The 129,667-nt window shown below is 46.3% G+C and overlaps 1 protein-coding gene across 3 annotated transcripts; it reads left to right on the top strand.

Annotated features, from left to right (window-relative positions):
• Window positions 1-35,834: 35,834 nt before the first annotated feature.
• Window positions 35,835-100,830, top strand: YPEL2 (yippee like 2). 3 transcript variants are annotated; one of them, XM_033183703.1, is made up of 5 exons: window positions 35,835-36,075; window positions 55,804-56,117; window positions 90,371-90,414; window positions 91,732-91,840; window positions 97,405-100,830. In XM_033183703.1, exons 2-5 carry the CDS (start codon window positions 56,001-56,003, stop codon window positions 97,492-97,494), a joined length of 360 nt encoding a protein of 119 aa, XP_033039594.1. In that variant the 5' UTR covers window positions 35,835-36,075; window positions 55,804-56,000; the 3' UTR covers window positions 97,495-100,830. The 3 variants fall into 3 exon arrangements, with proteins under 3 accessions (XP_033039594.1, XP_033039596.1, XP_033039595.1); XM_033183705.1 differs by lacking the exon at window positions 35,835-36,075 and adding an exon at window positions 36,440-36,621; XM_033183704.1 differs by lacking the exon at window positions 35,835-36,075 and adding an exon at window positions 36,662-36,940.
• Window positions 100,831-129,667: the final 28,837 nt, after the last annotated feature.

A 129,667-nucleotide genomic window follows, 5' to 3' on the forward strand; every position in this document is an offset into this window, starting at 1 on the left:
CAATCCTTGCTGACATTAAGGCACCAAAATAGCTACAAACGTAATCATTTATCATGGCCTACATGGTTAATATGGTCCAAATTACCCTCAAGCTTCTGCCTTAAGGTCCATAAATGTTTCTAAGGAAAATCCAAGTCCTTTCTTGCTGAGGCACCTCATTGGCCTCTTCTGCAGTGTTCTTTGTTTCTAATACAACGTTCCTTTATCAAACCTGTACTTTTTTTTTTTTTTTTTTTTTTTTTTTTTTCTGAGACGGAGTCTCGCTCTGTCGCCCAGGCTGGAGTGCAGTGGCTGGATCTCAGCTCACTGCAAGCTCCGCCTCCCGGGTTTACGCCATTCTCCTGCCTCCGCCTCCCGAGTAGCTGGGACTACAGGCGCCCGCCACCTCGCCCGGCTAGTTTTTTGTATTTTTTTAGTAGAGACGGGGTTTCACCATGTTAGCCAGGATGGTCTCGATCTCCTGACCTCGTGATCCGCCCGTCTCGGCCTCCCAAAGTGCTGGGATTACAGGCTTGAGCCACCGCGCCCGGCCTCAAACCTGTACTTTTGTCTGTCCATTCTTCTTACCATCCGGCGGGTTGACCACTTTTCGATGCCGGGGCTCTAACACCTCACCCAGCATCTTCTTACTTCCTGCAATGCCACAACCCTTGATAACTAAGAAATGAAAAATAAAAGAAAGAAGGCCAGGTGCGGTGGCTCACGCCTGTAATCCCAGCACTTTTGGAGGCAGAGGCAGGCGGATCACCTGAAGTCAGGAGTTGGAGATCAGCCTGGCCAACATGGTGAAACCCCGTCTCTACTAAAAATATTTAACAAATTAGCAGGCATGGTGATGGGTTCCTGTAATCCCAGCTGCTCAGGAGGCTGAGGCAGGAGAATCGCTTGAACCCAGGAGGTGGAGGCAGCAGTGAGCCAAGATCGAGCCGTTGCACTATAGCCTGGGCAACAAGAATGAAACTCTGTCTCAAAAAAGAAAGAAAAGGAGAAGAGAAGAGAAGAGAAGAGGAAAAGAAAAGAAAAGAAGGGAGGGAAGGGAGGGAAGGAAGGGAAGGGAAGGAAGGAAGGGAAGGAAGGGAAGGGAAGGAAGGGAAGGAAGAAACAAAACAAACGTACTCATCTGAAATAGCCCTGTATACCTTCTCATTATGTCTCACCCTTATGTGGTTTCATTTTTATCCATAGCTGTCATCACTAGCTGACATATTTTTTATATATTGATATATTTGCTAGTTTATTATCTGTCTCTTCCCACCAGGATATAAGTCCATAACCGTAAGGAATTTGTTTTGGCTACTGCCTTATCTCAGAGCTTTAGAACAATGCTTGCACATAGAAGGTCTCAATACATACTTTTAAATAAATGAATTGTTATATTGCAGCTTCAGCTGTAGATCTTACAAATTAGTTTTTGTCTGGACATGAAATACTCCCCTTTCCTGATAATAAGCACTATGACTAATTTAACAGTTGATCACAGATTGCAAAATGGGTTTGGGGACAATGATATCAATTCATGTGTTGCAGGCACTGAGATTTAAATGGTTGACTTCTGAGCCCAAAGCTAAGAAGGCAATAGAGTGGAGAAAGAGGAAAATGAATAAGCCACAGTCTTCCTAAGCTAAACTGCTTGTGCTATAGTCAAGGACTTTGACCCTGGAATCAGACAGAATTAGGAAAGCAAATCTTAAGAAATGTGATGTTACTGGGCGCATGGCTCACACCTGTAATCCCAGCACTTTGGGAGGCCAAGGCAGACAGGTCACCTGAGGTCAGGAGTTTGAGACCAGCCTGACCAACATGGAGAAACTCTGTCTCTACTAAAACTACAAAGTTAGTCAGGTGTTGCCGGGCGCGGTGGCTCAAGCCTGTAATCCCAGCACTTTGGGAGGCCGAGACGGGCGGATCACGAGGTCAGGAGATTGAGACCATCCTGGCTAACACGGTGAAACCCCATCTCTACTAAAAAAAAATACAAAAACTAGCCGGGCGAGGTAGCGGGCGCCTGTAGTCCCAGCTACTCCGGGAGGCTGAGGCAGGAGAATGGCGTCAACCCGGGAGGCGGAGCTTGCAGTGAGCTGAGATCCAGCCACTGCACTCCAGCCTGGGCGACAGAGCGAGACTCCGTCTCAAAAAAAAAAAAAAAAAAAAATTAGTCAGGTGTGGTGGTGCATGCCTGTAATCCCAATTACTCAGGAGGCTGAGGCAGGAGGATCTCTTGAACCCGGGAAGCAGAGGTTGTGGTGAGCCAAGATTGTACCATCGCACTCCAGCCTGGGCAGCAAGAGCAGGAATCCATCTCAAAAAAAAAAAAAAAGAAATGTGATATTTACAGGGTGACATATACAGGCAGAGGAAATGGTCCCTCCAGATCTAAGATGCTCTTTTTGATTTGAAAGGTAAAACACAAGGAGAGGATAAGGAATATACAACAAAAATAAATTTATCTTAGGGTGGAATTTATTTTATGTATGTGTTTAATTGACAATAATTGTACATATTCATGCAACACATAGTAATGTTATCTTTTTTTCCTTTTCTTTTTTTTTTTTGAGATGGAGTCTAGCTCTGTTACCCGGGCTGGGGTGCAGTGGCCAGATCTCAGCTCACTGCAAGCTCCGCCCCCCAGGTTTACGCCATTCTCCAGCCTCAGCCTCCCAAGTAGCTGGGACTACAAGCGCCCGCCACCTCGACCGGCTCGTTTTTTGTATTTTTTTTTTAGTAGAGACGGGGTTTCACCGTGTTAGCCAGGATGGTCTTGATCTCCTGACCTCGTGATCCGCCCGTCTCGGCCTCCCAAAGTGCTGGGATTACAGGCTTGAGCCACCGCGCCCGGCCCTTTTTTTCCTTTTTAAAACATTGTTTTCTATCACTTGTGTTTCGCACAGGACATAGTGATGTTTCAATACATAGAATGTATAGCGATCAGGTGAGGATAAGTAGCATATCCAGCATCTCAAACGGTTATCCTTTCTTTGTGTTGAGAATGCTCAATATCCTTCTTTGTGAGACCTGGTCTTGCTTTGTCTCCCAGGCTGCAGTGCAGTGGCATAATCATAGCTAACTACAGTCTTGACCTCCCAGGCTCAAGCGATCCTCTCGCCTCAGCCTCTCGGACCACAGGTGTGTGCCACCATACCTGGCTAATTTTTTTTTCTTTTTCTTTTTCTTTTCTTCCCTCCCCTCCCTTCCCCTCCCCTTCTCCCTCCCTCTCTCCCTCCCTCCCGCCTTCCTTCCCTTCTCTTCTCCCTTCCCTTCTCTTCTCTTATACTCTTCTCTTTTCTTTTCTTCTTACTGTATTGCCCAGGTTGGTCAATATCCTTCTCCTAACTACTTGAAACTGCATATTACTGTTAACTATAGTCGTCCTATAGTGGTACACTACAACTTATTCCTCCTATCTAGCTTTCTATCCCTTCCTTCCTCCTACCTTATCTGGCCTATAGCATCCTCTGTTCTACTTTTTACTTTTATGAGATCACCTTTTTTTTTTTTAGCTTCCACATATGAGTGAGATCACACATTGTTTAACTTTCTGTTCCTGGCTTATTCCTTAACATCATGTTTAAGGGGAAATTTAAACACAAGAATGTAGATGTGAAAAATGAAATGGGTAGGTACAGCCAACAGTACAGAAAATAGTATGGAGGTTCCTAAAAAAATTAAAAACAGGATACCTTATGATCCAGCAGTCCCACCTCTGGGTATATATATTCAAAGGAAATGAAATCAGCATGTCAAAGAGATAGCTGCACTCCCATGTTCATTGCAGCACTATCAAAATAGCCAAGATGGAAACAACCTAGATGTCCATCAACAGACAAATCAATAAAGAAAATGTGGTATACGTATACAGTGGAATATTATTGAGCCTTTAAAAAGAAGGAGGCCGGGCGCGGTGGCTCAAGTCTGTAATCCCAGCACTTTGGGAGGCCGAGGCGGGTGGATCACGAGGTCAGGAGATCAAGACCATCCTGGCTAACATGGTGAAACCCCGTCTCTACTAAAAATACAAAAAATTAACCAGACGTGGTGGCAGGCGCCTGTAGTCTCAGCTACTCAGAGGCTGAGGCAGGAGAATGGCGTGAACCCAGGAGGCGGAGCTTGCAGTGAGCTGAGATCCGGCCACTGCACTCCAGCCTGGGCGACACAGCGAGACTCCATCTCAAAAAAAATAAAAAGAAAAAATAAAAAGAAGGAAACCGGCTGGGTGCAGTGGCTCAGGCCTGTAATCCCAGCACTTTGGGAGGCCAAGGAGGGCGGGTCACGAGGTCAGGAGATGGAGACCATCCTGGCTAACACAGTGAAACCTCTTCCCTACTAAAAATACAAAAAGAAATTAGCTGGGCATGGTGGCGGGCGCCTGTAGTCCCAGCTATTAGGGAGGCTGAGGCAGAAGAATGGCGTGAACAAGGGAGGCGAAGCTTGCAGTGAGCCGAGATCGTGCCACTGCACTCCAGCCTGGGCCACAGAGCGGGACTCCATCTCACAGAACAAAACAACAACAACAAAAAACACCATATTTTTCCTACTATAAAATAAAATAGCCAGATGTGGTGGGACACACCTATAGTTCCAGCTACTCCAGTGACTGAGACAGGAGAATCCCTTGAGCCCAAGAATTCGAGTTCAACCTGGGCAACATAGTGAGACTTTGGGTCTAAAACAATTAAAAAATAATAAAATAAAATAGTCAAAATAATAGAAGAGGCCGGGCGCGGTGGCTCAAGCCTGTAATCCCAGCACTTTGGGAGGCCGAGATGGGCGGATCACAAGGTCAGGAGATCAAGACCATCCTGGCTAACATGGTGAAACCCCGTCTCTACTAAAAATACAAAAAAAAAAAAACTAGCCGGGCGAGGTGGTGGGCGCCTGTAGTCCCAGCTACTCGGGAGGCTGAGGCAGGAGAATGGCGTAAACCCGGGAGGCGGAGCTTGCAGTGAGCTGAGATCTGGCCACTGCACTCCAGTCCGGCCGACAGAGCGAGACTCCGCCTCAAAAAAAAAAAAAAAATAGAAGAGAGTGCAATGGTGGTTGCTAGGAACTGCAGGGAGGGGAAATTGAGGAGATGTTGGTCAAAGGATACGAAGTTTCAGTTATGCAAGATGAATAAGTTCTGGAAGTCTAATGTATAGCAACATGACTGTAGTTACCAATAGTGCATTGTATACTTGCAATTTGCTAAAAGGATAGATCTTAAGTATTCTCACCACAAAAGAAAAAGGAGATGGGAACTATGAGAGGTGATAGGTCCATTAATTAGCTTAATTATGGTGATAATTTGGATGTACATATATCAAAACATCAAGTTGTACACCTTAAACGTATGTACTTTTTGTCAGTTATGTCTCAATAAAGATGGGGAAACCGAAATGGGTGGAGGATTTTGAGAAGTACAGGAGCATGAAACAGTGATAAATAAAAATGTAAACTTCTTAACTATAAACCTAATCAGGATAGGAGCTTGGTGTGGTTAAAAATAATGTTTATACAAATTTACAGGAAAAAAACTCCATTAAAAAGTGGGCAAAGGACATGAGCACATACTTTTCAAAAGAAGACATACATGCGGCCAATAATTGCATGAAAAAAAGCTCAACATCCCTGATCATTAGAGAAATGCAAATCAAAACCACAGTGAGATACCACCTCACACCAGTCAGAATGGTTATTACTAAAAAGTCAAAAAATAACAGACGCTGGCGAGGTTGCAGAGAAAAAGGAAAGCTTATACATTGTTAGTGGGAGTGTAAATTAGCTCCACTATTGTGGAAGACAGTGCAGTGATTCCTGAAAGACCTAAAAACAGAAATACCATTCGACCCAGCAATCCCAATACTGGGTGTATACCTAGAGGAATATAAATTATTCTATTACAAAGATACATGCATGTGTATGTTCTGCTTTATTTTATTTGTTTTGTTTTGTTTTGAGACAGAGTTTTGCTTCTTGTTGCTGAGGCTGGAGTGCAATGGTGCACTGTTGGCTCACTGCAACCTCTACCTCCTGGGTTCAAGCAGTACTACTGCCACAGCCTCCCAAATAGCTGGGATTACAGGACCTGCCACCATGCCTGGCAAATTTTTATATTTTTAGTAGAGATGGGGATTCATCATGTTAGTCAGGCTGGTCTCTAACTCCTGACCTCAAGTGATCCACTTGCCTCGGCCTCCCAAAGTGCTGGGATTACAAGCATGAGCCACTGCACCTGACCTGCACGTGTATGTTTATTGCAGCACTATTCACAATAGCTAAGACTTGGAATCAACCTAAATGCCCATCAGTGATAGACTGGATAAAGAAAATGTGGCTCCAGTGGCTGAGGTGGGAGGATACCTTGAGCCACATATACACAATGGAATACTATGCAGCCATAAAAAGAATGAGATCTTGTCTTTTACAGGAACATGGGTGGAGCAGGAGGCCATTATCCTTAGCAAACTAACACAGAAACAAAAAACCAAATACCACATGTTCTCACTTATAAGTGGGAGCTAAATGATGAGAACACATGGACACATAGAGGAGAACAACAAACACAGGAGTCTTTTAGAGGGTTGGGGGTGGAAGGAGGGAGAGGATCAGGAAAAATAACTAATGGGTACTGGGCTTAATACCTGGGTGACAAAATAATCTATACAACAAACTCCCATGACACAAGTTTACCTATATAACAAACCTGAACATGCACCCCTGAACTTAAAATAAAACTTAAATAAAAAAGAAATAATGTATATTGAATACCTACTATGTATTTGGCATTTAACAGGTTTTTCTTATTTAATCCCCGTAACAGGTATTTAGATAGGTATTACTGGCCTCATTATTTTACTATAGGTCAATAAAGTGAGGCTCAAAGGGCTATCAAATGTATTCACAGATGATGGATGTGTGGAAGAACTGGAATCCCTACCCGGATCTGACTTCAAGGACAAGATTATCTTTCTGTGACAGTAATTGCCTCCCCTGAACATTTGCAGTCATTACTGTCTGTGCTGTTCATCACTGCAATGTGGGATTTTCTGTCACCCAGGCTGGAGTGCAGTGGCACAATCTCAGCTCACTGCAACCTCCACTTCCTGGGTTCCAGCGATTCTCCTGCCTCAGCCTCCCAAGTAGCTGGGATTACAGGCACCCACCACCACACTTGGCTAATTTTTGTATTTTTAGTAGAGATGAGGTTTCATTATGTTGACCAGGCTGGTCTCAAACTCCCTGACATCACGTGATCCGCCTGCCTCGGCCTCCCAAAATGATGAGATTACAGGTGTGAACCATTGCGACTGGTCCATCCCAGTGTATTTTATTACTTTATGACTTATTTGGTCCCATCACTCCCATTACCTTCAGGCTAAGGTTCAAATGGCAGATTAAGCTCTCAGGCACACAGTGCCCTTCACAATCTGACTCCCATCACCTTTCCAGCCTCTTCTCTTCCCACTCCAAGCCATCCTTGGTGTCAGAGCAATGAAACAAATTCCGATTAGAACTCCTGCTTCAAAACCTTTGCTCGGCTGGGCACGGTGGCTCACGCCTGTAATCCCAGCACTCTGGGATGCTGAGGTGGGCAGATCACGAGGTCAGGAGATCGAGACCATCCTGGCTAACACAGTGAAACCCTGTCTCTACTAAAAAACACAAAAAATTAGCCGGGCGTGGTGGCGGGTGCCTGTAGTCCCAGCTACTCAGGAGGCTGAGGCAGGAGAATGGCGGGAACCCGGGAGGCGGAGCTTGCAGTGAGCCGAGATCGCGCCACTGCACTCCAGCCTGGGCAACAGAACGAGACTCCGTCTCAAAAACAACAACAACAACAACAACAAAAAAACCTTTACTCATTCTGTTACTTTTGTGATAAAGTTCAAACTCCGTACCATGTTACCTACCTTTTCTAACGACCTACCTTTCCAGAATCCTCCCTCATTCCAAATACCCTCAACTTCAGCTGCATCAAACAAATGCACCATTCTCTGTGCTATTCAACACCTCCCAATCAATCCCCGTGTGTTCTACTTCAGCCCTCACAAAGAAATGTCCCAAGACGGGCGCGGTGGCTCAAGCCTGTAATCCCAGCACTTTGGGAGGCCGAGACAGGCGGATCACGAAGTCAGGAGATCGAGACCATCCTGGCTAACACCGTGAAACCCCGTCTCTACTAAAAAATACAAAAATCTAGCCGCGCGAGGTGGCGGGCGCCTGTAGTCCCAGCTACTCCGGAGGCTGAGGCAGGAGAATGGCGTGAACCCGGGAGGCGGAGCTTGCAGTGAGCCGAGATCGCGCTACTGCACTCCAGCCTGGACGACAGAGCGAGACTCCGTCTCAAAAAAAAAAAGAAAAAGAAATGTCCCAGCTTCCTATATCTCTACACAAGTTCTTTCTGCCCCATAGAATGAACTTTCCCCTTTGCTTGGTGAACATTTTTTTTTTAACTTCGTATTGTGTACCAAATATTACATCATTGGTGGAGCCTTATCAACCTCCCTTATGGCATTTTATTGTCCTGATTTGTAACTTTTTTTTTTTTTTTGAGACAGAGTCTGGCTCTGTCACCCAGGCTGGAGTGTAGTGGCGCTAACTTGGCTCACTGCAACCTCTGCCTGCTGGGTTCAAGCGATTCTTCTGCCTCAGCCTTGCAAGTAGCTGGGATTACAGGCACACGCCACCATGCCTGGCTAATTTTTGTATTTTTAGTAGAAACAGGGTTTCACCATGTTAGCCAGGCTGGTCTTGAATTCCCGACCTCAAGTGATCCTCCCACCTCGACCTCCCAAAGAGCTGAGATTACAGGCGTGAGCCACCACGCCTTGCCAGATTTGTAATATTTTTGACCACCTACTTTTTCCTGAGATGGAGTTTCACTCTTGTTGCCCAGGTTGGAGTGCCATGGCATAATCTCAGCTCACCACAACCTCCACCTCCCGGGTTCAAGCGATTCTCCTGCCTCAGCCTCCCAAGTAGCTGGGATTACAGGCATGCGCCACTACGCCTGGCTAATTTGTTGTATTTTTAGTAGAGATGGGGTTTTTCCATGTTGGTTGGGCTGGTCTCGAACTTCCCACCTCAGGGGATCTGCCCACCTCAGCCTCCCAAAGTGCTGGGATTATAGGCGTGAGCCATTGCGCCCAGCCTTATTTTTCCAAGAGTCCATCAGCTCCCCAAGGGTAAAGAAATTGACACATTCATTCAGGTGTCATCAGAACATGGCATACAACATATGCACAATATATGTCATGATGAGTGAATTAATTAACAATACTTCTTTGAGTCTAGTATACCCCTCATTTTTAATATTAAATTTGTAACCCAAAGGCCTCATAATAACCAGTGAAAATTTCATAAGAAAACTTTTCTCTGCTCTCTTCGCACCAAGGCAACGAAAAGAAAAATCTCACACACAAAGAAATACTTGAGGCTGGGCACCATGGCTCATGTCTGTAATCATAGCAGTTTGAGAGGCCCAGGCAGGAGGATCGCAAGAGCCTGATGGTTGCAGACCAGCCTGATCAATGTAGGGAAACTTTGTCTCTACAAATAATTTAAAAATTAGCCAGGCATGGTGGTGTGTGCCTGTAGTCCCAGCTACTTAGGAGGCAGAGACAGGAGGGTTACCTGAGCCTGGGAGGTTGCAGTGAGACATCATCACGCCATTATATTCCAGCCCCAGCAACAGAGCAAGACCCTGTCTCAAATAAATAAAGAAAGAAAAATACTTGAATAAGTGGAAAAATAAAGCATATTTTTGAAGGGGAATACTGGTCAGAAAGATATTGATATTATCAAATTATTTGCTCATATAGATTCCATCAAATTCTCTAAGAGGATTTTTTAGGGGTCCATTTTTGTTTTCATTTGAGCCTTGCAAGATGATTTTAAAGTTTATCTGGGTGTTCATTGTACAATTCTTTCAACTTTTCTATATTTGACTTCTTTTTTTTTTTTTTGGAGGCGGAGTCTTGCTCTGTCACTGTCACTCAGGCTGGAGTGTGGTGGCGTGATCTCAGGTCACTGCAACCTCCACCTCCTGGGTTCAGGTGATTCTCCTGCCTCAGCCTCCCAAGTAGCTGGGATTACAGGCGCCTGCCACCACGCCTGGCTAATTTTTGTATTTTTGATAGAAATGGGGTTTCACCATGTCGATCAGGCTGGTCTTGAACTCCTGACCTTAGGTGATCCACCCACCTCGGCCTCCCAAAATGCTGGGATTACAGGCATGAGCCACTACATCCCACCCAAATTTCAGATTTTAAAGAATTATTTGTGGCCGGGCGCGGTGGCTCAAGCCTGTAATCCCAGCACTTTGGGAGGCCAAGACGGGCGGATCACGAGATCAGGAGATCGAGACCATCCTGGCTAACCCGGTGAAACCCCGTCTCTACTAAAAAATACAAAAAACTAGCCGGGCGAGGTGGCGGGCGCCTGTAGTCCCAGCTGCTCGGGAGGCTGAGGCAGGAGAATGGCGTAAACCCGGGACATGGAGCTTGCAGTGAGCTGAGATCCGGCCACTACACTCCAGCCTGAGCGGCAGAGCGAGACTCCGTCTCAAAAAAAAAAAAAAAAAAAAAAAAAAAAAAAAAAAAAAAAAAAAAAAAGAATTATTTGTAAAAAATGAAATTTAAAAAAATTAGAAGGAAACATGTATAGATATTTAATTCTAAAAAGGGATGACTTTCTAAGTACAAATGGAAAAAGAAATTATAAATTTCGGAATTTTTGCAAAATAAATTTAACTTCAATTTATCAATAAGAATTGAAAGTTAAGGCTGGGCACTGTAGCTCACGCCTGTAATCCCAGCATTTTGGGAGGCCAAGGCAGGAGGATCACGAGGTCAGGAGTTTGAGACCAGCCTGACCAACATGGTGAAACTCCGCTTCTACTAAAAATACAAAAATTAGCTGGGCGTGGTGTTGGGTGCCTAAAATTCCAGCTACTTGGGAGGCTGAGGCAGGAGAATTGCTTGAACCCAGGAGGCAGACGTTGCAGTGAACCAAGATGGCACCACCGCACTCCAGCCTGGACGACAGAGCAAGACTCTATCTCAAAAAAAATAAACATAAAAATAATTGAAAGTTAAAAAGAAAAAGAAAAAAAATTGGAAATAGATGGGACACATGACAGATGAATATACCTTTATATCAACCTTTACAAATCAGAATAACACTGTAGGTTGGCCACAGTGGCTCACACCTGTAATCCCAGCACTTTGGGAGGCCGAGTAGGCAGGTCATTTGAGGTCAGGAATTCAAGACAAGCCTGGCCAACATGGCAAAACCCCATCTCTACTAAAAATACAAAAAATTAGCCAGGCGTGGTGGTGGACACCTGTAATCCCAGCTACTTGGGAGGCTGAGGCAGGAGAATCGCTGGAACCTGGGAGGCAGACGTTGCAGTGAGCCGAGATCTCACCACTGCACTCCAGCCTCGGCAACAAGAGCAAAACTTGGTCTAAAAAAAAAGAGAAGAAATACATATATATATATATATATATATATATATAGGAGACACTATGAACACAAAACAATTTCAAATATTCAATTTAGTAAAAAAAGCAGAATATAAGTGGCTATATTCATTAATTGCAACAACATAGAAATACGCATGTGTAGGAAGTGAGATGCAATTGAAAATAGTTGTGGATTATAGTTGTAACAGGACTGGAGGTGGTTTTTTTCTCCCTCTCAAAATTGTTTTTACTTTTTAAAAATTATCATTAAGAAAATTATGGGTTAAAAAAAAAATGGACTGAGTGGGGTGGATCATTACTGTAATCCCAGCACTTTGGGAGGCCAGGATAGGAGGATCACTTGAGGCCAAGAGTTTGAAACCAGCCTTGGCAATATAAAGTGATCCCCATCTCTACAAAAAAACCAATTTTTAAAAATTGGCAGCTGGTGCAGTGGCTCACACGTGTAATCCCAGCACTTTGGGAGGCTGAGGTGGGCGGATCATCTGAGGCCAGGAGTTCAAGACCAGCCTGACCAACATGGTAAAGCCCCATCCCCACTAAAAATACAAAAAAATTAGCTGGGTGTAGTGGCAGGTGCCGATAATCCTAGCTACTTGGGAGGCAGAAGTTGCAGTGAGCAGACATTGCACCATTGCACTCCAGCCTAGGCAATAAGAGTGGAACTCCAGGCTAGGCGTGGCAGCTCAGGCCTGTAATCCCAGCACTTTGAGAGGCCAGTGTGGACGGATCACCTGAGGTCAGGAGCTCAAGACCAGCCTGGCCAACATGGAGAAACCCCATCTCTACTAAAAGTACAAAATTAGCCAGGCATGGTGGCGCATGCCTGTAATCCCAGCTACTCAGGAAGCTGAGGCAGGAGAATCACTCGAACCCGGAAAGTGGAGGTTGCAGAGAGCCGAGATCGTGCCATTGTACTCCAGCCTGAGCAACAAGAGCGAAACTCCATCTCAAAAAACAAAAAACAAAAAAAAAAGGCGAAAGCCCGTCTCAAAAATAAAATAAAATAAAATAGAATAAAAATTAGCCGTGTGTGATGGCAAGTGCCTGTAGCCCCTAGCAACTTGGTAGGCTGAGGAGAGAGGATTCCTCGAGCCTGGAAGTTCAAGGCTGCTATGAACTATGATCATGCTACTGCACTCCAGCCCTGTCGACAGAGTGAGGCCCTGACTCAAAAATAAATTGGCCAGGTGCAGTTGTTCATGCCTGTAATCACAGCACCTTGGGAGGTCAAAGCAGGCGGGTCACTTGGGTCCAGGAGTTCAAGACCAGCCTGGGCAATATAGGGAGACCCAGTGTTATGCCCAGACCGTTTATTCCCCAAAGAAGACCACCAGAGTCCAGAGTCAAAGCCAAGCGGCAAGGATCTTTAATGCAAGTTCGAACTTGGTCCCTCCATTCTACAACATACAAGAGGGCCCCGAACAATGCGTGCACTTGCTTTTTATAGCTCGAGGTAAACAGGACTTGTCAGGTTACAGAGGAACAAGGCATTTCTCTAGGTTACAGCATTACAATTGGTTTACATTTTAAGTTATACTTTTAGCAGCCTTCTTATTGGTTCCTGTGCTTTTACAAACGGTTGTAACCTTATCGGAGATTCTCCAGGTGTTGTTTTTCTTTGAGATATGTAGAGGAATGTGTTTGTGTCGGGCCCAGGAAGTGGAGGCATATGGGGGGATGTGATGTGTCGGGCTCAAGGCTGTGATATATGGAGGAATGTATTCTTTCACCAGTCACTACAAGACATAGAAAAATTAGCCCACCTTGGTGGTGCACACCTGTAAGCCCAGTGACTCAGGAGGCTGAGGTGGGAAGATCGCTTGAGCCTGGGGGATCAAGGCTGCAGTGAGCTATGATGATGCCACTGCGTTCCAGCCTGGGCAACAGAGAGAGACTATCTCACGAGAGGGGCCACTTTTACAAATTTATGATCTGCTTTTAGACAAATATGGGGAGAGCAGAGAGTTTTCCTTGTATTTGCTTCTTCTGAGTTGTCTTCAACTCAAAATAGTTAATATGCTGAAATGGCATATTTTGGTGTGACATATTCTGCCACCCTTCCAGATGTACTTTTTTTTTTTAAGAATTCATCCTTTTTCACAAAATAAGGTCTTTTCCTCCTTCGCATTATAATGTGTCCCTTTGAACATTATCTGTAACTTATAAAGCTGTTAACCACAGAGTTTCTAAACCTCAGCAGTACTGACATTTTGACTCAGAGAATTTTTTGTTGTTTGTGTCTTAAGCACTGTATGGTTAGCAGCATCTCTGGTCTCTGCTTGCTAGGTGCCAATAATATCGCTTTCCAAAAGTTGCGGCAACCAAAAATGTCTCCACATATTGTCAAATGTTCCCTGGGGCTGGGTGGGCAAAATTGCCCCTCATTCAGAACCACTGCACTAAAGGAAAGTCAATGGCATAAAATGAGAGCATGTAGCTGGCTGGTTTGCCCTTATTTTACCACGAGAGGTCTCCCTAGACCCCATTGTGGTTCTAATCTTGCAACTACAGGGCTACGCGTGCCACCAAATAGATTGTTATGACTTGGTGGATGCCGACAGTAGGTTTACACACTAAAGCAGTTGATCAATCTCCCATGCAGAAGAATTCCGAATAAATTATGTAATTACTGTACTGCAAAGGAGGGGAGCATAACTCCTCTCTCTTTAAGTGTAAGCCGTGCAGGGTGACTTCTGCCCAAAGAGTATGACAAGGAGTGGGAGGAGTCACTACAGTGGGGGAACCTGACAATCAGCCATGTGATCCAGGAGAACATCAACACTGATATATCATATTGATAGTATGTACCCTTGATACGATGTCATGAAAATGGCACCTTACCTCTGTGTCATCCCCCCAAAACACACATGACTTCAGTCTAGTCATGAGAAAAAAGCATCAGACAAAGCCTAAGAGAGGCGCAGCCTGCAATATACCTGATGAGAACTTCTCAACACTGTCAGGACCATCAAAACTAGCTGGGCGCGGTGGCTCACGCCTGTAATACCAGCACTTTGGGAGGCCGAGATGGACAGATCACCTGAGATCAGGTGTTCAAGACCAGCCTGGCCAACATGGTGAAACCCCATCTCTACTAAAAATACAAAAATTAGCTGGGTGTGGTGGCGAGTGCCTGTGGTCCTAGCTCTCAAGAGGCTGAGGCAGCAGAATCACTTGAACCCAGAAGGCGGAGGTTGCATTGAGCCGAGATCATGCCACTGCACTCCAGCCTGGGGGACAGAGCAAGCCTCTGTCTCAAAAAAACAAAACAAAACAAAAAACAAAAACAAAACACCAGCATCAAAACCAAGGAATGTCCGAGAAACTATGATAACCAAGAGAAGCCCAAGGACACATGGCAACTAAATGTTAAGTTATCTCCTGGCTGGCATACTAAAGCAGAAAAAAGGACATTAGGTAAAAACTAAAGAAATCTGCATAATTACAGCAAATGTGCTACACTAATACACAGTATTAATAATAGGGGAAACTATGTCAAGGGCAGGGTTATATGATAACTCTATATGCTGTTTAGTTTTTCTGTAAATCTAAAACTGCTCTAAAATTTGTCTATTGGCCGGGCGCGGTGGCTCAAGCCTGTAATCCAGCACTTTGGGAGGCCGAGACGGGCGGATCACGAGGTCAGGAGATCGAGACCATCCTGGCTAACACGGTGAAACCCCGTCTCCATTAAAAATACAAAAAAAACTAGCCGGGCGAGGTGGCGGGCGCCTGTAGTCCCAGCTACTCCGGAGGCTGAGGCAGGAGAATGGCGTAAAACCTGGAGGCGGAGCTTGCAGTGAGCTGAGATCCGGCCACTGCACTCCAGCCCGGGCGAAAGAGCAAGACTCCGTCTCAAAAAAAAAAAAAAAATAAAATAAAATAAAATAAAATTTGTCTATTAATTTAAATTTAATTTTGTGGGGAAAAGAAAGAGAGATCAGACTGTTACTGTGTCTATATAGAAAGAAGTAGACATAAGAGGATCCATTTTGTTCTGTATTTGAGATGCTGTTAATCTGTGACCCTACCCCCAACCCTGTCCTTGCAAGAGACACATGCTGTGGTCACTCAAGGTTTAATGGATTTTGGGTTGTGCAGGGTGTGCTTTGTTAAACAAGTGCCTGAAGGCAGTATGCTTGGTAAAAGTCATCACCATTCTCTTAATTTCAAGTACCCAGGGACACATACACTGCGGAAGGTCGCAGGGACCTCTGCCTAGGAAAGCTAGGTATTGTCCAAGGTTCTCCCCATGTGATAGTCTGAAATATGGCCTGGTGGGAAGGGAAAGACCTGATCGTCCCCCAGCCTGACACCCGTGAAGTGTCTGTGCTGAGGAGGATTAATAATAGAGGAAAGAAGGCCTCTTGGCAGTTGAGATAGAGAAAAGCATCTGTCCCCGCCCGTCCCTGGGCAATGTAAAACCCAATTGTATGTTCTATTTACTGAGATGGGAGAAAACCGCCTTAGGGCTGAAGGTGGGACTTGCTAGCGGCAACGCTGCTCTTTATGCGCTAAAAAGGTTTATGGAGATGTTTGCATATGCGTGTCAAGGCACAGCACTTTTCCTTAAACTTATTCATGTCACAGAGATCTTTATTCGTATGTCTTACTGCTGACTTCTCCTTACTCTGATCCTATTATCCTGCCACTTCCCTTTTCTAAGATGGTAAAGATAATGATCAATAAATACTGAGGGAACTCAGAGACCGGTGTTGGTGCCAGCGCGGGTCCTCTGTATGCTGAGCGCGGGTCCCCTGGGCCCACTTTTTCTTTCTGTATACTTTGTCTCTGTGTCTCATTTCTTTTCTCAAGTCTCTTGTTCCACCTAACAAGGAACGCCCACAGGTGTGGAGGGGCAGGCCACCCTTCAAATTTTATTTTATTTTGAGACAGAGTCTCACTCTTCACTCAGGCTGGCATGATCTGGGCTCACTGCAACCTCCGCCTCCCGGGTTCAAGCAATTCTCCTGCCTCAGCCTCCTGAGTAGCTGGGATTACAGGCGCCCACCACCACACCCGGCTGATTTTTGTATTTTTAGTAGAAATGGTGTTTCACCATGTTGACCAGGCTGGTCTTGAACTCCTGACCTCAGGTGTTCTGCCCGCCTCGGCCTCCCAAAGTGCTGGGATTATACACATGAGCCACTGCGCCTGGCCTAAAATTGTCTATTAATTTTTTTAAAGCATCTGATCAAGTACTGCCTTGGTAAAATAAGCAAAGAAGGCTTTAAAATGATGAATTTCCTAGAATTCTGATTTTTTTTTTGACTCACATCTCATTACAGCACCCAGGCTTGAGTGCAGTGGTATGATCATAGTTCACATAGCCTCGCATTCCTTGGCTCAAGTAATTCTCCCACCTCAGCCTCCCAAATAGCTGGGACTATGGGCGTGTGCCACCACACTTAGCTAATTTTCTTATTTTTATTTTTTGTAGAGATGGGATCTTGCTGTGTTGCCCAGTCTGGCTTCAAGGGATTCCCCCATCTTGGCTGCACAAAGTGTTGGGATTACAAGTGTGCACCACCATGCCCAGCCTTAGAATCTGATTGCTGATCTAAAGGGAATCATTTGGTGACTGTCATGGGAAATGCCATCTTCACAAACGAATCCATCTTTTCACTTTATGCAGCAGTATCAGTTAGGAAAAGCAAAGATTGACACCAAAGAAAAAAACTTTGAACAGTGAAGGGGTGGCCTGCCCCTCCATACCTGTGGGCATTTCTCCTTAGGTGGAACGAGAGACTTGAGAAAAGAAATGAGACACAGAGACAAAGTATACAGAAAGAAAAAGTGGGCCCAGGGGACCCGCGCTCAGCATACAGAGGACCCGCGCTGGCACCAGCACCGGTCTCTGAGTTCCCTCAGTATTTATTGATCATTATCTTTACCATCTTAGAAAAGGGAAGTGGCAGGATAATAGGATCAGAGTAAGGAGAAGGTCAGCAGTAAGACATACGAATAAAGATCTCTGTGACATGAATAAGTTTAAGGAAAAGTGCTGTGCCTTGACACGCATATGCAAACATCTCCATAAACCTTTTTAGCGCATAAAGAGCAGCGTTGCCGCTAGCAAGTCCCACCTTCAGCCCTAAGGCGGTTTTCTCCCATCTCAGTAAATAGAACATACAATTGGGTTTTACATTGCCCAGGGACGGGCGGGGACAGATGCTTTTCTCTATCTCAACTGCCAAGAGGCCTTCTTTCCTCTATTATTAATCCTCCTCAGCACAGACACTTCACGGGTGTCAGGCTGGGGGACGATCAGGTCTTTCCCTTCCCACCAGGCCATATTTCAGACTATCACATGGGGAGAAACCTTGGACAATACCTAGCTTTCCTAGGCAGAGGTCCCTGCGACCTTCCGCAGTGTATGTGTCCCTGGGTACTTGAAATTAAGAGAATGGTGATGACTTTTACCAAGCATACTGCCTTCAGGCACTTGTTTAACAAAGCACACCCTGCACAACCCAAAATCCGTTAAACCTTGAGTGACCACAGCACGAGTCTCTTGCAAGGACAGGGTTGGGGGTAGGGTCACAGATTAACAGCCTCTCAAATACAGAACAAAATGGATTCTCTTATGTCTACTTCTTTCTATATAGACACAGTTAACAGTCTGATCTCTCTTTGTTTTCCCCACAAATAGAATAAAGAAGTCCAACTACTTTAAATAATACTTTTTTTTTTTTTTTTTGAGACAGAATTTCACTCTTCTTGCCCAGGCTGGAGTGCAATGGTGCATTCTCGGCTCACCGAAGCCTCTGCCTCCCGGGTTCAAGTGATTCTCCTGCCTCAGCCTCCCGAGTAGCTGGGATCACAGGCATGCACCACCATGCCTGGCTAATTTTGTATTTTTAGTAGAGATGGGGTTTCTCCGTGTTGGTCAGGCTGGTCTTGAACCCCCAACCTTAGGTGATCCGCCTGTGTCAGCCTCCCAAAGTGCTGGGATTACAGGTGTGAGCCACCACACCTGGCCTTTTTTTTTCTTTTTAGATGGGGTCTTGCTGTGTTGCCCAGGCTGTAATGCAATGGCTCCATCTGGCTCACTGCAACTTCCACCTCCCGTGTTCAAGCGATTCTCCTGCCTCAGCCTCCCGAGTAACTGGGATTAGGGACACACACCACCACACCTGGCTAAGTTTTGTATTTTTAGTAGGGATGGGGTTTCACCACGTTGGCCAGGCTGGTTTTGAATTCCTGACCTCAAGTGATCTGCCCACCTTGGCCTCCCAAAGTGCTGGAATTACAGGCGTGAGCCACCACGCCTGGCTTAACTACTTTAAATAATTCCTTCTATTCTAACAGGTGTGTAAAAGTGGCATGATCATGTGAGGTGAATGAGGTGAGTAACAAGTATTGTATCTCATTGCTATCCCTTCGAAGTTGATACTATATCCCAGTATCATATTCAGATGAGGAAAATTGAGTCTCGAAGAGATTATGAATCTGCCCAAGATCACAGAGCCAGCAAGTGACAAAACTAAAATTCAAACCCAGGTCTTCTTTTTTTTTGACACAGAGTCTTGCTCTGTTGCTCAGGCTAAAGTGCAGTGGTGCGATCTTGACTGAAACCTCTGCCTCCCGGGTTCGAGTGATTCTCCTGTCTCAGCCTCCTGAGTAGCTGGGATTATAGGTACCGGCCACCATGCCCACCTAATTTTGTATTTTTAGTAGAGACGGGGTTTCACCTTGTTGGCCAGACTGGTCTCGAACTCCTGACTTCAGGTGATCTGCCTGCCTCAACCTCCCAAAGTGCGGGGATTACAGGTGTGAGCCACCGTGCCCGGCCAAGAGTGAATATTTTTTTTTTCTTTTTTTATTTTATTTTATTTTATTTTTTGAGACGGAGTCTTGCTCTGTCGCCCAGGCTGGAGTGCAGTGGTGTGATCTCCACTCACTGCAAGCTCCGCCTCCAGGGTTCACGCCATTCTCCTGCCTCAGCCTCCCGAGTAGCCGGGACTACAAGCGCCCGCCACCACGCCCGGCTAATTGTTGTATTTTCAGTAGAGTGGGGTTTCACCGTGTTAGCCAGGGTGGTCTCAATCTCCCGACCTCATGATCCGCCCGTCTCGGCCTCCCAAAGTGAGAGTGAATATTTTTAAATGAGACATTAAGACCTGGGTTTTGGCTGGGTACAGTGGCTCCCGCCTGTCATCTCAGCACTTTGGGAAGTCAAGGTAGGAGGATCACCTGCAGTGAGGTGTTTGAGAACAGCCTGGCCAACAGGGAGGCAAAACCCTGTCTCTACTAAAAATACAAAAATTAGTCAAGCATGGTGGTGGGTATCTGTAATCCTAGCTACTTGAGAGGGTGAGGCAGGAGAATTGCTTGAACCCGGGAGGCAGAGTTTGCAGTGAGCTGATACTATGCCATTGCACTCTAGCCTGGGCAATAAGAGCGAAACTCTGTCTTAAAATAAAATAAAAATATTCGCTCTTAACTCTTTGTCAATATTTCCTCCCACTGTGTGACAGTCGAGGTTATTCACTGTCACTGTAGAGTAGGTATGATGTAATTAAATGGCACTGAACAAGAACTAGAAGTCTGGATCCTCCTTTGGCTCAGGATACCAATTTCCTTACCAGAAAATTATGGATAATAATACCTTGCCCTTCTTACCTCAATGAGTTATTTTAAGGGTTAAATGAGAGACTATATGCGAAAATGTCTTGCACTCCATGAAGCATGGCATTGTATCATGAATACATTTTTACTTTCCAGCTTTCTGCAAATATGTGTGTGGGGTAATTGTAAAATGGAATGTGTGCAGATGATTGACGTGCACTTCAGACCAGAAGGCTTAGAAGAAAATGTTGTCAGCTTTAAATTTTCCCTTTGAATAGAAGATCCCAAGCCCATGGTCCTCATCACTGATTACTTGTGGAGGTGTTTTTTTTTTTTTTTTTTGAGACAGAGTCTGGCTTAGTCACCCAGGCTGGAGTGCAATGGCACAATCTTGGCTCACTGCACTCTTTGCCTCACAGGTTCAAATGATTCTCCTGCCTCAGCCTCCTGAGCAGCTGGGGTTACAGGTGTGCATCATCACATCCAGTTAATTTTTTTTTTTTTTTTTTTTTTTGTATTTTGACTAGAAATAGGGTTTCACCATGTTGGCCAGGCTGGTACCAAACTCCTGACCTCAAGTAATCCTCCTCCCTCAGTCTCCCAACGTGCTGGGATTACAGGTGTGAGCCACTGTGCCTGGCCACTTGTGGAATTTTTAAAGGCATCCATGGCTGGGCGTGGTGGCTCACGTAATCCCAGCACTTTGGGAGGCTAAGGTGGGCGGATCACAAGATCAGGGGTTTGAGAGCAGCCTGGCCAATATGGTGAAACCCCATCTCTACTAAAAATACAAAAATTAGCCAGGCGTGGTGGTGGGTGCCTGTAGTCCCAGATACTTGGGAGGCTGAGGCAAGAGAATCCTTTGAACCCGGGAGGTAGAGGTTGCAGTGAGACGAGATCATGCCACTGCACTCCAGCCTGGGTGACAGAGCAAGACTCTGTCTCAAAAAATAAAATAAAATAATAATAAAGGCATCCATGACCAGAATCTATCCTGGACCAATTAAGGCAATTAGAATTGCCTAGGAGTAGGGCATGCGTGGCACTGGTATTTTTCAAAAGCTTTCCAGGTGATTCTCATATACAACCAAGGCTGAGAACTGCTGTCCTAATTGATCTAAAGTCTGCCCAATTCCATGGGGGCCCAATGTTCCCCTGCCTGCATAGACTGCTCATCACCCTGCAAAACTGATGGAGGTGGAATAGTCCCATCAGGCAGCGAAGCTAAAATAAAAGTCTGGTCAGTCAAGCTGCTAGGAAAGCAGATGATATTGTCATTTGACTAAATGAAATGGACCTATTTATGTTTCATTCAAAGAAGGAAGAGCCCAGTCAAGGGAAGGAGAATGCAGCAGAAAGGAGAAGTAGCTGGCCATGCAATGAGTTAGCACTCTGCCGTGGTAGAACACTGGTCTGAGCTGTTTTTTAAACTCTCACCTCTGCATCTCAGTTGATCTTGTGTATCATGTTGTCTGATGAACCTCTGTTGGGAGCCTGGGCCTCAGTGCTGGGCAGACCAAAGCAACAATTAAGCTTACAAATGAGTAAATTAACACTGTTCAAAAACAGGTCACAGAGTCAGGCATGGTGGCTCACGTCTGTAATCCCAGCACTTTGGGAGGCTGAGGCAATCGGATCATCTGAGGTCAGGAGTTCGAGAACAGCCTGATCAACATGATGAAACCCCATCTCTACTAAAAATACAAAAATTAGCCAGGCATGATGGCACATGTCTGTAATTCCAGCTACTTGGGAGGCTGAGGCATGAGAATTGCTTGAACCCAGGAGGCGGAGGTTGTAGTGAGCTGGGATCGTGCCACTATACTCCAGCCTGAGCAAATGGAGCAAGGCTCCGTCACAAAAAAAAAAAAAAAAAAAAAAAAAAAAACAAAAAAAAACAAGCCACAGAAGAAAGAGCTGTTAAGCAAGGATAACATTAAGTGGCCAGGCTCATGCCTGTGATCCCAACACTTTGGGAGGCCAAGGCAGGTGGATCACTTGAGCCCAGGAGTTCCAGACCAGCCTCAGCAACATGGCAAAACTCTGTCTACAAAAAATACTGGGAGTGTTGGCTTGTGCCTGTAATCCTAGTTACTCAGGAGGCTGAAGTGGGAGGATCGCTTGAGCCCAGGAGGCAGAGATTGCAGTGAACTGAGATCCCACCACTGTGCTCCAGCCTGGGCGACAGAGCAATACCCTGGCTCAAAACAAAAACGAGAAAAAGTTAGGTGTCCTACAGAATTAATATAATTCAGAGCTAGAAACTTCCTTCTTTTGGAAACAAAGCCTACCTTACCTTGACAAATCTAGGACCTCATTATTGAGAGGTGAGCAGTGTCTTGGAGATGAATCCACATTAACCGAGTTCACAAGAGACCAGTGCTGCATTATGCAACGACAAGACGTTACCACTGGATGGTGCATTCTTTACCTGTAAGAAATACACATTGAGGCCGCTGGCACGGTGCCTCACGCCTGCCATCCCAGCACTTTGGGAGGCCCAGGTGGGCAGATCACCTGAGGTCAGGAGTTTGAGACCACCCTGGCCAACATGGTGAAATTCTGTCTCTACTAAAAATACAAAAATTAGCTGGCCATGGTGGCAGGCGCCTGAAATCCCAGCTACTCAGGAGGCTGAGGCGTGAGAATCACTAGAACCCGGGAGGCGGAGGTTGCAGTGAGCTGGGATTGCGCCACTGCACTCCAGCCTGGGTGAACGAGAGAGACTCTGTCTCAAAAAAGTAAAAAAGAAGAAATACATGTTGGTGAGCCCAGTTAGAACCTTAAGTTACACTTGAAAATCAAGGGTATAATAAAGAAATGAGTTGGATGACCTTAAAAGAAAGTACCTAGCTGGATTTGTTCAGTTCCTCTGTAGGGATAACCAGTTAAGCCAAATGAAATACCTGAGACTGTGGCAGGATATTTTCTGCCATGTTGGAGAAATTCTTGCTCTGTTTTATTTTATTTTATTTTATTTTTGTTTTTCAGACGGGGTCTCACTCTGTCAGCCCAGGTTGGTTGGAGTATAGTGGCGTGATCTTGGCTCACTGCAACCTCGGCCTCCCAGGCTCAAGTGATAGATCCTCCCATCTCAGCCTCCGGAGTAGCTGGGACCACAGGGTCATGCCACCATGCCCAGCTAATTTTTTTTTTTTTTTTTGAGACAAAGTCTTGCTCTGTCGCCCAGGCTGGAGTGCAGTGGCCAGATCTCAGCTCACTGCAAGCTCCGCCTCCCGGGTTTACGCCATTCTCCTGCCTCAGCCTCCCGAGTAGCTGGGACTACAGGCGCCCGCCTCGTCGCCCGGCTAGTTTTTTTTTTGTATTTTTTAGTAGAGACGGGATTTCACCGTATTAGCCAGGATGGTCTCGATCTCCTGACCTCGTGATCCGCCCGTCTCGGCCTCCCAAAGTGCTGGGATTACAGGCTTGAGCCACCGCGCCCGGCCGACAAATGTTTTAAAGGTAAGTAAAGTGTCAATCTAGTTGAGTGTGGTGGCTCAAGCCTTTAATCCAGACTTTGGGAGGCCAAGGGCAGAGGATCATTTGAGGCCAGGAGTTGGAGACCAGCCTGGGAAACAAAGCAAGACCCAACCTGTACCAAAAAAAACTTGAAAATTAGCTGGGTGTGGTGGTGTATACCTGTAGTCCCAGCTACTTGGGAGGCTGAAGTAGGAAAATCACTTAAAGCCAGGAGTTCAAGGCTGTACCCTTGCATTCCAGTCTGGGCGACAGAGCGAGACCCTGTATTTGGAAAGAAAAGAAAAGAAAGGAAGTCGGCCTGGGGGCAGTGGCTCACTCCTGTAATCCAGCACTTTGGGAGGCTGAGGCGAGTGGATCACTTGAGGTCATGAGTTGGCGACCAGCCTGGCCAACATGATAAGATTAACACTTTTCTTTTAATTCTTCTTTTTATGAGACAGAGTCTAGCTCTGTCACCCAGGCTGGAGTGCAGTGGTACAATCTGCTCACTGCAATCCCCGCCTCCTGGATTCAAGCTATTCTCCTGTCTCAGCCTCCTGAGTAGCTGGGATTACAGGAATCCACCACCAGGCCTGGCTAATTTTTGTATTTTTAGTAGAGACAGGGTTTCACCGTGTTGGCCGGGCTGGTGTCGAACTCCAGACCTCAGGTGATCCATCCACCTCGGCCTCCCAAAGTGCTGGGATTATAGGCATAAGCCACCGTGCCCTGCCTGCTTATGCTTTAATTATTATTATCTTCAATTTGTGGTTTCTTTGCAAGAATCTTGTTACATCCTTATCCATTTTGTGAGGGTAGCTTAGTGGAAGAGGAATAATGTAATACCATCTGTAAGTCCATTAAACGAGACACAGTAACTACAGCGTGCCATACAATATGCAGAGATGAAACTAGTGACTGAGGTGTCACTGTCAACCCCTTTGGCTGTGATTTTTTTGTTTGTTTTTTTGAGATGGAGTCTCACTCTGTTGCCCAGGCTGGAGTGCAGTGGTGCGATCTTGGCTTACTGCAAGCTCTGCCTCCTGGGTTCACGCCATTCTGTCTCAGCCTCCCGAGTAGCTGGGACTACAGGCGCCCGCCACCACGCCCGGTTAATTTTTTTGTATTTTTAGTAGAGACGGGGTTTCACCATGTTAGCCAGGATAGTCTGGATCTCCTGACCTCGTGATCCGCCTGCCAAAGTGCTAGGATTACAGGTGTGAGCCACCACGCCCGGCCAGCTATGATGTTTTTATTCTTCCCTGGGATACCTTCTTCAGAGGTATCATGAGGCTATTCTTCAGACAATATACAGTAGTTCATGAGGCTATACTTCAGACAATATACAATACAATGGATTCACTCAGAGACTAGAATATTTTACAGCTTTGGATACAATAGCAGTATACAATTGTTCTTAAATTAGGGCCTAAAAATTATGCCCTAATCCTTAGCCTATGTGGTGGCATACGCCTGTAAATCCCAGCTACTCTGGAGGCTAAGATGGGAGGGATCGCTTGAGGCCAGGAGTCTGAGGTTGCAATGAGCTGTGATCCTGCAACTGGACTCGTTTGGGGGACAGAGCGAGACTCTGTATCAAAAACAAACAAACAAACAAAAAACAACAAACAAAAAAGAACTGCTGTAGGGCTGGGCACAGTGGCTTGCACCTGTAATCCCAGCACAGTACTTTGGGAGGGTGAGGCAGGTGGATCACCTGAGGTCAGGAGTTTGAGACCAGCCTGGCCAACATGGTGAAACCCCATCTGTATACTAAAAATACAAAAATTAGCCAGGCATGGTGCCAGGCACCTGTAATCACAGCTACTTGGGAGGCTGAGGCAGGAGATTGCTTGAACCCAGGAGGTAGAGGTTGCAGTGAGCCAAGATTATGCCACTGCCCTCCAGCTTGGGCGTCAGAGTGAGACTCTGTCTCAAAAAAAAAAAAAAAAAAAACTGCTGTAGAACACTTAAAAATTGGTTGGATTTTTGTTATAACTAGTTCTGTGCAGTAAGTAAGTCTGGAGGAACTAGAGACAGAAGAGATCCTATGCTCAGTGTGTCTGCAATGAATTAATAACAAAAAGAAGAAGAAATCCATACTTAATCAAAACACTGTATAGAAGAGGGTTTTAGGGCGTGGACCCTATAATCAGTTTTTGGTGGTTCTTTCTATTCTCTCCTTAGAGAATTTGATTTTATTGTTTAATAGCAATGCATACACAAGATACTAAATGGAAAGGCTCCCTTTCATCCTTAACCTCCAGTCTTCCAGTTTTCTTCTCCAGCAGCAACCACAGTTAGGCATGCTTTGTACATTCTTCTGGTGATAGTAAAGTCATATTCAAGCATACTTGTGTAGATACTCATATATATATATATATATGTATACACACACACATATTTTTTGAGAAGGAGTCTCGCTCTGTTGCCTAGGCTGGAGTGCAACGGGGTGATCTAGGCTCACTGCAACCTCTGCTTCCCAGGTTCAAGCAATTCTCCTGCCTCAGCTTCCTGAGTAGCTGGGATTACAGGTGCCCACCACTACGACTAGCTAATTTTTGTATTTTTAGTAGAGACCGGGTTTTACCACGCTGGCCAGGCTAGTCTCGAACTCCTGACCTCAGGCGATCTGCCCGTCTCAGCCTCCCAAAGTGCTGGGATTACAGGCGTGAGCCACTGCGCCTGGCCATAAGTATATATTTTAAAGCAAATGATGGCATACTTTGTACAATTGTTGTGTAGCATGTTTTTCTTGCATTTAAATCCTAGAGTTTGTTTACTCTTCATTCATTTGTTCAACACATATTTACCGAGCACTGTAACAGACTGGATTGTTGTTTGCTACTCCTTATGGTAGGTTATATATCACGCTCTCTGCTCTGTAACTTTGGATACTCTATCAGTAAAGAAGATAGACTATGACTTCCTTTCACTCTTGACTTTGTGGTTGGCCATATGATTTTCTTTGACCAATGGACTGTGGGTAGAATTGACAGTGGGTCAGTTCTAAGTAGAGACTTAAGAACCATCATAGGTATCCATATATTTCTTGCACATTAGGGGTTTCTAAATGATAGTAGAAACCAACCTAAATTCAATCTGTGAGCCTCAGCCTGAAGCAATACACCATAGCTTCTCTACATATTCATGAGGGAAAAAAAATTTTGTATGTGAATGTGTGTGTGCATGTGTGTTAGCCACTGATATACTGGGGTTGTTTATTGCCGTAGCCAGAAACAAACTAAGACCTACTATGTGCCCAGAAACAATTGTAGGCATTTGGGTTCATTAGGGAACCAAAGATCTTTGCTGTTAAGGAGCATCTATGTGTAGAGTTGCCTCTTTTTAATGGCTGCATAGTATTGCTTTGTATAGAAGCATTGTAATTTCTTCAACCAGTCCTTTATAGACAGATTTAGGTTATTTCAAAGCATCAGTCTCAAAAGATGAAAAGCATATTTCTTTTTTTTTTTTTTTTGAGACAGAGTCTCACTTTATCGCCCAGGCTGGAGTGCAGGGGCCAGATCTCAGCTCACTGCAAGCTCCGCCTTCCGCGTTTACGCCATTCTCCTGCCTCAGCCTCCGAGTACCTGGGACTACAGGCACCCGCCACCACGCCTGGGTAGTTTTTTTTTTTTTCAGTAGAGACGGGGTTTCACCGTGTTAGCCAGGATGGTCTCGATCTCCTGACCTCGTGATCCGCCCGTCTCGGCCTCCCAAAGTGCTGGGATTACAGGCTTGAGCCACCACGCCCGGCGAAAAGCATATTTCTAATAAAAATGCATAGAAAGCATTATTAGTTTTATTTAACTCATTAATGAAGAAACCAGCAGAACGACAAAGTCTGTTCAAAAGAGAATATGAAAATTGAGATAAGGCTGGGAGAAGTGGCTCATTCCTGTAATCCCAGCACTTTGGGAGGCCAAGGCAGGCAGATCACTTAAGACCAGGAGTTCAAGACCAGCCTGGCCAACATGGTAAAACCCCATTTCTACTAAAAAACAAAAAAACAAAACAAAACAAAAAACCACACCCACACACACAAAAATTAGCTGGGCGTGGTGGCACACATCTGTAGTCCCAGCTACTAGGGAGGCTGAGGCAAGAGAATTGTTTTGTTTTTTTTTTTTTTTTTTTTGAGACGGAGTCTCGCTCTGCCGCCCAGGCTGGAGTGCAGTGGCCGGGTCTCAGCTCACTGCAAGCTCCGCCTCCTGGGTTTACGCCATTCTCCTGCCTCAGCCTCCAAGCAGCTGGGACTACAGGCGCCCGCCATGTCGCCCGGCTAGTTTTTTGTATTTTTAGTAGAGACGGGGTTCACCATGTTAGCCAGGATGGTCTCGATCTCCTGACCTCGTGATCCGCCCGTCTCGGCCTCCCAAAGTGCTGGGATTACAGGCTTGAGCCACCGCACCCGGCCGGCAAGAGAATTGTTGAACCTGGGAGGTGAAGGTTGCAGTGAGCGGAGATCACACCACGGCACTCCAGCCTGGGCGACAGAGCAAGACTGTCTCAAAAAAAAAAAAAAAAAAAAAATTGAGATCAGTAAAGTCAACGGATAAAAAGAAATTTTGTTGAAGATTGTAATCTGATATCTGATTTTTTAAAAAAGAAATTCTGAATTGCTAAGCTTGATACAAAACTAGTTAATGTTCCACATGGTAAAAATAATAACCTCTCAGGTTTTCTTCTGCTGGACAGAAAAATAATCATCCACCATTATCAGTGTTAGAGAGCTGTAAAATGGGCTTTAACAATTGCAAAGTTACGGCCGGGCGCGGTGGCTCAAGCCTGTAATCCCAGCACTTTGGGAGGCCGAGACGGGCGGATCACGAGGTCAGGAGATCGAGACCATCCTGGCTAATACGGTGAAACCCCGTCTCTACTAAAAAATACAAAAAACTAGCCGGGCGACGAGGCGGGCGCCTGTAGTCCCAGCTACTCGGGAGGCTGAGACAGGAGAATGGCGTGAACCCGGGAGGCGGAGCTTGCAGTGAGCTGAGATCGGGCCACTGCACTCCAGCCTGGGCGGCAGAGCCAGACTCCATCTCAAAAAAAAAAAAAAAAAAAAACAATTGCAAAGTTACATCCCTAGAGAGTCAGTCATCTGATAATACTAACAATTTTACAATATCCATTTACATACATCTTTGTGCACATGTGTGTTATTTTTTTTCTTTCTTTTTTTTGAGATAGTCTCCCTCTGTCATCCAGGCTAGAGTACAGTGACGCCATCTCGGCTCACTGAAACCCTCTGCAGTTCAAGTGATTCTAGTGCCTCAGACTCCCTAGCAGCTGGGATTACAGGCCCACACTACCACGCCTGGCTAATTTTTGTATTTTTAGTAGAGGCCGGGTTTGGCCAGGCTGGTCTTGAACACCTGGTCTCATGGAATCCACCCGCCTCAGCCTCCCAAAGAGCTGGGATTACAGGTGTGAGCCACTACGCCCAGTGCTGTGTGTGGGTTATTTTAAAAATAAATTCTGGCTGGGCGTGGTGGCTCACGCCTATAATCCCAGCACTTTGAGAGGCCCGAGGGGGGTGGAGGTTGCAGTGAGCAGAGATTGCGCCATTGCACTCCATCCTGGGCGACAAGAGTGAAACTCTGTCTCAAAAAATTAAAATAATAAATAAATAAATAAACTCCTAGCCAGGCATGGTGGTACCTGCCTATAATTCCAGTGACTGGAAAGACAGGTAGAAGGCTTGCTTGAGTCCAGGAGTTGGAGGCCAGCCTGGGCAACATAGTAAGAGCCTGTTTCCAAAAAAATGCTTTAAAAAAACTCCTAGCCGATGTGGTGGCTCATGCCTAGCCAGTGTGGTGGCTCAGAACTTTCGGAGACTGAGGTAGGTGGGAGAATTGCTTGAGCCTAGGAGCTCAAGACCAGCCTGGGCGATATAGGGAACCCCCGTGTCTCTAATAAATATATAAAATAAAAATAAATCAAAATAAATAAATTCCTAGAAGTGAAATTTCTGAGTATACTAATCTTGAGATTTTTTGAGAGATTTTAATCTCTAATTTTGAGAGAGATTACCAAATTGTTGTCCTCTATAGAAATAAATTATGCTAATTTACCTTACTGCTAACAATATATGACTGGCTGTTTTTTCACATCTTCTCCAAAGCAGTGTTACTGAACTGTTTACTACTTGCCAATTTTTTTTTTTTTTTTTTGAGACAGAGTCTCGCTATGTACCCCAGGCTGGAGTGCAGTGGCCGGATCTTGTCTCACTACAGCCTCCACCTCATGGGTTTAAGTGATTCTCCTGCCTCAGCCTCCCGAGTAGCTGGGACTACAGGCGCCTGCCACCATGTCTGGCCATTACTTGCCAATTTTGATAGATTAAAATAGCACCTCATTGTAATTTTAATTTTTCTTGTTATAAGATTTAACGCTTTTTCCATATCTTTACAAGTTATTTCTTTTACTTCTACCATGAACTGTCACTTCATATCTTTGCCTTCAGAAAAATTAACCCTTAGTCTGTCATATGTGCTCCAAATTATTTTTTTTCAGTTTCAAATATATTTATTTCTTTTCTTTTCTGTTTTTTGAGATAGAGTTTTTGTTCTTGTCACCCAGGCTGGAGTGCAATGGTGCAATCTCCGCTCACTGCAACCTCCACCTCCCAGGTTCAAGCGATTCTCCTGCCTCAGCCTCCCGAGTAGCTGGGATTACAGGCATGCACCATCATGCCCAGCTAATTTTTTGTTTTTTTGTATTTTTAGTAGAGATGGGGTTTCACCATGTTGACCAGACTGGTCTCGAACTCCTGACCTCAGGTGATCTGCCTGGCTGGGCCTCCCAAAGTAGTGGGATCACAGGCGTGAGCCACCGTATCCAGCATCACATGTATTTCTAATCCTAGCATTACCGTTGACTAGCTGCCCAGCCTCACATTTATTTCTAATTCTAGCATTACCATTACTAGCTGACCTTGGGCAAATTACTGAACCTCTCTGAGCCTACATTTACTTGCCAGTTCTCAATCTCTCATTTGAAACCCTGAGATAGGTGTGTTTTAGATTCCCAAATCTTTCAGCTCATATACTGCATATTACAGAGAACCTAGGGAGTTTGTACTTATTTATTTGTTTATTTAGAAACAGAGCCTAGCTCTGTCGTCCAGGCTGGACTTCAGTGGTGCCATCTTGGCTTACTGTAGCCTCTGCCTCCCGGGTTCAAGCAATTCTCCTGCCTCAGCCTTCCAAGTAGCTGGGATTACAGGCATGTGCCACCATGCTGGCTAATTTTTGTATTTTTGGTAGTAGAGACAGGGTTTCACCATGTTGGCCAGGCTGGTCTCAAACTCCTGGCCTCAAGTGATTGGCCTGCCTCGGCCTCCCTAAGTGCTGGGATTAGAGGCGTGAACTACCTTGCCAGGCTGAGTTTGTACTCTTTCAAACTTCAATATTTCTACAAGAAACATATGGATATTCTAGGTGGAATTAATAAAGACTAGAAATGACCTCATGTCAGATAAGGTTTGCCATCGAGTGAGCCATGTCAAACTAACTTTGGATTTTCAGAGCTTTTTGAACTTTGGAATTATACCCCTTAAAAAATGTAGACCTGTGGTTGTTGTGAATATTAGATTAAATTAAACGATGCATGTAACATGTCTACACCAGTTTCTAAAACATAGGAAGCACCAGATAAATGATTTTTACTGTAGTTAAGAGGGAGGTGCTAAGCCCTCACCACTCTTGCTTCCAGGTCTCTCAGATTGGCATAGGGTTTCGCTTTGTGGAGTAGTTTGATCTTTGGGTGTTTTCTTGTAAAGGCGATTGGGATATTTCAGGGTAACAGAAGGTAAACAGTTTTAGTCTTTGACGGTGTAGGAGAAAAAGAATGATTAGGTTTTGAAGCCAGTTGGATCAGGGTTCAAATTTCATAGCATCAGCTCCTTTTTAAAATGAGGGAAATATCTATCTTGCTGGTTGCTTTGAGGATTAAATATAACTAGATGGAAGAGAAACTGCTCTGCACACAATATGTGCTCAATAAATGGTAGCAAATGTTTTTTTAAAGCATTCAGGAAGCCCAAGGTACAACCCTCCCTTGTTAACAGTCTGAAAGGCACAGAATCAGCCACTTTCATGACCGAAAATAAGAGACTTGGACAGGGATCAGAGAAAGCATTTATTGTACATAAAGAAACAAAGCACTGTTACCATCATCTGTCTGCGGGAAGACGGCACCAGGCCCTCTTCTGTGGTATAATGTCATGGGACTTTACTGGAGTGGGGGTTGGAAGGGGTATGGTGAGACCTCTGAGGAGCAGCTCTCCCTCCTACACAGGCAGAGCTGGCCATTTTCCCAGGTGGTATGTAGTGTGAGAGCCTGGTGGCCTCTAGCCTTCAGGAAGTTTCCATTGTACTGTGATTTTTAAAATGTGGGTTGTCCCTTTTATATAGAACAACCTAAAGTTTCAAGTTTAATGTTATCATACTACCAAGTAAGACTGCTATCTGTTGATCAGTATACTCTGAAAACAGATCCTATCAATTTCTGCTTGGACTCTCACTGGATTCAACTCAGATATAAATCCTTAGGGAGGGCCTACCATGTGCCAGGTGCTGAAAATACAAGGATGATCTGATAAGATTCCAGCCCACGAGGGACTGGCAGAGAGGAGAGATAACTGATAACTCTTAATTGGGAGTGTGGAGTGTGGGGTGACATAATGGAGCTCTGAGTAAAGTGCTATGTAGGGTACTAAGAAGAGGAAAAACTATTTTTCTGGGGAGGCTACGGGAAATTCCTCCACAGAAGTGATACTTGATCCAATCTTTGGACTGAATCATCAGGCAAATGGATTTGAGACGGGATGAGAGGAAAGGGCTGAGGGGTGGGGAAGGGGGATAAAGGAGAGAACAATACTCCAAGTGAAAGAAACCGCAGGGACAAATATATGAGGCAGTAGGCACACTCATGCATTTGTTCAGATAGTCACTCAAAAATCTGTTGAGTGCTAGTCACTGTTCTTGGCACTTGGGACACAACAGGAAGCAGGACAGACAGGTCCCTGATGTTTATACAGAGTTTACACTTCAGAGCTGGATGGGACCAAAAAAAAAAAGAGCACAAAGAAATGAACAAGATGATTTCAGAGAGTGATACGTATGTGAAGAAAATAAACTTGGGTTATGATAGAAAGGGGGCACGACATGTATGAAGGGGCAATACTCCTCTCTGGAGGAGGCTTTTTTTTTTTTTTTTTGAAACAGAGTCTCGCTCTGTCTCCCAGGCTGGAGTGCAGTGGCGTGATCTTGGCTCACTGCAACCTCTGCCTCCTGGGTTCAAACGATTTCCTGCCTCACTCAGCCTCCCAAGAAGCTGGCATTACAGGCGCCCGCCACCATGCCAAACTAATTTTTGTATTTTTAGTAGAGACGGTGCTTCACCATGTTGGCTGGTCTCGAACTCCTGACCTCAGGTGATCTGCCTGCTCTGGCATTCCAAAGTCCAAAAGGGATTACAGGCGTGAGCCACCGCACCCTGCATTTGACCTCAGAACCAAATGGTGAAGAGGCAGCCTTCTGGGGACAAGGTGTTCCAGGTGGAGGGGATGGCAAATACAAACACCCTACGACAGGATGAGGAACAGAAAAAAGGCCAGCTTGACTGCAGCAATTTGAGCAAAGGACAATTGGTGGAAGACCAGAAAGGTTGGCAGGCCTGGTTACTGGGGCCTGTGGGCCACCAGAAGGAGTTTGTTTAGAAGAAGTACCATCTGGCTGCTGCATAGAGAATGGGCTGGAAGCAGGGAGATCAGTTGAGAAGCTGTTGCTTATTCTAGGCAAGAGATGTTGGTGGCTCCAACCAGGATGCAGCAGCAGAGGCAGATGTGTTCAGAGCAAATACATATTTGTGAAGTGAAACTGACAGGACCTGTTGATGAACTGGGAGGTGGCGGGGTGGTGAGGGGAAGGAAGATGTAATTAATTATTTCAAATTAATAATGTGAAGGTTGAGAGGTTGAGTAAGGTGAACACGTAAAAGTGACTCTGTTCACAGCAGCAATAGCACCAATATGGCAACAGTGGGAAGATGGGATTAGTGAGAGGTTGCTGGAAAATATGCCGTGAAGGCTCTGGGAATGAATGAATTTGGCTTCATACAGAGGAGACAGAGGTACTGTTCCATTGACAAAGGCAGACTGATAATCTGTGAGGCCAGGAATCTCTCAAACTTTTAGCAGCAGGGGTTTTTGTTTGTTTGTTTGTTTAAGCCTTGGCTGACTTTGAACAAATTCGTTTATTTCTCTCTCTCTCTCTCTCTCCATCTCTTTTTTGCTTTCCAGGATAAACATCTGTCTCATTTCACCAACTCTCCATTGGCCTCAGCGTCTCTCCTCTCAGTAGATTTTTCAGATACTATCATCCTAGTCAAGCAGGAAATTCTGTCCATAGTAGGCATAGAGAAAATTTATTGAGGGACAGTTCAAGGGCCCCTCTCCCTCTCTGGGTTCAGAGAAGAGAAGTTGCATCTATTTGTTTCACCTCTCCCTTCTCCTTTACCAGCTCAAAATGCTTGGCTCTTTTTGACTTGGAGGAGGCACGATCAGGCTTAATACTTTTTTTGTTGTTGGCTGGCTGGCTGGTTCTATTGTCTCCTGGCGCTAAGGTCTAGGGCCTCTTCCAGTCCCCTGCATACACACAGCAGGCCTGAAGGGGTCCTCAGAGCTCCCTCTGAAACCACTGTACCAGGCTAGTCTTTTTTAGCTAACATTATCTTTTATTTAAACAGAAACAGTAGCCACCAGTCTTGTTACATAACATACCAATATCCTAGGGTGTTAAACTAATTCAGCATCTACTGTTAGGAAGTGGTGATGTGGCAACACAAATATTCACTCGCACAATATTGCGGAAATGTAACAAACATGACTTTCTGGTCCTACTTAAAATTTCAGAGCTGGAAGGGACTTGAGATCATCCTATTTCAACCCTCCTTGTTTTAAACTGTGGAAACCTAGGCCTGGAGAGACAAACATGCTCAAGAAGCAGATCAGGGCGAGACAGCAAGCTCTTGCTAATCTAAAGAATCCATGACATGTTAGATTAAGGATTAAATGCTAAACAGTTCTTGTTTGTGATTCCTTCTCATCTGAAAGCATTTCTCCCCACTTTGACTCTCCAAACTAGTCAGTTGTGAACCATGACATAGCCTCTGTTTACACTGAAACTGCAAATCTGATGCTGATATGTCAGCACCACAATACTGAGGTATTTGGGGTGTTTTGTTTTTACTAACTTTGGGGACGGGATTCACATGCAATAGACATTAACTGAATACAATTTGGTTGACCAAGCATATTTGAAAGACAGCTGGGTGGAGATGCAGGTGAGCCAGCATTCTGGGTGTACGTGCAAACCAGTGTGTGGAAGGCGGGGAGTCAGCTGCACTTCATGCAGCACCCCACATTCTGATGGCTGCACAGTAGTAAATCACTAGTTTCCTTGGACGAGGAGTTCCCAGAGGAACTGCGGAACCCCAGTGTCTTGAATGAAAGGCAGGACCTGCTCTGTTCACCTTGTCCGTGCCTACATTCTTTATCAAACTGACCTGTCTTCCTGCTGGGAAACTGCCCCACTCCACCCACCTGGTGCCTCCCTGGATTCCTGACTGCCACGAGGTTATTTTTTAATCTGCTCTTCCTTGAAAAGCACCACCCCAGTGACCCAGAACGTGGACTCCTCCTCCTCTCTGGTCACTCGGGCCATCCCACTCTAACCACCATCATCTGCCTCTAAAAGTCATGGAAAATTAGCAGCAATAGCTCGGTCTTCAATTCCTCTAAGCCTCTTTCGTACTTTCAATTCGCCGAAATTACTAGCAGGAAAGAGAGAAGAGGGGAAATGCCTGGCTTCTGAGCAGGGCATGGGTAGGCTGGGTGGAACCGGGACTATCGTTTTAAATTCAATTGCCCCGGGTCCTGAGAGCCACTTCTGGTAATTTAGGCTACGGCTTAGGGCGAGGTTTAAAAAGTAAGAAAGGAATGACTCTTGAGCCTCCAAGGAGAAGCACTGCAAATCCCCCCGCCCCAAAATACAACCCAGGTTCTGGGAATCCCAGCCCTGCCCTGGGGACAAACCCCAAACCTAAATAAACAGCGTCCTCCTAGGCGCTGAGAGCCCACCCAGCTTTGTCACTATGGGTCCCTGCCCCTCCTGCAAGTTGCCCGGACAGGCGACACCCGGACCAGCCTCACTCCTGTCGCCCAGGCCGGGCCGGGCCGAGGGGTGGGGGAGTGGGCGGTCGGGGAAGCGGGGGGCGGAGTTCCGTCCTCTGATGATTGGCTCCGCGCGGATGGGCTGCGGCTGCGCCCGGCCAACCCGCGGCGTGTTGCTATGTGCTGAGTCGAGGGGATAGGCGCGGGGGTGCGTCCGTCACGGGGTAGCCCCCGGCCCGGACCCGGAGGGATGCGGAGTGGCGGCCGCGGCGGTGGCGGAGACTGTGGCTTTAAGAGCGCGCCGGGAGCCCGAGCCCCAGCCGGGCCGCGCTTCGCCGCTGCGCACCCCTGCGGAGCCGAGCCCAGCGCTGGCCGGACGGGGCCGCCTGCCGCCGGGTGAGTGCGCCGGAGTGCGGCGCGGGCTGGGCGCGCGTGGGCGTGGGGCGCACTGTCAGCGCGGGCTCTGCGTCCCCGGCCCCGGCCCCCGGACTCCCCCGGCCGGGCCTGCGCGGGGTTGGAGGTGCGGCGCTCTCGGTTCCGCGTGGGGTCCCCGTGGGGGCCGCGGGCGCCGGGGGCGGGGAGCTGCAGCCGGGCCACGTGACCGGTTTGTTTACAAACATTGCCGGGCCCGAGGCTGCTCGCTGAGGGAGCCCGGGACCCCCGGCCGGGGTGGGAGACGCACGCCAGGGGCCGGACAAGTCTACGGGGCCAGGTTTGGGGCGGGGGCGCGGAGCTGGGATCGCCGCGTCGTCCCCGCGGGTTCGGACTCCGTGGGGTTCGGGTGGGGCTGGGGACGCCCTGCGTCCACTCGTGACGCCGCGTCTCCTTCGGAGAGTCCTGGGGACACTTGGACACAGGGCGCCGCCCTGGGGGCCTCCCACTGTGGGACTGGGCGCCGTCGAAATTTCTCGGAGCGCGTCGTCGGCCCCGGCCCGAACCGAGGTAACCGCAGCCGAGTTTCTGCCTGGCCGCGTCCTGGCGCCTCTGCGGTGTCCTTGCCAAGGGGGTGGGCGCGAAGTCCTGCCCAACGGAACGCAGGGGCCTCTGCCGCGAGCGCCTCCCCGGAGCTGGCGCTTAGGGGGGGCCTCGACCTTTCGCCACTTCCAGTCCACCCTGCTTGGCCGCCGACCTCCTCTGGTGTCTGTCCCAGAGTGGTGGGCTTTCCTCCGGTCTTGGGGGCGTGCGGGGGTGGGGGACACCTGTTCTTTTGGACTTCTTGTCCGGAAGATTGCTACCTCTGGGCGAGAGTTTAAAAAGCCAGGTGAGCGAGTGTCCTGTTTTCCTCCGCTTGGTACAGAGCTGCACCCTCTCCCGCCCTCCAGTCCCGCCGATGCGAATGGCCCCAGGGAACTGCTCCGAAGCTTTGCTGGGGTTTTTGCTTTCTGGCTTCCCTGCTGATTTTGCTGTCCTTGCAACTTGGGAGGCTCTTGAGTGAGTCCTTGCCTTCGGTGAATCTGAAGGCTAACGAGACAGCTGTCTTTTTCTCCCTGCCCTTCCTTCCTTGTTCTTCCTTATCCCAAAGCATTGGGTAAGAAGGGTAGCGGTCAGCTTCCCTGTGCCTCACAGAGCATTAGAGGTGCAAGAAGTTCGGTAAACCACCTCACTGGCTCCGGGGTGGGACTTGATTTCACATGGTTATTGCTCCGCCGTGCTCTCCTGGCTCTGGGGGCCACCTGGCCTGTGAGTGACTGAGTCTCGCCTCCGGTGAGGAATATTTTCATTCTTCTAAACTGTGTTTTGAGTGGCTGCAAGTTCTTTTCCCCAGAAACAGGCCCAGCCTGGGGAGAGCTGTGCAGACTTCCCCCTTGGCACCATCCCCTGTCCCCAGCTCCATGATCGGATCTCAGGCAGGAGTGCAGTGGAAGCCTCATCCCCTTCCTCAGTTGGGCTTTGCCGCGGCAGGTTAACATTCAATGATAGCATTTCTTGGATCTGTCTTGGTATTTCTGTGCTTGAACCAAAATGAAGATGCTTGGAGTTAGGGATGGAAAATGGAAAATAAACACCATGCACAAGAAAACCGTTTTCTTCTTCCCTCTCGGAGCGTGGTTTTCAGACTTTGAGTGGGACCTGCAGTGCATACACGTCTGTAACTGAAATAAGTTTCAGAGAACAATAATTACCCTTTCTACCTGCAGTGTGCTCTGTTTTTTGTTTTTTGTTTTTGTTTTTTTTTTAGACGGAGTCTCGCTCTGTCTCCCAGGCTGGAGTGCAGTGGCCGGATCTCAGCTCACTGCAAACTCCACCTCCCGGGTTCACGCCATTCTGCTGCCTCAGCCTCCCGAGTAGCTGGGACTATTGGCGCCTGCCACCTCGCCCGGCTAGTTTTTTTGTATTTTTTAATAGAGACGGGATTTCACCGTGTTAGCCAGGATGGTCTCGATCTCCTGACCTCGTGATCCGCCCGTCTCAGCCTCCCAAAGTGCTGGGATTACAGGCTTGAGCCACCGCGCCCGGCCAGTGTGCTCTGTTTTAAAGTTTTTTTTTTCTACTTCATTAAAAAAAAATCAACTGCTGGTTACGACCCATTAATTTGATTTCCTGACCAAGCAGGTCCTGACCCACAGTTTGAGAAGCATCGCTTTAGGGCAGAGGTCCTCAAACTTAAAACGTGTATAAAGATGACCTGGGTCGTGTTTAAAAATACAGTTTGTCAGGCTATTCCGCAGATGTTTATTTTCAGTGGGCCACAGGAATCTGTATTTTTACCTAGGGACCCATGAGATTGTGATGCAGGTGCTTGATAAAAGCCCCTGATCTAGTGGGAACTGGAGGCAGGGAACAGTGAAAGGTATTAACTTGGCTCTGAAGTGCAGTCAGGTATGTGACCCCATACTCTGCAATCCCAAAATCACTCAGCTGCCAATCACACTAGCTTAGGCTTTGAAAAGTCTAAGGGCACAGTATTGTTGTTTGTTCTTAACTGCCATGAACCAGTTGGCTTTAGGAGACTGGTATCCCTCGCTCTCCACTCCAGCCTGTTTGAGGGCTGCTGCACAGTGTTGTGTACCAGGAGATGTTTCTAGGTGTGTCGGGGTTGGAGATGTGAGTAGTGCCGATGAGTTGCGTGAGTGTTGCTGTGCTGTTCATAGATTATGTGAATTTTTCATTGTCTTAATGATTTTAAAGGTTTTGCAGGCTGTCACACAGTCATTGTGCCTGGGGGATTCACAATTGGCCAGCTAAAGAAAAGGTCGATTTTGTTTAGTATCCAGACTGTGTAGCCTGGGGGAAAGGCAGGCTAGGCTGGTAACTCTTTTTATTTGAGGGGAGGTGGGTGAGGAGTCAGGAGTTTGTCTACCATCAGGTCTTAGTAAGAGGTGCAAGTTCCCATACCTCCTGGGCTACCCCAGTCCTGGTTACTTCCCATTGTAATGGCCCAGTCCCTGAGTGCAGGTGAATCTTGTTAGGCATCCAGTTTCTGATGCTGTTATCTCTGCCTTCAGGCACAAACACACACACACACCTGATGCAGCCACGGTTAGATTCTTCCCTCTTAGTTATTGTGTCCAGACATGTTGGTAGGATACATTTATTTGAATTAATGAAAGCTGCGATTTAGCTTCAAAAAGGACTTTATCCAAATTCAAGTTCAACCGTAGCCCTTCTTGCTAAAGGTGTGTGTCTTATGGGAACATTAAGCGTGGGATTTTAAAAATTAACTTTAATAATGTTCAGTTTGGCCAAGCAGCTCACATTCAGAATGTTTAGTTTTGAGCATATGGAGAAAAGAAAGCCACAAAAGGATGGCAAGGGATGAGATGTCCCAGGATTGGAAAAGCCAGAAGGAAGAGGTGTTGAAGTGAGATTCAGATGGAGGATGTGATCAATTCCCATTGTAAATTATCTTGGCATTTCCTTAGTGTTTGTCACGCAAACCACTAGGTGCTCTGACAGCTGCATTCCCCTGAGCATAAAAAGGTATAAAGTTTTGGAAAAGGAAGAAGCGTAATTTTCAACTTGAGCCTGTAATGATGGAAAGCCAGCCAGGGCCTGCAGGCTAAAGATATTTTTTAGGGGTGTTAGTTTTCAGTGACATTGTCCTTAACAAAAGGTGATACATTTGAGTCTGTCAAGTATTGTACTGCCTGGGTTTGTTTACCTGGGAGCTGTGGATATAACACTGGTGAGCTTAAAAGTAAACCAGAGGCTGGGCATGGTAACTCACGTGTAATCCCAGCACTTTGGGAGGCTGAGGCAGGCGGATCACGAGGTCAGGAGATGGAGACCATCCTGGCTAACACGGTGAAACCCCGTCTCTACTAAAAATACAAAAACAAAAACAAAAAATTAGCCAGGCATGGTGGTGGGCATCTGTAGCCCCAGCTACTTGGGAGGCTGAGGTAGAATGGCGTGAACCTGAGAGGCGGGGGTTGCAGTGAGCCGAGATCACGCCATTGCACTCCAGCCTGAGCGACAGTGCGAGACTCAGTCTCAAAAAAATAAAAAAAGTAAAACAGAATATGCTATTCCCTTGTCGCCAATTTGCCAATGGCAAATTGTCCTTCAGATATAATCTAATTCCTTTCCCTGTAGGCACCACCTACTCCCCTGTCTTCTGCCTCATCTGTTACCAATCTCCACCGTGTCCATGCTGCTTCTTCCTACTTGAGAAACCTCACCTTTTTGAGGTTTCTGAAACATGCCATACTTATTTTTGTCATGGGGCTTTTCTACTGGTAGTAACTCTTTCCAGGATGCTCTTTCTCCAGATTTTTCTTTTCTTCTTCTTCTTCTTTTTTTTTTTTTTTTGAGACGGGGTTTTGCTCTTGCCTAGGCTGGAGTGCAGTGGTATGATCTGCTCACTGCAACCTCTGCCTGCCTGGTTCAGGCAATTCTCCTGCCTCAGCCTCCCAAGTAGCTGGGATTACAGGCACACCCCACCACACCCAGCTAATTTTTGTAGTTTTAGTGGAGACGGAGTTTCACCATATTGTCCAAGCTGGTGTTGAGCTCCTGACCTCAGGTGATCTGCCTGCCTCAGCCTCTGACAAGCATTGGGTTTACAGGCATGAGCCACCAGGCCTGGCTCTTTCTCCAAATTTTTGCATGGCTGACTCTCACTTGGTTCTCAGAGCTCCTTCCTGAGGGACCAGTTATCTAGAACAGCTCCTCCTCCCTTCTCTGCCCCTCAGCCTCTCTTAATCCCCTTAACTTTATTTTCTTCAAAGCACTTTAATACCGTCTGGAAATATATTATCTACTTGTTTGCCGACACGGAAGCTTGAGAGCTTTTCTGTCTTGCTTACTGCTAAAAGTGCTTGGTGTGGAGTAGACACTGGATAAATATTGTTGGTTGAATGCATGAATGACCAAGAGAACCAAGGTTTAGAATCTCTAGAGGGAGAAATATAGTTTAAGAGAAGAGGAAAAGATAATTCTGTTTTTCTGGGATAACATACTATTCTCAGAATTACTTTCATTTGCACTATGTGTGCTTTTCACAATAGTTTTCATTCCTTTATTCCATTTATAGGTTGGCAAAGGCTCCAAAAGCTCCATTGTTATTTTGTTGTTATTAATAATAAACAACTCTTATCTACCCCAGTAACCTTATTCTAGGCCTCACTGTTTGTTTTCTTCTAACAAATGTTAGCATTTCTATCAGTAATCACATTTCATTAATACCAGGAGGCATTATATGTGGGGCTAAGAGCCTGGACTTTGGAATCAGAAAGACCTGGATAATTAGCTCTGTGACCTTGGCAGTCTACTAAAATTCTCTAAATCTTTGTTCCTTATTTGTAAAATGGTACTAACAATAGTTCGCATCACACAGGACTGATGGGAGGATTAAATGAGACTGCAGGGGAAACCAGGCACAGAGCCTGGCACCTAAGCACTCAGTGCTAGCTATTAATAACAGCACTAATATTAATAGGTGGATTCCCCTCTCTCTGGCTCAGAGGAATCCATTCTGAATCCATTCATTTGGGAGTGGACAGTGTTTGGTGGGTTCAGAGAAGAACTTCTTAATATAAGTAAGTGAAGACTGAAAATGCCACTTACATCTATTTGAACTGGAATGGAATTTAGAAACCATCTATTCGCACACTGACCGCTGCCCAACACCCACCTGGAAGAAGTAATAGTTACGGAAGTTTTTGGAAGGACATGTCTATCTGCTCCTGTGGCCATTCTTGGTTTTAGACTTGATTAAGCTGGGTCATCTGCATGCGCCATTATGTCAGCCCCTCCATTGTTATTTTTACTGAGTTGAGCTTCAGCGTCTGCCCTTTGCTTTATGGAAGGACACTGTCAGAAATAGCTTTATATAACTTGTTACTGTAGTTCTTGTAAGGGTTTATATTGTTGAAGACTAGCTACAGATTCAATGCCCCCTTTAAGAAGTTCATGGGAGAAATTCTTTTAGAACCTAGTTTCTCTGAAAAGCTTTGCCTCTGGTGAAAACCTGGTATGCGTTTTCTTTAGTGGAAACTGGAAATTTATAGCATCATATTTCTCTTTTTGCTTTGGCTACCAGGAAGTACAGAGCCAAATCTGTGGCTTGATTTTAGTGACTATGTAGGGCCCTGCATCCTATTTTTTTCCAGTGTTAACCTTGTAATTTTTATTTTCTATTAATTAGGTATATACTGGGTTGGGCATTAAAATCTGTTTAGGTGTTAAAATTTTAGAGCTATAAACATTGAGGTTCAAGCAGACAAAAAGGACTTGATTTAAGACATAGTGCTAATTAGGGCAAAGTGGAAGCTATAAACCATACCTTCTGTTTCTTAGACCAAGGCCTCTTCCTACTTCTGCACATTCTGGAACAATACCAGCTCCTCATCTAAACCCTAAATAGCCCATGTCTCCATTCTAGGCAGAGTCTACCTTCTCTCTGAAACGAGGCAGAGCAGCATTCTGCTTGCGAGGTGCAGCACTGCCACCTGCATTCCTATTACCTGGATGGGTCAGCACCACCTGGGTTTCCTGAGCTACAGAGCAGTCAGCCCTCCCCCTGGTCTTAAAAGCAGTGTGTCTAGACTGAGTGGCTTTGATTCGAAACTGGATTGCTGGCTCCAAATGAGGTTACCCTCCAGTGTCTGGAGTTCCTTTGTCTGTTTCTCACTGGGAAAGGAGGGTTTGACATCCGGTTGGCAGATGGGTGCCACTGAGGCTCAAACAGGATCTTCTGGGTGTGAACAGTGGCCAAGTTTAGTTGCACCAGAGAAAGTGGCTTTGTTTTACCCAATGTGAAATTTTTAGTTCTAGGAAATACCTTTCTAGTGATTTATTTTTTGTTTTCTCAAGGCGTTCTGTTCAGGAGTACCTGGGGCAAATTAGTGTAGGCATGGAACAGATCCTGCCAATCAGGAATATTTGATCCCTATTTTCAAGATGGATTGGTGAATGAAGAGAATTTACACATGCAGAAACATTCCATGGGGAACAGTTGTGTGCAAAGGCACCGAGGCGTGAACATAAGAGGGAGCGTATGGGGAATGTTCAGTAAGCCCGTGAGATGGGGAAAGAGGGCACTGGGATGTAGTTCTCCGCTATCATGGCTGCAGATAGAGCACTCCATGGGAGTGGACTGTGACTTCATTCACAGTAATGGTGAAGAGCGCTGCACAATGGCTAATTGCCTCAGATCATAGGTGTCCCCAGGAGGGAGGCTATCTCTAGGGGTTCTAGAAGCTGGCTGCCTTAAGAATTCCTCGTCCCACTAAAGGCCTACAAAATCAGAATTTTCAGGATGGGGAATTTGTAACAAAAACAAGAAAATAGTAACAACCCCTGAAAAATTGTTTCTCAGGTTCTTCTAAAGCAGCCAACCCGACACATGTCTGAGGTCTGGAAACCACTGAGGTTGTGGTTGATCCCTCTGGCAGGAGCTACCAAGCAGCCTTGGCTTTTGGCCCCCTTCCCCTTGTTCTTTCTATTTTTGCTCTTTCCTTTGTTTGTGTTGCCCCGGCGTATGTCATCCAGGATATCTGTGCGCCCGTCCCCCCGCCACCGCTTTGTTTCTTCTTTTACCACTTTGGTCTTTGTCTGTTGGGGGTCCCTCCCTAAATAGACCCATTGCCAAATGGACCACAAGAGAGAAATGAATTAACTTTCAGGACTGGTTACGTTAATGGTATAAACGTGTGCATTACATAAACCTAAGTTAAATAGGGCTTGCAGTTTGTTGTGCTCGCAGGGCTCTTTGTTTCTGTTAGGATTTGAGCAAATGTTATCCCCACACTGAACTGCAGCCTTAAAGCTAAGTACCTCATTAGCGGTGGAGGTACAACAAGAGCTGAAAACCAAGTCCGGCCGCTTTGCGGAACTTTAAAAAAATAAGGCGGCCGGCGCAGTGGCTCACGCCTGTAATCCCAGCACTTTGGGAGGCCGAGGCGGGCGGAGACCATCCCGACTAACATGGTGAAACCCCGTCTCTACTAAAAATACAAAAAACTAGCCGGGCGAGGTGGCGGGCGCCTGTAGTCCCAGCTACTCGGGAGGCTGAGGCAGGAGAATGGCGTCAACCCGGGAGGCGGAGCTTGCAGTGAGCTGAGATCCGGCCACTGCGCTCCAGCCTGGGAAACAGAGCGAGACTCCGTCTCAAAAAAAAAAAAAAAAAAAAAAAAAAATCAGGCGCGGTGGCTCACGCCTGTAATTCCAGCACTTGGTGAGGCCGAGGCGGGCAGATCTCCTGAGATCGGGAGTTCCAGACCATCCTGGCCAACATGGCGAAACCCCGTCTCTACTAAAAATACAAAAATTAGCCGAGTGTGGTGGCGGGTGCCTGTAATCCCGGCTGCTTGGGAGGCTGAGGCAGGAGAATTGTTTGAACCTGCGAGGCACAGGTTGCAGTGAGCCAGATTGCGCATTGCCCTCCAGCCTTGGGCAACAAGAGCGAAACTCCGCCTCAGGGGAAAAAAAAGGCATCTTACAAAGGTAAACAGGCTGAGTGCATTTGCCAGGCCTCAAAGGATCGGAGGCACGTGGTGGAAGCACCTTTAAGAAGGAGGATGGAAGGGGGACTTAGATTCTTGTTAAAATCTTTCTGCTATTCCCATTCAGAGAAGAAACCCAGAAATGTGCTGGAGAGTCTCCCTTTCCCACCCCACCCCCTTTCCTCTCCCTCAGTAAATGGCACCACTGGATGACAGTTTAATAATTCCCAGAACAAAATAACTTCCAACTTTAGGCTGGCGATGACTTGGTCTTTAGACATACAATCAACCTTTTGAAAGTGCCTCTTCCCTCTTTTGCTCTTCAGTTTTTAAAAAGTTCAGTTTCCAAATTCCAGTTGCGGAAAGGCGGGGAGCCCAGCCACAGATGTCAGAGTCTAGAGTTTTGGATTTATTTGAATTGGGAGATTAAAGTCAGAAAGCCAAAGGCATGCTGACAGCTGAACAACAGAATTGTATTGGCAGATTTGGGTTGGGTGGTTTGTAGCTAATTGGGGCCCCAGCTGTGCCCTGGGGGACCAGCAGTTTAAAGAGAAATCAAGGTCACACAGTGCCCAGAGTCTACAACACATTCATATATTCAGCAGATATTTGAGTGTGGGAAACACAGATGACAATCAAATAATCACCTCAGTAAAATTACCGCTGTGGATAGTGCTGTATGTGTGGCATAGGGGAGCCTGACTTGGTTAGGGCTGGATGAGGCCAAGGGGAGAGTTCCCTGGTACAGTAACTTCTGAAGATAGGCCGTATCTCTTACCCTATTTCCCAAGACCTTGTTTTCTTCATAGATCTTGTAAATGGCTATTTTTCATTATACTTAAAGTATAACCCTGTCTGGGGACAGAGAGATGGACCAGATTTTTCTCTGGGTCACAGATCATGGGAAAAATCTATTTGTTTTGTTTTAACCAGGATTATCGTCTCTGAGCATGATCAAATACAAAAGGAAGGACTGGTGTTGAAGGGCGGCATTCTCTTGGGGCTGGAGGAGAAGGGCACATTTGGCTCTCTCGTCTCCATAGTCAAGGCAGGGCTGAGGGATCGCTCGCCTTCTTGGCCTGAATCAAGCCTGACACTTCATTTTTTTGTGACTCATTCTTGCCTAGGGTAGCAGTTCAGACTGTCCTGGGGGTTTTGTGGGGACCATCTTGGAAGAAGACTCCTAGGTTGGAACTCTTAAGAGTTTCTCTGGGGGTCTAGAAGTCCCTGCCCACCTGGGAGGGTCACTTAGGGAGCTAACCCAAGGAGGGCATACACAGACTGTCTGAAGGGCAGAGCAGGAAACGTTTCTGCTGTCAGACAGCAGCCAGGTAAAAGCATCAGAGGCTTGTGTGATGTGGCTCATCTGAGTGATGATTTCATGGCCCTACTGAATTTCAGACTCCATCTGCCAGCCGAAATGAGTTGGCATCACAAGCGTTTACTGGCTTTTTAACTTTGTAGAGCATTAATGGTGTGTGAGTCCTGTGTAATGCCCAGATTGGATATTTTAAATGTACTGGATAGTGGCAAACTAAATAAGGCGATTTAAAAATACCAGCTTTACGTGGCCGTGTGGTTTCACTGATGGCCGTTCATTTTACTCAGTTAACATTTATCAAGGATCTCCAGTATGCTGGGGCTATGAGTCCTGGAGAGACCACTGGGGGTGGGGTTGGGGAGATCTGGAAGGCTGGACCTTTGACTGCAAGAAGTTCCCAGTCTAATGGGGATAGAGACTCATGAACAGTGTGATAAAATGCCATTCCAGAGAAAATTTTTTTTGTGCTGGGAGAAGGGACCACCAGCTCTGCTAGTGTCCTACTGGAGCTGAGTGTTAAGGGATGAGCAGGCATTTACTCATTTCTTAAAGAATAAGGTAGAGAAGGTAGGGTAAGGCATTGCAGGAGCTGGAATAGTGTAAGGAGCACAGGATAACAGGACTGAGCTTGATCTGTAGGAAACAGGTTTGGAGTGGGGCGGGGAGGTGATGACAATATAAGAAGAGTTGGGCCCAGGCTCTTGGTGCCACCTGAAGGGTTGGACCACATCCTTTAAGCTGCTAGGAAACCACTGGAGGTTTTGAAACATGAGAGAGTGTGGTCAGGTTGTGTTTTATAAATAGAATTCTAGAATGGGCTGGAGAGGTAAGAGCTGAGTCAGGGAGACCTGTGGGAAGCTGTCGCAGTAGTCCAGGATGAGAGAGGATGGGATTCACAGTGCTGTTGCTGGTGACTGAGGGTGGTAACGGGAGCGTGCATCTAAGAAGCAGAACCAACTGTCTGGGGACAAATGAAGTATGACATAGAAGGGAAAGCGTAAAGGGTGTTTCCTGCTTGTGCAACTGGAAGAAGGAACAGAATTGGAATGAAGGTGACGGCAGTCTCACTGTGTTGCCCCAGCTGGTCTTGAACTCCTGGGCTCAAATGATCCTCCCACCTCAGCCTCCCAAAGTGCTGGGATTACAGGCATGAGCCACTGTGCCCAGCGTGGAGACATCCTTTATAAAGGGTTCAAGGGTTCAGGAGTAGAAGGCACAAGTTTAGAAGGCTTGAAAGGGTGTGGGTAAGAAGGCCCAGGGGAACAAACAGTCAGAGGCACTTGGCAGAAGCACTTCCAAGAACGATGGAAGGAGAATAGCCAGGAGATAGAGGCTCAGAGAGGTAGGAGAAGAATCCAGAGAAACACAGTAAAGCCCGTTAAGGAGCATTTCAGATGAAAGCAGCTGAAGGCAGCACCACGGCCAAATAGTATTGGCATTCTAAAGTATTAGTGTTTGTGGCTCACACCTGTAATCCCTGCAGTTTGGGAGACTGAGGCAGGTGGACCACCTGATGTCAGGAGTTCAAAACCAGCCTGGCCAACTTCGTGAAACCCCGTCTGTACTAAAAATACAAAAATTAGCCAGCAATGGTGGTACACGCCTGTAATCCCAATTACCTGGGAGGGTGAGGCAGGAGAATTGCTTGAACCTGGGAGGCAGCGGTTGCAGTGAGCCAGAATCATGCCATTGCACTCCAGCCTGGGTGAGAGAGCAAGATTCCGTCTCAAAAAAAAAAGTATTAGTGTTTGAACTTGGCATGTTGGAGACTGCCCGTAGTTTTGTTACTCAAAATCCTGGTTATGATAAATGATATTCATGAAGCATTGCCAGAAGTCTCTGTAGCTCTTCCGTTCCTCTAGAGCAGTGGTCCCCAACCTTTTGGCACCAGGGACCAGTTTCGCTGAAGACAATTTTTCCACGGATGTGGGGGATGGTTTTGGGATGAAACTGTTCCACCTCAGCTCATCAGGCATTAGTTAGATTCTCATAAGGAGCACACAGCCTAGATCCCTGGCACACACAGTTCGCAATAGGGTTCGCGCTCCTGTGAGAATCTAATGCCGCCACTGACCTGACAGGGCGTTTTGAAGGTTGACAGAGGGATACTTTCCCCTGAGGCAAGATTTGGCAGACAGAGCATCACTACTACATGGAACCAGGACTTTAAAGGCTGAAAGAATTCTAGAGATCATGTAGGATTATCCTCGGACATATAACCCTCCTGAAACCAAGACTAGACCCTGCGTCTAGTGTTGAGATGAATGGTTGGTTTTATTTATGAAGGAGCATGGTTTCTTTTTCTTTTTTTTTTTATTTTTGAGACGGAGTCTCGCTCTGTCTCCCAAGCTGGAGTGCAGTGGCCGGATCTCAGCTCACTGCAAGCTCCGCCTCCCGGGTTGACGCCATTCTCCTGCCTCAGCCTCCCGAGTAGCTGGGACTACAGGTGCCTGCCACCTCGCCCGGCTAGTTATTTGTATTTTTTAGTAGAGACGGGGTTTCACGGTGTTAGCCAGGATGGTCTCAATCTCCTGACCTCGTGATCCGCCCGTCTTGGCCTCCCAAAGTGCTGGGATTACAGGCTTGAGCCACCACGCCTGCCCGAAGGAGCATGGTTTCTTGAGTATCCAAGCTGGTTTTTATTACCAGCTGGGTGGATTTGAAGTCCCACCTAGTTCCAGTGCTGTAAAAGAGGTATCTAGAAAGTGATGGTTTTCCTGTGGGTCTTACACATCAGCTCCTTGGCAGCTTTAATAGAGGATTTTCAGAGAAGTTTCAGCAGTGGCCCTGTCCTGAGATTAATAGACTCAGTGTAGACCACAGAGATAACTTTTTCAGTACAGTAAGTGATGGAATGGTCTGTGTTAGGAATGACAGCAATAATATCAGGTCCCCAGCTAAGCCACAGAAGCCTTCTTAAACCACAATGTACCTTTAAGTCGATTAGTTTAGGCCCTAACCTCCTAACCACCGTGAGTCAGCCTGGGGGCAGGAACACTGTTCCTTTTGCTCTTGTGAATAGGAACAATTCCTGTGCCTTTTCTCCCTCACTGTTAAGGGTGATTGTAGCTAATCAGGATTATTGAGTATTAACCATGTGCTGGGTGCTGTGCTGAATGCTCCAATTGCATTATCTCATTTGATCCTTCTGTCTCCTGCAGGAGGTAGGCACTATTATTATCTCCTTTCAGGCAATTTGCCCAGTGGTAATGTAGCTAGTGAGAAGAACTAAGATGGAATCCAAGTCCACCCACCTCTAGATCCTGCACTCTTAACCGCTGGGCAGCACTGCTGGCCACCTCTCTCATTGGGTGGGCACAGGTCTCTCTGTGCTCTCTGCTCTAGGCTCCGGATTCTGGGGAGAGTAGGATGGGGAAGGAGGACAGCTCTCCCAGTATAAAGGCCTTCCCTTGCGATTCCATCTCTCCCTTTTTTCTGTCTCGCACTCCCAGAAGTGGCTTGCCTCCTCCTTTGTGCTGCCACTACCATTCAGCCAGGGCTGCTTTCATTCTTCACAGATGTTGGGACAGGCTATGGCTACTTAGTTACGTTCCTACCCTCCTGTCCTTAAAGTTAGCACAAGGTCCCTTTCAGGCTTTCTAAGAGTTTTTAATTTGTTTGTTTGTTTTTAAACCTAGACCAGCAATGTAAAGAATAGGCATGGATGCCAATGTCAGGCCTTTGAGTGGCACCCAGGAATTGTGGTTTTCCTGGGCATCCTAGCACAGGATGGGAGTAGAGGTGGTGAGGAGAGAATTGGGTTAGATGGAGTCTGGGGACGCAGAGTAAGTTCACCTCCTTCCTCCTTGCTTGGAGAGGGAGGGAGGGTCCTCATCACATTTGCTACCTGTGCAGGTAGGTGGACCTATCCAGTGGGCAGCCAATGGGAAGCAGAGGAGGTTCAGTTCAGTGATGATGTTTAGCCTCTACTGTGTGCCCTGTGCTGCTGAGTTCATGGAGTACAAAGATGATTCTTGGAGCCTACCTCTAGTAGAGGATACAGAGGCAGAAAAGGGTAATTTCAATTTCAGTAGGGTTAAGATGGAGGTGAACACAGGAGAGGCCACTAAGCCCAGTGTTGAGGTGACATTTGAGCTGAGTTTCAGTGGTCACGTAAGGGCCTTGTGAGGAGAGATGGGAAGGTTGTATCATCCGTCTGAAGGAATGGCATCAGCAAAACCATGGAAGCACGGAGTGCAAGTGTGGTGTATTGAGGGGACCTACAAGGAGTGGTACAAGTTGCCACATGCCTCCAACAAAAGAGTTCCTGACACATGGTAGAATCTTAAATGTCATTTCAATAAATGGAGATGGAGGATGATAAGGTGTAGAGGATGAGTTGAGTCCGAAGCTATGCATGGGCATCAGTAGTAATACACACCTGGAATGTGTTATGGTTACTACATGCCAGGCACATATGCTTAGTACTTTTCTACTAACTTAGTTCATCCTCGCATGAGCCATATGAAGTAGATATTTTTGTCTCTATTTTTTGTGAGGAAAGTGAGATCCAGAGAGGCTCGGTAATTTGTCCAAGGTCATACAGCTAGTAAATGACAGAGCTGGGATTTGCAACTAGTTCCAGGTTCTTTCTTCTTTTTTTTTTAGGGTTTCACTATGTTGCCCAGGCTAGTCTCATACTCCTGGCTTCAAGCAGTCCTTCTGCCTTAGCCTCCCAAAGTGTTGGAATTGTCGACGTGAGCCACTGTGTCCAGCCGGTCCTGTCTTTTTAACCAATGCTCTGTGTTGCCTTTCTGAAGGCTGTAAGAGTGATGAGTTGGTCAAATCTCCTTTCTAAATAGACAACACTGGCTGGCATGCAGTGGGTGGATTTGAGGGGGAAAGAGGCCCAATGGCCTGCCAGGGCTGTATAAGTCAGAGATGCTTACCTTTGGGCTGTTGAGAGCATGGCCACTGAGGAAGCACCTCTTAGAAGGACGTCAATACTAACACATGCCTGTGGTTCCTCCAATGCTATTGCCACTTTGTCTCATCTTGAAAAGAGAATTCTAGATTTGGGGAGATGTCCCAGTGGTACCATCTCAAAGAGCTGCTTGAAGACAAGTTAAAGCATCCTAATGGAAGGGGCAGGCTGGAATTTGGCTACACACAGGCGTCTGGTTCAACATAAATAGGAAAGAGAAGAAAAATAGGATGTTCCCAAAGGACCCCAAACTCCATGTCTGTCTGAACTCTCAGGCCTTCTCCTTTTTCTTTTTCTTCTTTTTTTTAAGCAGCAGCATCTGTTTTTGCCCCCCATTGGCCATTAAAAATAATAGATAAAATTTTGGTGTGTATTGTGCACCAGCTCTGTGTAAGTACTGAGACCGTCTCACTTAACACGTAGAACCCCTGTGGAGGTTGGTCTTATTAGAGATGGGGAAGCTAAGGATCAGGGTGGTTTCATAACTTGCTGAAAGTCATGCAGCTAGAAAGGAGTGGACCTGGTTTGTGTGAGTCCAGAGCCCACTTCTTTTCCAGTCTTCACCTCCTCTCAGACACCCCATGGAAACAACAACACAGAGGCATGCCTTGGGACCAGCCTTGTCCCGTGTTCTTCCTGTAGAGAGTCCCACTTCTTGGGTCAGTTTCCGTGGCTCGGCATGTGGTGGTCCAGCCTTGCTTCCACATCATTCCTCACGTTCCTCTGTGGCTTAACGAAAGCGTCCCACCTCTGGCCCCTCCATCCTGGTGGCACTCAGAAGGTTCTGTTTTGAGTTCCAGCGGCAATTACTCCCTCGTGGGGAAGGCCTGTTGGCCAGGGAGGCGGGGGCGGGTGGTGCTGGCCAGGTTGGCATGTGCTCCCTGTGCGTTTGGCTCTCGAGGTGTTGTATCGAAGATCTTTGTTTTTAATCATAATATCTCACATATTTTCTTTCCGTGCTGCTCATTGTAAGCTAGCTAGGAGTGGCGGCAAATCTTCCTTTAATTTCCAACATGATGGATTATTTGTTCACTGAAAATGGTGTTTCATTTGCACATGTGCCCCGAGGCTTTTAAATATCAAGCTCATTTGATGATTGTTGGGAATCAATTTAGACTCCACAGTTATGTTCTGTGAGTTGGACTCATGAAGCCCCATTAACAGGGGCTAAAGTTCAAAAATTAGAGTGAGTTCAACTTCATACTCTTAATTTCTTCCTTAAAAAAAAAAATCAATTTTCTTTCCTGAGAATTGACCCAAGAAGCTTTTAAAATTTTTGCTTAAAAGGGAAGAAGACAGTGCAGATGATGAGTTTTTGGTCCCCACCTCTCAGCTTGTTCCTCTCATGCAGCCTGTTCTCCCCTTTCTCATCCCACAGGCCTTTCTTTTTTTCTTTTTTTCTTTTTTTTTTTTTGAGACTCACTCTTTTTTTTTTTTTTTGAGTCTCGCTCTGTCGCCAGGCTGGAGTTCAGTGGCGTGATCTCGGCTCACTGCAAGCTCCGCCTCTCAGGCTCAAGCGATTCTCCTGCCTCAGCCTCCCAAGTAGCTCGGACTACAGGTGTGTGCCACCATACCTGGCTAATTTTTGTATTTTTAGTAGAGATGGGGTTTCACCATATTGGCTAGGATGGTCTTAATCTCTTGACCTCATGATCCGCCCATCTCAGGCTCCCAAAGTGGTGGTACTACAGGTGTGAACCACTGCCCCGGACCTATAGGCCTTTCTTGATCCTGCTTCTCTTTGCTTTCTCCTCCTCTCATTTCTTCTAGTTTGTCCTGTACCAGTTGAACAAGATTCATATTTCAGCAAGCCACTTTTTCTTCCCTTTTTCTTTTCTTCTTTTTTTTAATGTTCTGTCACACAGGCTGGAATGCAGTTGGAGTGAACACTGCACTGCAGCCTCATCCTCCTGGGCTCAAGTAATCCTCCCGCCTCAGCCTCTCAGGTAGCTGGGATCACAGGCACATGCTACTTTTTTATTAGCCATGCCTGGCTAATTTTTAAATTTTTTTGTAGAGATGAGGTCTTGCCATGTGTCCAGGCTAGTCTTGAAATCCTGGGCTCAAGCAATCCTGTTTCAAAGTGCTAGGATTATAGGTGTGAGCCACCGCACCTGGCTTTTCCTTTTTTCTTCTTAGGAAATGAGTTCCCTCTCTAGGATGCCTGTTGATTCATATTTAAGAGCAATGGGGAGCAGAGTGACCCTGCCACAGCAAAGTGTTAAAGCCTCTTGTCTAGGCCTTCCAGAGCCTTTCTAGCACCAGACAGCCTGGGCCATTGCTTATGTGGTAAATTTTTCTTTTGTCTTTTTAGGTTCAGAGCTGTGGTAAGGATGGAATGTGCGTGTGTGTGTGTGTGTGTGTGAGAGAGAGAGAGAGACACTCGCATTTAATACAAACGAGAAATGCTTATTTCACAGAAGGTAGCTTTGAATAAGTTTCGGAATTCAGATTTGAAGCTGAGCATAACCAGAAACTTCTACCTGTAAACTTTTTTGGGGGGTTTCCTTCAGAGGAGAAGTGAGAGAAGAAATAATTCTACTCTGGGGAAATGCATAATTTAGAAGCTGTCTGCATGTGTAAGAAAACAGACTCTGTATCTGCTCTCTAAACTCAGACTGGCAGCCAGGTCATTGTTTCTTTTTCTCCCCTCTGTGTTTGTATAAGACGAATGGGTCTGGTGTTCTATGTGCTCCCCAGCGGGCAGCTAAGGCTGTGGACTCCAGCAGCATTTGGCCTGGGGGAAGCCTACTGCTTGTTTTCCCCTGCCTGTCTTTCCTATTTCCTTACTCTGTAACTCACCACCCCTTCCTTTCCTGGACGTGCTGTCTATCCTGAGAATGGAACAGGAATATTAGAAAGGTTGAAGGGCCAGGCGCGGTGGCTCACACCTGTAATCTCAGCACTTTGGGAGGCCGAGGCGGGTTGATCACCTGATGTCAGGAGTTCAAGACCAGTCTTGCCAACATGGTGAAACCCCGTCTCTACTAAAAATACAAAAATTAGCCAGGCATGGTGGTGGGCACCTGTAATCCTACCTGGTGAGCTACCTGGGAGGCTAAGGCAGGAGGATTGCTTGAACCTGGGAGCCAAGATTGGTTGCCATGAGCCAAGATTATGCCACTGCACTCTAGCCTGGAAGACAGAGTGAGACTGTCTCAAAAAAGAAGGAAAAAGGAAGGTTGAGGGTATTTCAGGAAACTCCAAGCGGGGTACTTCACTCTACCACCTTTCTGCCTGTAACACTATGGCACCCAACAGCATTGGTCTTCTGTGGGCTGTCTTGTCATTCACCTTACCTGCTACTCAGAGTGTGTCCAGGGTGTGATGAAGGGGTTCTGGATCCAAAAGTTTATGTATCTTTCGTCCTGTCTCCTGTGATGGCCGGGCCTAACTCTGAGGCAAAGCCGAGAGAATTATTTCCCATGTCCATTTCCTTCAAGTGTTGCTATAATGTTCACTATAACCTGATTTTACATCTTTAAAACTAGAGGTGGGAGGCTGAGCAGGGGCGACATCATACCTTGGCCCCTGGAGGTCTGAATCCCTTCAACAGTCAGATAACTCACATATAATTGGCCGCTTTGCATGTGGAGCCTCCTTGGCTCAGGGCTGCAGAAGAGGAGTGCTCTCACTGTGGAATAAGGGGTGGTGACTGATACTGTCCTTCAGCCTAGTGCTAGGTAGTGGTGTTGGCCACTCAGGAAGATGTAAAATGTCTCAGAAGCATGGCGGCCTCAGTGGCTGCTTTGGTGGGAAGGATTCCAGGAAAGGCGGCAGCTTCGCTTTGAAAGATGTGGTTCCAGGGAGGTTTAGAGGAAAAAGAGGATGATGATTTGCAGGCCTTCTCTAAAGATCCAGATGGATCCCAAGACGTAGTCCAGCCAGGAAGATCTGATTTTGTTTATCTTCCTTCCCCATCTCCCTAAATAATTTTATCTTCAAAGCATGACGCAGGTGTTAATTAACACTCCCCACTCTCCTGGGAGGTAGGCAAGTGGAAACACCACCCCTATAAGTGAAGCCCAGGGGATAGCAGGTGCGGAAGCCTCAGGCAGGTGAGCCACAGAGAAGCAGAGGAGTCTTAGACCTTGTGGCCCTGCCCTCAGACCTTTATTTGGACTTGCTGCTCACTTAGTTACCTTGGTGCCACCTCGCTTTCTCAGTGTCCTTGGTTCCTAGTAAAAGAGCTGAGGCTGTGGTAGAAAAGATGTATGGTACTATGGGATGAATAATGGGAAGTCAAATGGCTGGGAAGGAATTCTGGTAAAATTCACTGTTACTGTGAATTTTAGATGCAGGATTCTGATTATGCCATTGATTTCATTCATTTGGTTTAAAAAAATAATGTACTATTTACTTCTGAGTGAGGTGTATTGCAGAGAGAATCACTTCTTAGGAAAGAGGTGGCTTACCACTAGGGATCCTGCTGATTGGGAACTTGATCCTTTATATCCCATGCTCAATCTCTAAAGCAAAGCCTGGAGTGTGGGGTTTGCTGCCTCTGCAGGTGATGGCTTCAAGTGTTGGACTCTCGACATCTGGAAATGGATGAAAAACCCAGGCATGACTGTTGGATGTGGTGAACCTCTAGAGGCTAAACTTTTCCTTCTCCTTTAACCACTTGCCTTGGTTGGCTCAGGAGAGGGGCCCCTGAGGAGTCCTCTCCCTGGGGCTGTAGGTGGTAGCACATCTTCAAGCCTGGTGTTATCTAGGGCTGTCTGGGAATGATGATAATGCGTGTGCTAGGTGTCTAATGAAACTGCTGGGATGATACTGAACTTCCCTCTCCAGAAAAGCAGCCAGACTGGAGTCTCCAGTGGTTTCTTTCTCATTCTTTGGGTATCTTGGGCATAATACAAGGAACAGAGAAGTGGGTCATTTGATCCTATAAGTATTGCCTTCTTCATGGGTAGCAGTTGGATTCTGCTTGCTTTGTAGGGAGCCCTGCTCCATCAGCCAACGTTAGTCCTCTTTCCTTGATGTTACAGGCTGCTGAGAACTAGCCCTAGACCTCTGCGTGAGGGTTCTTCTGCCGAAGACATCACCAGTGTGTGGAGCCTGCCCCACACCCACCCGCTGCCAAACCACGGCCTTTACCTGTGTCTTCCGGTGTTTCCCGTGCGACCCATCCTGTGGGAGTGCCTCGTGGGCTGCCCCAGAGTTCACCCCACACTCAGCAGCGCCAATGGTGAAGATGACAAGATCGAAGACTTTCCAGGCATATCTGCCTTCCTGCCACCGGACCTACAGCTGCATTCACTGCAGAGCTCACTTGGCCAATCATGATGAACTAATTTCCAAGGTACACGTTTCCAGCAGGCCTTCCTTGCCTACCTCGGGGAGGGCGCTTAGTGCTCCTAAGGTTGCAGAGGTTTACAGGCTCTCTCAAGAATATTTGTACTCCATCTTTGTACAGGGAGGGCTGACCCACATGACTGTCTCACTCAACTGAGAAATAACTCTGAGTTGGAGGGACAGAGTAGTAGTTTAATTTGTTATTTTGGAAATGAGATGTCATCCTTGTTGGAGGCTTTGGGAGCTGGCAGCTTGCAGGCCAGAAAAGGGAAGGGCTGGGGATTGATGGGAGCCTTGTGCTCAGCTTGCTTGGTTTAGGTTGGCGGACGAAGAGTGAAGAGTGCTCCCTGCTCAGAAGGTGAGTTCTAAGAAAGCAGGGGGATGTCTTCTAAGAGGAGTTCCTTAGCAAGAAGAGAGAGCCCCCAGGAAATTGTGAGACTGTGGAGTTACTAAAGTGGGTGGCCTTTGGCAGGGACCAAAAGTGGCTTGTTGAAGAGCAGACCCTCTGGCCTGTGGGGGCCTTTAGGGCTTATACATGAGGTAATAATGGCATGACATTTGATCATGATCAGAAGAATGGAGCCCAATTTTTCCTGAGGTGCTTAGGCAGCTGCTTTCTAAAGATGGGGCTGGGGGATTATCAAGTAAATAAACCAACATGCCAGTTGTGCAATTCAGGAAATGGATCCTTCAGGCAGCGTTCTCAGGGGAACTGCTTCCCTCCTGGCCCTAGATTCCCAGGGGAAGAGAAACAGGTTTTACTAGGCTGCACGACAAAGAGAAAGAGATCATGGGAGACTTTTCCCTTACGAAAGCATCTTTACCCAGAACCAGGACTTCACACCATTAAAAGTAAAAACAGACCAATCCACCTTTACACAGACCCAGATGAGTTTTTTTTTTTTTTGAGACGGAGTCTGGCTCTGCCGCCCAGGCTGGAGTGCAGTGGCCGGATCTCAGCTCACTGCAAGCTCCGCCTCCGGGTTCACGCCATTCTCCTGCCTCAGCCTCCCGAGTAGCTGGGACTACAGGCGCCCGCCACCTCGCCCGCTAATTTTTTTGTATTTTTTTAGTAGAGACGGGGTTTCACCGTGTTAGCCAGGATGGTCTCGATCTCCTGACCTCGTGATCCGCCCGTCTCGCCTCCCAAAGTGCTGGGATTACAGGCTTGAGCCACCGCGCCCGCCTTTGTTTTGTTTTTAAATCGGTGTTCCTCATCTGTTTACAAGACCTGCTGGAAAAGGTGGCTGTTGCTTTCTTTGTCTCTGGTTTGGTAGCCCCAGCCAGAGAGGAATGAAGGATCTAGTCAGCTCTTGTAGAACAGTCCTCTCTAGCTGGCTGAATTGACCTAGGAGGTGAAGAAAGCTGCCCAAACAACCACATCTGTAGTAGTAAGGCTTTTCAAATCAGGCCTGAGGACCGAACCCCCTGTTCTAGCCATTCTCCAGGGTCTAAGGTGACCACAGAGCTTGAAGCGTACAGCCCCTTAGAGTCTTATCTTCTGGCCAGACTTGTGAATCTGCCCCACTTTCTTTTCTTTATGGTTCTGTTAATTCCTCTCCTTTACGCTGCTTACATTTCAGCCAGCCTTTAGCTTCCTTCTCAGCTTCCCTTTGAATTTTGGGGAACCCCTTGAGTCTGGAAGTTTGAATGTGAGAAGGTGTCAGAGAAGAGAGGAGTTGGTCTCCTGGGTGTTGGAATTGGGTTTGCAAAGTTGGAGGGGAATTGTGAGTTGTCTTTTTTTTTTTTTTTTTTTTTTTGGAAATCTCTAGAGAAATTGTTTGCCTATATCTACTGGGAAAGCCAAGATGTCATTTTTTTTAATACAAGGAATCAGTGCTATGTATCATAAGAAATTGAGGTACCAATAAGGTATTTTAGCACCCTCTATGTACTAAAAACTGCAGCTTGACACTTTATAAACGTTACCTTAACCTTCGTATGAAGTCTTTAAGGTAGGTGACATGAGTCATATTTTATGCGGATGAAGAAGCTGAAACTCATAAAACTTGTCCAAGATGTCAAATCAGAGGTTCAGAGAAGAGTGATTACTCTGAGTGGGTGTTCAGGAGGGATTGCTGGAGGAGGTGGTTCTTTGATCTGGGCCTTGTATGATGGGCAGAAGTTGAGTATGTGGAGATGGTAATGGCCTTCAGAATTTATGTCTTATCTCTTTGGCCTGGTGTACAGGGCCTTTGACAATTTGGCAGAGTCTGACTTTTTGGTTAGGTCTCCAGCCAGTTCTCTACTTTGTTTCAGCCATGCGGAACCAAGCCACATTCCCTGAATATGCAGGTATGGGTGTTTTAGGGTTGTGTGCCTTAGTCAAGAGTGTCCCTTCTCCTTCACCTCCCTCCTTCACTCCTTTCTCCTGAGCTCTTTCTTATTCATCCTTGGGCATGGCCTATATCTGCTTTACATCTCAGGGTCAGAACCTGACCCATGGCAAGATCTCAGTAAATGATAAATGAATAGATGGAGGTTGAGCCTTGGAGAAGACAAGTAATGAGAAAAAAAATACTTTGTTGGCCTCATGTCCTTCCTGTCCCTTTTGGGGCAGAAAGGCTCATTCACAAGTCCAGGCCAAAGTCAGCACAGGCTTCAGTTTCATTGGCTCAGGCCGGTACACAGATGGGGTGCATTAGAGCTTGATGATTTAAAGGGTTGGGTGAAATGCCTGGCTGTGGGGAGAGCTGAGGGAGCTGCGGCTGGCATTGCACAAAGGTTCCTTTATTTCACTCCACAGCCACCCCCGGCGTTAAATAATCTATAGATTCTTATGTAGGTCTGCCTAATGGAAAGATCATTGCCCCAGCCTCCTCCTTGGAAAATAGGCCTTTCTTTTCATCCCCCCCCCCCCACCTCTCTTCCATTTAAGAAAGTTCAAGGAGAGAATGTCTCTCCTGTTCTCCTCTCTTGACTTAATCTCCTATGCAGTTTCAGAATCTGCCCAGTGGGAGTTAGGAGCTGGGAAGCAGATAACTGGAGCTGGATCAGCAGTGTAATTAAATGATACTTTGTACTGGCAATAGGCCTTTCATCTAAAAGCTTGACATTCGTTTGGTGAAAAAAAAAAAAAAGAAAAAAAGAGAAAAAAAATGAGTGCTTTCATTATGAAGAAGGGGATACAAAAATCTGAGTGTGTGACCAGCAGTGAACCGGGACTAGGACTGGAACTTCAGACTGCCTTCTATCAGTGTGCCTAAGCCTACATGGAAGTGTAGAGTTACAAAGTTTTTAAAAACAAATGGAGTCTGTATTGCCATGGTGGTGGAAAGAATCCCGTACCAGTCTTTCTACCTTCATAGCTTACTCTAGATCCCTAGAGGCCTAGTTACGTGCAATCAGCTGTCCAACTTCCAAGCCTCAGTTTCTCACTCATAAAATGGGTAAAATAATGTTTACTATGTTTAATGCTGTCTTAGTCCATTAGGGCTGCTAAAACAGCGTATCATAGACTAGTTAGCTTATAAACAACAGAAGTTTATTTCTCACAGTTCTGGAGGCTGGGAAGTCCAAGTTCAAGACACCACAAGATTGAGTCTGGTGAGGCCCTGCTTTCTGGTCCACAGACAGCTCCTTTGCACTTAATCTGACATGGTAGAAGGGAAGGGTCTCTCTCTGGCCTCTTTATAAGGACACTAATCCCATTCACAAGAGCTTTGGCCTGATGACCTGATCACCTCCCAAAGGCCTGATCTCCTACTACCATCATCTTTGGGGTGAGCATTTCAACATATGAATTTTGGGGAGACATTCAGACCATAGCCGATGTTTCTAGTGGCCAGCACCTAGTGTGTGCTCATGATGTGCTATCCCAATAACAGTCCTGTGGAGTAGACATACACCTCACTGGGGGAGCTGGTTTATCTCATTGCATTGTTATGAGGCTCAGATGAGATCATGGATGTGTGGGTGGTTTGCAAATCACAAACCTCTATGTAAATATAAAGTAGTCTGTTTGCTTCTCTTGGCCTTACTGTCCAAAAGAAAAGAACAGAAAGGCAAGGGGGTGGGTTGGAGGGAATTATTCCTGCCTGACACCAATGAGTTTTGGTTTGGCTAAGATGGGTTCACTTGGTACCTGAGGCGAAGAAGAGTTGGATATGAGAAGGGGTAATAGCAAGCCAAGCGTGTCTGTAGAAAGGTAACATGGCATTTTCTCTGTAAAATGATAAAGAGGGTAGGGGGAAAAGCTCTTTGAATTGATGACAGAACTATCTAGGGAATGTGCCGAGGCATCCTACAATTTCTTTCTTAGGGGCTGTTGTGGTCTAAATGCTGGAATGTTTGCATGCAGAGGTATTTTGAGTTGGCATGAGGAATTGCTCACATTGTTTCTTCCCTAATGGTACATATAAGCCCTAGTATAAAAATATACTTTGATTATAAAATAATAATAGCTTCATTTGGAACAGTTAGTAGCCAGCCCTAGTGAGAATAATCTAAACACTCATTTTAGTGGACATAATCTATTATGGAAACCTGGGTCTTCACAAAGCTTTTGTATGAAAATGTTCTGTCTGTCATCCTCCCTTTGCCTCTCTCCTGCCAACCCCTTAATGGCATTGTGGAGTAGGCCATTTAGGAAGGATAAATTGGATTAATCTATCACAGACCCAGTTCGGGGCCTTGTGACTTCATGCCGGCTTTAGTGCTCTGGGTCCTGGAGGAAAGGAGTTGTAGGGTGCTGTACAGGGGTATCTAATGGAGGCGGGATGAGGAAACCTTTTGCTCAGTCTCCAGAACTATTTACGTTATTGTTATATCAGATCTATAGGCCAGATTATCTTCTGGTGACAAATACGGAATTTCCAGAATTACGGATCATCTCATTCAAGCCTCTCTTCATGAGGAAACAGGCCATGGGTGACTGAGTGATCAGACTGAGGTCACACAGCCTCAGAGCCAGGGCCGTCCACCTCGTACCCCTCCCCAGCGTTCTGTGTGAGGAGCCCTGGCCTGACTTGTTTTCAAGCTCTGGGCAGTCTTTCTGAGGTTAGGAACATTTAGAAGGCAGGTGGTTTTTGTTCCCTGTGGGGTTCCATTGGGCTTACAGTGGTGACATTTTGGTTTTCCCTTCCTGTCTAGAGATTAGATGCAGCATTGCTTTGAGAAGAGTCAGGGAGTGAGATGTTCTGAAGCCTTGTATTGATCTAGTGGCTGCCAAGAGGTAGACTCTGCCCTTGGTTTCCCACCTCTGGCTCTGAGCCCTGGTGTTCTACACCAGTGTAGCGTAGTACCCCCATGCAGTGGCGTGGAGGCAGTGCCACGGAGGGAGTGCTGCTATGGAAGTACCGAGATCTGTCCCATCCCGTCCTCTCTACCTGTCAGGGCAGGGATTTGTTTCTCAATTCCCATGGCTCACCAGTTTGGTTTGTTTGTTTGTTTGTTTTCCTTTTTTGTTTTGAGACGGAGTTTCATTCTTGTTGTCCAGGCTAGAGTACAGTGGCACAATCTTGGCTCACCTTAGCCTCTGCCTCCCAGGTTCAAGCGATTCTCCTGCCTCAGGCTCCTGAGTAGCTGGGATTACAGGCATGCACCTCCACGCTCAGCTAATTTTTTATTTTTAGTAGAGACGAGGTTTCTCCATGTCGGCCAGGGTGATCTCGAACTCCCGACCTCGGGTGATCCTCCCACCTCGGCCTCTTAAAGTGCTGGGATTACAGGCATGAGCCACCGTACCCAGTCTTTTTTTTTTCTTTTCTTTTTCTTTGCGGGGGGATGGGGTCTTGCTCTGTGGCCCAGGCTGGAATGCAGTGGTATGATTTCACTGCACCCGGCCAGTTTGTGTTTTTAATGTACAATAAAACTACTCTCTAAAATCGTGATAGAATTATCTATGTCCTGAAAACCTCATGTAAATAATAAATATAGGAACATAATTTCTAAAAATCCCCTCATTTCTTTTGTTTCTCCAGATGCCCTGGAAAACAGTATAGTGAGCATTGAGTTATATCACTAGTAGTGTTGTTAGTGGCTGCTGTGTCACATCAGACAACATAATTCATCAGACCAGAATGCCAGATAGCAAGAATTAAAAATAAAGATGAAAAGAAATAATAAATATATACAATATGAGATGGAACTCTTGAAGATAATTACTCTATGAACTTATCTAATTTGCAAAATAGATAATTTTAGCCCTAATTTTGTTAATTGAGCTCTAATTTTGATATTCAGTGGATATATGACATAATGATTTTTACAAAAACTATACTTGAATAAAATTCATATTTTTTAAGAGGAAGGGAAAAACAGATTGCTGGCATAAACGTCTATCTCAAAAAGTAAACCTTTTGTTTCTAGAGTAGTGGGACTTGGCTCTTTACCGGAGCAGTGGTACTAAGAAGCAGAAGGGTGGGAACAACTGCTCTCTATGGCCCGAGCTCTAGTGGGTACCTCTGCCACTTTGCTGTTGAATGTCAGTGTTTCTTTTTTATTTATTTTTTTGAGATGGAGTCTCACTCTGTTGCCCAGGCTGGAGTGCAGTGGTGCGATCTCGGCTCACTGCAACCTCCGCCTGCTGAGTTCAAGAGATTCTCCTGTCTCAGTCTTCAGAGTAGCTGGGATTACAGGCATGCACCACCACACCTGGCTAATTTTTGTATTTTTAATAGAGACAGGGTTTTGCCATGTTGGCCAGGCTGGTCTCGAACCCCTGACCTCAAGTTACCCGCCTGCCCTGGCCTCCCAAAGTGCTAGGATTACAGACGTGAGCCACGACGCCTGGCCATGTCAGTGTTTCTTAAACATCACTTCTAAGCTACAGCCAAGGCAGAAGTGACAAATTATGGAAGAGTTCCAGCACAATCCAGTAAGTCCAGTTTCAATACATGCTCTACCCATTTGGCTTTTATAAAAGAGAATTACATTTCCCAAACCCAAATTACTTAATTCTTTTCTTCTAGTATGTGACCTTTGAAAGCCCTGTCTCCTACTAATGAAGCTTTGACTTTTTTGTACTCCTGTAGAAGTATCTGTTGACCACTCAGGAAGGGGTGGCAGGTGAATCAAACCTGTACAGAAAGTCTCCAAACAAAGGGATGTGGTTACTTGACAGTATTTCTTGGTGAAAAGAAACTATTTGGGGCTTGTAAAATATAGTATCTTATGGCACCGTTCCTCCATGGGGGCAGAGATTGAACGTGTTCAGGATGAAAAGAGCCATGAATTAGGCTGGGATTTTTTTTTTTTTTCTGTTTTTGATACAGAGTCTTACTCTGTCACCCAGGCTGGAGTGCAGTGGTGCAATCTTGGCTCACTGCAATCTCCACCTCCTGGGTTCAAGCAATTCTCGTGTCTCAGCTACCTGAGTAACTGGGATTACAGGCGTGCATCACCATGCCCAGATGATTTTTGTATTTTTAGTAGAGATGAGGTTCCACTGTGTTGGCCAGGCTGGTCTCGAACTCCTAACCTCAAGCAATCCGCCTGCCTCTGCCTGCCAAAGTGCTGGGATTACAGATGTGAGCCACCGCACCCAGCTTGGGATAATTTCTATAGCACAGTTGGTCCACAGTGGGACCATTTTAACTGTGTCTCAAGAGTTTCTGGTGTATGTGGGGACTGTGCCTATACTTGCTCTTTTCATCTTATTGATTCCGTTCTGTCTTTGCACAAATACTAATTATGTACTCTGTGTGTGTGTGTGTGCGCGCGCATGCACATAGCACTATTCTAGATATTATAATACTACCCTCAAAAATTTTCTCAGGGAACTTTTATCTTAGTTTGGGAGATAATAGATTCATGTTATGCCTTCTTGAAGTTTCTACCTCATCTTCTATGTTTCTCTTAAAGCAGTTATCACAGTGTGATGACACGTTTCCCATTGGCCTGTGGATTACTTGAGGAGACGATTGTGATACCATTTTTGTGTCTCTAGAAGCAGCATGGCTCCTAAGACTGGAAAATTCTCGGTGAATATTTGAGTGACTTAGTACTCAGATAGAGATCTTTTTTTTTTTTTTTTTTTGAGACGGAGTCTCACTCTGTCGTCCAGGCTGGAGTGCAGTGGCCGGATCTCAGCTCACTGCAAGCTCCGCCTCCTGGGTTTATGCCATTCTCCTGCCTCAGCCTCCCGAGTAGCTGGGACTACAGGCGCCCGCCACCTCGCCCAGCTAGTTTTTTGTATTTTTTTTTTTTTTGTAGAGACGGGGTTTCACCGTGTTAGCCAGGATAGTCTCGATCTCCTGACCTCGTGATTTGCCCTTCTCGGCCTCCCAAAGTGCTGGGATTACAGGCTTGAGCCACCGCGCCCGGCTCAGATAGAGATCTTTATCAGTGAGTTTCAGTCTGGGTCCATGGACTGGCTTCAAGGACTCCATGAAATTGTGTGTGTCATTCTGTGGGCATGTATATTTTTCTAGGGAGGGTTTCATGGCTTTCATCAGGCTCTCCACCAAAGATACTGTTGGTTAGAAAAGGAAAAAAACACACACACAACCAAACTTTAAGATCCATCTGTCTAGAAAACGCAGTTCTGGGAAGACTTGATGGAAGAAGTAGCATTGATCTGTGCTTGGAAGCAGAAGCCTCAAATGATGGGGAGGAGCTGATAAAAGAAGCGGCAGGAACAAAGAGCCAGAGGCAGGGAGCACACAGGCAGCAGCCATTTTTTAGGGTAGAGGTTGAAAAACTGTGAAAACATTGAAAGTGTAGGTCGAAGCCAGATTATTAGAAGAATAGAAGCTAGGATGTTATCCCATTGACGGTTGCTACTGAAGACTTTTAAGCAGGTAATGACATGGCCAGCAAATGGTCAGTGTTGCCGTGGCGTGGCAGATGAACTAGTGAGGAAGAGACTAGAAGGGGGCAAGTGGTGTCTGTCCATTGCAGTGGTCTGAATGTGTTCCAGGCACATGGTGGTCATTCAGCAAATACTCATTGACCACTGCTTGGCAAAGAAATAGAAGCATTCTATGGTTTTAAAAAAAAAAAATTGTCTTTATCATTTGTAGGCATGGACAAGGGGAATTGAGTTCAGGAAGTCACATGCTTTAAATGGGAGGCAGACCTGTCCCACAGTCGTGCCTGCTCCTTGTGAAAATTAATGATCTGGGCGCACATAGAGTTGCTCACCAATTTAGTATCAAGGGAGCTACTTGGTACCAAATCTGGCGAATCATCTTTATGTTTTGTTTTTCTTTTGCTGCAGACTGCAGGCAGCTGGAGCACAAAATCTGCTCAAATGTGATCCTTTCTGTGTGGTTACTTTAAATACCAAAAGGAAATGTTGACTTGAGCGATGAGGCGTACCCTGAAAATTAACTCTGTGGTTTGCAGATGCCTTTAAGGTTCCAATCATAAGACTGTTTTGTATATTATTAGTGTCTAGGCTCTCAGCAGGGACACTGGTAATCAAGCTCGTATTCCCAGTGAAAAATCCAAAGAAACTCTTTTTCATCAGGGTGTTCACCCTGGGAAGCAAGGAGTGGGTGCAGGATCCCTCTGTTTCTGTTTGAGCGGTGGCACTTCCTCTGGCCTCTGGAATGGTAAATCTGCACCATTGCTAGTTTGGCTCTTTGTATTTGGGGGCCTGACTAGAATCCACTGTCATAAACTACTTGTTCGGTTCCATAATTCTTGTGTTTTAAACAACATTTAAACCTAGATGGTAGGGATAAGGAGATGAGTCCTGCACTTAAAGAGCCTGTGACGTTTAGGAAACAAGGGAAAGCGAGGCTCACCACGGAGGGTAGAAGAACTTTACAGATGAGGTTATCTGGTGTTGTAACAAACATACAAGATGAAAAATTACGTTGCTGCTATTAGCTACTATTGATTGAACACCTCCTTAGGTTTATATATATAGAGAGAGAGAGAATCTCGCTATGTTGCCTAGGCTGATCTCAAACTCTTCACCTTCAGCAGACCTCCCACCTCAGCATCCCGAAGTGTTGGGATTACAGGTGAGCCACCACATTGACACTGGTCCTAAAGACTTACACTTTTTTTTTGAGATGGAGTCCCACTCTGTTGCCCAGGCTGTGCAGTGGCACAGTCTCTCTCACTGCAGCCTCTGCCTTCTGGGTTTGAGCAATTCTCCTGCCTCAGCCTCTCGAGTAGCTGGGATTACAGGCACCTACCACCACGCCCGGCTAATTTTTGTATTTTTAGTAGAGATGTGGTTTCACCATGTTGGCCAGGCTGGTCTCGAACTCCTGACCTGACCTCAAGTGATCCACCTGCCTCAACCTCCCAAAGTGCTGGGATTACAGGCATGAGCTACTGCACCCAGAACACTTTCTTCTTGATTGAGCACCTACTGTGTGCCGGGAACTCCTTTATGTATTTTACTTACCCTGTCACTTTACAACATCCTTTCAAGGTGGGGATTAATTAAGGCCATAGGTTACCAGGTTACCAAGAAGCCAGATGGGTTCAGATTCAGATCTGCTCACGTACTTTTTGCTCCCACTTGGCAATGTGGCCTAGGTTCTTTTCGGCCTTGCCTGTTTTATGGTCTCACTCAGCAATCCTTGTGGCAAATCCCACCCTTTCTTCCCTCCTGTCATTTCCTTTGCCTTGGTGAATCCTCCTCCTTTCCTCTCTCTCTTTTCAGTTTCTACCCATTCTTGAAGAACAGCTCACATCTTTTTTTCTTCTAGTGAGTCTTCCTGGTCTATAGGATGCTCTGAATGTCAGTGGAACTCACTGTCTGGTTGTTCATTTTAATGACTGTCTTGTGGTATGGTCTGTGTTGTTATGGTTGCATGCACTTTTTATGTATAATTGTCTTGCTTCCTAACAAGATTCTCAATGTCCTGGAGTCATAGATGCTCAGAACTTTATGGCTGAAGGTACCTTTGAACCTGGAGTTTCTAGTGCAACTCCTCATTTTACAGATTAGGAAACCAAGGCCCAGAGAGAAGCTGAGGGCCTCTTGATTTTGCACTTTGCCACCTCCCCTCCACCACACCACCTTGCACATAGCTGGTGCTTGTAAGTGCTGGAGGAAGCCCTGGGAGAGGGCTGGCATCCGGAAGATTGACAGTGTCAAGCACTATGATCTTGGGCAAGACTGTTCACCTCTCTGGCTCTCCCTTTTCTTCATTTATCCAAATGAGTGCAATAGGTTAGACTGTCTTTAAAGTTCCTTCTACTTCCCCCTGCATCTTCTGAGTCTAATGTAGTAGCGTAAGATGATATGAGGCCATATAACATAGCAGCTCGTGGTATAACCTGTGAGCCAGACCGCCTGGGTTCCAACCCTGGCTTATTCATTTGGTAACTGTGTACATTAAGTAATCCCTCTGTGTCTTTTTTTTTTTTTTTTTTTTGAGACAGAGTCTCGCTCTGTCACCCAGGCTGGAGTGCAATGGTGTGATCTCAGTCCACTGCAACCTCCACCTCCCAAGTTGAAGCAGTTCTCCTATTCAGCCTCCCAAGTAACTGGATTACAGGTGCCTGCCACCACACCAGCTTTTTTCTTTTTTTGGTTTTTTTTTGTAGAAGATGGGGTTTTGCCATGTTGGCCAGGCTGGTCTCGAACTCCTGACCTCAGGTGATCCACTGGCCTCGGCCTCCCAAAGTGCTGGGGTTACAGGCGTGAGCCACTGCGCCCAGCCCCCTTTGCATCTTAATGGCCTCACCAGCAAATGGGAATAATAGTAATACTATTAATTAATCCCATACCTGATGGGATTTTTATGGAAATTAAATGAGATAATCGATGTGAAGTCCTCACCACAGGGCCTGGTATATGACAAATGCTCAATAAATGTTGGAAGCTAGTGTTATTCTATGAATAGTCACTAGGGAAAACTAAATGGAAAGTGACAGAACTAGGGCCTGGCACCCTAACAGGCCTGGCACACTTGCTTGTTGCCCTTCTTTTTGGAGAGTCTCAGCAGTTGCCTTTGAGCCCTACAGCTGTCATCCATGGTCTTTTGAGGCCTCTCATTGTGGAGTCGCTTGTTCCTTATCCCAGGGGGACCAGCAGGTCTCAGGAGGTAATGAAATAGCAGCACCTTCCACTACGGCTCTCTGGGGCCTTACCTGCAGGCAGCAGCGAGGCCTCTCTAGAATGCCAATGGAAAAGCCTGACCCTGCCTGCTTCCCTTCCAGTCTGTCAGGTGGTTACTGTGCCTCTGACCCACCCGAGGACCTCAGTCTGCTGTGACACAGCAGCCTAGGCGGCTGGAAGAGAAGTCCCTGGCCTGGACAGTGAAGCTGGAGCTGAGAATTGCTTGTCAGTTTGATTCCTTCTGTGACGCTTCGGGCGGGGGGCGGGGGAATGTTTTGAAGGAAACCACTTTCTTTATCTTAAAAAAAAAAAAAACCAAAAGAGAATCTCTGATAACCTTTGTTTCCAAAGCACTCAGCAAAGCTGCTGAAAGGAGGGTTTGACCTGGTGACCCAGAGTATTATCTCTGGGGTAAGGGCTGTCCAGCCAAGAGGAGCTTTAGCTGTTTCCCTCCTCTCCCTGGCTGGACAGTGAGTCGGAGGAGGAGGGGGAGAGGAAGAGAGGAGGAGATGACTCCGCCAGCTGCTGCTAAAACAACAACATCTGATCAGCCCGTAAACTCCCTCCCCTCCAGACCACAGTGATGTCAAGAGGCGGAGCAGGTGGCGCTGGGTCTCCCCTCGCCTTTAGTCCCTGACACCCTTGGGTCTTTGAAGGGGTAAATTGTGATCATCAAAAGGAAAATTCTCTATCTTTGGAGCCCCAGGAGCTCCTTTCCCTTCCTGTTAGGGTTGGCTCCACCAAGAGCAATTTTCTGTTTCCAAATGTATCTGTTGGGAAGCTGTCACCTTAGCGTCCCAGCCGATAAATGAGGAAACATATAAGTGTTTCCTCACCAAAACGAAAAATCCCTGAGTGAACCCTTCTGCACTGCGCCTGTCATTTATTCCACGTTGCGTGAGCTCCTCTTACGTGTTAGACCCTGGGAATACAGTGGCAAACAGATGGAAGCTTTGCCTTCACTGAGCCTGTACTCAGTACCCTTTGGTTCCTGGAAGGCCTGGCACCTTAAAAAGCGGCTGGTGGTAGCAGAAATGAGGACCTCCTTCCTGAACCTGGCCCTTAGGGTTATCTAGGGCGGCTAAGAAACCAGCATTTCCATAGTGCTTTCCATTCAGCTTGCCTAATTTTCATGAGAGGCTGAAGTGCTTTCAGCCTTTTGTTTCCCTGACGTCCCTGTCCTCCCTTGCAGAGTCGGCCTGAGCTAGCCCAGCCTAGTGGGGCAGCTGCCTATTCTCTGATGCATCTTTGGAGGAATGTCTGTGTTCTCAGGACCAAGCCTCTCCCCACTGTTTACATTCCTGACCTTCTGAAAGCTGCCAGCTTTATCCACAGATGGCCTTTCCCCTTTAGATGCCAAATGTTCCAAACGACAGGTAGAACTCTGAGAGGGCTTTTATGGTTCATCCCAGACACATTCAGCTAGGAAACCTGAGGAGAGAGGAAGCCGGTGAAACAAGACTTCATGGAGCTCTTTGAAGCTCGAAGCCCCCATATTTCTTGATTCTCCCCGCAGCGGGAGAAAAAAAAAAAAAAGCAAAGTGTGTCGGTGTGGAAGAAGAGTTCCTCCCTGTCCATCTCTTTCTCTATAAAAATAAGAGGCCAACCTGCCCTGAGCATTGTGGGGGCAGGTGCTTGGAGAAAGGAAAGCTGATAAGATAAGGTCTGACAAATCTAGGTCACCCGGCTGCTGCCAGGTACCTGTGTGACTGGTCACCTTGAAACTGACAGGAGTATGGACTTTTGTTCAAGGCTCAGACTGGCTGATTTCCCATGCCTTTGTTTATTCAGTAAACATTAATTGAGTGCCATTATGTGCCAGGCCATGTGCTAGGTGTTACAGGTCCCTGTGTGCCTCTGACAGGCAAAAATCTCCTCCTGGATCCCAGGCCTGTAACCAGGGCTAAAAAAAGAAATGACTTCATTCAAAAGCCAGTTGGTTCACTAACTTCCAGAGTAGGGGCAGCCAGTCCCTTGGTAGAAGGGAGGAGCTGTTTGCAGTCTTGATTCCCTGTTCTTTGGGCTCCATCCAAAGGTCTGCAAAACTTTTTCTATAAAGGCCAGATAGTATTTTACGCTTTGCTGTATGCAGGGTCTCCACTCAAATCTGCAGCCACAGAGAATATATAAACAAATGAGCATGGATGTTTTCCAGAAAAACTTCATTTGCGAAACAGGTGAAAGGCCCAATTTGGCCCTTGGACTGGTTTACTTAGCCCTGGGTAAGATGATTGGAATGACTGTTGTGAAATGGGTGTTGGAGAAATAGATTTCTGTGATTTCAAGAGGAATCTCAAACCAGCATGGTGGCTTGTATGGAGAGTGTAGGTGTTGAGTCTCTGTGCTAATTGACAAGGTCTTAATTGACACCCTGGTGAGAATTCCATTCCATAGGCCAGACTTCAGCCCCAGCCGTCTAGCACCCACAGGTTCCCACCGTAGGTTACAAGGCGATCAAGCCAGATAGGGCACATAGTTTCCTACAGTGTCATCACTGTAATGGGAAAACAGTGTGGGGCCCTGCTGACGGAGAGTCTGTGGCACCATTTGAAAAGCCTTGAATGAGAGTCAAGCCATCTCTGCTCCAGACTTGGCTTTGCACTAAATTTCCAGTGTGGCATTGAGCAAGTCACTTAACCTCCCTGATCACGCTGCATATATTAAATCCTACTGTATGAAGCACTGGGGATACAGAAATGAATGCAATGAAATTCTCTCTCTCTTTTTTTTTTTTTTTTTGAGACAGAGTCTCACTCTGTTGCCCAGGCTGGAGTACAGAGGCACTATCACAGCTCACTGCACCCTCAACTTCCCAGGCTCAGGTGATCCTTCCACCTTAGCCTCCTGAGTAGCTGGGACTGCAGACGTGCACCACCACACCCGGCTAATTTTTCTGTTTTTTGTAGAGATGAAGTTTCTCCATATTGCCCAGGGTGGTCTAAAATTCTTGGGCTCAAGTGATCCACCCGCCTTGGCCTGCCGAAGTGCTGGGATTGTAGGCGTGAACCAGTGCACCTGCCTGAAATTCTTGCCCTTAAGTAGCTTATGATCTAATGGGGAAGGCAGATAGGTAAACAGTGATAAAATGTAGTGAAACACAGTCATTGTTTCACTGTAAGTGGTTGTTCCAGATGTTATGAGGGTACAGAGCAGGATGAATGTTGACTAAGATTAGTGTTTATAAGCATTTACTAAGTGGACAAGAAAACAGACAAGAAAGAGGAGTCCATTCTGAGCAGAGACAGAGAAACAAGACACGAGGCCAAGTCCAGGGACCACAGGGAAGACAGATGGGGAGTCAGGGGAGTCTGTGCTTTAGGGAAGCAGGTCAAGGGGGATCACGCAAGGCCTAGAAGGCCAAACTAAGGAGTTTAGACACAGTTCTGGATGCTGTGAGGAGCTGGTAAAAGGTTTTAAGCAATGGAGTGATAGGATTTTATTGAGATGGGATGAGAATAAAACATAGCCTATTTTGGAAAATCAACTTTGTTAGCTTCTGTAAACCATATATCCTTGAGCTTTGTGTGATTATACAATGTTGATGTTTTGGAGTGGTGGGCATTGATAACATGCCATAGCCGTTTAAAAATAGTCAGGCCGGGTCCCTCCTTGGTGGTGCCTTCAGCTACACAGCAAACAGGTAGATCACTGGCAAACAGCAAGCAGTCATAACTCTAAGAAGAGGGCCTTTGTTCATGGAGATCTGGGGGTTTGCAGGGCCTGGGCAGTCTGTCTCACCTGACACTCCTGGCTTCCTGAGTAAGGCTCCCCAAATCATTGAAACCTGGCAATTGCAACCCCATGTTGATGAGTATTTGTCTGAATTTAAAGAGAGAATTCAGTTGCAGAATTCCAGTGGCTTTGATGTAGCCATGAGGTTTGGAACAGGGCCAAGTGAAGATGGAAATAAGTAGCTTCTGCAGTCTTTATGTATTTAGAGAATAATTGAAACAGGCATTGGAAAATGGGGATTCTTGGACAGTGATTCCCAAATCTGACAGTACATCAGAATCACCTGAGATACAAAGGCAGATCACCAGACCCCACCCCAGAGATTCCTTTTCTGAGGGTCTGAGAGTGATGTGGAATCAGGGCCCTGATGGCCGAGGGAAGCAGGCCAACTAGGACACAAGATCTAAGGAGACACTCACTCTCAGTGGTACAGTACAGGGTCAGCACCCCACTACAAGTGCTTCTGTTGGTCCTTCTCAGGCTGTCTGCTTGGCTTTGAAATCTCCAGGTAACCCCCTGATAACACTTGAACCAAACATGGCACCCCAGATTGCTTCTGCTTGTTTCTTTGCTGTTTGTTTCAATAGGGTTTACTGGCCCATCAAGCCATGGCACACAGAGGAGGGGCACGGGTGGCCCTCAGCAGGGGCAGAGAGTTATCCTTCCTTAAGCTGTTTGCTGATTAACTCCCTTCTCTGCTGAAACCAGACAAGAAGAGGAACTCAAGAGTCAGCAGGGCTCAGAAGCCCCAATTAATGTGTAGTCCAACTGGGTCAGGGGGAGTGACCCTGTGCAGTAGCCCTTTTTTGTTTTTTTGTTTTTGTTTTGTTTTCCGCAGGGGCATGTGTGCCCCAGCTTACTAGAGTTCCGCACACTGGGAGGAGGGATTCCAGCCCCCGGCCGAGCGAGTTAGAGCTCCTGTGAGGCACATGCCTGTCTAGTCAGTCCCTTCCTCCCTGGCCTGCTGGCTGGGCTCTGGCTGGTGTTAAGTTGCCCCAAATACCCAGTCTCCTTTTTCACATCCTTAGGCAAAGATCCCATGGCCAAGGTGCCCTTTCGGCTTAGCTTTCCCACCGGCTGCTCGCAGACAGATAAGCTTCTGACAGTAGGGAAGGGGGAAGGTCCAGAGGTGGGTAGGATGCTGAGCAGACCCCTTTGTCTGCGGGCACAGTGGGCTCTGCAGCTCACTGTTGGATGGGGCAGGCACTGGGTGGTGACCAGCTGCCTGTCCCCAATCCTCCACTTCTTTAGTGGCAGGTGGAACATGGCTTGGCTGGGGCACAGTCGTGCATAAGCTCAGGCTTTACCTTGGGATGGAAATTGGAGGCTGAGTTTGTAAGTGTGGAGAGGCGAGGAAACTGTGTTTGGGTGAGCTGGAGAATGCAGGGGCTGCCTGAGCCAGGCTCTGTCTCTGCATAGTCTGCCCTGGCTGTGCCAGACTCCCTCTCCAGACCTCAGAGATGTTTCATTCCTTGGGCTGGGTTGAACTGAGACATAGCACTGCTGCGAGACAGGAGGGAGAAGGAGCCAGTGGACAGAATGTTCTCATGCCTGGATGCACCAGCCACAGCACAGGCTGGGGCCTTAGGAATTAAGATGAAACCTCTCCCCTTTCTTTAGCCAGTCAATATCTTTAGAGATTACTGCCTGGATGAACTGGTTTTAATTTACCTTTCTAAAGTGATAAGTGTGCTTAAAATGAAAATGGGAGTGACGAGGAAGTTTGCACAGTTCACTTCACTGGGTTTGCACAGTTCACTTCACTGGTCTCACTTCTTTGGGGAATGAACATGAACTCCTGGACCTGAATTCCCACCTCCTCCTCTCTTCCTGTCACTTGCAACCAAAGCAAGTATCTGAAACCTGCTGGCTATAGGAATTATTACATTATGTGGAGTTACTTGATATCCCAGACAGTCCCCAAGGAGAGGTCCCCCATCACGGCTTCCAAAGATAACCTTGGATGTAGGTATCAGAGTGACAGAACCCAGAAACCCGGCCTCTGTGTATAAGTTGGTCTTGAGTGCCCAGAGGCTGTTTTAAAATGTGTATAGAAAGGTAGCAATTAAATGTTTGTCTTGGAATAACCCTGGCCTCTGAATTTTCCCAGAAGCCCTAGCCTAGGGAAGATGATTAAAAATAGATCTGAGTAGCACTTCCTGCTTGGCAGATGGCTGATAGCAAATGCTAGACTTGCGACTGACCTTTCTTTTCTGAAATCTCCCGTTTCCATGATGCTAATTGAGTCCCTCTCTAGGCCTAATCAAAGACTCCTTAGCTGGTTGCAAAAAAGAAAAATACAAAAACCATGGCTTGCTCTCCTGGTTGGGCTCAGTTCATGGAGCAACATGAAAGTGCTGGAATTTGCATGGAAACACCCACTCTGTGGTCTAACTGGCTGGTCCTTGTTTAGAAACTAACAAGTTCTGCTTTCAGATTTACTGCCCAGTGCTGCTAAGGATCCCACACCCTCTCCACTCCCTTCAGTAAGGAAATATTTGTGCATTGAAGAGTGGTAAGAATGCCCTGTGTTTAGATGTGGGCACAATGGACAATGCTCACCACACAAAGCAGATGCCTAAGAGAGGCAGGGGCTTTGTAAGATGTGTGTTCTAGGACTGACTCTATCCCCATCCACTGTTGCCTTTCCTCATACGCAAGGTGGTGTGAGAAGTTAGAGGAAATAGTGCTTATGACAATGCCCTGAGGCAGTATCAAACCGTGGAGCACACAGTGTGGTGTTATTATTACTTTTTAATTTTTTGAGACGGGCTCTGTTGCCCAGTCTGGAGTGCAAAACCTCCGCCTCCCAGGCTGAAGTGATTCTCCTGCCTCAGCCTCCTGAGTAGCTGGGATTACAGGCACGTGCCACCACACCCAGCTAATTTGTATTTTTAGTAGAGATGGGATTTCGCCATGCTGGCCAGGCTGGTCTCGAACTGACCTCGTGATCCACCTGCCTCAGCCTGCCAAAGTGCTGGGATTACAGGCATGAGCCACGGTGCTCAGCCTGTTTTTGTTATTATATGTTGCAAACATCTCAGGGCCACCATTGATTTCTCCTCGAGTTGTTATTCTCCATAGGAAAGAGATGGGGATGTAGCTGGACTGTACTGAGGAGTCCTTAGCCGCAAAACAGATGCACTTCCAGCTGCTTAATCACTATAGATGGAGTAGGTCGCTGGGGCTTCTGCTGCCTTTCAAGGCCTCACAGCCTCTTTGACCTTACTTCCTTTTCATGAAAGCCCTCTGCTGTGATCAGCCCTCCGACGGCGCTCTCATCTCCTCCTGTCCCATCCATCTTCTCTGAACTCCTTTAACAACCATAATTTATTGCCACAAATTATACTGCTTTAGACTTAATGTATTTTAGTCCCGTTTTCTAGGTGGCTAGATGGGCTAGCTGTGTGCTCTCTGCGGTGCCCAGCAAGGCTCTGGACATGGCTGTTCATTAGGTATTTGTTGATTTGTCATCACGGAGACACAATATTTCTTCATTTGGCCCTATCACAGCATTCTGAGCCATTCCCTTCTTATTGGACACTTGGGTTTCCCTCTAATTTGTTACCGTTGGAGATTGCTTTAGTGTGACACAAAGCTTTTTTGCTCTGGAGATTATTTTCCAATGCTTGATATTTTGCAACAAGTCGGGCACTTGCGTTGGCCAAGAAAGATTGAGCACCCAAATAAGTGGAAGGGGGTTTATGTTTCTGTGTCTCAAGATAGGAGTCTCAAGGAATGATCAGATAAGGTCGGTCATCTGATGAGCTGAAAAGACTTGCTTTTTACGCAGATAAACAGGAAGTTTGAAAACACAAGAGAAGTCTGAGTCAGAAATGTTCATTTAATATGCGAGGCATCTATTCTCTTGAGAATACGGACTCACAGAATGTTCACCCTTGTAAGAGACCTTGCTCAATCCCTTCATTTCACAGATGATGCAATCCCAGTTCAGAGTATCGGGGATCTCACTAAGGACACCGTCCTAGTTGAAAGCAGATGATCTAGCCTTGCCTGGCAGGGGTGGAGTGGGTAGTCTGGCTGTTCTGACCCAGTTATGCTCCATTTCTGGAGGGAATACTGAGAGGCATCAGTGTGTGCTCTTGCATCTTGGCAAGCACCCTATGCTCAAATCCTAACAATTATATGCCCATGTCTCTTTCATAAGGCTCTTCGGCTATGAGTTCTTCAATCCCCACCATAATTCTTACCACCATGACCTTTTCAAGTAACATTGTCTCTTCCTTGATCCTGTTTCACATAACTCTACTCCTAAATCCAGTCCCAGAGGGTTGGAATAAAATGGTTGAAGGTGAATATATGCTAATGCGCTCACCGGAGGAAAGCCTGATGTTGGACAACTGCCACAGCAGGGACAATCATGTAAATCTATGTACTTTGGTTTGTGCATGCAACCTGAAGCCCAATTAATTGTTTCAGTAAGGCCTGGTGCTTTGATTAGCATTAGAAGGAAAGTGTAGGAAGTGTCTAGGGAACACCTTTTAGTATGAAATGAAAAAGAGGTATAGAAAACAATAGTGAACATAGTCAGACCAGGCCACATAGGGAAAATTTGAAGGGACTGATAGGAAGAAGGTGGATATTGTTATCCCATTTCACAGATGGGAACTCTTGACCCAAAAGCTGAACAAACCAAGAGGACATGGCAGAGAAAGTGCTAGAACTGGGAACTGAACCTAGTCAGTTTATCCAACTGCATAATTCTTTCATTCTACCAAGCTACTAAACTGGGAGAAGTTACGTAGTAGGAAAACCTCATGTGGGAGAGATAAGAGGTTTAAATCTATAACCTGAAGTGTAACGGTGCCGAGGATCTAAAGATGGAGGAATCAGAAAGCTCTAAGGAGAAAGAGCTCAGCTCACATGAGGAATTTTGGCATCGTCAGTGATTGGCAGTAGAATGGGCTTCCTCAGGAGGTAGTGAGTTCTCTGCCCCTGAAAGTATTCAAGGAGAGGTTTGGTAGAAATGTGGTGGAGGGCCGGGCGCGGTGGCTCAAGCCTGTAATCCCAGCACTTTGGGAGGCCGAGACGGGCGGATCACGAGGTCAGGAGATCGAGACCATCCTGGCTAACATGGTGAAACCCCGTCTCTACTAAAAAAATACAAAAAAAAAAAAAAAACTAGCTGGGCGAGGTGGCGGGCGCCTGTAGTCCCAGCTACTCCGGAGGCTGAGGCAGGAGAATGCGGAGCTTGCAGTGAGCTGAGATCCGGCCACTGCACTCCAGCCCGGGCGACAGAGCGAGACTCCGTCTCAAAAAAAAAAAAAAAAAAAAAAAGAAATGTGGTGGAGAGCCATGCTTCAGGTGCATGGTTGACCTTTACGGGTAGGGAGGGGTCTTTCAAATCCCAGTATCTGTGAGTGTATTTAAAACTGGATAAAGTCGTGTGTGTATGTTTTCCTTTGAGATCCTCCACTGTACCCAAACTATAGCCCACTGCATGAGATTCCAGTGGCCTGTAATTACTTAAATATTTCTCTTTACCACTCCTGAAGTATTCTTCAGTATTCTTTGCTAGTTCTTTGCCGTGTGGTCCTGGTGCCAAAGAAAGAAGGGATTTAGAGTTTCTTAGCTTTTAATTATTTGTTTCCAAGAGATTTTAAATTAGAATCATTCATTCAGTCTTGAGATGAAAAAGCTGTTTTTAGGCTGGGACTCAGAGGGTATTCCCCTCGGCGGTCCTCAGTCAGCCTTAAGCATTGTAGGTGTACAAATTTAATATTATCTGTTCACTCAAGTGACCGAACTCTGGTGAAGTGATTCACAGTAACACAACTCACAGGAAGTTAATTGGGAAAATGCAATTCTAATGCATTAATTTACAGTGGAGCAGATCATCCTGAAAGCTTGGACTGTGTGTTGTCTTTGTTGAAGATAAACCCACTTAGCGCGAGAATTAAATTTAGGACATTGCTAAGTCAGTGTGGAATCAGAGCAGAGAAATTTGAATAGCCTAAGAGATTTTCATACCTTCTGACAGATCGATCCATCCTTCTTCATCAGAGAGACAGACTTCCGCAGTGAATACCCTCTAGAAAAATGTTGGGACTTAGAGTCCAAAGCTGTGGGTTTAAAGTTTTGACCTTGACTTACAAGCTGTGTGAAACTGGGGAAGTTTCTTAAACAGTGCTGGGCTTCAGTGTCCTCTTCTGTCTTGGAGGTTTTATCAGTTCACATGTGAAAATGTTTTGCATTTTCTGGCATACTATATACCTGTCAGTTTTAGTCTCATTCTGTTTAGGCTCCCTTCCTTTTAGGAAGTCATTTGGATGGCACCTTCATGACCCCATCTTCATTCTCCCCTGGACTTTAGAGCCACACTGCCTAGACCTCTGTCATCATTTATTAATTGTGGGTTTGTTTTGTTGTCGTTGTTGTTGTTGTTGTTGTTGTTTTTTGAGATGGAGTCTCTCTCTGTCGCCCAGGCTGGCATGCAGTGGCGCGATCTGGGCTCACTGCAACCTCTGTCTCCCAGGTTCAAGCGATTCTCCTGCCTCAACCTCTCTTTTAGCTGGATTACAGGCACCCACCACCACATCCGGCTAATGTTTTGTATTTTTGGTAGAGACGGGGTTTCACCATGTTGGCAGACTGGTCAGAATCTCCTGACCTCAGGTGATCCGCCCGCCTCAGCCTCCCAAAGTGCTGGGATTATAGGTATGAGCTACAGCGTCCGGCCAGATTGTTTGACCTTAGGCATATTTCCTAGACTGTCTTTGCCTTACTTTTCTCATCTGTAAGGTGGGAAGAATGATTGTACCTACCTGATTTTCATTGTTTTTTGTTGAGAGGATTAAGTTACTTTGCTTGGAGTTACTGTTTGAATCCTGCCTGATACACAGTAGTTATGAGTGTGAGCCATGACTGTTATTTCATAATTTCTTTTTTTTTTTTTTTTTTTTTTTTTTTTGAGACCGAGTCTTGCTGTCGCCCGGGCTGGAGTGCAGTGGCCGGATCTCAGCTCACTGCAAGCTCCGCCTCCCGGGTTTACGCCATTCTCCTGCCTCAGCCTCCCGAGTAGCTGGGACTACAGGCGCCAGCCACCTCACCCGGCTAGCTTTTTTGTGTTTTTTAGTAGAGACGGGGTTTCACCGTGTTAGCCAGGATGGCTCCTGACCTCGTGATCCGCCCGTCTCGGCCTCCCAAAGTGCTGGGATTACAGGCTTGAGCCACCGCGCCCGGCCCTATTTCATAATTTCTAACTCACTTTTATGAGCCACCTCAGTCTCATCTACAAAGTCTAATTTCACTGTAGTGATTGCTTATTAGAAAGTAGCTGGGCATGGTGGTACGTGCCTGTAATCCCAGCTACTCGGGAGGCCGAGGCAGGAGAATCACCTAAACCTGGGAGACAGAGGTTGCAGTGAGCCCAGATCGTGCCACTGCATGTCAGCCTGGGCAACAAGATCAAGACATCATCTCAAAAAAAAAAAAAAAAAAGAAAAAAAAAAGAATATTTTCAAAGCAATCCCCTCTGTAGCGTGTGGCTTCCATTGTGGAGGGTGGCTTTCTCAGGCCTTTTTTGCCTAGATTGGTTACAAAGGAAGTCTTACTTTGGGGGTCGGTAGGTTTTGCCCGCTGACTTCATAGGCAGCCTTTGAAGTATAAGAACATTTTCATTTGCCAGTGCCCATTTGGCTTTGGGATCAGGAATGCAAATTGAAACATAAGTGAGGAAATTGGTATTTGTTCTTCCTAGGCATATTAATTTACATATCATTTTTAACTCTAACAATTGTTTTCAAGGGCCCAATGGCTTTGAGAGACATTTGAGCTCCAGTATTTCAGCCCTCCTGATGATTCTGGCTTATATTGGAACTGAAGAGGGCCCAGCTCTTAATGACTGACTGCCATCGTGTCCTGGCACCACCCTTAGTGTCTAACTCAGAAGCTAGACTTCCTAAACAGACCTGGTGAGGATGACATGTTGGCCTCTCTTCTGTAGAGGATGGGGATATCTGATCATGGCCATCCCGTCCTCTCCATCCTTCTGGGTGAGGCATTGCTTCCCATGCCTCACTCCTTCTCTGCAGGATGCTGAGAGCTGGCAGCATCTGCTTTCCCACTGGCTGCATGTTTACCTTGGCATCTGCTGTTCTAACCCCATGCCACAGACTAGAGAGGTTTATCCTGCTCCTGATTCAGCAGAGAACAACCGCACTGCCCAAGCCCCATTTGAAGCCCTTAGGATAGTTGGAAGAGGTATAGGAGAGGAACTTACGGGGTCTAAGCTGTAGGGGGATTTGGAAGAGTCTGGGGAGCTCTGACTGAACAGCCTGGCCCCTCCAGACTAGTTACGCAGCTCCCATTTTAAAGACTGTGCTGGTGTGAAGGGAAACACACATTTATTAAATGCTTTTTATGAGCCGCATTTGGTACTTACTATACACACAATCATTTAATGCACAATCGTTTCATCTTCACCATGTCCCTCTGGAATAGGGTGTTATTGAATCGGCAATATGTTTCTCCCTTCTGTAGAGAACCCTGAGGCTCAGAAGGATTAAGTGACTGGCCCAAGGTTACACAGCTAGTGAGGGCTGGATCCAGTCCCTCTCAGGCTCCAAAGCCTGCATCCTTTCCCTTTAATATCAGGCAACACGACACCATGAGGCAACAGATCTTATAGGATCTCTCTCTGCCCCATTCCCTAGGCCCATCCCTGAAAGTGGCTTAGTTCCCCTAAATATTTCTGATACCTTGTCACTGAGACTCCTAAAAGGACTCTAAAAGGGCCCAGTTCGTGTAGGTCAACAGGAAGGGAATTTGAAAAGTCTGATCATTAAATGGCTTAAATCCCAGAGTCTCCTCCTTGCTTTCTTTCTTTTTTTTTTTTTTTTGAGACAAGGTCTCACTCTGTCATCCAGGCTGGCGTGCAATGGCGTGATCTCAGCTCACTACAACCTCCACCTCAAGCAATTCTCCTGCCTCAGCCTCCCGAGTAGCTGGGATTATAGGTGCACACCACCACGCCCAGCCAATTTTTTGGTATTTTTTGGTAGAGACTAAGTTTCACCATGTTGGCCAGGCTCATCTTGAACTCCCTGACCTCAGGTGATCCACCCACCTCAGCCTCCCACAGTGCTAGGATTACAGGCGTGAGCCACCGTACCTGGCTAAATCTCTCCCTTTCATCAATAAAACACCAGCACCCAGGGCCCCTCACCACCTTTTGGTTTTACAGTTCCAAGCATCATGAATGTTCCCATGCTCTTGGAATTTTATGACTCCACACAGCAGATATTTCCTCCTTTAGAGCCAGTGGCTTCCCTGCCCCTCCCTCCATCTGTTGAGGGAATGTGTGAGTGAATGGAGACTACCATAGCTCAAAGCCACGAGAGGAGGGGCCTTAAGAAAAACATCCTTTCGCCCCTTGGCATTTTTACCCCCATCTCAAAGGTTCCTAGACAGGTGTGTGACAGTCTTTTTAAAATCATAAGCATATACAGTGGCTTTGTTCTATTCTAGTCTTCACTGGTGACCTATATCCCCATGTGGAAGACAAACAGAGTCAGGAAGTTCTTCCTTTATAATTAACTCAAGTCCCTCATTTCCATCTATTTCCTCTTGTTCTTATTGCAGAGAAGATGGAATAAATCCCCTTCAGTCTTTCCTCTTAGCTAAATGTTCACAGCTTCTTTCAGTTGCACTCGAGTTTTTAACTTTGTTCTTTATCATCACCCCTCTCACTTTCTCCATATGCATCCTCAAGGCTGAAATCCAAACAGGATCTAGGACTGTTGCTTGGGTTCCAGCTCTTTGGAATGGAGCCTATGGCTTACTTTGACCCAATATAGGAAACCTCACCAGGCCTAGCCATGGTTGGAGAAAAGAATGGAAAAAGGACTGATCTGACCCTTCCCTACAGAATGTGAGATCTGTTGAGTTGTTGGGGTTTAGCCAACACTCAGGGCAAAGGTTTTACTAATCCTCCTTTGTATCTCTACCTAAACATTTCTGATGCCTTCTCACTGAGACACCTAAAAGTACTTTAAAGGGTTGAAATATATAGTGCCTTGAGCAAATCCATAGAGACAGAGAGTAGATTTATGCTTGCCAGAGGCTGGAGGCAAGGGAGATGGAGGCTGATGGCTAATGGTGTGTGATTTCTTTTTGGAGTGTGAAAATGTTCTGGAAATAGATAGTGGTGATAGTTGCGTGACCTTGTGAATATAAGAACCACTGAATTGTCTACTTTAAAAGGGTGATGGTAATGTGAATTACATCTCAATTTTCAAAAGCTCAAGTTTATGTTTGTACCAATAAGTTTTTTTTGTTGGTTGTCTTTGAACTCAGCACATCAATAAGTTTGGGGTTTTTGTTTTGTTTTGTTTTGACAGGGTCTCACTCTGTCACCCAATCTGGAGTGCAGTAGTGTGACCTCAGCTTACTATAACCTCCACCTCCCAGGTTCACGTGATTTTCCTGCCTCAGCCCCCCGAGTAGCTGGGATTACAGGCATGTGCCACCATGCCTGGCTAATTTTTCCATTTTTGGTAGAGACAGGGTTTTGCCATGTTGGCCAGGCTGGTCTCGAACTCCTGACCTCAAGTGATCCGCCTGCCTCAGCCTCCCCAAGTGCTGGGATTACAGGCTTCAGCCACCACGCCTAGCCTAATGAGTTTTGTTTAAAGCTGTATAATAGAAACATTCTAACAGTAACAAAGTATATAGAGTCTTGAAGTTTATGAAGCACTTGGTAAACAATATCTAACTTCTTCTTCTTTTTTTTTTTTTTTTGAGATGGAGTCTTTCTGTGTCTTACAGGCTGGAGTGCAGTGGCGCCATCTCGACGACCTTTGCCTCCTAGGTGCAAGTGATTCTCCTGTCTCAGCCTCCCACGTAGCTGGGATTACAGGCGTGCATCACCACACCCAGCTAATTTTTGTATTTTTAGTAGAGTCAGGGTTTCGCCATATTGGCTAGGCTGGTCTCGAACTCCTGACCTCAAGTGATCTGCCCTCCTTGGCCTCCCAAAGCGCTAGGATTACAAGCGTGAGCCACCACGGCCAGCCCTAACTTATCTCTTATACAAATCTGGTGTGAGTGAGAGCTATTTTGTTGTGCCTGTTTTACAGACTAGAAAATTGTGGCTCAGAGAGGTTAATGAGCTTCAAGGTAGTAACATAGCTAGTATATAGCACAACTAGGACTTGTACCCTGGCAATATGACTCTTTGAAACTTGTGCAGGTAACACTGTGTATGAGTGGTAAGTTGAGGAAGCAAGTGCCAGGTGCTTTAAGAGAGGTGGATTCACAGAAAATTGTAACTGGAAAGTCTCATGGGGAGCTTCAGTCCCATCTCTCCATTTTGATGGAGACATCGAATCGCAAAGTGGGGAAGCCTTGCCTTTTGGCATAATAGAGAAAGAGGGAGACCAAAGTCACCAAAGAAAGAGGTTTGAAGAACCAAGTAGGTTAGAGTCAACCTTTTCATCTCTCTCCTCCAGGCTCCTGAAAAGGCCAAAGAGGGGAGGTAGGGACTTTTTACTCTGTGTTTCATTTACCTCACTTACTGTTCTCAGCAACCCTAGGAAATGGACATGGTTTCCTCTTAAAAGATGGGGCAGCTTAGAGGTTAACTAACTCTTTCAGGGTCAAGTGGCTAATAAGTTGAAGTTGTAAAGCCAGGACTTGAACCTGAATCTTCTGATGCCAAGACTAGATCCTCTTAACCTGTGCAGATATGCAAGGGGTCACCTAGTTCCCAGGTGTTAGCTGGTGAGGCAGGTGGGCGTCTGCTTCCCCGATCTCTCTGCACCTCCTGAGGGATATGCTCGGTGGCTAATGGTTGATCTTCCTAGAGAGAGAAGGGGGCCGAAGTTTGAGAGGCTCTGCTCCTCTGCTGGACCCTTCATGTAGAGAGAAGCCTGTTCAAGTGAATAGGACTCCAAGGTGAGGACCTGTATCTGTCACCGGGGGAAGAAACTCACACGTTTGCTCTGTTGCTGCCTCCCGCTTCAATCCAGAGTATTCATTTTTCAGTGGTTCTCCTACTTTTAAAAGGAGTTTCTGCCTTCCAGACTTGCAAAGGGGCCCAAAATCCGTGGTTTTGGCTACTAAACAGGAAACTCAAAGCCCTTTCCATTCCTTTGAGCTGGCTGGAAGGGCTGGGCCTGGAACTATTACGTTACTTTAAAGGGCAGAAGAAAAGTTTTGTGCGGCTTAAAAAACAAAACAAAAACCCTTTCCTGGAGGCCTGCACACCAGCCTTGGTTGATACACAACATGGAAAAGAGCTGCCTTGTTGCCTGGCAGTAATGACAGCAAACAAATGTGTCTGACAGTCTGTTTGGCATCTCCTGGTCTGAAATTCTGTTTGCTTTATTCTAATTGCTTCCTTAACTTCCTTTCTGTCTCCCCACCTTCGGTACCACCCTCACTCCAGGGAGTGCCAGGCCGTGCCAGGCAGGGCTGGGCCCCACAGGATCCAGTAACCCAGCTGGGGCTATTCTTGTCTGTGTCTATCTGCAAGAAGCTTGTTGTTCTCCATGGCTGTTTTTCTCATCATAATTGTTGACTTGGCAGGGGCCCCAGAATGGAACCCATGATGGAAAAGGCTTCCAGAGCTCTGCCTCAAAAAACACAGCTGATCCCGAGTGCCAGGCTGAGGAAACAGAGGTTCATAGATAGTGCTCCTCACGGGAACCTGACTGGCTGTGGCCACCAGGACAGCCCTGAGAGGGGGTTCAGTACCCTTTGTACGTGTGGGCCTCTCCCAGCAGGCTCTCTCAAACCAGGCCTGGAGGAAGCATTGGAGGTGCCTCAGGGCCTGGCTGGCATTTCTCTGCTCTGCCACGTGCCCTCCCCCACCCCAACTCTCTCTAGGAATTCTAATCTGTGTCAGGCCAGAGAAAGTGACTCTTAGGACCAGCCTGGAAGCAGACAGGAAGCCCCAGAACATTGGCCTTCACACTTTTAAAATGGCATACCCCTATCAGTAAAATGTTTGAGCATAAACTCTTAATATGTATATACTTATTTATAAATTACATATGTGTGCTGCCATGTAATATGTACATTGTAAGCATACAGTTTTTAATGAACATTTATATAATTTAAATGGATGAAAGAAAATAATTATAAAATTGTTTTAAATTTTATTGAAGGTATATGTGATTGGATATACTCCTTTAAAAAAATCTTGGTTGGGCCGGGCGCGGTGGCTCACGCCTGTAATCCCAGCACTTTGGGAGGCTGAGGCGGGCGGATCGCAAGGTCAGGAGATCAAGACCACGGTGAAACCCCGTCTCTACTAAAAATACAAAAAATTAGCCGGGCGCAGTGGTGGGCGCCTGTAGTCCCAGCTACTCGGGAGGCTGAGGCAGGAGAATGGCGGGAACCCGGGAGGCGGAGCTTGCAGTAAGCTGAGATCTGGCCACTGCACTCCAGCCTGGGCGACAGAGCGAGACTCCGTCTCAAAAAAAAAAAAAAAAATCTTGGTTGATCACTTTCTGATACAGTAATTCAAAAGACCTAATGAGAGGGTTGTTCTTGAAAACTCTCAAGAAAAGTGGTTTTTTGATTTTGGTTTTGGGTTTTTTCTGTAAAGATGAGGTCTCACTGTGTTGACCAATTGGTCTCAAACTCCTGACCTCAAGTGGCCCTCCTGCCTCGGCCTCCCATAGTGCTGGGATTATAGGCATGAGCCATCACACCTAGCACTGAAAAGTATTCTTACGATATTTCAGAATTATCCTCACAAACATAATTTTAAAAAAAGAATTAAAAAATATGAAAATGAACAAAGGTTCAAACCCCTCTGAAACTCTTTGTGTAGAATAGTTTTAAATCGATTAGGGAATTGCTTACAATTCCTAATTGTACAGATATAGGAATAGAGTGTGCAGGCATAGATTTTAGAAATGACTTATTATTTTACAAATTTAATAATTAAAAAAATTTTAATTTACATACAGTAAAATTCACTCTTTGAATATGAGTCATATGAGGTTTAACATAGATAAGTCTTAGGACCTGGGTGTCTTACAGTCTATTTAGTTTTATAGTCTTATAAATATATAGTCTAATAGTGATTATAAGACTTTCTTTTCTTTTTTTTTTTTTTTTTTTTTGAGACGGAGTCTTGCTCTGCCACCCAGGCTGGAGTGCAGTGGCTGGATCTCAGCTCACTGCAAGCTCCGCCTCCTGGGTTTACGCCATTCTCCTGCCTCAGCCTCCCGAGTAGCTGGGACTACAGGCGCCTGCCTCGTCGCCCGGCTAGTTTTTTTTTTTTTTTTTTGTATTTTTAAGTAGAGACAGGGTTTCACCGTATTAGCCAGGATGGTCTCGATCTCCTGACCTCGTGATCCGCCCGTCTCGGCCTCCCAAAGTGCTGGGATTACAGGCTTGAGCCACCGCGCCCGGCCAAGACTTTCTTTTCTTATAGGGCCTAAGAGTACGGTTCTTCTTTTACCAAGATAACAGATCAATTCCATCTCTCTCACTAACTTTTATAGTTAAACATTCTTTTTACCAATCTTCTTAGCGTAATGTGTTTCAAATTCATCCATGTTGCTCTGTATATCAATAGTTTGTTCCTCTTTATTACAGAATAGTATTATATGGATATACCAGTCTACTTATCCAGTCACCATTTGAGACATTTAGGTTGTTTCCAGTTTGGGGCGATTATGAATTAAGCTGTTAAAAACACTCTCATACAGGTTTTTGTGTGAACATAGGCTTTCGTTTCACTTGGGTAAGTGAAATTGCCAGACTCATTTCCAAAGTTGCTGTACTGTTTTGCAATGTTTGAGAGTTCCAGTTGCTACATATTCATGCCAACACTTGGTTTTGTCAGTTAAAGAAAAAATATTTAACCATTTTAATGTGGACTGATTCTGATGAAGTTCGGTTTATCAGTTTTTTTCTCTTTTATAGATTGTGTTTCTGGTGTATCTAAGAACTCTCTTCTAACACAAGGTCACAAAGATTTTCTTCTGAATATCTGCATTTCAAATTAATTTTTGTACAAGCATATCATTTTTTAGCCACAAAAATAATATAAGGTAAAAATATTGACAGAAGCCAGTTCTCTCTATAGCACAAGGTCCAGGTACTTTACCATAAATGAACCCCTTTGTAGTACTCTATCTCATATGCAAAACATTGCAAAGATCCTGTTATTTAAAGATCTTGTTTTTCAAAAAAATAAGATTAGCCTTATTCACAGAAACAGTGGTGTTCACTGTACGCTGAAAGCAGAGGCAGAAGTAGAACACCTTTGTCACCTCTGACCCCCTCAGTGGAGCCCCTTCCTTCCAGATACCTATACATACAGGACACATGCCAGTCCAGGGAAGGCCTAGTGGCAATCCATGTATTGTAACCGTTTAGCAAAACTTAGTTTTTAAAGATAAAATATATAAAATGAGCTAGTGTTTCCTTGCTGCCCTGGAGAAAAGGGTTGTCTGGGGGATTGTCTTGCACACCTTGCTGGGATACCGCTACCCTGGTAAGTCTCACAATGTTGCCTGTCTCCCTGTATTTCTAATTGTGTCTGGCAGAGTCAGTGATCCAGGGGTGAGAAGGAAGTGAATGCATTATTCAAAGCCTTTCTCTGTCATTAACGGTGAAGCTCTGTTGCTTCCTGTTACTTTCCTGTCTGCCTTCTTCTGGGATTTGTTTCCCAATAGCCACCTTCTTCTAAGCTCTGAACTTGAAGGTCTTAGCAAATGTTTCTTAGAGGATGACATTCCAAATTACCTGTAACTTAGGACCATGGAATAATAGAATATAATTTTGAAGCTAGAAGGGGATTTGAAGGGCAGCTAGTTCAAATCTCTTATTAAAACCAAACCAAAAAGAAATGAACTGTGATATCCATAAAATAGAATACTCTACTCAGCAGCAAAAAGGGAATAAATTGTTGATATGTTCAACATGGATGAATCCTAAAAGAATTGTGATGGCCGGGCGCGGTGGCTCAAGCCTGTAATCCCAGCACTTTGGGAGGCTGAGACGGGCGGATCACGAGGTCAGGAGATCAAGACCATCCTGGCTAACATAGTGAAACCCCGTCTCTACTAAAAAATACAAAAAACTAGCGGGGCGAGGTGGCGGGCCCCTGTAGTCCCAGCTACTCGGGAGGCTGAGGCAGGAGAATGGCGTAAACCTGGGAGGCGGAGCTTGCAGTGAGCTGAGATCCGGCCACTGCACTCCAACCCAGACGACAGATCAAGACTCTGTCTCAAAAAAAAAAAAAAAAAAAAAGAATTGTGCTGAGTGAAAAAAGTCAAACACATATACACTGTAAATGAAAATACATTTCGTTTATTTTAAAAAACTCTAGACTGGTTGTGGTGACTCACATCTGTAATCCCAGCACTTTGGGAGGCCAAGGCAGGCAGATTGGGTGGATCGGTTGAGCTCAGGAGACCAGCTTGGGCAACATGGCAAGATTCCATCTCTACAAAAATTCCAAAATTAGCCAGGCACGGTAGTGCACCCCTGTAGTCCCAGCTATTCAGGAGGTTGAGGCAGAAGGATCACTTGAGCCCAGGAGATCAAGGCTGCAGTGAGCCATGATCGTGCCTCTACACTCCATCCTGGGTGACAGAGTGAGACCTTGTCTCAAAAAAAGATTCCAGAAAATATAAATTATAGTGACAGAAAGCTGTAATCACCTATGGATCTATAAGTGGTAAGAGGATTCAGAGGGGAGGATTCAGAGGGATATGAGGAGATGTTTGGGTGTGATGGGCAGTTTAATCTTGATTGTGGTGATAGCGGTATACTTCAAATATATACCATTTATTATGTCACTTATAGTTCAGTAAAGTTGTTTATAGAAAACGAAAGAAACTAGAGACAATTTAATTGACTCAGAATATGTAATAAATGACTACTGTTGTGCCAGATGCACATGCTTATGTGTTGGGCATTCAGAGAGAGATTGTAGACATGGCGCACGCCTTCAGGGAGCTCACAGTCTACTGAGGGAGTGAGATAAATAAACAGATGATTTCAATCCAGGATGCTAGTGCTAAGACAAAGGAAAACAGGCTAGGTGCGGTGGCTCACGCCTGTAATCCCAACACTTTGGAAAGCTGAGGCAGGTGGATTGCTTGAGCCTAGGAGTTCAAGACCAACCTGGGTAACATGACAAGACCCTGTCTCCATAATTTTTTTTTAATAGCTGGTTATGGTGGTATGCACCTTTGGTCCCAGTTACTCAGGAGGCTCAGGCAGGAGGATCGCTTGAGCCCAGAAGGTGGAGGCTGCAGTGAGTCACAGTCACACCACTGCACTGCAGCCTGGGTGACAGAGTGAGACTATCTTGGGGGGGATAAAAAGGAAAGAAAGAAAAAGGAGACGCAGGGAACGTGAAGAGTCCAGAACATGGGTGTCATTGGGTGCCACCCATGACAGGACACCCATGAGGCAGGACAATTACTTGAACTCAGAAGATGGAGGTGCAGTGAGCCGAGATCGCACCACTGCATTCTGGTCTGGGTGACAGAGCAAGACTCCATCTCAAAAAAAAAAAAAAAATTTGTCTTTCACACTGGCCGGCAGCACTGATCTCTGACGTCCTGCACATCCGACAAAAATGGTTGTCTCACGTGCTAATCTGAGTCCTGTCTGGTGCTCACCTACCCTCTAGTCATCTGTTAGCCACTCACCTCCTTGTTTGTTGGTTGCTTTTCAGGGCAGACTAAGATATTAAATTCAGGACACCGTTGTTAGGCCACATTAAAAATGCAGGCAGCAGTGCAGAACATGGCTGGCTCATGTCAGGCAGGCTTCTCAGTGTAACCAGAGAGGGAAAACATGGACAGGGCCTGTGTTAATGAAAGCAGATGTCAGATTGCATGGCAGGCTCTGGCTCCCGGTTCTCCTGTTCCCTGCCTCCCTCCAGCCAGAAGAAAGAAACCCCTGTGTAAAGCTAGAGGTTAAAGTGGAATTGCTGCTTCATGAGCGTTTCTGTGATGCTGAGATCGAGTTGCTTACATCTCAAAAGAGCTCCTGTGCTCCCATTTAGGATTGTAAACTGTCATGGCACTTAGAAGCTTCTAGAAGGCATGACAAATGATGAGTGTGAGTTGGATAGTTTATTCTTGGGTTGGGGATTTTTTGCTGCCTTTGTTAGGGCTGGACCAAGAGGCCAAGCAAAAGAGCTTGTGGTGGTTTCCATGCCTGGGCCAGCCTGGGAAAGCTGTGGCCAGCACAGATGGCTAAAATCAAGTGGGACCAGGAACGCCAATGCGGATTAATGATCTCACATGAATTAATTGTATCAGGCAATGTCAGGAGGGAAGAAGTTTTTAATGACATGGTGGGTTTGGGTTTTTTTTATTTTGTCACCTGGGCTAGTGAAAACAGTCCAGTGGGCCAGATCGAGCTTTGTGGCTCTGTTTATTCTGCCATATTCTCTGCCCCCATGCCATCTGCCAGCAGCACCATTAACTGGCTCAGTACTCCCTTTTGCTGTGTCAGTCCTGGAAGGTCATGCTTATTGCGATTGGGGTCAGTTTCCCAAACGAGTGGGTGAAATGGATGTCTAACTATCGATTTGTTTTCTTGCATTTCAGTCGTTCCAAGGAAGTCAAGGACGAGCATACCTCTTTAACTCAGTGTGAGTGCCTCTGAATGGTACATTCCTTGTGGGGTGCAGATTCGAGGGCTGGGAAAAAGCAGTCCTTGATGATGATTAAACAATGAACCCTGCCTTCTCTGCCACAGTAAAACTCTGTGGAGCATTACTCTCCACAATTGGTAGTCAGTTACCTTTGGGGAACATTTCTTGCCAACATCTCTGGCTAAAAATAATATATTCACTACACTCCCCTCAGAGGGCACATCAGAGGACTGTAGTCCCCCAGGGAAGAAGCTGAGGAGATTCTGAGAGCCTCAACATGGAGGGCTCATAATGAGATCTGAGATATGTCACTGGGGAGGAGAATAGGGGTGAATAAGACACCAAGATCTGCCATGGGACCTAAGGAGGAAGGAAGGCCCACTTCAGGCAGATGCATAGTTTCCAGGGCCCTCAGCCATTCCCGGGCACCAGGTTTATCACCTCTTGCTTGGGAAGGGAAGGTGAAGCCCACATAAGCCTGATAAACTGTAAAAATGGAAATCTGGCCTGTGGCTTGAGCTGGGCACCCTGTGAAGGAGTAGATCCTATTCAGCACCCAGGGATCACTCATTCCTGTATGAGGACCACACTGTGCTGCCATGTGTGGCATCTTCAGCGTCATTCAGTCCTCAGTAAGCTGTGAGGACCTGTGCCTATGGCTGTGGACTTCACAGTGTGGCTGTCAGCTTGTCCCCCTAAGTCACAGATTGAAAGTATTTGTTAGAAAAATTAAAATTTTTTTTTTTTTTTTTTTTTTTTTTGAGACGGAGTCTTGCTCTGTCGCCCAGGCTGGAGTGCAGTGGCCGGATCTCAGCTCACTGCAAGCTCCGCCTCCTGGGTTTACGCCATTCTCCTGCCTCAGCCTCCCAAGTAGCTGGGACTACAGGCACCTGCCATCTCGCCCGGCTAATTTTTTGTATTTTTTTTTTTTTAGTAGAGACGGGGTTTCACCGTGTTAGCCAGGATGGTCTCGATCTCCTGACCTCGTGATCCGCCCGTCTCGGCCTCCCAAAGTGCTGGGATTACAGGCTTGAGCCACCGCGCCCGGCCAGAAAAATTAAAATTTTAAGCAAACTCTCAACCATAAAGATTATTTCAGTAGACCCACTCCACTAGAACTTGCAGATCTGAAATTCCTTCCAGCTGAGATAGTTCCCTGTGGCCATCTTTTGGGAATTGGTTTAGACCCGCTCAGCTCAGGGTTGGCTCCCTTTGGGGCAGCCTTGCCCAGTTAATTTTTGCTGGAAGCTCAGCTTGAATGACTGATATGCATGTCACTGACTACCCACTCTCTCTTTTTGTGCCTCAACATAGAGTTAATGTGGGCTGTGGGCCTGCAGAAGAGCGAGTGTTGCTAACAGGACTGCATGCAGTCGCAGACATTTACTGTGAAAACTGCAAAACCACTCTGGGCTGGAAATATGTAAGTATAAAAGAGCCTGGTTGGTAGAGGGCTGGAAGGGAATTGCCAAGAGCCTTATGCCAGAAGAACATGTTCTTCTACTGACTTTCCATGGCCTTGTGGGATTGTCTTAGACCAGGATAGTCACCTGTCTACCACATTCATTCTTTCCTTTCTGTTGATATATTTCCCTCCTCCTATTCACACCTACCCCTGAGACACACACCCCTTTAGATGTAATAAATAATAGTAGTAATGGCATATAACCTTTCTCGACAGCTCACTGTATGCCAGCCATACATCAGCAGCCTTAGAGGTTAGGTGCTATCTTCACCTCTATTTTATGGATAGGGATACTGAGACTTAAGGAGGTTAACAATATGTCCAAGGCAATCTAGCCATTTAATAGCCACACCAGGGTAGGAATCCATGTAATATTCTTTTATTTTTTATTTCTAAATTTTTCATTCTCAAAGGAGGCGACCATGTAGTAGTATTCTGACACAGAGCCCATGCTCTTTTTTAAATATTAAACAAATTTATTTTATTTTATTTTATTTTGAGACAGTTTTGCTCTGTCGCCCAGGCTGGAGTGCAATGGTGTGATCTTGGCTCACTGCAACCTCCCCCTCCCGGATTCAAGCAATTCTCCTGCCGCAGCCTCCCAAGTAGCTGGGATTACAGGCATGCGCCACCACATCTGGCTTATTTTTTGTATTTTTAGTAGAGACAGGATTTCACCGTGTTGGCCAGGCTGGTCTCGAACTCCTGACCTCAGGTGATGCACCAGCCTCAGCCTTCCAAAGTGCTGGGATTACAGGTGTGAGCCACCGTGCCTGGCCAACAAATTTATTTTTTAATAAATAGAGATAGGGTGTCACTGTGTTGCTCAGGCTGGCCTCAAACTCCTGAGCTCAAGTAGTCTTCCCAAATTGGCCTCCCAAAGTGCTGAAATTATAGGCATGAGCCACCGTGCCTGATCAAGAACCCATGCTCTGAAGCCACTATACTTTGATGCTCCAATAAATATTCCTAAAACACCTAGGTCCCAGGCCCTGAGCAAGTCATTATCAAAAACTGCCTTAATTAACATCCACTGTCAGATGTAGTCATGGGTGGACCTCTCCCAAATGGACAATTATTCTTTCATTGTTTAACTCAGCAAAAAATGTTAAGGTCCCTTTGGGGCCAGGGAAAAGTGAGCAGTCCTTTGCCAGAGTGAGAGGAGAGAAGGGCCAGGATCTGCCTCAACACTGGGGACTGATTGTTCTAACATGCGCTGGGGTCACCATATAACCATAGACACTGCCCCTATAATCCCTCTAGCTAGCGTGAACCATCTAGGCAACCCTCTAAGAACCATCTAGGCAGCTAGAGTGAGGTTCAAATTTGGGCTCCATGACTTATTTGTCTGTGTGTCCTTGGACAAGCTACTTAGCTTCTATGCTAAGTTTCCTCATACTTAGAGTTGGTTTGAGTGTTAAATAGGATCATGCCCGTAAAACACTTAGGTCTTCACCTTGCATAGAGCATATGTCAGTGAAAATTTACTTAAATTGTTATTGTTATTATTGTTGGCAGATTTTTTCAGCCTGCGTGTGTACATCCATGCATTGCACACTCCTTTCTATTCTTGCCCTCCCTGTCATTGTGAGGATATTGAAAAGTTGGTCTTCCTGTCTCTGGGAAGGCAATTTAGTCCATGTAAAATGTCTCAAATTCCCTATCCTGTCATATGGCTCATGAACTGCCTCTGGCTTCTGAAGGAGCCTGAAGGAGTTGTCAGACCTGCTGCAGAGTGCTAATGATATGTCAATGTAGGTTCATCCATTGTAACAAATGTTCCAATCTGGTGTGGGATTTTGATAGTGGGGGAACCTGGAGGTGGGTAGCGGGTATGTGGGAAATCTCTGTACTTTCTGCTCAGTTTTGCTGTGACCCTAATGCTGCTCTAAAAATAACATCTTTTGGGGAAAAAAAAATATGTTTATACACATATAAAATAATGTGAGCAATAGATGCCAGGCACAGAATTATGATTCCATTGAAATAGTTGGAAAATGTGGAAATCATTAAAAAAACAAAAGAAAACAACAACAACAACAAAACTGCCCCAGGTGGAATCTGCAGTGGAGCCTGGTAGCACTGCCTTCAGATTCCATTTTCCCCATTCCCTGGAAATCTTCAGGATTACAAACAAAAATGGGGCCAGGCACAATAGCTCAGGCCTATAACCCCAGCAGTTTGGGAGTCTGAGGTGGGTGGATCACCTGAGATCAGGAGTTCGAGACCAGCCTGGCCAACATATAGTGAAACTCCATCTCTACCAAGGTGTGGTGGTGGGTACCTATAATCCCAGCTACTCAGGAGTCTGAGGCAGGAGAATTGCTTGAACCCAGGAGGCGGAGGTTACAGTGAGCCGAGATCATGCCGTTGCACTCCAGCCTGGGCGACAGAGTGAGACTCTGTCCACCCCCCCCAAAAAAAACCTAGACAGTGTGTTGTGTGGTGCCAAGATGGGTTAGCCACAGCTTCCTATGGTCGACTTGGTTGTTCCTGTGGGAGAATCTGGACTTGGCCATTCTGTTCCCTCTGTACAGTCACAGGCCCCCTCTGGGTGATCTGGGGTGGGGGACACAGTTCTGCTCGTGATTATCCAGAAATGTTCTTCATTGCTTCTTGGCCTTTTGGCTAAGATCAAGTGCAGAAAAGTTCTCCCCTTCCCGTGTTTCCCAGCCTCTTGGCTGTCTCACTGCCCTGAAGATTGCTGGATTGAAGACACACGACGAGCCTGAGTTGGTTGGTTTTGTTCCATGCTTGAGGTTCAGATAAAACGATTCATCCTTTTGACAAAAGGTTTATCAAAAGCCTTTGACTAAATACTAAAAAAATGGACAAGATCCAGTGCCTGCCCTCAAAGTGCTGACAGTCATGATGACAGCTCAGGAGGAAAACCAACGTGAAAACAGATCAAACAGCCTGACAAGCACTGGGATGTGCACAGCACAGCAGGGACCCCAAATATGCATCCGTCACCTCCTATGTGCAAGTCCAGGGCACCTTCCTTTTTTTTTTTTTTTTTTTTTTTTTTTTTTGAGATGGAGTCTCGCTCTGTCACCCAGGCTGGAGTGCAGTGGTGTAGATCTCAGCTCACTTGCAACCTCCACCTCCCGGGTTCAAGCAGGACCTGCCTCAGCCCCCAGAGTAGCTGGGATTACAGGCCTGTGCCACCATGCCTGGCTAATTTTTTGGTATTTTTAGTAGAGACAGGGTTTCACCATGTTGGTCAGGCTGGTCTTGAACTCCTGACCTCGTGATCCGCCTTCCTCAGCCTTTCAAAGTGCTGGTATTACAGGCATGAGCCACTGCACCCGGCCCTAAATTTTTTGTATTTTTAGTAGACACGTGGGTTCACCATGTTGGTCAGGCTGATCTCAAACTCCTGACCTCAAGTGATCCACCCACCTTGATCTCCCAAAGTTCTGGGATTACAGGCGTGAACCACCCCATTGTTACCTCTGTAAAGTAGGTGTGAATCTCCCAGTTCTATTTTATTTTATTTTATTTATTTATTTATTTATTTTTGAGACAGGCCCCAGGCTGGAGTGCAGTGGTGCAGTCTTGCTCACGGCAGCCTCAACCTCCTGGGCCCAGATGATTCTCCTGCCTCAGCCTCACGAGTAGTTGGGACCACAGGTGCATGACATCACACCCAGCTGATTTTTGATTTTTTTTTTTTTTTTTTTGTAGAGATTAGGTTTTGTCATGTTCCCCAGGCTGGTCTCAAACTGGCCTCAAGCAATCTTCCTGCCTCATCTCAAAGGGTTAGGATTATGGGTGTGAGCCACCATGCCCAGCCGAATTTTTTTTTTTTTTGTCATGGGAAACTCATTACCTTAGTTTTGCTTTCTCCTCCTTCCCACCCAAACACATTACTATGGAACAACGGACCTTATTCCCAAAACACATTGCTCTGTCGTGCGTATACATGCATGTGTGCGTGTGTGTGCACAGAGACAGGGAATAATGAAGTGTTAGGGAAATTGCTGCTGTGGTGTGCCTGAGCTCTTGTTCTGAAATTCAAAGCCCCTGAGCTCTAGAACAGAAAATACAGTTGATACAACTGTGACCCAGAACCCCCAACGGTACGCCTCAATTCCTTACTAATTCTGGGGGCTCCGGGAAGGGCTGATGTCCACTGCTTGTGCATATGGAGCTGAGACACAGATGACCAGTGTTCTTCAGAGAATACACCAAGATGTTCTTACGCGTATATCTCTGCAAACAAAAGAGCCCTATATCCTCTGCCTCTGCAGGACTTCTTTCGGTGGGGTTTATTCGCTGGGAGAGCCCACAGTGCTGTGGGTTTAGAAAAGTCACATGCCAGGTGGTTAGTATGACATTCTCCCTCTGGGAGGCTGGCAGTTGCTGGGGGCTTGAGGGCTGCCAGGTTCTCTGGCCTGGAGTTTATACGGCTCCTGTCTCCACACATCTGACATAGAAGCAGCAAGAAAAACTGATTGAAAAGGAGACCTGTCTGGCCTCTGAGTATTTTGTTCCTCTCACTGTCATCTCTGAGCCTAACAAGTACAATTTAAAATTAGAACCAGGCTTTCCTGTGTTCTTAGAAACTAGCAGGAATGACACAGAAACTTTATGGATCTATCCACAGGGCAAACTTCCGTTAGCACCAGAAACCAAGATTTATATATATATATATGTAAATGTACTAATTCATTCAGCAATTATGTATTGAAATTCTGTTATGTGCCAGGCAGTCTTCTAAGGCTACAGCCATGAACTAAATATGAAAGTCTATGCACTCCATGAAGTTTATATTGTAGTCATGGGAGACAGAGGATAAACAAAATAGAAATGCAAATTATAATGTATGTTCAGAAGTGAGAAGTACAGTGGAGAAAACTAAAGCAGGGGTTGGGGCAGAAGGCAGAAAGGGAGTACGGAGTGGAAGTTGCATTTTAAGTAGGGTAGCTGGGGAAGACCTTACTGAGGGGGTGACATTGCAAAGACTTAAATGAGTGAAGCTCCTGGAAAATTCTGTTGTAATATTGTGAAAGTGCTGGCGTTGCCTCAGTTCTGCAGCTAAGCGAGGGGGACATAAAGTGCTTGAGGGGTAGGAATCATCTCACTGAGGGTGAAGCTGGGACCAGACCACGGTGACGCTGATACCTGTCATCCGCCCCTGCTTTTCTGCTACGAAAGTCATTTCCTCGGCCAGATGCAGTGGCTCATGCCTGTAATCCCAGCAGGATGAGGGAGGCCAAGGTGGGTGGATCACCTGAGCTCAGGAGTTAGAGACCAGCCTGGCCAACATGGTGAAACCCCCTCTTTACTGAAAATACAAAAATTAGCCAGGCATGGTGGCGGGTGCCTGTTACCCTATCTGCTTGAGAGGCTGAGGCAAGAGAATCACTCAAAGCCGGGAGGTGGAGGTTGCAGTGAGCTGAGATTGTGTCATTGCACTCCAGCCTGGGTGACAGAGTGAGACTCCGCCTCAAAAAAAAAAAAAATATTTTCTTGTCTTCGGTTGTTCAGTATCTCTTCTCTTCCTCTGTATTTCCTAGGAACATGCTTTTGAAAGCAGCCAGAAATATAAAGAAGGCAAATACATCATTGAGCTAGCACACATGATCAAGGACAATGGCTGGGACTGATTGGACAGCATCTACCCAACCCAGTGTCCACGTGAACGCCATTCAACCGAACATTCTTCCCAAGCGTGAGAGAGTGACTGACACTTGGTTCCATCCATTTAGGGGCCTTGCCATCTGGGGCATCCTCCCACCCTGACGCCATCTTTCTGGTGACCGGCCTCTAAATCGCTGTCTCTCTGTCTCTTTGCTTTGTATCTGTTTGTGAGTTGATCCTGGCTTCTCTCTCTGTTCTAGTTTTGGCTGAAAACAAAACAACAAAAGGAACAGATCCTTGTCCGCGTGGCGGCAGCCCACCTTGGTAAGGGCCGCAGGGCCCGTGCGAGAGCTGCCTGATGGCCTCTTGTCAGGCGAGCAGTGGCATGGGGGCGTGAGGAAGAGGGAAAGGGGAAACTCTTAAGGATCCTGGCGCGGGGAAGGGGTGGAAGGGTGGAGGTAGGAACAAAATTGCGCTGCTCCTGGAGACCTGATAACTTAGGCTTGAAATAATTGACTTGACTAAAAGGACAAAGAGAAAAAAAAATACCTCATGACTGCATTCTCTCTGACCAGAAGCTTCTGTTCCTGACACCAAATGTGCCAGGTTAGCAAATGAGCACAAAGATGTGGCCCTGATTCTAGTTGGCGGGGCAAGGGCCTGGTTCTCCTGGGCTGAGTGGGGGAGTGTTCTGGCAGCAGTGAGTGACTTGGGCGGTGGCCAGGTGGGTGCGATGACTCTGATGCCTCGCTCAGTCTCTGGGCAATCATCATCTTTGCCTCTTTAGGCACCATAGATAAGGTGTGAGGGGACTGTCATTTGCAATGGGCTTAACATCCAAATATCCCAAAGGCTTTGACCAGCAACCAAGTAAAATCAGTAATTGAGGAGAGCAGGGCACAAAGGGGCTGCAGTTTGGGAGCTCTGAAGAAATGGCTCAGATATTGAGCCAGAGAAATAAAAAGTAGGATCAATTAGCAATTCTTACTGCCCTTCCTTCTGACCCCTCATAAGAGGAGTGTGGTAAGGGAGGGGACTGGGTAGGGGTAATCCCTGGAGGGGTTTAGATTGGAACCAGTTCAGGTTTGGTCCATCTTTCCTCCTTGGTTTTACAGTGGCTTCCGTGGGATCAACAATTTCTTGTTCATAGAGTTTTGGGTGTTTTTCTCCAGTCCTGTTACTGTAGACTGTAGAAAGCATGGGCCCCAGGCTCTGAGCTTAGTAATAACCTGGCTGGTAGATTCCTCATGCCCCTAATTGCCCGACTTAGGTCTGAATGTCTTGCATGGAGAGAAATCTGCTGTCAGTGTGGTCCAGCAGCAGGGAGGAGTTCTGCCCAAATTCTGATATTACCCTTTCCCCACATCCAAACATCCTTCGATTAGGGAAGTGGAGAGCATCCCTGTAAGGCCCATAAGAGAAAGAGGAGTCTGTTACATTTAATCAACACTGTGAAGTCTGTTCTACAGCAATTCAGCCAGTCCACAGTATATGACTGAAACTCATTTAACTGGGTTCATTTTATTTCTTAGACTGAATATATTATTGTGCGTGTTAGGTAATTCTCAGCATCTCCTTCTCCAAGTAGGCCGACCCTCTCGGAAAATTCACCCTAAAAGTCTCACAAAAGAATGAGTTGATGGGATACTCTGTAAAGCAATGAACTGAGATGAAAGCAGCCAACAGCCCAGGAGCTTTTCAGAATCAAATCTGCAGCAGAACCAATTTCTGTTGGGAGCGCGTCCTTGGTGGAAATGCTTTTTTGTGTGTCTCCACGCACTGATGGTGGAATGGGAGCCCCAAGACAGGTGTGGGGTTGCCCTGCCAGGGGCAGGTGGCAGGACTGACAGAAACCGGGATAGCTCCAGGATTCTCAGGAGAGAGCCCCTGTAAGACAAATGGATTCTTAGAAATTGACTTTTGTTCCCCAAGGCATCTTGTCCAGATCTTCCCAGTGCTTTCACAGCCCTGGGAGATCAAGTTGTTCTTCCCACTTTACTGCAAGGTAGACTGAGGTTCAGAAGAAATATTGAATTCTGCTCCCAGAAGAACAGTTTCTCTGGCTCACAGGCCCAAGTTCTCAATGAAATGGTTTTTCAACTTTCACATTCCTAAGCCGGCTTCCCGGCACAGAAGCCATGGATTTCCCCTCTCTCCCTTCCCCTCCTCAGGAAAGTCTTCCTTTATGGATTTTCCTTAGACCCTTTCCTCAGGGATTGTCCTGGCTATTTACTGATAGTCTTTCCCATAGGAAGAAAATGGGGGTTAAACATGGGGTAGGTGTTTTGTCTTTCAAACTGAAAATGGAATGTGGTGACATCAGCTAGACATGGGGTGCCCTCAAGTTTCCAGGGGGGCAGAGAAGAAGGCCAGTGTGCCACTGTTCTTCCTTGGGGATGAGGCCTTTGACTGTTGCATGGATCAGAGCAGGCTCCAGTCAGACCCTGGTTCTGAGTGTTTTTTTTTCAGTGACTATCCAGTGAGCCTCCAGTGGGTGTAAGGCGCCATACTTGCTGTGAGAGAGCTGAGTAGAGTGTTGGTTTTTCCATAACTACAGGGGAAAAAAACTCATTAGGCTTTCCCTTTGTGTCAGTGAAACCAAAAGTGCTTCTTACAACATTCGCTCTGTTCATGGGTTGTCTGTCTAACATTGAGCAGCCTTGGAGAGGCCACAGCTGAGCTCTGGAGATGCTAAATTAACTCATGGCCTCAGTCAGTTCATTCTTTAATTTCCTCACCAAATTATTGACTTAGAGCATAACCAAAGACCTCATTCATTCACCCCAGGTGGGTTGGGGGAATTGGAGTTTGTTGGTCAAGTTTGGGGGCGGGGTGTGGGGAGTAGAGACAGAGTAAGGAGACTTGAGAAAGGGAAAGGCATGAAGTTCTATACCTCAGCCAGCAGCTGCCTTCGTTTGGAACTGAAGTCCAGCCAGCAGACTCTCTAGCTCCATCTCCCCTGTGCCACCCTAGGTCATATGACCTTGGCCACCCTGGAGTAGACCCAGACCCCTCGGGACCCGGGACATTAGTCTCAGGCTGCTGATGGATTGATTTGACATGAATCAAATACAGCCAAACTCGATACCCACAAGCTGTCAGCTGGACCTGACTGAGTGTTCTTCCTGAGTTCACGAGGATAGGCTAGAGTGCATTTTTACTGGTGGATCAGTGTGTGCAAAAGAGATGACCCTTTATAAAGAGATTTTCAAGTGGATATATATAAAAGAAACAGTTGCTTGTAAAATATACTTTTGTAAATAATATTTAATTTTTTAAATAATATATTTGGTGCTGTTTTCTCAGATCCCCTGAGAGCACTTTTTATTTTCATTTTAAATTCTATGGTTTCCTTTGCATTTCATGAAGTATATTTTAAGGGAAACAGTGATCACCAATACACGTTTTTGGTTTTTTTTTTTTTTAAGGTCTCTATCACTTTAATCTGGATCAAGGCTTTAAAGCAATGCCTCTCTGCATTTTTTCCCCAGTGGAACAGACTCTGCAGTACATTAATCAGGTTGAGAATTGAAATATTTTCTTGTATCAGTATTGACTAGAAAAGAAAATAAATAAAACCAAGTTAATTTAGTAGTAGTAACAACTTACAGTGATTCTTCCTGTTGGAAGAATTTCCAACAAATCAGAATCACGTTTTTGGTTGTGCGTGTGTGCACGCGCGTGTGTGTAAAAAGCACTTTCAATTGTGCCTCCTGTTTTCTTGAGTGGGGACACTGTAACTACAGTTTACACTTCGGGCGCATACAGTTTTTCTCTTTTTCTCTGGTTGTTTCTGTTTTTGAGTGGACCAACAGCAGAACCCACGAGGATTTTTTGTTTTCCTGAGCATGGAGCTGTTGCAGGTTTGCTCCTTTTTCTTGCTTTGTGTGCTCAGCTTTTACAGACTGTAAAGGAGATCTGTTGTTTGTGAAGATGGAGCACAGTCAAATCTGTGCTTCTAACTGAGATGAGAGTGTATTAATCACGTATCGCAGGGCTCCAGCTGTTTTAGAAGCCACATCATGTTAAACATTAACTGGTTTGGATTAAAAGAACATTAAGGCCGGGCGCGGTGGCTCAAGCCTGTAATCCCATCACTTTGGGAGGCCGAGGCGGGTGGATCACGAGGTCAGGAGATCGAGACCCTCCTGGCTAACACGGTGAAACCCCGTCTCTACTAAAAATATAAAAAACTAGCCGAGCGCGGTGGCGGGGGCCTGTAGTCCCAGCTACTCGGAGGCTGAGGCGGGAGAATGGCGGGAACCCAGGAGGCGGAGCTTGCAGTGAGCCGAGATCGCGCCTCTGCACTCCAGCCTGGGCGACACAGCGAGACTCCGTCTCAAAAAAAAAAAAAAAAAAGAACATTAATAAAATAATACACATTATCTTAGTGATAAACAGCTTTTTTTTTTTTTAAGGTCAGATTGCCTCAGGTTCAGAAAGAGGCTGAGAAATCAAATCTTGAACACAATCAACTTACATATTTTAAAGGAATCTGCCTCAAAGGAGGCAGAAAGAAGAAACTATGAAAGCTATTCTCATGTTACCAAATTCTATCTGCCCATATGTTTTTGTATAACATTTTGGTGACAGTGGGAGTCGGTCCCTTTCCCAACCTGCAGAGACTATCTTCCAATACAGAATCTGTCTATTTATGCTTGTGTTTACAAACTGTGTTTGTTGGGTTTGGGTTCTTATTTTCTTTGGTGGCATTTTTCAGGTCACTTTGCTTCTATAACAAAGGTAATTGTTTTCAAATAATTTGTCTTCACTTTTTCCCGTATTTGTACATAGTGATTCAGTATTCGAGAAAAGTGCATTGTTTCTGTCATATTTCCAATCTGTGTTGGTGCTCATTTGAGAAAATAAAAGTTTTCAAATATTAACTCTTTGAAGAGCTCATCTGTCTTCGTTGACCCAGTGTGTTTGATCTTGACATTTCATATTAAAGTATTTAAAGGCCTATCTAAACCCAGTCACAGATCTGTCGACTGAAATCCTAAGGGCTTGTTTTTCCCAAGGACAGTCAGCCAACTAACGAATAAACAGCCGGTCTCATGCCTATCTGCAAATGCTTCTCCTGGCTTTAGATATCAGAAATGCACGAGTGACCTTTATCCAGTTCTGTGTACTAAGCCCCATATTCATAGACTCTGCAGACTTTTCTGATGACACCAGTTTCTTTGGAAATAGTATTGCATGAAGTAAAGGGGGAAAAAAAGAAGTAAAACAACAAAATTATGTCAAAAAGGAGTGGTATTATCTCTGAATGATTGGCTAACAGAGACCAGTATTCACAGTTACAACATATGGCATATCAGATTTTCTCATTTTTATTATTTTATTTTTATTTTTATTATCAACACATTTGTTAAACATGTGTTTGATTCCAGGCACTGGGCAAGGCAGTTCTATCATCCTAATAAGTAAGCTATTTTTGTTTGCCAAGTACTCTTCCTCCAGTCTGATCCATATGCACACACTGTCTTGTATATCCAGTTGTTGTAAGTAAATTTTGTGAGCTGGTGCCTTCATTTAACATAAGCTGAACAATTTTGTCTCGGCATCATCATTATTTTATTTTTTATTTTCATTTTTATTCCTTTGAGACTCTGTCGCCCAGGCTGCAGTGCAGTGGCACAATCTCAGCTCACTGCAACTTCCTCCTCCTGGGTTCAAGTGATTCTTCTGACTCAGCCTCCTGAGTAGCTAGGATTATAGGTGCGTGCCACCATGCCCAGCTAGTTTTTGTATTTGTAGTAGAGATGGGATTTTGCCGTATGCCAGGCTGGTCTCGAACTCCTAATCTCAAGTGATCTGCCCAAGTCAGCCTTCCAAAGTGCTGGGGTTACAGGTGTGAGCCACCACGCCCAGCTTATCATTTTATTCTCTATCTTAAAGTACCTTTTCAAAACCTTGCTTCCATATCTTATGGAATACCCATCTTTTATAGGCAGCCAGAATGGCAAAGAAGATACTAAAACCACACAAGTGTGCATATTTCACATTGCTAATATTTTTAAAGCCTTTCTACGGCCAGGCACCGGGGCTCGTGCTCATAATCCCAGCACTTTGGGAGGCCAAGGCAGAAGGATGACTTGAGTCCAGGAGTTTAAGACCAGCCGGGGCAACATAGTGAGACCCCATCTATATAAAAAGATTAGCCAGCCATGGTGGTGCGGGAGGCTGAGGTGGGAGGATCGCTTGAGCCCAGAAAGCTGAGGCTGCAGTGAGGCACAGTTGTGCCACCAGACTCCAGCCTGGGTGACAGAATGAGACCCTGTCTTTAAAAAAAAAAAAAAAAAATCTTTTATGAAAAAGGACATGCCTTCTCTCCCTCCCATGTATTTTCAACTACCCATTCTGGGCACAGCTACAGCTGACTTTTATTTGTCCTTCAGTATATTATCTTCTTCCAGTGACCTGTTTTGCTTCAGTGGATGTGCCTGTTATCATTTCATTCTTGTTTGCCTTTTGCAGAGAAGGACGAGAGAAAAAAGAATGTGCTTGAGACAACGAATCTCTTTTTTTTTTTTTTTTTTTTTTTTTTTTTTGAGACGGAGTCTGGCTCTGTCGCCCAGGCTGGAGTGCGGTGGCCGGATCTCAGCTCACTGCAAGCTCCACCTTCCAGGTTTACGCCATTCTCCTGCCTCCGCCTCCCAAGTAGCTGGGACTACAGGCGCCCGCCTCGTCGCCCGGCTAGTTTTTTGTATTCTTTAGTAGAGACGGGGTTTCACCATATTAGCCAGGGTGGTCTCGATCTCCTGACCTTGTGATCCGCCCGTCTCGGCCTCCCAAAGTGCTGGGATTACAGGCTTGAGCCACCGCGCCCGGCCGAGACAACGAATCTCAAACCAGCTTTGGGTCCTCATTCTTTCAAGCTCTTATTTCCCTCATGGGAGAAAGGGAGGGGAGAGGACACTATCCCCATTTTGTAGATAATGAAATTGAGGTCTTGTAAGGTCTCATTACTAAACCATATTCCAAATTTTAGCGTTGTTATGTCTTTTTTTTTCTTCGAGATAGGGTCCGGCTCTGTCACCCAGGGTGGAGTGCAGTGCTGCAATCTCTGTTAACTGCAGCCTCCACCTCCTGGGCTCAAGTGATCTTCCTGCCTCAGCCTCCCGAGTAGCTGGGACCACTGGTGCACACCACCACACCCAGCTAATTTTTGTATTTTTTTGTAGAGCTGCGGTTTCGGCATGTTGCCATGTTAATTCTGATGTTGCTTCACACGACACTTTCCCAGTCTGCCCACCCTGACTGCTTAATAAGAGCTCAGGGAATGCAAATTAGAAAATTCACATAAACAAAACAGCTACAAAAGTCAATGCTACCTGGGAAGTATTATGTATTTCATAGCTCAATATTTTTACACTAGGCTTTGTTGTTGTTTTTTAATACTCTCTAATGGATTACATATGTAATCCTTGACCATCTACATTAATAATAGGTGTTGAATAAATGCCTGATGGGCCTTGAATTGGATGGCGGAGAATTAACAGCTTTAAAAAAAATCTGTTTAACCATGTCAGTATGTTTAAGAGGAGAATGGAGAAGTTAAGCATAAAATGCTTCCTGCATAGGGAAATGGTTCAGTTTATTTGCATTTATTTATCCTACAAGCATTTTTTTCAGACATCTATTATATGCCTAGTCTAGTAGGGAAACCAAGGGAGTAGAAAGCTGTGGTATTAATTTTGCAGTGTGAGAGGATGAGGGATTATGATGCAAGGGCCTCCCCAGTTTGGGCCAAGTCACTCGTCACATCAGCCAGGACCCTCACACAGGACCACTGGACCCTGACAGGCACCTGCTTTCTGCTGAAGCAATTGCTCATAAAGCCTTTCATCTGAAGCAAGTAAGTGGCTCATGTCCTAGAGCAGGGCACAGGCTAGGCTCTGGAGCTAGAGCAACTGAGCTCAAATACTGATTTCCCTTAGATAATCTGTAGAAAAGGCTCAGCCCAGTGTCTGGCACAAAGTATTCAAGAAGATGATGATTGTTATCACACATGGCACGAGTCTATTTTCAATTGAGAGTGGGATGAAGAATATTATATTTGTTCTTTATGTGCATTATTTGTTTAGTTCACACAATAATCTCCCCATTTCACAGAAGAAGAAACTGAGGTTCAAGAAGTATGATAGCATGCCTGTGGAAAAGCGAGGATTTTTACTCTTGTTCTGATTCTGTGAAGCCCACACCCTATCTGTGGCCCCAGCCTGCCATGAAAATCTACCAGAAGGAAACTTCCTGGCAGATCTGAGCACACACCCAAAATGTCATGGCTATTTTGTTCGCTCATGTTTTATTCTTTTTTTTTTTTTTTTTTACATATAAAATGGAAATCCTGGCCTTTCAAGCACTGGAAACACAGAGCTTAGAACTGAGGGATGGTTGGGTTGTATTATACCTTTATTTTACAGGCGTTCAGCCCTTTTGATTGTGGCACTATGCTTTTATATTTCTTCTTTTTCTTTTTTGGAGGCAGGATCTCTCTGGTTTCACAGGCAGGAGTGCAGTGGCACGATCAAGGCTCACTGCAGCCTCCACCTCCTTGAACTCCTGGCCTCAAGTGAGCCACCCTCCTTAGCCTCCCAAAGTGCTGGGATTACAGGCATGTGCCACCATCCCCAGCCTTATATTTCTTTTGAGGGGAAAAAATGTTTTCACTTGCTCGGAATGATTTTAAAAGATTAAAAAAAAAAAAAAATCCAAACCCTTGCCCACGTGAAAGTGACTAAGGTATTCTAACACATTACAGCATCTCCATGGAGCCATTCAGAGGTAATTCTGCAGGGCAGCTTGGAACAAGCCAAGGATTGAAAGTTCATGTTGCATATAAGGTACCTGTAATTGCCAATGATAAATAATTATACATATATTTTTTGAGACTGAGTTTTGCTCTTGTTGCCCAGGCTAGAGTGCAATGGCGCGATCTTGGATTACCACAACCTCCACCTCCCTGGTTCATGCAATTCTTGTGCTTTAGCCTCCCAAGTAGCTGGGATTATAGGCATGTGCCACCATGCCCGGCTAATTTTGTATTTTTAGTAGAGACAGGGTTTCTCCATGTTGGTCAGGCTGGTCTCGAACTCCTGACCTCAGGTGATCCGCCCGCTTCAGCCTCTCAAAGTGCTGGGATTATAGGTGTGAGCCACCGTGCCCAGCAAGTTATATTTATTTTCAATTAAAATAATGATTTATCCCGAGCTCATGAGCTCAGAAATCAACACAGTCAAGTGGAAAGAACCTTGGCTTTGGGGTTGCACAGATGGATTTGAAGCCTTGCTGCACGTTTACACAATCATCACTTTGAGAAAGTCGCTGCAAGTATGAGGTCTCGTTTCCATCATCTGTAAATAGGGAATACCAGCAACCACATAAGTTACTGTGAGGTCAAATGTAATGACAGCCATAAAGTGCCCAGCACAAATGGGTCTCAGCAAGTGTCACTTATCTTTTTACTGATTGATTGGAACTCACTATAGTGAACACTGTGAGCACATAGGATATTTAGGATTCAACACATCCCTCTCAGCCCACCTCTACACAGGGGACTGACACGCAGAAAAGTTAAGTAATCATGGTTACTGGGCCTAATAAGCAGCAGCCCTGTTAGGCAACGAAGCTAGTAGTCCTTGCACCATACTACTTGCTTTTACTTCTAGAGGAGAGTGTGTATGTTTATGGAAAGAAGAAACGTAGTGGGGCATCAGCTAGAAAAATCATCCTTGAATTTTATGCTAGCCCTCTCTGGTGGTCTTCAGTACAGCAAAATGCACTCATTATCCCTGCACTCACTGGTCTGGTGTGCAGGCAACGTGCTGGAGAGGAGGAGGCCCAATGCTGTTGAATTCACTCGCCTCCCCAGCTTCCCCTGGACGTGTCTGCCTCAAATTCTGAGCCACTTCGCCAGAGCAAGGCCACACAAGCAAAGCATCCAAGCAATCCAATCAGGGATGTTGTATTTATGGCTTTAATAATGAAGCCTCTTGGGGAAATACTAGTTTCCCATTCCCAGAAGCGAAAATGCTTCCACAGAATGTTCTTAAAATTTATTACTGTTTGTTTTTTTCCTACCACATTCTTTGCACCACCTTAATAGAGTTTAAAACATCCCTTCCCAAAGTAGATAGGATGATCTGTGCTGTCATTCGTTTGGCTGGTTCTTGACCAAGCCAGCACACTGTTGAAAGTTGAAAATACAGGTTGGTAATGCTGCTGCTGATGACCTAATCCTATGTTGAACCTGTTGTTGTTCAAACTGCCGCTAATTCAACAGGACCTTGTTTCGGCACTGCCCAGTTCTCAGTCACTTATTTCCAGGGCAGCTGGAAGAACTGCACCCATATCTCTTGGAGGCACTCAGGCTTGAAGCTGTTTCCATGGTGACGAGACATACCCAAGGTTCAGATTTCATTTCGTTTTAGATCTCAATGATATTCTAAAAGAAATAGTTTACTGGTGAGAACTCTCAGCCATCTGAGAGAGGAGGCTGGAGGGAAAAGAGAGCCGCTGACCTCCTGGAGCCCTTGCTGTAGGAGGGACCTCTTTGGGAGTTTTTGTTTTTTGTTTTTGTTTTTTTTTTGAGACGGAGTCTCGCTCTGCCGCCCAGGCTGGAGTGCAGTGGCCGGGTCTCAGCTCACTGCAAGCTCCGCCTCCTGGGTTTACGCCATTCTCCTGCCTCAGCCTCCCAAGCAGCTGGGACTACAGGCGCCCGCCATGTCGCCCGGCTAGTTTTTTGTATTTTTTAGTAGAGACGGGGTTTCACCATGTTAGCCAGGATGGTCTCGATCTCCTGACCTCATGATCCGCCCGTCTCGGCCTCCCAAAGTGGGGAGTTTTTGTTTAACAAGGGAGAGTGGATAGTCATCCTGCAAAGAAAAGGTCAGCATTCTCTCAGAAGTTACTGACATGGACTTGCTGAGTCCAGTGCGTCAGACATTTCCTCTTGCCTTGGGTAAACCCAGGAATAGCCTGAAGGAGGCTTGCTTGAAAAAGCAAGCAGTGCAACAAGGCAGCCGAACTCAACATGAGAATGCCCATATTATTATTATTATTATTATTATTATTATTGCTATTTTTGGAGACAGAGTCTCACTGTGTCATCCAGGCTAGAGTGCAATGGCACGATCTCAGCTCACTGCAACCTCTGCCTCCCGGATTCAAGTAATTCTCCTGCCTCAGCCTCCTAAGTAGCTGGGATTACAGATGTGCGCCACCATGCCCAGCTAATTTTTGCATTTTTAGTAGAGATGGGGTTTCACCATGTTGGTCAGGCTGGTCTCGAACTCCCGACCTCACGTGATCCACCTGCCTCAGCCTCCCATGGTGCTGGGATTACAGGCGTGAGCCACCGCGCCTGGTCGAGAATGCCTACAAAAGTTTTTTCTGCCAGTGGGCATGAGACACACAGTCATGTGGTTTAAAGCTCGGGCACCAGAGTCGGACCTAGCTCTGTTGCTAGTTAGATGTGTGACCGTGTGTGACTGGATAGGTCAGTTACCTTCCTTTTTTTTTTTTTTTTTTAAGAGATAGGATCTTGGTCTGTCACCCAGGCCACTGGAGTGTCATGGCGTTGTCATAACTCATTGCAGCCTCAATCTCCTGGGCTCAAGCAATCCATCTTGGCCTCCCAAGTAGCTGGAACTACAGGCCTGCACCACCACACCCAGCTAATTTTTGTATTTTTATTTTTGTAGAGATAGAGTCTCACTATGTTTCCCAGGTATCAAACGATCCTCCCACATTGGTCTCCCAAAGTACTGGGGTTAAAGGTGAAAGCCACTACACCTGGCCAGATCACCAGATCAGTTACCTTCTGAGACTCAGCTGACCCATCTATAAAAAATGGTTACAGGCCGGGCACAGTGGCTCATGCCTGTAATCTCAGCACTTTGGGAGGCCGAGGTGAGTGGATTGTTTGAGTCCAGGAGTTTGAGACTGGCCTGAGTAACATAGTGAGACCCTGTCTCTACAAAAAAAATTAAAAATTAGCCAGGCATGGCGGTGTGCACCTGTAGTTCCAGCTAACTGGGGGGCTGAGGTGGGAGGACTGCTTGAGCCTGGGAGGTTAAGGCTGCAGTGAGCTGTGATTGTGCCACTGCACTCCAGCCTGGGCAAGAGAGCAAGACCTTATTTCAAAAAAAAAAAAAAAAATTACTATGGGGACTGAGATCATGCACACAGAGAAAGCCTGGCACTGTAGAGCTGAAGAAATGGTCATGATTTTTGCTTCAGTACTGTGAGGGCAAGGCATGGATTTATGTTACTCAAAGTAGAAAGTGCATGTGAAAGCTGGGCACAGTGACTCATGCCTGTAATCCCAGCACTTTGTGAGGCTGAGACGGGTGGATCACCTGAGGTTTCAGGAGTTTGAGACTATCCTGGCCAACATGATGAAACCCTGTCTCTACTAAAAATACAAAAAAATTAGCTGGGCGTGGTGACATATGCCTGTAATCCCAGCTACTTGGGAGGGTGAGGCAGGAGAATCGCTGGAACCTGGGAGGCAGAGGTTGCAGTGAGCCGAGAATGCACCACTGCACTCCAGCCTGGGCAACAGAGCAAGATTCCATCTCAAAAAAAGAGAAAACGCAAATGCATGTGAAACACTGCACAGAGGAGAAGGATTTTCAATATCATGGATGATAATGATCCCTTTTTTCTCATATACTTTCTTGTTTTTAACTTTTAGGTTCAGGAGTACATGTGAAGGTTTGTTACATAGGCAAACTCATGTTACAAGGGTTTGTTGTATAGATTATTTCACCACCCAGGAATTAAGCCCAGTACCCAATAGTTGTCTTTTCTGCTCCGCTCCCGCTCCCATCCTCGACCCTCAAGTGTACCCCAGTGTCTGTTTCCTTCTTTGTGTTCTAAGTTCTCATCATTTAGCTCCCAGCATGTACTTTCTAAACATGTTTTATTTTATATTTCTTTCCAGGGAATTTGGTAAATGCTAAATATCCCCAAAGACAATCACTCACACATTCTTTCAACAAATATTTATGAGCTACGCTTTATACTAGGGATAAACAGACAAGGTCTCTGCCCTTAGGGAGTTTTCCCAGTCCCGCCTGGGAATGCTTATGCAACAAGGGGAGTGGGTAGTTGCCCAGTGAAGGAAAGGTCTGAGTTGCCACAGCAGTTACTGGTTGGACTAGAAAGTAAAGTTCTAGAAAGGCTTCCTATGGGCCTTGCCACCATGGCCCCTGTTCCACGGGGTCCCTGTAGCATGGGGCCCAGGTCTCTGCTATGGTCCTTATTGAGTTGTATTATTATCTGTGTCCCTCCCTAGCCCTTTCTGGAGGGCAGGGACCCAGACTCTTCTTTTTAGAGACAGGGTCTTGTTCTGTTGCCCAGCCTGGAATTCAGTGGCATGTTCATAGCTCACTGTGGCCTTGACCTCCTGGGTTCAAGTGATCCTCCCACCTCTGCCTCCCACTGGGATTTCAGTTGTGAGCCACTGTGCCCAGTTCAAACTCTTTCTTTACAGCTACCCAGACTGAAGGTTCAATGAAGCTTTGATGAAGGAACAATCAAGTGGATATACGGATGCTCGACTATCCAAAGAATTCTTCCTTTCAACTCTAACCCAAAAGAAAACTTGTGATATTTATTGAACGTATGTGAGAGAAAGGAAAGATTGCTTTAGCTTTTACCTTATTCCACTGGAAACCCTAAGGTAAATGAGAGAGAAGCTTAGAGGACAGGAAACATAAGTAAAGCATGTAGAAAGATGTTTTCTACAACCAGTGTTGTGGGGGCAAGGAAGGTCCTCAAATGGTTCCATTCAGTCCAACATAAGTACAAGTGGCGGGAAGAATGGGGAGATTAGCAATTACTCATGGAGTAGCAAAGAGGCAGATTTCTCCACATGGGCTATGTCGGACAGGGAACTGAGCAAAGTCTTGGGAGCACAAACACGAATCCCTTCAGCTGGCTGGTCAGAGGGTCGTGTGCTCTCTGTTGCCCAAAGGAAGTCCTCACAAGTAGAGCCTGGATGCAAGCAATGGATGAGCCCACGAAGTCAGAGGCTGCACAGTCAACGAACATGGACTGCAAAACTTTCAGTGGGGTTGCTTTAGGACCAGCCTCTTCATCTCCAGGCCCCACTAATCTCTCTCATTCTCCGTTCTTTGCTCTAGGGAATCTCTTTCCTTTCAAGTGAGAGATGGAGGTGGGGAAACATGGCTTTCATTTGTGGTGTTTTCTCCCAAGTACTTTGCTCTTACTAAGAGTTTTTTCTTCTTCTTACCCTTGATGGCCTAGGATTGTGAAACTCAAAAGCCAGAGAGATAGATACACATATTTTTTTCAAAACAGATATAATTTACAAACAGTAAAATTCACCTTTGAAAAAAAAGGTGGGTGCCGTGGGTCACACCTGTAATTCCAGCACTTTGGAGACCAGGGTGAAAGGATCGCTCAGGGCCGGGAGTTTGAGACCAGCGTGGGCAACATAACAAGACCCTGTCTCTACAAAAATAATTTTAAAAATCAGCTGGGTGTGGTAGCTCACACGTGTAGTCCTAGCTACTGGGGAGGCTGAGGCTGGAGGCTCACTTGAGGTCAGGAGTTCCGGGCTCTGCACCACTGCACTCCAGCCTGGGTGACGGAGTGAGACCTGGTCTCTAAATAAATACATAATTTTAAAGGTATACAGTTGTACTAGTTCTGACAAATGAATACAATCATGTATACCTGTCATGCACCACAGTCAAGATAGAGACTATTTCCATCACCTCAAAAAATTCCTCATGTCCCCTTTGTGATCACCTCTCTCCTCCAGCCCCAGCCCCTGACAATCCTGTTTTCTGTTCCTATAGTTTGCCTTTTTCAGAATGCCATACAAAGCATTTTGAGTCTGGCTTCTTTCACTTACTGTAATGCTTTAGAGATTCATCCATAATGTTGCGTGGATCGGTAGGTTGTTCCTTTCATTGCTGAATAGTATTCCATTGTACGGATATGCCGTCATATGTTCACCAGTAGATGGACATTTGTTTCCAGTTTCTGGCTATTCTGAAAAACCTGCTATAAACATTTGTGAACAGATTTTTGTGGATATTGTGCCTATATTTTCATTTCTCTTGGGTAAATTTCTAAGAGTGGAGTTGCTGGATCATATGGTAAGGCGGAGGTTTAAATTTATAAGAAACTAGGCTGGGTGCGGTGACTCATGCCTGTAATCCCAGCACTTTGAGAGACCAGGTAGGTGGATCACATGAGGCCAGGGGTTCCAGACCAGCCTGGGCAACATGGTGAAACCTTGTCTCTACTAAAAATACAAAAATTAGTCAGGCATGGTGATGCATGCCTGTATTCCCAGCTATGAAGGGAATAGCTGTATTCTCATCTGTGAAGCTGAGGCACGAGAATTGCTTGAACCTGGGAGGCCGAGGTTGCTGTGAGCCGAGATTGCACCACTGCGCTCCAGCCTGGGCAACAAGAGCAAAACGCTGTCTCAAAAAAAAAAAGATTGCATATTTAAACGAAGACCTCACCCCTGACCCAAAATTACGTTATTTCTTAATGGCTCTAAAACGTCATTTGACAGCTGGGCGTGGTGGCTCACACCTATAATCCCAGCACTTTGGGAGGCTGAGGCAGGTGGATCACAAAGTCGGGAGATCAAGACCATCTTGGCCAACATGGTGAAACCCCATCTCTACTAAAAATACAAAAATTAGCCAGGCATGGCGGCGTGCACCTGTAATCCCAGCTACACGGGAGGCTGAGGCAGGAGAATTTCGAGGCAGGAGAATTGCTTGAACCTGTGGGGCAGAGGCTGCAGTGAGCTGAGATCGCGCCACTGCATTCCAGCCTAGGCCACAGAGTGAGACTCCATCTCAAAAAGGAAAAAAGAAAAAAAAGGCCGGGTGCGGTGGCTCACCGCCTGTAATCCCAGCACTTTGGGAGGCTGAGGTGGGTAGACCGTCTGAGGCTGGCAGACAAAATTAGCCGGGCGTGGTGGTGGGTGCCTGTAATCCCAGCTACTCTGGAGACTGAGGCAGGAGAATCGCTTGAACCTGGAAGGTGGAGGTTGTGGTGAGCCGAGATCTCGCCATTGCCATTGCACTCCACCTGGGCAACAAGAGCAAAACTCCATCTCAAAAGAAGAAAAAAAAAAAAGTCATTTGACATGAAGAGTCATTTAATCCTTTTGAAGAATCATTTTGTTACTTTAAGTCATGTCACTCCTCACTCACTTCATTAGCATACACATTTGCTATTTATTTATCTATCTATTTTGAGATGGGGTCTCTGTCACCCAGACTGGAGTGCAGTGGCACGATTTTGGCTCACTGCAACCTCCGCCTTCCTGGCCACCTCAGCCTCCTGAGTAGCTGAAACCACAGATGTGCACCACCACACCTGGCTAATTTTCTGTATTTTTGGTAGAGACGGGGTTTCGCCATATTACCCAGGCTGGACTTGAACTTTTGAGCTCAAGCCATCCACCTATCTTGGCCTCCCAAAGTGCTGGGATTACAGATGTGAGCCACCGTGTCTGGCCAATCTTGCAATTTATAATCTGGGCTATTTAGTTCAAGGCTCCAGTAAGACTATTATGACCTCTCAAAGAGGCTGCTTAACTCAGCATCTATAAATCTCAAGCCTGAATGGAGACTACAGCCTCCTCCTTCTGCCTGAGTATTGAAAGAAAGGCATTTCTTCCAGCCGTGTATGGGACTGTCACACTGGGGTCTCTGTCTACCCAGAGTTGCTTTCTTATACGCCCCTGTGTAGCCAACGGAAGGAGCAAAACATCCGGCAGTTTACTCTGAGGGTCTGTGCGTCCCACTTCCTTTCCTCCAAGGAGAAGTTGCTGCACCAATCACCAGTCACCTCTGTTTGACCAAATTTGAGAAAGAGCGAGCGGCAGCAGGGAACAGACTGGTGGGACTTTTGAAGAATTCAGGTAATCTGTTGACTCGTGGGTAATGCTTACTTTTCGTTTCTAGGCAATAAATCATGACTTACAAGCAAAAGGCTGTTCCGAGTTTTAGACACCATCTGGATCCATTTCCCCCAAGGCCTAGTATCCAGGGTGACCCAGTACGATGGCAAATGTAAAGCCTGCTGAAATTGAGTGCCCGTGTTGGAGAACCAGACTCCAGACATTTGGTTCAAAAAGTGATGGTGACACAATGGGGTCAAGTGAAGCTGTCAGGAAAATAGCTACTACTAATAATATGAGCACTCACTCTGTGCCAGACACCAAATGTTCCACATGTACTTTTTGTTTTTTTTTTTTTTGGAGACAGAGTCTTGCTCTGTCACCTAGGCTGGAGTGCAGTGGTGTGATCCTGGCTCACTGCAACCTCTGCCTCCCAAATTCAAGCAAGTCTCGTGCCTCAGCCTCCCAAGTAGCTGGGACTACAGGCACACACCACCATGCCTGGCTAGTTTTTGTATTTTTGTAGAGACTGGTTTTCACCATGTTGCCTGGACTGCTCTCCAACTCCTGAGCTCAGGCAGCCACCCGCCTCCGCCTCCCGAAGTGCTGGGATTACAGGTGTGAGCCACTGTGCCCGGCTCACGTGTACTGTTTCATTAGTGTTCATATTAACCCTCTAAGGTAGGTCCTATTATTAACTCAGTTTCACAAGAAACAGAGGCTGAGATGGTGACTTCTTTCTTTTTCTTTTTTTTCAAGAGACAGGGTCTTGCTCTGTTGCCCAGGCTGGATTGCGTGGTGCAATCATAACTCACTCCAGCCTCAAACTCCTGGCTGGGCTCAAGAAATCCTCCTGCTTCAGCTTCCTAAAGCACTGGGATTACAGATGTGAACCACCATGGCCAGCCTGGAGTCTATATTTTAGCCATTATATATTCAACCTCCAACCCAAGCCCCACTATAGCAAAAATCCCCAGGGAAATAAGTCCAACAAAGGGAAAATGTGAGGACAAAGTGTTTCCAAGATTTCAGAATCTGCTTTGAAGATCAATTCATTTCAAGAAGCTATTTATTTATTCATTTAACAAATATTAGGCTGGGCACAGTGACTCACGCTTGTAATCCCAGCACTTTGGGAGGCTGAGGTGGGTGGATCACCTGAGATCGGGAGTTCGAGACCAGCCTGCACAACATGACAAAACCCTGTCTCTACTAAAAATACAAAAATTAGCTGGGCACAGTGGCAGGTGCCTGTAATCCCAGCTACTCGGGAGGCTGAGGCAGGAGAATCGTTTGAACCTGGGAGGTGGAGGTTGCGGTGAGCTGAGATCAGGCCATTGCACTCCAGCTTGGGCAACAAGGGCAAAATTCCATCTCAAAAAAAGAAAAAAATAAATAACAAAATAAAAAAACAAATATTCACGAGCACGTACAGATGCTGAGGATACAACAGTCACAACATAGCTATGGTTCCTGCCCTCACAGACCCATCTCTAAGAGGGAGAGTTTGTAAAGAGAAAATTACAATAAAAAAGAATTTGCTTCGTCAGAGGTCTGAAGGGGTGGTGTCAGAGGAACAGGTGCCCACATCTGATCGTGAGTGTGAGGAAGGGCTTCCCAGGGGGCATCTTCGGAGCTGAGTCTCAAAGAATTTGTAGGAATCACCAAATGGACATTGTGTGTGTGTGTAACACGTGCGTGTGCAAATGCACAGGGATTGCACAGAAGAGAAAAGGAAGAGGCATTGTGGGCAGAGGGCACATCTGGCCCAGTCCTCAGACCTGAGACTTCACGTGCGTCTGGTATGCCTGGAACACAGAGTTCAAGGGAAACAGCAGGAGAGAGGATCAGGCCACACAAGGAGGTTGGTGCCAGGTCTTGAAGGGCCCTGTAAGGTGTTTAGGTTTCAACTCATAGGCATCAAGAAGCCATTAAAGAATTTCAAGCTTGTTTCCTTCCTTACGGGGTGGGGAGAAAAAAGATTTTTGAGCAGAAGTGTGACATTGTCAGATACACATCACATTTCCACTCGGACAGTTATGGAAGGAAGGACTAGAGAGAGGCACAGAGGCTGGATGGAGGCAGGGAGGTGATTGAGGAGGATGTAGCAATATTGCAGGTGAGAAAAAGTGAGATGCCTAACCCAGGGCAGTGCCCGTGAGGACAGAGAGGAAGAGACAGATGAGGAAGGCGGAGCCATGGGAGTCAAGGGTTGTTTTACCAAGAGGTAGTAGCTTGGTGAACTCACAGGCTATGGCTCCACCCAACACTTCCTAGCAGCGAACTTGATCAAGTTGCTTAACCTTAAGTCTCTCCATTAGTAAAATGGGGATAATAATGGCACCTACAGCACAGGGTTGTGGCAAAACTCAAATGAGATCCATGTGCTTAGCACAGTGTCTGGCACAGGAAGTGCTCAGCTACTTTTCTGTTTTTATCCTTTAGTGAGAGGAAGGGAGGGCTTTAGGCTGGGTCCCAGGTTCCTGGCCTGGGTCGTCGCGTGGATGTGCACTAGGCTGAGGGCAGACTCCTGGAGAAGGCTGCAGTACTGAGAACATTGTGAGCTGATCCTCATGGGCCACGACTAAGATTTGTTGTACTTTTTAGCCCTGAAAGTAATGAATGGTGCTTCTGAATAGCTCCAGGTTCTCTAGAGGAGGAGGAAGACATGGAATAAGTAATCTCTTCCAACAATCCCATCTAATTTAACAGCATCACCATCCTCCCAGTTTACTAGGTTCAAAATCCAGGAGTCAGCTTTGATTCCTCTCTGTCAATACCCCTCACCCATATCTAACCCCTAGGCAAGTCCTGTTAGCTCTACCCTCAAAAGAGGTCTCAAATCTGACAGGTTTTCATCATCTCCAATGCTACAGCCTGGTTCAAGCCACCATGTCTTGCCTGAACTCTGGCAATAACCTCCTTACCTGGTCTCCTCACTTCCACTCATGCCCCTTATAGTACATTTCCAAGAATAGCCACAGTGAGCTTTTCAAAATATAAACCAGACCTTGCTGCTCCTCTGCAATCAGAATAAAACTCAAAGTCTTCAAGGTCCTACCTATTCTGTCTGCCACCCGCAGCCTCGTGACCACAAGCACCTGGACATTCTTTCTGTGCCTTGAACACATCAAGCTTGTTTCTGCTCAGGGACTTTGTACTGAGGTATCCTCGCTTAGGATGGTTTTCCTTGAATTCTCTCATGTCTGGCTTTTTCTCACCCACCAGGTCTCTGCTCAAATGTCAGCCTTTTCTAGCCCCACCTCACCCTTTCCTCCTCCAGTCACTGTTTATCTATTACCTTGTTTTATTTTCTTCATATCACTTATCACCATTTCCTTCCTTTCTTCCTCTTTTTTTTTTTTCCAGACAGGGTCTCACTCTTTTACCCAGGCTGGAGTGCAGTGGTACAATCCTGGATCACTGCAGCCTCAACCTCCTGGGCTCAGGTGATCCTCCCATCTCAGCCTCCCAAGTACCTGGGACTACAGGTGCGCACCATTACACCCAGCTAATTTTTGTATTTCTTATAGAGACAGGGTCTCATCTATGTTGCCCAGCCTGGTCTCGAGCATTTGAACTTAAGTGATCTGCCCACCTCGGCCTTCCGGAGTGCTGGGATTACAAGAGTGAGCCACTGCACCCAGCCCTTTCCTTTTTCTTTCTTTTTCTCTCTTTTTTTTTCTTTTTTTTTTTTTTTTTTTTTTTTTTTTGAGACGGAGTCTCGCTCTGTCGCCCAGGCTGGAGTGCAGTGGCCGGATCTCAGCTCACTGCAAGCTTGCCTCCCGGGTTTACGCCATTCTCCTGCCTCAGCCTCCCGAGTAGCTGGGACTACAGGCGCCCGCCACCTCGCCCGGCTAGTTTTTTTTTGTATTTTTTAGTAGAGACGGGGTTTCACTGTGTTAGCCAGGATGGTCTCGATCTCCTGACCTCGTGATCCGCCCGTCTCGGCCTCCCAAAGTGCTGGGATTACAGGCTTGAGCCACCGCGCCCGGCCCTCTCTTTTTTTTTCTTACTTTATCTCTACATATAAGTGGTTTCCACAAGGAATAAGACCTTGTCTCGGTGCCTGTATATCCCACATGCCTTGAATAGTAAGTACGTGGTACATAGTAGGTGCTCCGTAAATAGGTATTTTTTGTTTGTTTTTGTTTTTGTTTTTATGAAACGGAGTTTCACTCTTGTTGTCCAGGCTGGAATGCAATGGTGCAATCTCGACTCACCGCAACTTCCGCCTCCTGGGTTCAAGTGATTCTCCTGCCTCAGCCTCCCGAGTAGCTGGGATTACAGGCATGCGCCACCACGCCTGGCTAATTTTGTATTTTTAGTAGAGACAGGGTTTCTCCATGTTGGTCAGGCTGGTCTCAAATTCCCGACCTCAGGTGATCTGCCCACATCAGCCTCCCAAAGTATTGGGATTACAGGCATGAGCCACCACACCCAGCCGTAAATATGTTTTTGAATTGATAATTAAATGACTGAGTGAATTAATTACAATAAAGTATCTTATCACGTAGTACAGCCATGGCAGCATTTGTGATGGCTGCTCAACTGTGTATGGGAAATATTTCCATCTGTCTGAGATTTATTTTTTATTTCATTGTAAGTTCTGGAAATATGCTTACCCATATCTGAGATTTAAATTCAATCCTGCCTGATAGTAAAAATTTGGACTAGACTTTTCTCATAATTCTTAGCAATCTGGGATTCTGGGAGCCATGCCTTTTCCCAGGTCCCGAAGTGTTCTCCTTTCACCTGGTTCTTAGCAGTCCCCAGATTAAAGAGCTCCTGTCAGCTGGGTGCGGTGGCTCACATCTGTAATCCCAGCACTTTGGGAGGCCGAAGTGAGCGGATCACTTGAGGTCAGGAGTTCGTGACCAGCCTGGCCAACTTGATGAAACCTCATCTCTACTAAAAATACAAAAATTAGCCAGGGGTGGTGGCATGCGCTTATAGTCCCAGCTACTCGGGAGGCTGAGTGAGGCAGGAGAATTGCTTGAACCCAGGAGGCGGAGGCTGCAGTGAGCCGAGATCGTGCCACCGCACTCCAGCCTTGGGGCACACTCCAGCCTTGGGGCGACAGAGTGAGACTCGTCTCAAAAAAAATTTAAAAAAAGGGAGCTCCTGTGGCCAAATGGTTTCTGAAATGGAAACCTGGCCACCATTCTTAACGGAGCAATCAGTCACCTTCATAAAAGGCACTGCCAAAATTCTACTCAGATTGTTTTATAGTTGGTGTCACAGCAAAGACTCCCATTTGTGGAGTACAAATGACTTCCATCCACCTTGCATGCCTCCTAGCTAATTGCTGTGCCAGCTCTGTGGGAGTAGGTGCTATCCTCCTCCTAATCTTGCATGTAAGGAACCGGAGGCCCAGAGAAGCTCTGTGACTTGCCTAAGGTCACAAAGCTGATAAGAAGGAGCTAGGATTCATCCCAGCTCTGTTTGGCTACAATGTCTGGGCTGCTTTCACAACAATCTAGAGGCCAACTCCTTAACTCGGGGGGCAGATGGACTGATAGCTACCTAGCTAATGCTAGTTTGGGAACACAGTCATGAGATAAAGAGTTATAGAAAGCAGATTCTGTAATTAGCCTGCTGGCCCAGCAGGAATGGTGAGTTTTATCTCCTACAGATCAGAGCTATTTGACTTGCAGAGATTCAAGGGCAGGACTGTAGGGTCTCTAGAGAAAAGTGTTTTCAGGTTGGGCCCGGTGGCTCACACCTGTAATCCCAGCACTTTGGGAGGCCGAGGCGGGTGAATCATGAGGTCAGGAGATCGAGACCATTCTGGCCAACATGGTGAAACCCCGTCTCTACTAAAGATACAAAAATTAGCCGGGTGTGGTGGCGGACATCTGTAATCCCAGCTACTTGGGAGGCTGAGGCAGAAGAATCGCTTGAACCCAGGAGGCAGAGGTTGCAGTGAGCAGAGTTTGTGCTACTGCACTCCTGCCTGGTGACAGAGCGAGACTCCGTCTAAAAAAAAAGTGTTTTCAAAGACAGTGTGTCCATAACAGATGTCATGCAAGGAAGAGCAATGTCTTCACAGGGAAGAGAACATGCTAGGGGACAGGACAAGGTGCTGGAAAGGCCCTGGGAAGGAGGAAAGATGGATGCTGAGTGTGGGGCAGAAAGGGTAAATGCATCCACAGCAGGAAACTCGGACAAGGGTTCTGCAGCCCCTGCTCTCCTTCCAGAATGCTGGTTTTTTTGGAACAGGGTCTCACTCTGTCACTCAGGCCGGAGTGCAGTGATGTGATATCGGCTCACTGCAGCCTCAACCTCCTGCGCTCAGGTGATCCTCCCTCCTCAGCCTCCCCAAGGGCTGGGACCACAGGTGGGTGCCACCACTCCAAGCTAATTTTTGTATATTTTGTAGAGATGGGGTTTCACCATGTTGCCCAAGTTGGCCTTGAACTCCTGAGCTCAAGCAATGCTCCTGCCTCAGCCTCCCAAAATACTAGGATTACAGAGGTGAGCCACCACGCCCAGTCCCCAGAATGCTTTTTTTTTTTTTTTTTTTGAGATGGAGTCAAGCTCGGTCACCTAGGCTGGAGTGCCGTGGCACAATCTCGGCTCACTGCAAGCTCCGCCTCCCAAGTTCACGCCATTCTCCCGCCTCAGCCTCCCGAGTAGCTGGGACTACAGGCACCTGCCCCCGCGCCTGGCTAATTTTTTGTATTTTTAGTAGAGACTGGGTTTCACCATTCACAGGATGGTCTCGATCTCCTGACCTTGTGATCCACCCGCCCCAGCCTCCCAAAGTGCTGGGATTACAGGCGTGAGCCACCGCGCCCGGCCCCCCAGAATGCTTTTTACTGCACCTCTGGCTGAAGTACCTTTTCATTCTTCTCAGAGCCTTTCATTGAGAGAACTTTTAACTGAGCAGAAAGAGGAAATCCCAAGTCCTTAAATGTCACCTCCTCAGAGAGGTCCTCCCTCACCTTCTCATCTAAATCAGACACCTTCTCCTCCCCATCGTTATTCTCCATCACTGTCCCCAAGTCCTTCTCTCAATAACACTGCTCACACTTGGCAATTATTTATGTATTCATTTTCAAGTTCTTTGTCTGGCTCTTCCTCTAGGGCAGACACAGTCTTGTTTTATTCAGCAATGTGCATTCAGAACCTAGAACAGTGCTGGCACAAGGTAAATGTTCAAAAACTATTTGCTGAGTGACGGCAGGAGTGAATGGTGTTAGGGTAGCTGATCCTTAAATTGGGCGGTCTTTGTGGCATGTAAATAAGTGACGGTGTAGGCCGGGTGTGGTGGCTCATGCCTGTAATCCCAGCACTTTGGAAGGCTGAGCGGGGAGGATCACTTGAGGCCAGGAGTTTGAGACCAATCTGGGTAATGTGGCGAAACCCTGTCTCTACAAAAAAATTTTAAAAATTATCCAGACACACTCTTGTAGACTCAGCTACTCAGGAGGCTGAGGTGGGAGGATCACAGAACCCAGGAACGTCAAGGCTGCAGTGAGTGTTTGCACCACTGCACTCCAACCTGGGCGACAGAGTGAGACCCTATCTCAAAAAAAAAAAAAAAAGAAAGAAAAGACAGTGTTCTCATCCCCTCAATATCTGCGTGTAGGTAGACTCCAGGCTAGAGTTAACACAAAGGACATGAGGACCACTCTCTTCCCTACTGACGTGAGGGGAGTTCTGGGCTGCCTCTATGGCAATGAGCCCAAGTCAATTCAGTGCCCGCTGTCTCCTCTGCCACAGAAGCCCCTAGTGAGCTGGGGGCAATGTTGGGTGAGGGGAGGTCATGGGGGGGCTGGCCCCACTTTGTGCTGCCAGCAGTGCTGGCTGGCTCCCATCAGACATATGTGAGCTCTTGGCAAGCAAGAGGGAAGAGAGCTGTGGCAAGAACAAAGTCCGACCCCACTCCCACCCCACCAGACTTGCAGGCTGCTGAGGGACACTGACTGGGACTGGGCTAAAGAGACCATTATTTGTCATCTAATAATCAGGTGTCTGGGGGCAGGTTATTTCTCAGCAGGTTGAAAAACAGGGCACCCATGATATTTTGTTTCTTCTTTGGCCTTCCTGATAGCAGGGTTCACCCAGAGGCCTGGCTGACCTGGTTCTTTTAAGGGGGACCTTGAAATATAGATAAGCACCCCGCCTCATGGAAGCCCTTCTGTACCCTTGGCTTGTCCATATTTTTCTTGGTGCCATCCTTTGGGACTTTTTTTTTTTTTTTGGAGACAGAGTCCCCTTTTGTCATCCAGTGGCACGATCTCGGCTCACTGCAACCTCCGCCTCCTGGGTTCAAGCGATTCTCCTGCCTCAGCCTCCCCAGTAGCTGGGACTACAGGCGCCTGCTACCACACCCAGCTAATTTTTGTATTTTTAGTAGAGATGGTGTTTCGCCATGTTGGCCAGGCTGGTCTCGAACTCCTGACCTCAGGTGATCTGCCCGCCTCGGCCCAAAGTGCTGGGATTACAGGCGTGACCCACCGCGCCTGGCCTATGAACTGTGAGACTTCTGAGAACTGTTAGTAGGGAAGATAAATGGAGCCAGGGGACGCCTCACTTTGGCTTCAGTTGAACCCATCGTGGTCCAGATTGGGCCACTGTTTGGAATTTCTGAATAGTATGAATCTAGAGGAGAGAAACAACGTTCTGCTTGTTCTCATGGGCCCTCATACCAGAGATGTTTACATCATGGGCCTGCAGTTTAGAGATGCTGGTCATGTTTCCCCACCAGTGTGAGGGGTTTGGATGGTCTTGGCTTATCCTCACATTTCCCCATTTTTATATTTTTGAAAAGAAAATTAAGATAGTTTATTGATCACCTACTATATTCCAGGCACAGTACTTGGCATACTTTCCAAAGTTGTCTCATTTCATTTGCATTAAAATCATTTCAGGATACATTATTATCCCTTTATATACATAAGAAGACGGAGGTTCAGAAAAGTGGAATAAATGTACTAAGCCCTCTCAGCTCAGAGGTTAAGTGAGAATTTGAATCCAGGATGTCTGGCTCCTAAACCCGTATGTTCTGCCCATTCAGGGCCCACAAGGGATGGGAAGGCTGGAACAAATTACAGGGTGGCCTGACTTCATTGCTTCTCAGTATGATCTAATGCTAAAGCACATTTAGCTTGTTTGCTTTTCCTGGGGAGAAACACAGGAAGGGAAGAGGGGTGGAGTAAAAAATATTATTATTTTTTTTGCTGGGACTCAATCTGTTCTCAGCATCCCATCCCATCTGGGCAATCTGAGCCTTCTTTTTTTTTTTTTTTTTTTTTGAGACGGAGTCTCACTGTATTGCCCAGGCTGGAGTGCAATGGCACAATCTTGGCTCACTGCAACCTGTGCCTCCTGGGTTCCAGTGATTCTCCCACCTCAGCCTCTCAAGTAGCTGGGATTACAGGCACCCGCCATCATGCCCAGCTAATTTTTGTATTTTTGTAACAATGGGGTTTCACTATGTTGGCCAGGCTGGTCCTGAATTCCTGACCTCAGGTGATCCGTGATCCACCACCTTGGCTTCCCAAAGTGCTGGGATTACAGGCATGAGCCACTGCACCCGTCCCTGAGCCTCTTTAAGTAGGCCACTTTGTTACTGTCCTGACGGAGAAAAGGTGACGCTGGTAGGGGCTTACCCCAGTTTGGTCTAGAACTGGCCGTTCCAGTGAGCTGAGGGGTCTGCATAATTGGATAAGATAGCCACACTTTTTCAGTCCTGCCCAAGAATATTGGTGAGAATAAAATAAAAGTTAGCCTGCGTCCATATCTCCTGCCCTAAACAAAGGGAAGCTCAGTGAGACAGAACCCCCAAAGCAGTGACTTGTCTTGCAGGCCAATGACTTTGTCTCCCCAACCTCTCTGCAGCTGCTCTGGCCTCTGCTTTCTGGGATGGAGCCTCCGCTCTGGGGGCCCTCCACAGCCCAGCTCCAGGAAGGTGACTGCTTCCTAGTTTGAGATGTATTATTAAACTGTAATCATACTGTGCATGGAGTCAGCCAAAGCAGTGGCTATTAATAGGGAGGTGAAGAAAGCTGACTCAGAAGGAAGCTGACTTAGGCTGGAAAGGAGAGCCTGGCCACCTTGGCCTACAATTCTCAGCAGGAGGTCAGTGAGAGAGACCTGAGCTCACTTCGTTCCTGGGCAGGAGTCAGCATTATCTGGATTTCTCAACTTTGGAAATAGAAACCCAAAGCAGTCCTGATCAAAGGGATATTGAGCTGTCTTTCCCAGGTCCTTGGGGAGTCTCCGAGCCCTTGAGTACTGATAGCTTAAACAGCTATGACTCAGCAGAGCAGCAACTCTTCCCTCCCGACGTCATGGGTAGATGAGACTTGGAAAGGGGCCCTGGGGCTCCACTTCCATGACCTCCCTCAGCTAAGAAGCCAGTGCTGAGCCATCCCTTAGCTGGCTGGACAACCCATTGGCAGAGATACCCAAATAGGGAGATTCTGTTTCTGGCTCCTTGGAGGTGACCATTTTCATTTCAGGTGAAGGACCACAGTAAATGAAGGGCAGGGTGCAGGTGGGCCTCACACTGTGGGGGAAAAGGACATTTTTAGCAATTTCTGTCAATGCCATGCATTTCTCAGAGAGTTCAGACTTTAGCCGTCTGGCAGGCTCCCCATCGTCAGGTAGCTGGAAGCAGGAAAGATCCCCGAATCTGGCTCAGGATATGCCCTGGAGAAACAGGACTGCCCCTGGATGCACAATACCCCTCACTGTGCAGCAGCCACCAAAACAGCCTTCACACATGCGGCTTCAGCTCGTGCTCACCAACCCCAGGAGGTGGGTGGTATCAGCCCTCTTAGCTAGCGAAGGAAACAGATTTCAAAAAGGTGAAGTGAGTTGGTCACACAACTAACAGGTAACAACCATGGGAATAAAACCTCAGTCTGTCTGCCACCGGAGGAAAAGCCAGGCATGAGCTGCCCTTGTGCCCCAGGCACAAGCCCATCTGTACCACTTCCACCTAGACCCAGGTGTCCCTGACTTTGTCGCTACCCAAGTGCTCACACTGAGGCCAGGGTGGTGAAGCTCTGGCGTGTGTTGGGTAGGGGTGCTAAGAGGTTGGGGGAGCGCTATGTCATTCTCTTGCCTTTCTTTCAGGTGGGTGGGGTTGCCGAGGTATGTCTTCTCAAACTGGAAGATTCATTTTAGTTCCTGGATCTCCGTAGAAGGAGGTTCGGATGGAGGTAGGATGTGGGAGGTGTTTTCTCTTCCTCCCTAAAAATACTTATTAAGCACCTCTTGGTTTCAGCTCTGGGCAGCCTGGGCGCTTCAGATTATAGAACAATTTCATGACACCATGGATCTGGTATTTTTCTCTGCTGTTTTTCACATAGTCTTAATATAGTTTTACCTGATAAGAACTATTCCCATGTGTATATCTTTTTAGAGTTCTAAGACAGCATAATCTACATACTTATATGTACCTATAAAATATCTTTTTACAGAATAAAGGGCATGCTATTAAAGAATGACTTTTCTTCCACTGATTGTCATGTGGATCACTTCCTGAACCTGAAGGAGGTTCCAGAACTCCACACACCGGGTCCTGAGCTCTAGCAAGTAGCTGAGGGAAGAATTTTCAGCCCCCAGCTGCTAGGGGTTCTCAACACAGAAGCAGGACCAGACCAGGCTTTTGGGAATTTATTCATCATTTTACAGCCATCATGACCTATCCAGAGCGGGAGTGCTGGAGAGTAATTTCCTGACCGTCAGGCTCTGAGCTATTGTTCTGAGGTCTTGCATACTCTTTTGGTCAATTATTTTTTTCTGCCTTTAGCCACACAAGCAACAGGATGGTGCAGCATCCAGGTTCAGAAAGCTGCCCCCTCTCACTTAGTCAAAGTTAATTAATTCTCACTGTACCTTGAACTAGGTCAGCTGCAGGGCTGTGCTGGGCCTGACCTGCTGTCAGGGGAGGGCTTTTCTCATCTGTCTCTTGATGTGCTGTCCTGGGCAGGGAAAGTGGGAAGGAGGTAGGTTTCACCTTTGCGTGGGATCATCTCTCCTCCTTTCTTCCGGGGAGGTGACCATTTTCAGATCTGTGGGTGGGGAGGAAAATCTTCTCTTCCAAAAATAATCTCTCTGCAGTGGGGTTTGAAGTTGGACCAAGCTGCTAGCGCTATTTTTACCCAGCTTGCAGTTCAGGGTGTAAATAGCAACTCTGGCTGTTTTTTCCCACAGCTGACAACAGAGTCAACCTCTTTGAGGCAGGAGCATTCTGGCATTTTGCACAGAGAAAACAGAACACAATTTGCCCTCGGGCCCAGTTGATGATTCCTGGACTGTGGGGTCGGTATCCAGGGCTGGCACCTCCACGATTCTGTTATCTTGGTCTCCACTATAAACACCAGGCCCCATGAGAGCTGCTGGGCTGAGGCTCATTTAAAGAAGCTTCCTGCGGAATGATGAGGGAAAAGGCAGGTCCGTAAATCCCCGCCTGCGCCCGCCGAGGGTTCCAAGAGCATGAGCAGCTCCAGGCTCCAGCTGGCTGTCCCCCTTGCCCTCCTTCTTGCATTAGCAGGCACTTCCTCTAAGACTGCTGCCCTGGGAGGGTTTCTTGCAAACCCACTAGTTCTGAAGAAAGACAGAGAAAACATCCACTTAAGGCTGCCCAGATGACAGCATGTCTCTAAAAATATTTAAGTCTCCTCGTTTTCGAGTGATTGAAGGCCCCACAGCCTTCAGCACTGGCGTCATTTAGAGGTTATGGTGAAAGGACTGGCTCCCTCCTTGCCCCCATTTAAGCAGAAGCTGCGAGAAAGCTCCCAAAGCCTTGGGTCATGTCTCTAACAGGCACAGGTGAGTGGGAAGTTCAGCCTCATAGAAGTCCCCTTGCTGGTGCGGTTCATGAGGACGATAAACTTGCAAAGCTGAGATGCGCCCATCACGGTGAGCAATTCTCCCTATTGCTTCTCTTCTGGGGAATGAACAGGCTTCACATGCTTTTCCCTGAGGCCAGGTTTCTTACACAAATCTGTCCCTGGAGTCTTTGGTCTGAAATAAGAAAGGAGTTTTGAGTCAGCAGGAGAGCCACTCTTCACTGTGAATTACACAGCAACTCTTTGTGGAGCTGCCCGTACCCTTCCCCCGGGTACACATCAATCAATCGAAGTATTTCTCAAATTTCTACCCCATACCCAGAACTGGGCATTTAGGTACGTGGTTCAAGTTTCAGATTCTTCCAGCAAATGGTTTGTATGGGGTAAGAAAAAGGATTAGAGGTCAGGTAGGCAGTGGAGTAATCCCCAACTCTGCCTTTTTAAAAGCGGTTTCAGTTGCGCATCCTTGGAATTGATTCTGGGCAGCTGTTAATTGCAAAACTCACTGCCAATGATCGATAGCTAAAGTGGCATTGGAGAGCTTCTCATGGTAAAAATAGGGGCAGGTAATAGATGAGAAAATGGCTTTACATTTGAGAAGAGAGGATGGGAACATACTGTCTCAATCTTGCTGTGTTCAAGGTTTCCTTTGGCAGCCTGGGTTCTCTCCCCGGACTGGCCAGCAAACTCTACTTAGTGACCTCCAGCAAATAGCCCACCAGCAAGCTACTTAAGATTAGAGCAAAACTTTGTCTTGGCAGCAAGAACAGAGGGGATCCTGCTGAGTTCAGGGCATCCTGGTTCTCACCGGGCTCAGTCACATTAAACAGCCAATACCAGTTTTAGGAAAACCCATGTTGAATGTTAAATGGACTTTTGCCTCACTTGGGGGGTTATGATTGTCCAATTCAGCTGGTAGTTTGTGCACCAAACTTCAAATCGACAAACGATGGTTATTCAAGGAAGTTTCTTGAAGCCTAGATGGTACATGTTTACCTTAAAAAGCAAAACCATAAAACAGAAACAGGAAAAAGTGCCCTGGTGAGTAAAACCAAAAGCATGTGGTAGACAGACACAATGCAGACCTGAGTGTTTTGAACAATGCTCATGGCCCCAGCCTTGACACTGGGGAAACTGGGAACGTGGTCACAGACTTCCTATGTCAAGTGTTTCCCTGGATTTCCTGGAATCCAACTCGAAGTGCCACTTCCCCTGGTGCCACCAAGGAATTAAGCTTTGGTTCTGTTCTCCCAGTGACTAAGAACGCTCTGTGTGGCTCTGAGATCATCCAGAAAGAAACTGACAGCCGGCGTGGGAAGTGTGTGAGCTTTCAGTGCTCTTGAAATGCCTTTGATGGGCATGGCGAGAGAGCAAAAGGCTTATTGCCACCTAGTGCCCCTGACTGTGTAATTTCGTCGTGAATTCTTGTTTCTTTTTTTGAATTTTGCATAATTTCAAATGAAGATCTCCAACTCCTTGGGGAGCTTGATTCTGTGATGTGTGAGTTATTCTATGGAGCTATTCTATATTTTAGACAGCAAACATATCCCACCACTTGGAAATATCGCCCATTTTGATTGAAAACAAAGTAGAATCAATTGACCTGACCAAATCACATGTGGTGTGTGCGAGGGAGGGAGACTGGGTCTTCCCGCTCCTGATGTTTTCTTTCTTCTGAAAAGAGTCCAAACACTCCTGGCTTCTCTCCGCCTGCCCCCTCTTCCCTGAGAAGGAGGAGTGGTTTTTTAACATGACTGGTGAGTTTGGAAGGAGGAACTGTGCCTTATATCATCCTCTCTTCTTTTCTTCTTGGGAGCAAGCTTCGCTCCCGCGGGGTGGGAAGAGGAGGCCGGTTCCAGCTCAGCTGCCTGTCATCAAGCCGCCAAGTCTGCCTAATTCTGAAGTTGAGTATCAGGAAGCTCGTTTGTCTGATGATATAAGCCACGTTCTCTAATATCAGCTTTATCAGTAGAAAAGGTTATTTTTGGTCCTCATCTAGCTTGCTGCTATCTTCTGATTCAATTCAAAATTCACAGAGAAGGGAGCAGACTGCTATTTTGGGGCCTCCTCAAAGACCCCAATGTATGTACTGGAAGATTTCCTGTGATTAGGAAAATGCCAGTGTTGGGGTAAGGTCCGACTTCTAGATCCACATCATCACTTTCTTACAGAACACCAGATTCCTTAGCTGTCAGCTGAGTAAAAGAGAGTTTATGGGTGTTCCTTGCAGCTAAAATGCATCCATTCAAAAGTTATTTATTGAATCCTTACTATGTGCCAGGGAACACATAGGTGATCAAGAGAAACACAGTCTTGGGCCAGGCACGGTGGCTCACGCCTGTAATCCCAGCACTTTGGGAGGCCGAGCTGGTTGGTCACTTGAGGTCAGGAGTTTGAGACCAGCCTGGCCAACATGGTGAAACCCCATCTCTACCAAAAATACAAAATATCAGCTGGGTGGGGTGGCAGATACCT

The sequence above is a fragment of the Trachypithecus francoisi genome, unplaced genomic scaffold (assembly GCF_009764315.1).
Source record: "Trachypithecus francoisi isolate TF-2019V2 unplaced genomic scaffold, Tfra_2.0 Lachesis_group20, whole genome shotgun sequence".
Taxonomy (NCBI): domain Eukaryota; kingdom Metazoa; phylum Chordata; class Mammalia; order Primates; family Cercopithecidae; genus Trachypithecus; species Trachypithecus francoisi.

Bases quoted from the DNA above. Each gene is read 5' to 3' on its own strand.
- YPEL2 (XM_033183703.1), top strand. From the start codon at position 56,001: ATGGTGAAGATGACAAGATCGAAGACTTTCCAGGCATATCTGCCTTCC. The intron at 56,118-90,370 runs GTACACGTTTCC...CTTGCATTTCAG, and splicing joins ATGATGAACTAATTTCCAAG to TCGTTCCAAGGAAGTCAAGG. The intron at 90,415-91,731 runs GTGAGTGCCTCT...GCCTCAACATAG, and splicing joins GCATACCTCTTTAACTCAGT to AGTTAATGTGGGCTGTGGGC.